The sequence below is a fragment of the Anoplolepis gracilipes genome, unplaced genomic scaffold (assembly GCF_047496725.1).
Source record: "Anoplolepis gracilipes unplaced genomic scaffold, ASM4749672v1 Contig19, whole genome shotgun sequence".
Lineage (NCBI taxonomy): Eukaryota > Metazoa > Arthropoda > Insecta > Hymenoptera > Formicidae > Anoplolepis > Anoplolepis gracilipes.
Window position 1 is genome coordinate 4,827 of NW_027328667.1, and position 144,179 is coordinate 149,005.

The 144,179-nt window shown below is 32.6% G+C and overlaps 4 protein-coding genes across 5 annotated transcripts; all 4 read left to right on the top strand.

Annotated features, from left to right (window-relative positions):
* Nucleotides 1–4,130: 4,130 nt before the first annotated feature.
* LOC140675531 (short-chain dehydrogenase/reductase family 16C member 6-like) lies at nucleotides 4,131–42,062 on the top strand. 2 transcript variants are annotated; one of them, XM_072910126.1, is made up of 8 exons: nucleotides 4,133–4,311; nucleotides 7,850–8,289; nucleotides 20,954–21,078; nucleotides 23,613–23,723; nucleotides 34,555–34,716; nucleotides 37,239–37,321; nucleotides 39,955–40,071; nucleotides 40,423–42,062. In XM_072910126.1, exons 2-8 carry the CDS (start codon nucleotides 8,061–8,063, stop codon nucleotides 40,628–40,630), a joined length of 1,035 nt encoding a protein of 344 aa, XP_072766227.1. In that variant the 5' UTR covers nucleotides 4,133–4,311; nucleotides 7,850–8,060; the 3' UTR covers nucleotides 40,631–42,062. The 2 variants fall into 2 exon arrangements, with proteins under 2 accessions (XP_072766228.1, XP_072766227.1); XM_072910127.1 differs by lacking the exon at nucleotides 23,613–23,723 and having other exon boundaries at nucleotides 4,131–4,311.
* Nucleotides 42,063–48,968: 6,906 nt separating this feature from the next.
* Nucleotides 48,969–49,475, top strand: LOC140675567 (uncharacterized). The gene has a single exon (XM_072910155.1). The coding sequence runs from the start codon at nucleotides 48,969–48,971 to the stop codon at nucleotides 49,473–49,475; it is 507 nt and encodes a 168-aa protein (XP_072766256.1).
* An 8,522-nt stretch (nucleotides 49,476–57,997) lies between these two features.
* Nucleotides 57,998–58,510, top strand: LOC140675502 (uncharacterized). The gene has a single exon (XM_072910070.1). It carries the CDS (start codon nucleotides 57,998–58,000, stop codon nucleotides 58,508–58,510), a length of 513 nt encoding a protein of 170 aa, XP_072766171.1.
* A 5,538-nt stretch (nucleotides 58,511–64,048) lies between these two features.
* On the top strand, nucleotides 64,049–64,720 carry LOC140675568 (uncharacterized). The gene has a single exon (XM_072910156.1). It carries the CDS (start codon nucleotides 64,049–64,051, stop codon nucleotides 64,718–64,720), a length of 672 nt encoding a protein of 223 aa, XP_072766257.1.
* Nucleotides 64,721–144,179: the final 79,459 nt, after the last annotated feature.

Sequence of the window (144,179 nt, forward strand, 5' to 3'; positions counted from 1 at the left end):
TAACAATATCAAACCGATTCAATATTATTGTTTACATAACTCACCTTCCTCTAACAAGTTTCTAAATACACAGGAATTTAATTATTATTCGAATAATCACCTTTTAGACAACATCCCTCCTAATGATATCACCAAAGTTCATAAAAAACCTAACGATTATTCTGTTGTGCATTCAAATTTAAAAGTAACCAGAGATAAATAGTTCGTTAATTTGTCAACCGTATCCATACCTCGCGATATACAATATTTTTTACAATTAGGTGATAATTTCAGCCTTCCGTTTATCAATAAGACAAATCTAACAATGGAGTTCATTAAAAATATTGAAAATAGTATTCGCAAACTCCCCGTTGAAGAACAAATGCACATAAGAGACCAGTCTAGAAATATTATAAAAACGATTCCGTCATACTCCTATCCAAAACATGCTAATAACGACTGGCTGATTCACTTATGCTCCACCACAAAACAATTTCTCACAGACAATAAAGATATTATTTTAACTCGAGCGGACAAAGGAAATGTTACTGTGGCTTTTGATAGAAAAGATTATATTGATAATGTGGAAAACCTATTCAGCGATACTAACACATATTTAGTTGTCAAAAAAGATCCGACAAAAAAATTAATTTCTAATTTAAAAACGTTAATATCTAGATGGAAAGACTATGATTACATTTCCACCGCTACTTACAGATCATTTTTATTTACAGACGGTACGCTACCAAGAGCTTATGACTTACCTAAGATCCACAAAATTAACACACTATATAGACTAATTGTTTTTTCCATTAATAGCCCACTTTACTCTCTTGCTTCCTTCTTACATAAGATTATGCTCAATAACTTTCCGATTGCCCCCAGCCATATTGATAATAGTTTTGACATTGTCAACAAACTGTCTAATACACGCATAAGTGATGACATGAAATTAATATCTTTAGATGTAATCTTATTATTTACTAACATCCCTTTGGACCTAGCGATTATTAGTATTTCAAACAGATGGGATTTTTTTACGAGAGAATTGATTTACCCAAATCTGAATTTTTAGACGGCATTAAATTAATTCTAAATTCTACATATTTCACATTCAACAATGTCATATACCGCCAAACATTTGGCATTTCCATGGGTTCTCCTCTCTCCCCAATCATAGCTGATATTGTCATGCAAGATTTAGAGGAGAGAGCTCTGACCACGTTACGATTTACTCCCCCACTGTATTTTAGATTTGTTGACAATATTCTAATGGCAGTTCCTTCCAACTCTATTGACTCGACTCTCAATTTTTAACTCTCTTTATGATCGATTACAGTTGACATTGAAGATCGAGGTTGATCGTAAAATTAATTTCTTAGACATAACGCTTATAGTTGAAAATAATTTTATAATTTTCGACTGGTTCCACAAACCTATATTTTATGGGAGATACCTCAATTATTACTCCCAACATCCACACTGCCAAAAAAGAGGTACGACGGACTCGTGGATAGAGTCTTTCTCCTCTCACATCCGAGATTCCACTCGAAAAATTTGGATCTAATTATAAAAATTCTTCTCAACAATTGTTACCCTCTTAGTTTAATTTTTAACGTCATTAACCAATGTTTAAAAACTCGGATTTATCATCCTAATTTTACTAGCAATAGAACACGTGATCATATTCCTTTTCTTACGGTTCCCTACTTACCACACATAACCGAACAATTCAAAAATATCATCAGAAACATGAATGTTAACCTTTCCTACTTCAGTCTAAACAAATTGAGAAAATTCATCAAAGTACATAAAGACCATATCCCTAATGATTCAAAAACGAATGTAGTGTATAAAATTAATTGTTCCAATTGTGAGGCATCCTACGTAGGACAAACCTTTAGAATGCTGAAAACCAGAATCTCGGAGCATAAACTACATTTAAAGAGGAAAACTACTACCAACTCAGTAATCACGAATCATAGAATACAACATAACCATGAATTCGAATGGGATAATGTTAAGATACTTGATGAGGAGCCCTTTTATAGTAGAAGGCTTATCTCTGAGATGCTTTTTATTAAAAGACAAAAGAACGGTTTAAATCTACAAACGGATACCAAAAATTTACCTAACTTATATTATGATATTATAAACACACTACCAAAAATTTCAAAATAGAAACACTGTATATAAGCGAGTCGCCCATCAGAAGTTTGACAATAACCGATCGACCTTTAAATCTGTACGTTTGTTCAATCAAAAACTTACTGAACATCTTATAGTTATACTCAACATTGTAAGTACCTAAGATTTTAAGAACAATTTATTGTACAGTATGGTGACTTTAATCATTTTAATTTAGACTGTATATAAAAAAGTTATAAAATATTTCCAGGATTAAACTGGAATTATGATCAGGTCGCCATGCTACATGAAGAAATACTTCCTGGCCTAATAACCACCAAGTGTTTTTCGAGCGATTAACAAACAAGTATTAATTATGTATATTAATTTTTTTTCTATTCTGTTTTTTAACGAGATCGTTCACTTTGTACATGATTAAATTTTATTACCAATTATCATTTTTGCGTTGAGGAAGACTCAAATTCGAGCTCGAAACATTCGCTAGGCTATTACTGTTAATAGTTTATTTATATTTTTATTTTTAAATTTAAGTTTAATTCTATGTATTAAATTAATGAGATTTTTACACATTATACTAATTATATTCTCATACATATAATTTTTTCATTTTTTATTTTTACTTTTATTTTTATTTGGATTTATGTATATTACTTGACTTATCAATCGCTATACACTGCATTGTTTGCTCTCTATTGCCTTTATCAACCGTTTAGTTTATCTATTATGTTATTACATTCATTAAAAGGAACAAATAAAAAAATATATGTAGATATGTAGATATATATATATATATATATATCTACATATATCTACATATATATCTACACAGATATTTATACATATATCTACATATATCTATATATATATATATATATATATATATATATATATAAGGTATTTAAATTTTGTTATTTATCTATTATATTATTATATTCATCAAAAGAAATGAATAAAAAAAATCATGTAATATCGTTAAAATATGTATCTTTTCGTGACGTCAATTGTCTGTGATATTAGACCATCATTTTCACGTCTTGAAGACGCCAATTAGTGTCGTTAACAGAGATCAGTGGGAGGACAAAATCTAACGTTTAAATGACGTGTGACTATTTGCATAGGGATTCGCGACACGCATAACATACACACGCACATATTTCAAAATCGTCTCTCTCTCTTTTTCTCTTCACAAAGTTTAATTTGCTAATAGAGAAAAAGATATGATTTTCTTCTTTTTTAAATGTTATAACTCGTAAATTATTAATTCCTCGATATTTTCTTTGAGGAAAATCTGTCTTTTAAAAGAATATTTATTGTTTTTGGAGAAGAAAACATTAGAAAAACTATTAGAAACTATTGGAAACTAAACTTTATGGAGTTAAAAAATTAACACTACTACATTATTTTTAATTAATTTTAGATTAGAAGTAAACTTTAATTAACATTTTAACTTAAGATACAAAGATTTTAGGTATAAAGATATATAATGGTAAAAATTGAAAAGTTCTAAAAACATAAGCCTTGTAAATAGATGTATATTTTATATATATAAAAAAAATATTTGATATTTATTTTGTTTGAGCATCTATTCTGAATATTTTTATACACAGGATAACTTAAAAAAACGATTTCTGATAAAAAAATTTTGTAGTTTTATTATATAATTATCTAATCTTTATTTTATAATTACTACGAATAATTGCGCAAACATTAATTCTCTTTTTTATTATAATTTCAAAATTCTATGTATTGTTATTGATTTGCATTGTAAAGCATTTATTTTTTATTCTTTAATATCAATAACATTTATTGTGACGTCAGTATAAACATAAGAAAAGGCTTTTTTATTGTTTTGTACATCAATCATTGAATAGCAATATAATAGCAACGTACGCGTGCTCAGACTAAATCCTGGAGGTACCTTCACATAATACACATACATATACATATAGATACGTTCTCGCTGGTTCGGCGATCAGTCTGAAGTGAAGGCGCAACCGAAGCAACACGTTCCATTTAGTATACCAACGACCGTAGTGCCGGGAGGACTTGCTACTTTTTTACGTCTTGTATCGTGTAAATACGAATATGTTCATACGCGCGTGCGTGAATTAATAGATATTTTTCTGATAACGTTTGCATTTCTATTTATGCAAATGTGACCTCGTATTTGTTTATTATTAAAAGGTAAGAAGATGTGCCATTAGAATTAATATTTTAAATAAAATCATTGTATTTTTTACGTAATCTTATTTTTTACATTTAATTATTATAATTCTTATTTTTAGTACGAAAATTAATTTTTTTCTGAATAAAGTTAGATATAATTTAAAATTACAGACACACGCACACACACACACACAGGCTTATATATATATATATATATATATATATATATATATATATATATATATATACAGGATGTCCGTCTATAAATGTCCGAACAAATATCTCACAACTGGTACAAGCTATAAGAAAGCTTAATAAGAGAAATTTGCACGCTTTGAATCTGCTATAAAGTACACAAAAATTTTTTACTTTTGACTTTTTCAAATTATGAAGACCAACTTTATTTTTTAAGAAATTAAGTAGAAGGCCAAAAAGTCAATAGTTTACGAGACTTTATACTTTGATATTATTTTACATAAATTGTGAAAAATATCTCGTAAAATATATATTTTTCGATTATCTTACCTCAACATTTTTATGCTCAGAGTAATGAGAAATCAATTAGTGTGAAAAAAACATATACTTTTCTTAAAGAAAAAATATAAATTTGCAATTACGTACTGTTTCTTTAAGACAATTATTGTTTTTTTTTTTTTTTACACCATTTGATTCTTCTTATTATTCTGTACATAAAAGTATCGACAAGATAATCAAAAAATCTTACTAGATATTTCATAATTTACGTAAAATTATGTTAAATTAAAGATGAAATCTCTTATAAACTATTGAACTTTTGGTTAGGTTAGCTTATCATAGCTCTTTAATTTTTTACACAGAATATTGTAAGGAATCGATTTATATAAAAAAATTACTTCTATTAAAAAAATAAAAATAAACTTTATTCGAAAAGGTCAATAAAAAGAAATTATTTTACATGAATTTATTTTAACAGATTCAAAGTGATAATTTCTCTTATTATATATTCTTGTAACTTCAACTATTATAGATCAACCAATTGAGATATTTGCTCGGATATTTATGGGCATCCTGTATATATATACAGGATGCCCATAAATATCCGATATATATATATATATATATATATATATACATATATATATATATATATAATATTAATTATAAAATTAAGATTATAGAAAAAAATCAGTTTATGAATTTGATAATCTATAATTAGTAAACCATAATATAAAAAAAACTGTAGCATTGAAAATAAGTAATTTATATAATAAAAATCAATCAATTTTACAACAAGATTCACTTAAAGTATTATCATTTACGATTTCAGCAGTAGAAAAATTTGTGGTTTACACATGTGTAGAACGTGAACGTACTCCGTATACGTGATGCAATTCAAAATATTTTATCTTTAAGAAATCAACTTATTGCAATCCTTTCCACTTTCTGCATTTAAAATTTACAAAAGAAAAACTCTTAATAATTTTGATTTATTGCATTTTGGAATATCTCAGAAGAAATATGTACTATATATTTTATTTAGTTAATTTGATTACAATTATCTCTTAATGAATATGTTATATCATTAATTATATAGAATTAGAGAGAGAGAGAGAGAGAGAGAGAGAGAGAGAGAGAGAGAGAGATTAATTTAAACTAAAATCTATCAAAATCTATTTAAAAAAAGTTAATTCTAAGTTAACTAAAAAATCTCGTATAAAAAAGATATAATCTAAATTACCTATAATAAATAATAAGCAATTGAAAAAATACTCAACAAAAAATGTTAAACGAAAAATAAATAAAATTTTTTGTACAACAAACAATAAAAAAAGAAAAAGTAAAATTTCTATAGATGACGCGATAATTCACACACATACACAAATACACGTATACGCACACGCACCACACACCACACACTACACATCACACACCTCATTCCACACACCACACCCCACACACCACACACTACACACCACATACCATACATCACACACTAAACACCACACACGCACATGCATGTGCACATGCACACGCTTACGCATATATATTTTTATTTTTATCATTCATTTATTTGATCATTCGTTAATTTTTTACCTATTCCGTTTGTCATGACACATTTTTGCTCTCTATTGCCGATTTTAATTTATTATTCTTAGTTTATTTTTATCATTATAGTTAATTTATTAATTATTATTTTGTTTTTACCACAGTCAATTTCAACAACATGAATGACAATGTTTATATAAAAATGCTTTGAATCTTTGTGTTATGTCTGTGTCGTCTGAAAATTGTTTTAAGTCCTGTTGAGTATTTATGTGTTGTACATATATTTATATTTTGACATATATTAGTAGCATTTCGAGAAATAATGATATAAAAAAGGTATCATAGATAGATATAAAAAATAGATAGATGTAAAAAAGTGTGTTTGTGTGTATTACATTTTTTGTCATATTTTGCGCAGACTAATACATTAATGTAATATATTGTTTTATTCTTTATAGTACTCTATATATATTTATTTAATTTATATACAGATGTAGATATAAATAATAATAATGTAATAATATATTTTGATATTTTTTTATTTATATATAATAAAATTACATATACATATAAACTAATAAAAACAGTACAGTTAATTAAAAATTAAAAATTTAAAGTTAAAACAATTACTTCATTAAAATATAATACATTAAAATAAAAAAAAATATTCTTTTTTAATATAAAAAACATACACTCGCATGCATATGCACACTTATATACATACGCTCATTCGCATATATACATACATAATAAAAAATATGAATTTGCAATGAGTAGCTGTATATATTTTTTTAAAATAATTATACATTTTCTTTACATTAAGTACTTGATATATATTCTTTTTATTATTCTATGCATAAAGTAGAGTGAGAGAAAGAGAGAGAGAGAGAGAGAGAGAGAGGCAAGATAATAAAAAAATTATATTTTACGAGATATTTCAGTTTATGTGTAAAGTTTTGTCGAATTAAAATATCTCAAAATAAAATATCGCAAATAATAATCTGAAAATAAATTATTCAATTTTTGCTATCATACCCTTATAACTTTTTACTCAAAATACTGCGAGAAATCGATTTATATTTAAAAAATGAAGATAGTTCCATTTAAGAAGATTAGGTTGACCTTTACGTAACTTTGATACATACAAAAGATTGAACTCTATCTTTTTCCTTCTTTCCAGTCGAACAACTTTTGTCTGAAACATTTTTATGTAAAATTAATATTTATGAAAATATCTTAAAAGGCATTTGCTAATGACTTACTGTGTATAAAGATCAAGAAAATAATAAATAATAAAAAAACTCTTGTTTCTATTTTCTGATCATTTTAGAAAAATGTTAAGTATTATATAAATACAAATAACTATATAATTTGTTTTTGTACATCAAGAAAAAAATAAATATATGTTTTATACAATTATAAATAAGTATATTTTATATTCTTTAAATAAAGTATATTTTATACTATTATACTATTAAAAAATGTTATATACTATTTTATTATAAAGACATTTTATGTTTCTATGTTTCAGATACGTGTTTCAGATAATGCTTTTAAGTCGGCATGTTCGGCCTTCATTACGTGACTTAAGTTGATCTTTATATAATGTTAAAACGTTCCAGCTTAAAAAATGTCATCTGAGTGATCAATTGTTCACAAAAAAATATAGGGAGTTTAATTAATAACTATCAAGTCGGATTTACACGATACTATACCTGCGCATAGGATACGTGTACATCATTATGACATATTTACGTTCAATCGGGGAAGTGATTGGCTTCCTAATATTGTCTATTATTGCAATATTGAAGGGTGTTATCAGGTCATTTATTCCCAAAAGGTACAAAATGAAAAGTATAGATGGCGAAATCGCTCTCGTGACAGGAGGTGGTGGTGGATTGGGCAGACTTCTCTCCCTTAGGCTGGCCAACTTGGGTGCTATTGTCATCGTTTGGGATATAAATAAAAACGGTGAGATTAAAAAGTAAAATAAATCGAAAAAAATTTTAAATATCTAATTTGTAACAGAATTATGGTCAAATTTTATACATTTGATGTCACATGAAAAATATATAGAATGAAAGATATATTTAAGAAACTACTAGATATTGTAAGACAAACAAGTCGCAATGAATTATTATACGTAATGAATTATTACTCCTAATAACTATAATAAAATCTAATAATTATACACAAATCATCATATAAATATTATATAATACAAAGAAATTTGATTCTCTTAATTATAAAATGCTTCTAATTATAAATATATAATAATAATTACACAAACACACATACATACTTATGTATTTATATTGGACTTACAAATAATACAAATACTCAAATTCGATTTCGAATTAATACAAACTTTGAAGAATATAGACTATGCGATCTATCATTTATCAACCAGTATAACTTAACTGAATTCGTTTGTTTTCAACATATATGTAATACTACTATGTTGCTAACATCCATAAGAGGAAAAGAGACAAAAGACACGCCAAAGAGACACATATACCCAGATAGCCAAGCGTGATTGATCATTAAAAACAAACTAATGCAATGCATGAGTTGTTATAAGTTTGTTGTACGTTTGCTGACATCGAATTAAAACGCGCTACTGAATTCAGCAACATGAGAACATATTACAAACAATTAATTTATGAAATTTTGAAGATGTTTTAAAAACGTCTAAAAAACATTTAATTTAAGACGCCATCTGAAAGATGTCTATAATACATTTTTTTGCTTTATCGAAAAGGCAACTTAAAAAAAATATCTTTACATCATCTTTTGATAGTTGTTTTCCCGACAAAGCAAAAAGTTGACTAAAAGATGTCTTTCCGGACAAAAAAAAGTTCATTTTCTTACCGCTATGCAACGCTGCATGAGGTATCTATCTCGTATTTAAAATTGAGTTACCAAAAATATATAAAAGCGCGACTAATAAGATTATTGTAACAATCATTTCGATCAATTTCATTTTGGATAGTTTCTATTCAAATAAATAAAATTATAACATTTCGGGTAAGTTATCCAAATAAGTAAAGATTATTCGTCTTAAAGACGTCATAAATACGTTTTTCTGATCATTTTTTAAGATGTCTTAGCAATTTTAGAATGTCTTTTAGACGTCTTTAAAACGACATAATGTTGTCTGGATAGAAACGAAAAGTTAAAATTTCTTATCCTTGAATGCTTAATTAATAAAAATTTTTAACTTTTTTGTTTCTGTCTTACTAAAACAAAAACTACATGATTGATCCCCTGACAAATTATCATCACATTATCAATGCGGTTAATCACGATGACAAATCGATGAATATAGGTTGTCATCAAGTTGTTGTCAAGTCTCTTGTTTGCTGACAGCAATCGATGTTACCATATTGCTATCAGTTTGTTGTTCTGATAATTAGAAATCACGTGAGCTCAACCCGACAAGCATAATGCTGTCGCACCTTGTCCCTAGTTTTTCAAAATTAGTTGCTGCAACAGTTATCGGCAACATGATTGCAAAATCGGAACATTTGGCTATCTGGGTAGCAGACGATTTAACTGTTCTACGCATGCGCCACGTTTGTATATCGTGGCTTATTGGACGCATTCCTAATTTCGGTTTCAACACATGTATGTACATATTGCACAGTTATTCTGCTCTAGAGCGAGAGACGAATATCGTCCGCACCGTAATGCTGTTAACAATATAGTAGCATTACATATATGGTTTTCAAGATGAATCAGTTAGGTTAAATCATTTTTTTATGTATGTACTTATAGTAATATATTATAGCATATAGTTTTTTGGACTTAACATTTGAGCTACTCATATACAGGGTGATTCATTTTAATCGCTCTAGGTAAATATTTCTAAAAACATAAACACCATAAAAGATATGGAACAATTTTTCCGTATTGTCCATGGTTTTAGAGATATGTATTTGTTTGGCAATTAAAAGAATCATCCTATATACATATATATGTATACGTGTGTGTGTGTGTGTGTGTGTGTGTGTGTGTGTGTGTGTGTGTGTGTGTGTGTGTGTGTGTGTGTGTGTGTGTGTGTGTGTGTGTGTGTGTGTGTGTGTGTGTGGTGGTGCGTGCGTGCGTGCGTGCGTGCGTGCGTGCGTGCGTGCGTGCGTGCGTGCGTGCGTGCGTGCGTGCGTGCGTGCGTGCGTGCGTGCGTGCTGCTGCTGCTGCGTGCGTGCGTGCGTGCGTGCGTGCGTGCGTGCGTGCGTGCGTGCGTGCTCTCTCTCTCTCTCTCTCTCTCTCTCTCTCTCTCTCTCTCTCTCTCTCTCTCTCTCTCTCTCTCTCTCTCTCTCTCTCTCTCTCTCTCTCTCTCTCTCTCTCTCTCTCTCTCTCTCTCTCTCTCTCTCTCTCTCTCTCTCTCTCTCTCTCTCTCTGCGTGCGTGCGTGCTGCTGCTGCTGCTGCTGCTGCTGCTGCTGCTGCTGCTGCTGCTGCTGCTGCTGCTGCTGCTGCTGCTGCTGCTGCTCTCTCTCTCTCTCTCTCTCTCTCTCTCTCTCTCTCTCTCTCTCTCTCTCTCTCTCTCTCTCTCTCTCTCTCTCTCTCTCTCTCTCTCTCTCTCTCTCTCTCTCTCTCTCTCTCTCTCTCTCTGTATTTGTTTGGCAATTAAAAGAATCATCCTATATACATATATATGTATACGTGTGATGCGTGTGTGTATGTGTGTGTGTGTGTGTGTGTGTGTGTGTGTGTGTGTGTGTGTGTGTGTGTGTGTGTGTGTGTGTGTGCGTGTGTGCGTGTGGGTGTGTGTGTAGAGATCCGATTTAGAAGAATATTAGACATTAATTTTTCCTTACACACATACAATAGAAGTAAACGCTTAAGAAAATCATTATATTGACAAATTAAAATACATGTATGTGGGTCCAATAAAGTTAAAACTATAAAATCTTAAGAAACAAAGCACAATGCATATTTGTATAACTATCATAAAACATTTATAAGAATCTTCTTTTGTCGCAATAATTTTGCGGTTATTCGGATCAAATCATTACTATTTTATCCTTTTCAATGAAAGAAATATTAAAAGAGATAAAAATTTGTTGAGAGCCTCACGTAATGCTGTAACAAGTCAAATAAAATGTAAAATGTAAATAGGCTGTAAATAATTTGAAATTGTTACTTCATCACTGATAATATCTCTTGAAAAAAATCATTTCACGTATGCGCGCACGTATAATGAAATCATATAAATGAAGGCCACGAAATTGAAAGTGTTCAGGAAGCATTGATGATTAGTAAAAATTGCAGTGAAGATGTGATCGAAGGTCTCGTCAAATGTAAGGTGAATTGAGCTTCCAAATTTCATGGTCACTATAAAACATGAGCAGACTATTAATGTTTAAATATCTTTCAGATTATAATTTATAAAATTATTAACTTACAGATACATGATTTTTAAAATATGCACAAAAGAAATATAAAAAACAGCGGAGTAGATAAATATATAGATAAATATACATTAAAGAACGTAATTCTTTCTAATAATCTTGACATATACAATCAAGGTTATCTTAAGTAACTCAGAAAAGATTTTAGTTGTCACTCATTGTTTATTTAAAAGTTATAAAGTTAGGACAGTAATTTATTAATTATTGTAAACAAATTTATAAACAAAATTATTGTAAAAAAATTATATATGACTAAATTATTTATATGTATTTTAGCAATGTTCTGATTAAATATCTTTTTTTTTTTAATTGAACATAATTTATATTTAATTTAAATAAAGTTTATTCCATATCACTCATCATCAGTGCTTTCGAATCACGTGTAAATTCTGAGAATGTTTGACTATCCAAAAAGTATATTGTGTATATTCTAGTATATTCGAGATGCATACTGCGATATACTAACAGTAAGTATGTCACTATATTCATACCTCTATATCAAGAATGTTACTATGTCTGAATTTTCCTGCTTTTCAGTACATACTGAGAATATTTTCTAGAATGTAATAAGTATATTTTTAGAATGTCTTGAGTATGTTTGTATATATCTCAACAAACGTGAGATAAATATAATTCTTATATTGTATCATAATGTAATGTAACACGAGGAGCGTAACATAATAGAGGTATGCAATATGCACACACGCGTTATTTGTAATTTCCTTTCATAAGTATAACATGTAATGTAACACAAATATTATGTCATTATTATACGTATCTTATATAGCATTTTAATGAGTTCCAGGTAAATAATAAATAATAAAATAAATTTTATTTAATTTATAAAACTCAAAATTTAATATATCTTTATATTTTATATGGAAATTAAATTCTAATTTTTATCTCAAATAGAAGTAAATAATAGACAATTTTTTATTTATCCGCACAATTTTAAACAAACTGCTTAATATTCTAAATTCTTTGTTGTAGGATTATATTAGAAATTAAACTAATAGAAAAAACTACTTTGAATCTTATGTTACTAGACATTCGTAAGGCTTCATAATCATGGCAGAAACTTGAAATATCAGATTGCTTGTTTGAAATAGCAGAACGCTCTATAGCAAAGTAAGATTTATATTATATACTCAAAGTATAGCCTGAAAATACGAGATATAATATAAGTAGAGGAATATGTATGTAGTAAAAAATAAATATCCTGACATTTATGTGTTTATAACTTTTATGAATGTGTATGTGTAAATGTGTATATAAGTGTGTATAGATGTGCGTATATAGATATTACGTCGCATTTAAATTCTATTTAATATTGAGTTTTTTATTATCAGTTTATGTTATAATTTTACTTTGCAGAAAATTTTATTTATTAATAATTTTTGAGTAAACAATGAGCAATGACTAAAATTTTTTATTCAGAAAGTTATTCATAGAGAGGATGATGATTTTGACACAATGTGAAATCAATATTGGCAAAGTTGGGCTTTTTAAGTCCCTTTTTATACATATTTATCGCAGAGCGTTAAATCAATTTTTATCTATATAATAGTATCTTTATTTATCCTTATTTTATTTTTTACCTAATATTTCTTAAATATCAAAAAATATAAATGAGATAATCAGAGCCAAACAAGACGCAAATTATTTATTTTGATATCTTCTTTAATTAATTTGAACGTTCGGTTTTTTTTAGATCATCTTCAACAAATTAGGATATTGTAAAATAAGTATTCATGTGTCCTTCAGTTATTTTTAATGTCTTTAGCTTTTATCATTAATAAATCGCCTATTAGTATCAGCTGATTTAGAGATAAGGAAATAATTCTGAAATGATTAAACATTAAAAAGTTAGGTAAATATGCATAGATAAAAAAGAGACTAATCAAGTGCGATCCCAAATGAGACGGAGAAGAAAGTTCAAAACGCATTCGTGATATTATTGAGGTACAAAGATCTAATGACAAGATATTATATATAAACAAACAAGACATCAATAATTGCTTGCACATAAGTAATGGAAAAAGGAAGATGTATAGCATACATGGGTGCTTTTAAATTTATGCTAGATTCTTTATAATTGTTCTCTATGCAACTCCATTTTTTTAAGAATATTTTCTATTGTCAGCTTCAACGAAATATCTATGAAAAGTAAAACCATCCATCCAAAGAAATCAATTAATAATTGTCAATCAAGCATAAAATCAATATTTTATTGGTACAATCAAATATTATAAAAAAAGAAGAAGGCAGAATATTACTAATCGCCAGTGGTATTTTTTAAAAAATGAAAAAAAACTTTAACCGTCGACCTGACTGGCAGAAAATATTTATTTGAATATTTAAGAAATGTTACATTACGTTTCGACCCTTGGTTTGGGTCCTCTTCAGATGTACAGTTTCTACAAAAAAATCGAAGTTGTCAAATATACAAAAAACAATGTCCGTGGATAATGCACAATTATAAACCGCAACAATGCGAACAAAACACAAAAACCGAAATTATTACCTGAGATAAGTCAATTAAAACATAACATTACAACATAATCATTATTACTAAATGCGAAAACTTAAAGCAAACAATTAATGCTACGTCGAACGTCGACATCTCTTATGAGATGTTCTCCAGAGGCAGAGAGGGATCATACTGACTTTATTATTGTGTCATAGATAAAATTAAGGTTTTCTGTATCTTTTTGAAGGTTAATTGTGTTGTCTGTCATTTTAATGTAAAACATTTCAGCTACAATTTATCAATAACTATGTGAATAAAAGATCGAGAATTCTCAATGCTCGCAAGCTACCAGAAACATCTGTCCGTAACTCGAATAAAATTGATGTCAGATCCGTTGTCCCTATTCCATATATTAAACATCTTAGCAAAAATTTAAGGCGCGAACTAAAAAAGTGCGGTCTCAATACTGTTTACAAATCAATCAAAAAATTAGATTGTCTAATAAAGCGTGGTAAAGACAAACTTAGTAACACCGAAAAAACAGAGGTCGTCTACAAGATTGATTGTATTAATTGTAACGCGTCTTACATTGGTCAAATTAAAAGACACTTAGGAGTGCGTATAAAAGAACATAATAACGACATAAAAAAACATGCCAGTAACCATAACGTCGTTAATAAGTATAGAAGCGAATTCAAATATGATTTCGATTGGAAAAATCCAAAAATCTTGCATACGGAGAGACATTTGAGAAAGAGAGAGATAGCTGAAATGTTTTACATTAAAATGACAGACAACACAATTAACCTTCAAAAAGATACAGAAAACCTTAATTTTATCTATGACACAATAATAAAGTCAGTATGATCCCTCTCTGCCTCTGGAGAACATCTCATAAGAGATGTCGACGTTCGACGTAGCATTAATTGTTTGCTTTAAGTTTTCGCGTTTAGTAATAATGATTATGTTGTAATGTTATGTTTTAATTGACTTATCTCAGGTAATAATTTCGGTTTTTGTGTTTTGTTCGCATTGTTGTGGTTTATAATTGTGCATTATCCACGGACATTGTTTTTTGTATATTTGACAACTTCGATTTTTTTGTAGAAACTGTACATCTGAAGAGGACCCAAACCAAGGGTCGAAACGTAATGTAACATTTCTTAAATATTCAAATAAATATTTTCTGCCAGTTAGGTTAAAGTTTTTTTTCATATTTTAAAAAAACGTTTATTCTCATAGTAGCGCTAAGTTTTTCTTGCATTGCAATTTTACTACTTTTAACTACTTTAATTGTATTGTATTTATTGATACTTAACCCTCAAACTGAACACGTGGGTCTTTCGTGTCCGTACCATTTTTAATCCATTGTTTTAAAAAAATATTAATAAAATCTCGAGGTTGCAAACTTATCCAAAAAAAAGTTTGTGTCAAAAGGGACTTATAACTGAAAGGATAATTTAAACAGTTTATTCAGTGCAAAGTGCTGGTGAATCTAAATCTGAAGCGGACACATATGACCCACGTATTCGCTTTATGTATATGAAATAAGAAAGGGTGAATAAGTAAATTTTTTTTTAAATATTGTTTTTTTGCTGTTAATCGTTTTTTATAAAAATAAGTTATAAATTTACAATGATAATCTCCCTAAAAAAGAAACAAATTGTTTTAATTTCTATTGTGTTCATTTATTTTCATGTTAACAGTATCTTTTGTTAATGGTAACAAGCAACAAATAGGGGTTTTACGTATTAATTAATTTTTATACTGTAGATTGTAATGTAAATTACATTTTGTTTTCACTTTTCTTTCAAATAAATTACCTGAAGATTAAAAAAGATTTTTCCTCAGAAAAAACACATTTTTTTATACCTGACAATTACCCATTTCCGATCATTCAAATAATTATATTTTTTTAAAGCCATGGACATATAGTATTTCTTTTTGTTAACTTTGAACTTTGAACTAAAAGTTCCTGGAAGCCTTTTTGTTCAAAATTATTTTTTCAAATTTTTATTAATTTTTATATAAAATATCTGTTTCCAAATCTTGATCTAACAAATAACAAAAATATAGTATTTAAAAATATTTTTCTTTAACTCTACTACATAAACTTTTAGTTTCAACTTAAAAGAAAATGTGTAAATTTTTTAAGTAATTTTGGAGTACAAAAATTAATTCGGACTTCAGTTACTCACGCGTTCAGGATTACGGTGCCAAAAAAATATATTCAGTTTGAGGTTTAATTGTATTTTATTTATTGATATGAGAAATTCTTTATGAAGATATATATATATATATATATATATATATATATATATATATATATATACACACATATTGTTAGTTATCAGTTTTATAATTATAAAACACATACACATAAATACTAACGAAGAAACCTCCCGAAAATTGTAATTTTAATTTATTATTAAAATTGTAATTTTAATTTTAATTTAGAAACTTTACACATATGTAGAAGAGACAAATAGACGAATTTAGAAAATTTCAATTACTATCTAAAACACAATTCTAAAGGTTGAAACCACCAATCATATGTAGACTGATCTTTTTATTTTTATTCTATATATTTTGAAAATTATTTAAAAATTGTTCAAGATATCAAATAATATTTTATACAAAAGTTATATATACATATTGTATAATACAAACACCTCTATATAACACCGTCTTATGGCTTCCTTCGAGACAAACAATTTTTGTCTGAAACATTTTTTTTTAAACCCTGAGATTTCCAGATATTTGATTGTTCTACATAAAAAATAGGACACCTCTGTGAGTGTGCGTGCGTGCGTGCGTGTATATGTACACACACACACAAACTAATGACAATATCTTTTTTTTATTCTTTTTCGAAACCATATAACTTTTGTCTGAAACATTTTTTTCTAAAATGCTCTGTTTTCGAGATAAAAGGGATGTACGAGTGATTTCCTGTATATAAATATATATATTGTGTATATATGTGTGTATATATATATATAAAATAAACGCGTAACAGAATATTTATAAAAAAACAATTTAATATATATTACTGTATAGTATATATAGTATTATATAGTGTAGTCTAATATATATAGTGTTACATAATATATCATCAAATTAATCTAATTCATCGATAATTAATAAAAATATTCATATAGACAAAATTAAGAAAAGAAATATCTTTGCTGATGCATAAAAGTATGCCAATATATGTATATGTATAAACATCACATGTCATTTAATCTATAGAATTACAGAACAAATAGTTTAAGGCAAAATAAGATAAAATAAAATAAGCGTGTTATGATGTTTTATCCTACAAAATTTGATATAAAAAATTTATATTTTAAAAACAAAATCTAGAATTATTTATTAGTAATCTCTGAATATTGGAATTGTCAATAACAGCCATTATTACTGTAACATGTTGATGTAAACTCGAGAAAAATATATTACAATCCTCTTTGTTCTTTAAAAATTAAATTAAGAAGTTTATCAAATTCGCGCGTACATTAAACGAATAAAATAAAATCGTTCTCTCTATTATTAATTATCTTTGAATTATTAAGATATTCTGTTTTTTACCTGCTTACAAAAGAAATATAACGAGAAAACTAATCGGCAAGGAAATGTGACAACAATGAACTTTAATACTTTGGAGTTATTGATTCCAAAGTAACAGTATGTAAATTACATATCATTTTTAAGAGTGGATATTTTGAAATTCTAAAACTTTTAGGTAATAATTAATATCACAATGTGCACACTCTGTTAAGAGAATTTTTGAGATAGGAAAATTATGTATGCATATTATATCTTTTAATATTATTATTAATATTCACAAGCTTCATTATACTAATTATTTCCAAGAAAATATAATAAATATTAATAGTATTATAATATTAATATTCATTATATTTTCTTGGAAACAATTAGTATAGTGAAGCTTGCGAATATTATTATTAATATTAAAAGATATAATATGCATACATAATTTTCCTATCTCAAAAATTCTCTTAACAGAGTGTGCACATTGTGATATTAATTATTACCTAAAAGTTTTAGAATTTCAAAATATCCACTCTTAAAAATGATATGTAATTTACATACTGTTACTTTGGAATCAATAACTCCAAAGTATTGAAGTTCATTGTTGTCACATTTCTTTGCCGATTAGTTTTCTCGTTATATTTCTTTTGTAAGCAGGTAAAAAACAGAATATCTTAACAATTAATATTATGTAATTACTAATTATGTTAACAGTTTATCAAATCTGCACACGAATGCACTATTCGTAGAAAAAGAAAAATGAGGAAATTATTAAAAGATTTAAAAGATATTGTAGAATTATATATAGTAAATAATCTTTTTTTTTTATCAAGACAAGGTGTAAATAAATATTCACTTCTCTTATATTTAGTAATGTTTGACAAGATCAAATTGTGTCAAGCAAAAGTTATTATTTTAATTAAAAACTTTTATTATTATCCTTCTAATCAATTACTGTTAATGTCAATAGTTACATTATTATATTCTTAATTACTATCAATGTTTACTGACAGCAATGATACCTAAAATTAACTAATGAGATATTCATATTTCTACCACAATATATAGATGTAATGTGATGATGTTTATTTAATGTAAAAAAAAATTATGTAGATATCACTATAATTACTAACAATGCATTTCCAATTTCGAGTTACTATGTTTTCTACTTATATATGTGACTATTAAATTTAAAAATATAATAAAACTAATAAAATTATAATTTAATCTATCGATTTAATCTCTCTGTTGAGATTTCTGTATAATTATTTATATCTCTTTTTTGGATAATGTTACAACAGAAGACCGCTTTACACAGAATCTATTTTTTTATTTCATAAATATTTTAGAAGTAACACGTCAATTTTTTCGGCGCTAATTATAAACGGCTGTGCTTAATGTAATAATTATAATTATATATTTGAAATATTCACTTTGAAGTACTCGCTTTACTATAATAAGATGCAGTTGTATATACTATCATACATATTTAACTTGCGTATTTAATTTTAAACATTTCAATATTTGTCAATTAAGTTGCATCTTAAACAAAATTAATTTTTTGGTCCTCAGATATTTCTTTTAATGAAAAACGATGTAAAGTGTACTGTAAACCCTGCCTCGATAGCAAAAGTGGCACAATATTCAAGGTCTACAGGTATACCTGATCTGCTGAATCAGGTTTGCAAACTGGTTAAGCGTTACAAAAGTCAGATACGAAACGAGTATTATGTCCTATAAACGTACTGTGTAATATATGGTATTATTTTAAATTTATCGTGAATTTTAGACATAATAAGACTATATACAACACATACACACGTATGTGTGTGCGTGCGTGCGTGCGTGCGTGCGTGCGTGCGTGCGTGCGTGTGTGTGTGTGTGTGTGTGTGTGTGTGTGTGTGTGTGTGTGTGTGTGTGTGTGTGTGCGTGTGTGTGTGCGTGCGTGCGTGCGTGCGTGCGTGCGTGCGTGCGTGCGTGCGTGCGTGCGTGCGTGCGTGCGTGCGTGTGTGTGTGTGTGTGTGTGTGTGTGCGTGCGTGCGTGCGTGCGTGCGTGCGTGCGTGCGTGCGTGCGTGCGTGCGTGCGTGCGTGCGTGCGTGCGTGCGTGCGTGCGTGCGTGCGTGCGTGCGTGCGTGCGTGCGTGCGTGCGTGCGTGCGTGCGTGTGTGTGTGTGTGTGTGTGTGTGTGTGTGTGTGTGTGTGTGTGTGTGTGTGTGTAGACTTAAATTAACTTTGTTATTTTCGTAATTTTCAAAACAGATGCATTGCAAATTTAATTTATTAACAATATTAAATAACTATTTTTATACCTTTTCGTCTTTGTATTTTAAATATAAACAAAAAATTTCTTAATAAATGCTTATATATTTTAAGTATTATTAAGAGAAATCGATTGTAGAGGAGTGAAAGTATCATGAGAAATGATTGCATTAGCATTTTTTATCTAACAGATGTGTGTGAAGAGAGCAGTTGCTATTTAGACGAGCAGACAACGAAAAAGAAGTTATACGGCTAAAATGTTCTATCTAAAAATTTTTCCATAGCATATGTTATATAATTTATATATTATATATATTTAAATTTTATACATATTATCTTATAAAGGTAATATATTTGTGTACTTTTTTTTATAAAAGATTTTAATGTAATAATTACTTAGATATAAAAAATATTAATATAATGTATGTTATTATAAAGAAATGTATGAATCTTTCTAATTAAATAATTATTATATTATTTTACAAGATAACTGCGAAAATTATTAATCCTTACAAAGTTTATAAGTAATTATTATTATAAATTTTATTCACGATTTTATGTGGAATATTTATATTTATGTAGAATATTATTTTTAACGTTAGATATAATTGTTACATTTATGCAATATATAATTAAAAACGTTTTGAAGAGATCGTAATGATGTATCACTATTCTTTATAAAATAAAATATTGTCCCGCGCGCGTGTAATAATAGAATAAATCTAAATTAGCAAGAAAGTAGCGATGATTTCATGAGATATTGAAAAACTGCCTTTCTCTTTTTCTTCTGCATCAGTAATTTGCAATTTAAAATGTTTTACTTATATTTCACAATATAATTTTTTTTTATGAACACAATAAATACTACGTAGTTATCATTATTGAAATATGTGCCAAACAAAGTGCAAAAATGCAGTACTAAAAATTTCTATTTGATTCTAGGCATTGAAGAAACTATTAAATTGGTCCGAGCAGTCGGAGGTACGTGCTACGGTTATGTTTGCGATTTATGCGATCGGAAGGATGTATATAAAAAAGCCAAAATCATCAAGGAAGAAATCGGCAAGGTAATAATTTAACAAAAAAGAAAAAGAAAGAGAATACCAATCGTGATCTTTTTGATGCTAAATCATAGAAATATTAAGATAGACTCAATATACTCTACATTGTCCATACGTACATACATACGTACATACATACGTACATACATACGTACATACATACGTACATACATACGTACATACATACGTACATACATACATATATATATAATATATAAGACAAAATTTTTTAAAAGGAAAAATTTTCTCAGAATTTGCTCAAGAATATGTCATTTTAAGGACATCAGGTTGTTTTGAATCACCCTGCATATATGTATGTGTGCGTATGCGTATGTACGTGCACGTGTGTGTGCATATGTGTATGTAAACATAATATTGACATCAATATTTTATTAATGTAGTTGTATTCTACTAGTAATCGTTTTACACATATACGTGTGCGTATATACAGGGTGTCCGGCAATAATAGCTAATAGCTCGACCTTTCATAGGCAGATAGAGTAACTCAAACCGAATAGAAAAATCCTCCACCATTTTGCGATTTGCGCAATAATTACTAAACTATTAATTAAAAATGCTCAGCGAACGATATTATATATATATATGTTAAGTTTGACTTGCTCTGTCAGTCCTAGAGAGGTGGGGCGATTATTATCGGACACTTTATATATATATATATATATATAAAGTGTCCGATAATAATCGCCCCACCTCTCTAGGACTGACAGAGCAAGTCAAACTTAACATATATATATATAATATATATATATATATATAAAGTGTCCGATAATAATCGCCCCACCTCTCTAGGACTGACAGAGCAAGTCAAACTTAACATAAAAGTCCTCTACTATTTTGCGATTTTTGCAATAATTATTAAAATATATAATATTAATTAAAAACGTTCAGCGTACGCCGAGCGCTATATGTGGCGCGCGCTCATATGCAGAGCATTTTTAATTAATAGTTTAATAATTATTGCGCAAATCGCAAAATGGTGGAGGACTTTCCTATGCGGTTTGAGTTACTCTATCTGCTCATGAAAGGTCAGATGATTATTACCGGACAACCTGTATATATATAAATTAAAATGTTAATATAAGAAAAAATTTAAGAAAAAATATGTAGCTACGCGTTGCGAATTCATATTTTTTCTTAAAGACAACTATGTATTTTCTTCATATACATTAATTAATTTTTCTTATTATTCTATGCATACAAATATTGAAGCAAGCTAACCAGACAATGAATATTTTACAAAATATTTATTTCATAATTTGTGTAAAGTTACATCAAATTAAAGTATAAAAGTTTTGTAAACTATTCAATTTTTCACTATCATATAATTTATAACTTTTTACATTGAATATGAGAACTCAATTTACATATAAAATTAATATTAAAGTATAAATATTAATTAATTATAAAAAAAGGTTAAGGTAGAGGCCCATTAAAAAAATTAGGTTAACTTTCATATCGCCTAGCACATACGCTTAAGGTCAAATTTAATATCCTTATCTTTTCTTTTTTTCGAGCCAAACAACTTTTATGTGAAATGTTTTTCCATATTTTTCATATTTTCGAGATATTTGTCTGGAAAAATTCAATTAAAATATCTTATATATATATATATATAAAGTTTGAAATTAATATAATTTTGTTGAGTTCAGATACGTAAATGTACTCTAAAACTATATAATAACAATATATAATAATGTATATTTAAACTTTATTAATTGAATCGCATTCAAAAATTGATTAAAACTTTTCTATTTACAATATTGATAAAAATTGTTTATTCACCAAAATTATATCGATGTTAAACCATATAGTAAAAGAAAGATATATGTGAGAGTCATATGTGATGTTTTCTTTTCTCTTGCTTAAAACTCGTCTAGGAATAATATCTAATTTAAAAAGCATTTTCTTTTTATGTAAAATATATTTTTTAATTCTTATGTTGAAAAATAGAAAGGATTTGTACAGATGTACATTAACCTTGACAATATAAATAGATCGTATGTAAATATTCAATGGAATGCAAAAAAGATGTGTTGTTAAAAGACAAATAATTCGCGATTCGACGAGGCATTATTCAACGAGTACTTTTCTGCGGATGACATTGTGAAAGTCTATATTACTGCATAACGATTGTGATGTTAGATCGAAATGTGAGTTTGACTTGTTTTAAGATCTGCGAGAAAAGAAATCTTTTCGTGATTTTATCCGTTCTTTCTGTTTAATAATGAATCTTGAATAATTAAAAAATGAGTTTTTATCTAATTATTGCAAAGAATAAACATACATATATATAAGTAAACACATATACACACATAATATATGTGTATATACAAGATAATATTATAATACATTACAATTACATTATATGTATATAGTTCTTACCGTAAGACTATATTATATACATATAGTTCCTTATTTTTCGTTTTTAACTTTTGTAATATATAACTTTTGTTGTGTTACAAAATAATACCTATTTTATTTTAGACAAGAATAAATCTTTTTTGTGCTTTTACTTTTAGGTAACAATACTTATTAATAATGCGGGTATTGTTACGGGAACGAAATTGCTGGACACTCCGGACAAACTTATCATTAGAACAATGGATGTTAACATCATGAGCCACTTTTGGGTAAATAAAAATCATTCAAAGTTAATCCGCTAGTGAAAGTTTAAATGTATATTATATTATTTATATATAAACACTGAAAAGATTAGATAATATTGACGATTAGAAAATATGACTTTGTTTTTTGAAACTTTTTGAAATATATAGAAATATTAGTTGTTATGTATGTATATATTAATTGTTTGAAAGATATTAATAATTTAAAAATTATTTTATGACAAAACAAGATACTCGAAACCAAAATATTGTTTAGACAAGAAATTTTGCATATTCTTAACTCTCTTGCTCATAAGTTTTACAATAAGAGATTTTGCAACCGATTTCGAAATAATGTGACATAACCGCGATAACATAAGCAATGTTTTGAATTATTCGATTTGTTGCAAGTTTGAAATTTTGATTTAAATTGAAAAACCTTGAATAATTCAAAAATATAATATCCAGTTATCAGAATACAGTTAGGAGAATATATATGTACATGTATAAATAAACATGCACACATACATACATACATATATATATATATATGTGTGTGTGTGTGTGTGTGTGTGTGTGTGTGTGTGTGTGTGTGTGTGTGTGTGTGTGTGTGTGTGTGTGTGTGTGTGTGCGTGCGTGCGTGCGTGCGTGCGTTGTGTGTGTGTGTGTGTGTGTGTGTGTGTGTGTGTGTGTGTGTGTGTGTGTGTGTGTGTGTGTGTGTGTGTGTGTGTGTGTGTGTGTGTGTGTGTGTGTGTGTGTGTGTGTGTGTGTGTGTGTGTGTGTGTGTGTGTGTGTGTGTGTGTGTGTGTGTGTGTGTGTGTGTGTGTGTGTGTGTGTGCACATATATTGCGAAGAATTGGCGGTGAGAGATTCGGACATTTCATTTCGTTTCTCCTATTTGTTGCCGCCGGTCAGGTGCAAGAACCGGTCAGATAGGTACAAGCGATGTTGTAGTCTCGTTGCGACATACACCGACCAACATTATGCTTGCCAAACACAAATAATTCCTTAATTTAAATTCCTTAGCGGACGATACGTTTGTAAACTTTTATTTGCTTTCAATTTTTGACAAAATGTAATTTTATTGATTTTATTTCTTTGTATTTTGTTTAGTATGTTTTATTATTAATTATTTGCGCGAGTCAGAATAAAATAATTTTTTTCATAATAATATATTTTCATTACACAAGATAATATAATATTGCTTTGGATAGTTCATTTATATTTTTGTAATATTACTTTAATCGATTTATAAATCTCTGTACATAAAATATAGAAAAAATGTATTAATATTTTATTAATATATTTTATTAAAATTAACATTTTACACATTTTGTTTAAAATTTAATAAAATTTATTTTATTTAAAATGTTTGCTACATAAAAATAAATTAAACATGATAAAATAAAAAATACATATAATATAAAATAAAAAAAAAGAATTAAGAGAATGGAAGTAATAGCAGGCGCACGTGTAGTTTTAATCATATTATAAATCATATTACAAAAAAGTGATTACACAAGAATAAAGCTATTTCAATATGTATACAGTTTGTCCCATACAATGTGTCCCATTTTAACTTGGACAGTAAAATATCTCGAAAACTGAGCCCAGCAGACAAAAATGTATCAGACAAGAGTTGTATGGTTTCGAGGGGGCCATAAGATGGTACCATTAGTTTGACCTTAAATAATCGTTTGAAGGTCATATAAAGGTCGCCTTGAATTTTTTAAATGGGACACCCTATATATTTTTGCATATTCTTATAGCTTACCTCGAGAGCTTTCCAAAACACTATGATAAAGTATTTTATCACTAATAACTTTTCGAGTTATAAGACTTAAAAGTTTCAGCATTTTGACATAAAATACAAAATATCTTTTAAAATATTTGTTTTTCGATAATCTTACCCTAATACTTTTATGCATAGAATAATGAGACAAATCAATTGGTGTAAGGAAACTACATCGTTATCTTTAAAAAAAAGTATGTAGTTGCATGTTACAAATTGCATACTTTTTTACATTTAACATATGCTATTGATATATGTGTACATATGCTATAGATATATGTGTACATATCTGAAATGGAACGTAGGATTGATAAGAGTATTTCAATGCACATACAACTACTGGAATCTCTCTCTATTTTATAGTAAACATATTTAAGTGGACAGATAATTCAATGATTAGTCAAAAATTCTATACTATAAAAATTATTGTATTGTGTTAAACCTTTAAAATAAAACAATTAAAGAAACATGAAGAAACTGATTTTGACCATATTTACAAATCTATTGAAACTAACAATAAGAAAATTATTTTATTTACATTTACAGAATCTAAAAGTGTTTAAGGAAGTTTGTTTACATTTTTCAAAAGTTCGTCTTATTTAAAACAGTTTATTATTGTAAAAATTGTTACACACTTTATCAATATATCAATAGCACTATCAAAATTATATCATTTTGATTACTTTAATATAAAATAATATTTAAAAATTTTTAGTGTTTAGTGTAAAAATTTGATCTTGTATTAATACATTTTTATATAAAGTTTGTATTGTATATGTGGCGATCATGGCACAGTAAATTGCGTGTCGGCTCACTGTGCCAAAGATTCCGGGTTCAAATCCGATTAGAAATGTCGAATTCGTTCGAGTTTTATTTAATCGCCACCTCTCGGAAATTCATTACTTTTTGAGTAACAGTAACGGTAACGAGTTACTTTTTAGAAAAAAGAATGGTAACCGTAACGAGTTACTTTTATAAAGTAACTTTCCTAACTCTGGTAAGAACTAACCTCGAAATCGCGCAAAATCCCTTCCATGCTAAACACACGTGAGTAGCGTGACTGGGAATAACAGTACACGAAAACAAATTTTATATTAAAAATTACTATGATGTGTAGCAACTGTGGACCATAAGATCTATTCTATTGTTGCCGCACATTTTCTGTAACAAAATTTGTTTCATCTTGGCTTCTAAACTCATTTCTAAAAGTTTACAAATATTCTTTCATGTAATTCTGACCCCGAAGAACCTATTTTATTTTATGTGTATAAATTGCAACTTTTATATTAAGCAAATATATTGTTTTGTTAGGTTAGAACTCGGCTAGTAGTCTAACATCCTCTTAAGCATAATAAGGCAAACGTAAAAGTGGGTTAACAATATCGTGAAGCAAACTTCGTGCGACAGCAATGGTAGACTTTTACATCTCGATGTCATGATCATTTCGATTAGATCTTGCCATTCACTTTCCAATGCTCTTCTGCACTTCAGTGACGATTCCATTCGCTCGTGTGTCATATGTATTATTCGTGCTAGTTCAGTGAGTTTATATACCATTGTTATCATCTATTTAACCGAAAAGTAATCTAAAAACTGAATCTTTTGGCTAAAATTTTTCATTTCTTATGAAAACAAATGTTACAAATTAGAAACATTGTTAAAAAACACAAACATTTATAAACTTTTTAATAAAAAACATTATAAGTATACAGAATCTTAAAAAATATGCATTATACAAAAACATTTATTTTTATAAGATCTACACGCACACGCACACGCACACTCACACACACACACACACACACACACACACACACACACACACACACACACACACACACACACACACACACACACACACACACACACACACACACACATACACACAAATTTATTATTTAGTTTAACTAAAAAAAATGTAAAATACATTTTTAATATTTAAAATTTTTAAAATATGTGCATTTGGAGAAAGGAGATTTTAATTATCTTTACATAATTGCAGAAAAAATAATTTTAATTGTGAATAATCTTTTTCATTTTTTTTATTTAAATTTATTTTATTAATTTTCGTTTCGTGATTATTTTTTCATCTTTTTTATCGTTTAAAAACTTATTTTTATTATCAGGTTGCAATAATAACGATAACAATTGTAGATGATAAAGATTGTGTGTGCATGCATATCGAAATATACCTAATTCACATGCTTTGTCTCCAAATATTCGCACAGCATAATTATTAGTTATTCATTTAAAATGATAATGCTTTCTCAACCAATAACAAAAAATATTGTTTTGTTGGTTGAGACTAATAGTTTATAGTTTGATTTGCGTTGTATATATGTTATTGTTTGATTCCTAATTGTATTCGCGTTTGACAAAACACGATTAGAAAATTAGAAAATAAGTAACAGATTCATTAAATAATGTATTTATTAATTAATAATATTAATCTAATAATTACTAATTTTCTTTTTTTTTCTTTTATATACAGGGTGATTCAAAACAATCTGATGTCCTTAAAATAACATATTCTTGAGCGAATTTTAAGACGATTTTTCCTTTTATAAAATTTTGTCTGAAGCTTAGTTTCTGAGTTATAATTGAAAATAGTTAGCCATTTACGAGCCGGATACAACGGGCATACAGGAACGGTGCAACGCGTCATCAGACTAATGTCCTCCCTACGGTCAACAATATTGTATAATATCGTATAGAATGCGATAATAATTCAATAAACTTCAAACGATAATATTGTACAATAATAATTATTATTGTGTAATATTATTAGCCGTCTAGAGGAGTTATTTGTTTTATGACGTATTGCGCCGTCCCTACTTGCCCGTTGTACTTGGCTCGTAAATAGCTAATTATTTTCAATTATAACTCAGAAACTATGCTTCAGATAAAATTTTGTAAAAGGAAAAATCTCAGAATTTGCTCAAGAATATGTCATTTTAAAGAAAATGATATAAGATTTTTCTCTTCAGTTTAACACGCTCTATCCACCCACGAGAGTTGATTCGCTAATTCGGGGACACCCTGTATATATATATATTGTCCCAGAATTTGCTCAAGAATATGTCATTTTAAAGACATCAGGTTGTTTTGAATCACTTGTATATATATATACACAGGTGATTTAATACAATCTGATGTCTTTAAAATGACATATTCTTGAGCAAATTCTCAGACAATATATATATATATACAGGGTGTCCCCGAATTAGCGAATCGACTCTCATGGATGGATAAAGTGTGTTAAACTGAAGAAAAAAGTCATATCATTTTGCTAAATTCGCAATAATTAATGAGATATAAATTAATAAAGATCGACCAATTCGTGCCAGGATAAGCGCGCGGGGCGAAGAAGCCTCCCACTTGTTATTTAATACTAGACACGCGGCGAGACAGTAGGCGGAGCGTTCTAAAAAGGATGTACAAAGGACGTACTGAAAGAGACACATACAACTGGGAGGTTTCTTCGCGCTTTTTTCTTCAGTTTAACACGCTTTATCTATTTACGAAAGTTGATCCGCTAATTCGGGGACACCCTGTATATATATATATATATATATATATATATATATATATATATATATATGTACATATATATACATATATATATATATATGTATATGTGAAATATTTTGTGTATATATATATATATATATATATATACAAAATATTTCACAAGGTAAGGTCAATCAAGTAGGAGGTGAAAGAGAACATTGAATAGAACAAATAATGTTAATGAACATTTTTGTTTTGATTATTCAAGGTAATCTTGATCTGATCTTGGCGACGGCGACGCCACTCAGACTAATACTACTACATAATGCGTTACTTAAAACTCCATAACTTTTGTATAAAACATTTCTTTCAAAATTGCGTATTTTTTGAAATATTAAGAAGTTTCCACATTTTCGTACACCCTACAAAGCGCTGTATCTATTAAACCATAGTCAAAGTAAAAAAGTTCATTAACATTATTTGTTCTGCTCATTGTCAGTGTCCCCTTTTATCTCCTACTTGGTTGATTGGCCTTATCTTTTGAAACATCCTGTATATATAGGGTATCCTGGTAAAGATAGGCAATTTCTTGTGGGCATGTAGAGCAGATAAAAACAACCCCATATGTTCCTATAAAATTTTTTTTTATAATGCATTTCTGCCGAGATATTTGTCTCTAAAGTTTAAATTTGAGAATTATTTTTCTTAAATAACTTTATATTACTTTGTAGATCTTAATAATGTATAAGAATTTTTTTTATTATTAAATGAAAATCTTTAACATAATGTGATAGATTTTTTATATCTCAAAGAGCCAAAATCAGATCACTCTTTTAACTTACAAAACTTTAAAGCCGGTAGGCTTTTTTATATTTAAATTATGTTTTTAGATTCTTTACATCTTTCTCTAAGAAAAAAGTATCTTGTTTCATTTCATTAAAACTAACTGTTTTCAAGAAAAACACATTTGATCGATAGAAAGTAAAGGGTATGGCCGGATAAGGTAAGCAAATCTGCCCCTGCACGTACAACAGATCCAAATTAGTGTCATAAGTTGACACCAATGTAATATAAAATTATGTTTACCTTAAAATAGTATTTTTGTGGGAGTTATGAAGGGGGGAAAAAATTAAAAAAGTAATTTTTCTTGAAAACGACTAAACCAATTTTCATGAAAAAAATATATGTTGTGGAGATCAATGAAGCAATTGTTCAAAAAAATTAAAACATTTTTCTGACGAAAAAAAAATTGGTGAAAAAAATTTTTGAATTCTTTTTAAATTTTTTTTAAGGGGATATTTTTGAGTGACACCTACTATATTTTTACAAAAACATTTTTGAATTATCTATTTTTACATATATTTTTGCCAAATAAATCAGTGTGGTGCAACATAGTTAAAAAAAATAAAATTCATGAACGCAATACCGCCCTGTACCGTGCTGCACAGCGCTGCGCAGACGGCTCCAGCGATGACGAGTGAATTGAGCTCTCTCTCCAGCGATTTGATCACTCTGCGGCTGAATTCTGTTGGTTTTGGATTTCTGTTGTTTTTGTTTTACTTTGGACCTGATACGTGCGGGGGCAGATTTGCCTACCTTATCCGGCCATACTCTTTATTCGTAATAATTGAATAATGATTTTTAAAATAATGCAAAATTGTGTATTAAAGAGAGAACAATTACTTAAAAAAAATTATTTATTACTGTAAACAAATAAGAAATGTTTCTGGGATATTATGGCGGGTACATCAATTCGTGGTGTACGGGAATGCGTTAGAATCGGTGGAAGTCATTTCAAATATTTTATAAAAAGTGATGGCAAATTTGGCCCATTTTTTGGACCTCGATTTCAAACTTTTTTTCAAGCCAAATAGTACTATTAGATGAAATATTAATTCCAGTAAAATTTCAAGATGAGCATAGGCACGGTTCCGGAGATACAAGGAGATGAAAGTGATGTTTTTCAGTCAGGATGTATTGCATAAAAAAGAATGCGTGCCTGAAGTTCACGTAATATTGAGGGTATTTTCTGTCGAATGGATCATCTATGATTCATTGTTCAGAGAATGAACAATCTACTATTCACCGCTATTTCATTTATGGGAGTGGTGCTTTATAAAGCACCTTGAAAATACGTTCCCTATTAATCACTGACCAAGTCTTTGAAGCAATTCAATTACCGAGGAAATACTCAAATTGAAAGATAGAGTCTCGCTACATGACGCACTCACAAGTTCTCTCACAGTTGAAATACTTTACTATTGTTCATGTTCGAAAACAAGGTCATATTTGAATTCGGCGTAAAAAAATCCATAAAAAAACGATATGTTTCACTTTGTTATATATATTTTATTCCTTGGTACAGACACTTTCGAGTTTCGTGTACTTTCATGGATTATGAGAAACCATCACTTTCACCCCTTCATATCTCCAGCACCGTGCCTATGCTCATCTTAAAATATTTCTCCTGGATTAATATCCCATCATATAGTACTATTTGGCATACAAAAAAGTTTGAAATTCGAGGTCCAAAAAATGGGCCAAAAAAGGTCTTTTTGCCATCACTCTTTGGCTAAATTTGTTTTCTTTTAAATAAATTTTAATGCTCAACGTTAAACAATTTTAATAAATGTAATATATATATTACATTTTTTGATAACGAATAACGAAGTTAATAGTTAATAAATTACTTTTATCGTTACTTTTACAAATTTACTCGGTATAATTTTTCATACAAAAAAACATTGATAAAAATGTTGGAATACATCATCACATAAACGCTGAAAAATTTTTTCGATATCTTGTTTCTTTCTACTTTGTAAGAAGAGTAACATGTATAAAAAGTTCTTATACATGCTACTTTTATTAAAAACGTAAGCAGTAAAATATAAATAATAAACAAATCAACATTTTTTTATTTGCTTAAGACCATTGCGCATGACAAAATTTTTAAAAAAGTTTGTTTACAATTTTTTAAAAGTTTCTCTCATTCAAAATAATTTATTAGTAGCGATAATAATTAATAGCGACATTACTACATCAAAATGATATCATTTTTGTTATTTTAATGTAAAATAATATTAAAAAATCTTTTGTATTGATTATACAGTGAAAATTTTTCCATATTCTGAGTTCATATTATCACTAAATGTGCTGCTAAATGTATACAAACTCATGTATAAAAACATTTAGAGGCATGATAAATGTGAGTTCAGAATATGAACCTTAGTGCTTAACTTGATCTTATATTTTAAGAAATTATATGTATATAAAAGAAGTAACGGAAGATATAACAATTATTACTTCTTTTAATAATGGTAATGGTAACGAGTTACTTTTGACATTGATAATAAGTTATTTATTAGAAAAAAAGAAGGATAACAATAACAAGTTTTAAGAAAGAATAAATTATGGGAAAGCTAATATGTTAAGGGTATTTTGGGTCACTGAATCCGAATCTGACCTTAGAATTTCAAAATGCTGTAATCTAAGATGAAGGATTCAATATGGCCGGCGTTTAAATGGTCAAAAATGCAAATGTCATTCACAGGGTTGGGAAGTAACGCGTTAATTGTGTAGAGGAATTGCGAAGGCTATAAAGCTTTAGGAAAACCGCGAATGTTTCGGCGACCGTGGCTTTCTTTTGATGCGTAATAGGGAGAAGTTTCTCGTTACATGCGGAGTCTCACACCCGGGTGGTCGATCTTCTAATCGATTACCAAAAGGCGACTATTTAGATTCTAGGCGACCGACTTTGTTACATTTTTCGATAATAAGTAACGAAATTAATAGTTACTTTTATCATTACTTTTCAGACAGCACATGTCTTTAAAAGATGCTTAAAAGACACCTCAAGACGTTTTATTGTCTTTTAAATATCTTTAAGATATCTTTTGGCCTTTCTGTACTGTTTGCGATTTTTTTCGAATATGTTGAATATACTTGAATAAACTATACTTTTTTTGACTATAATTTTCAAATAAAGAAACATAGAAATTTTTTGTTTTATGCATATGCGCGCATTTTATAGTACATGTAACATATACTGTAGATACATGTGCACATATGCACGAAATGAAACTTAGAGATTGATAATAAGAAATAAGAGTATCAAAATGCAGTAAATTGTACTATGCAGTTAATTGTACTACCGTGGTGGTAAAAGGAAAAAACGATACTATTGAAAATCATGATTTTTTACCAATTATTATTACTCACGTACATTAGCAATTTTTCTTGCACATAGCTCGTGAATTTTCATTATCATTCATAATTCGGGCATACTGCTTTTATTTTGTTGTGGAAGTTTATTATCACTATCACTCAGATATATTCACTCGTTCATCACTTAGGCATACTGACTTTGTATTGTTGCGCTTTATTTTGTTGTGAAGGTCTACTGTCACTCAACATATTTATTCATTCAGTTACTAACTTTTCTTACTTTTATTTTTTGTTACTTTTTTTGTTATCTTTTTACTTCTTTATTTCTCAAAAATGATGTAACAGAAGAAGTGTATGCGTTTCACAATGAGAATATTTCAAAATGTACATATCCGAACACGATGTTAGAAATCGCGCGACTTATTCATAACTGAACGCTTGGACTGTGAATCTAATGTATATATTTTTTGTTGTACATAGTATCAGTAGGATGTAAATATTTTGCAAATATCTTTCGTTCCAGTCTGTTACTAACATATCTTTGCGTGGCACTAATGAGCTCCAAGAAGAACGAAACTGGAAATTCTCGAGTCATACTTCTTGATTTACTAATGCATTATTAGTCAAGCTTCTATAGTCAAATTCCAAATTTGAAAAGAGCATCATCAAAAACCTTTATAATATGTATCTATTCGGAAGTCCTTTCCTTTGAGGATATCAGTACCCGCGAAAGGCGTAAAACTAGAATTTTGATCTTCTATTCCCGAGTGTTTTTATTTTAATTGCATAGAGATTCCACACATTTTCGTTTTTTTAATGTAACGTAATAACGTAACTTCTTTAATCTTTAAATTACACTGTTATGAAACGCAAGAGAATTAAATTTTTAGTATCTTTATTTAAATAATCACGCTACTTCTTTTCTGTTTTTTTGTTTTCATTTTACTTTTACGTTTGATTTACATTTAGCTTGTTGACGCTCATAAAAAAGTTTATAACAAATAAATTTGTTCTTCACAAAAAATTAAGGATATAATAGTAGGCCAACTACAATTTCTACATAACATTAACTTACGTAGAAATAAGAGATATAATAAATAAAAATATTTTAAATGATACAATTTTGACTATTTTTTTCTATATATTCTATATTATAATCCTTTTGTAGCTATTTAAACTATTTTCATAAATAAAGTGCGTACTACGAAAAAGTAATTTTATATATTTCAAAATTATGTATCAAAAGTGATAAATATCAATAGATAGAATAAATGTCACAATAGATGGAAATGGACAAATGTCAATATAGAAATATAAATGGAATAAAGTTAGTAAAATGCTTTAAAAAAATTGCTATAATTACAATAATATTTTTTCATAATATATTTTCAGACTGTAAAAGCCTTTCTTCCAATGATGTTAGAAAGTAATAAAGGACATATCGTGAGCGTAGCCAGTTTGGCTGGACAATGTGGAGTTCCTAAATTGGTAGATTATTGTACATCTAAATTTGCGGCTATGGGATTTGACGAGGCTCTTCGAATGGAACTCGAGGTAACTAAAATCTATTGACAACTTATTAAAAATCAAACACTTACAATCCTATTCTGTAACTTTTATCAGTATATTATAACACATGAGTATATTACACATACAGGACTCGTAACTATGTAAAAAAATGCGTTATAGTTATAACCCATGCGTCCCAAGCGTGATTAATCATATTAAGTAAACTAATGCATTACATATGTTGTTATACATTTGCTGTACGTTTTCTAACATTAAAATAGATAGCGATATTAAATGCAGCAACATGTGGTTAAACGTAATTAGATGATGAAATTTCAAGAGCAAATAATGAGCAAACTGAAACGTTATGTTATCAGCAACATGACATCAACTAATGGTTTGTTATTTTGTCTACAACATCATGACGGCAACAATACAGATATAGTGATTCTAATTCGTTGTCATATTGTATATATGTCTTTCCTCTATAAGCTATTAAGTATTTTAATGATAACTTATCAACAAAGTATTAAAAATATGAAATTGTTATACTTTTACGACAAAGAGACAACATTTAGTTTTTATGATTTCATATAAAGTTCGTTCACTTACCGCTATGTGACACACTATACACTATCTGTATCTGTATTCAAATTTTCATGAGAATATATAAAGTTTACAAAACACAGCTAATAATAAAAAAATATATTTTTCTATTAGTATAATTTCTGATACACTCCCAACACAAAAGATTCAAGATCTTGAAAGATCTTGAACTAATTATTCGAAAGTTGAGAGATGAGTATCTGAATGAGTATCCGAAAATCATTTTTTGACATTTACTTGAGATGTAAAATAGAAATCTAATTCTATATAAATAAAATCCTTAATTTATAAAATCCTGATTTGAGTTGTTTAAATTTTATTGATTTATTATTTATTTAATAATATCTTTAAAAAAACATTTATCAAAAAAATGTTATGGCATTACGTTAAAATCTATTAGTATTTTTCGTAACGTCTATAATTGTCATATATTATTAATCGTGAATGACAAATTGATAACAACACGAATTGTCAAGTTGCTATCAAATCTCCTTCTTGCAGATAAATCGGTGTTAATGTGTTTCTATCAGTTTGTTGTTCTTAAAATTAGAAATTATACCCGGTAAAAAATTTGTTATGTATAATCATATATGATATATGACCATATAAAATTATATAGAAATATATAAAATTTTATATAAGTTATGTATAATTATATATAATAATATATGACTTGTATAATTATATATAATTTTATATTAATGTTAGCTAAATGTCAGTCAACGATAATACAAAATTATGCATACTATACATAACTATACATAACTTATACAGAATTTTATATATTTCTATATACTTTTATATTGTTATATATAATTATATATGAGAAATTTTTTACCAGGTATGTGAGCTCAACATAATGTTGTTGCACCTTGTTCCTAGTTTTTCAAAATTAGTTGCTTTAACAATTGTGGGTAACATGACTTCAACATCCATAGACCATATACTATTAAACCGCACATTTCATTATTTAGGTTGTTGTCGAGTTATGGGAAAGAGACAGACATAATCGACTACGGGTGTGATAAAGAAACTATTAAGTCCCTTAAAGAACTAAGTGAGTTTTGTTCCAAAAGGGGAACCCTTCCTTAAAATGATCTTTGCAAAAGGAGAAATTAAGATCAAAGGAGAATATTAAGATCATTTATCAAGGTCCCACATATGAGTTTCAATGGTGTAAAAGATACAAATAAAAATACCGCTGAAAATGATAAAAATCAACAAAACAAAACTCAGTTTCAATGACTTTCATATACATATATATATATATATATATATATATATATATATATTATCAAGGTTATGTTTTCATAACATTTAACTCGTCTCAAAACATGTTTCTCGTCGCTCATTAATTATTAATTGTAAGAAAAATTACTACAAATATTATATGCACTCATTTCAACAAATTAACAAGAATCAACACCTACTACTTCGCACGAAAAGTCGCAAACCTATGTGAATTCGTATAATCATAAACCTCGTTTCGCATCCGAAGCACTCAACGATAGATTAAATCTCGCTTTTTGCAAACAGTTATCATATTTGAAATAAAGTGCTGCAAGCTTTACAGTATTTACAGTCTTTAGGTTAAACTCTGCTAGAATTAAAATCCCAAAGATAGGACCTTTATAAATAATTTCTATATATCATAGCAAAATCACTTGCAAAAATTCATTTCAATCGAAGGGATTCCCCCTTTGGAACTACAGCTGTCTACTAAGTTTCCTTGTCACACGCGTGGTCGAGTATGTCTGTCTCTTTCCCGTAACTCGACAACAGTCTAAATAATGGAATGTGCAGTCCAGTAATATACATATGATCTATGGCAATATGGAGATATTTGGAATTATAGTTAGAACGCATGTGTTATAGTTATAACGCATGTGTAAAAATCACAAAATAGCCTGGTGATTTAGATATTATCAAACTAATTGATCAACTATTTTATATTTTCTTAGTATGAAGGATATGATATCAATACAACGGTCGTATGTCCTTACTTCATCCGTAGTACCGGTATGTTCGATGATGTTCAATCAAGGTAAATAATATTTTATGATTTTTACGATTTAATACAATGACTCACAAAATTAATCTATGTTTTGAAAATTTTAAAAATTTATTTAAAAATTATATTTTTTATAAAAGTACTAATTTTTACAGCTATTAAAATGTTACGAAGGTTGTGAAATACCCTGTATTGTGTGTGTGTGTGTGTGTGTACAGGATGTTTCACATAAAGTGTTGCAAAATGTTTTCTTCAAAACTTGATATTATACAAGAATATATTTTAGATAAAATTTATAGATTTTAAAAATAAAAAGTTCATAATGTTGAATTTTAACTTTTTAAAACTATTTTTCAAAGTGTAAAGATCAACAAGTTTTTTAAACAAAACTACTCTCTCTCTTTCATTTTTTTAATAAAATCAATTTCTTAAAATTTTTTGTTATTTTACTTTTTTAATTATGCAAATATATATATATATATATATATATATATACAGGGTGGACCATTTTAATCCATCCAGTCGAATATCTCGAAAACTAAGCCCGGGAGAGAAAAATGTTTCAGACAAAAGTTGTATGGTTTCGACGGGGCCATAAGATGGTACCATTGGTTTGACCTTGAAAAGTCATTTGAAGGTCACGTGAAGATCACTTCAAGTTTTTTAAATAGAACACCCTATATATTTTTACATATTCTTGTAGCTCATCTCGAGAGCTTTCCATAACACTTATGACAAAGTATTTTTCATTAAGTATTTTTTGAGTTATAAGGCTTCAAAGTTGCAGTATTTTGACATAAAATACAAGATATCTCGTAAAATATTCATTTTTTGATTATCTTACTCTAATATTTTTATGCACAGAATAATGAGACGAATCAATTGGTGTACAGAAAACACATAATTATGTTAAAGTAAAAATGTGTAACTGTTAGTTGCAAATTCAGATTTTTACTTTAACATAATTATGTGTTTTAATTATGCCAATTGATTCGGCTCGTTATTCTGTGCATAAAAGTATTAAAGTAAGATAATCAAAAAATGAATGTATAATAAGATATCTTGTATTTTATGTCAAAATACTGCAACTTTGAAGCCTTATAACTCAAAAAATACTTAATGATAAATACTTTGTCATAAGTGTTTTGGAAAGCTCTCGAGATAAGCTACAAGAATATGTAAAAATATATAGGGTGTTCCATTTAAAAAACTTGAAGTGACCTTCACGTGACCTTCAAATGACTTTTCAAGGTCAAACCAATGGTACTATCTTATGGCCCCCTCGAAACCATACAACTTTTATTTAAAACGTTTTTTATTTAAATTTACGGATTTTTAGATATTCCAGTGGATTGATTGAATCTAAAAATCTGTAAGTTTAAATGAAAAATGTTTCAAATAAAAGTTGTATGGTTTCAAGAGGAACATAAGATAGTACCATTTGTTTAACTTTGGAAAGTTATTTGAAGGTCACGTGAAGGTCACTTTCAATTTCTTAAATAGAACCCACTACTTTTTATTACATATTCTTGTAGCTTACCTCGAGAGTAAAAACACAGGAGAGACGGGGTTCTAATCTCTCCTATGTCTTCATCATCCTGATGCAAGCAAAGAATTGCCTTCTTTCTTTCGCACTCTTGTACTACACACACGCACGTACGCGTACGCCTGTTTTGAGCTATAGACGCAATGAAGAATACGTTCACTATATACATATTCTGTTTAAAATTCTCTTACAAATTTTAAAGTTGAATATCTCCGCTAAAAATAATTGAATCTAAAAAATCAAAGTGATTTGAAAGAGTACATTTTCAACTTTTATTCTTAAATTGGGGCAACCGAAAGAATGATTTTTAGATTATGTGCAGCCATCTTAATTTGTATTGTCGACGTACTGAAATTTTGGAGCTGAATTCAAAGTGTAAAACGGCATGTAAAAAGAAGTCATATCTAAAATTTAGTCTTACTACTTGAAAGCTGATACTTTAAGTTTCAAAATGCTTTTTTTTCATTTCTGTACGATGATCTTTTCGCCTCATATGGCCTATTTAAGTTTGGAAAGAGTTTTTTGTTTAAAGTGGAATAACTTGGCAAGAAAAAATCGTACAACTAAAACTAAGAAACAAAATGAAAGTTAAAGGAACAGCCTTTCACGCGAAATTGGTTTGATAAACTAGAAAAAATCACTTCACTCGGTGTAATACATTATAAACTTGAGATTTTTATTTCCTTATTTGTCTTATTCAGCTTCAAAGTCACATAATTTAAAAATTAATGAATGTATCATGGGCCCAAGAGCATCTCAAAGTAGACATTTCAAACTTTAATTTTTTTGGTTCGTTTCAGTAGGATAATTTGTCGCAAAGTTACAGCACTTCACAGTTTGATAATTTTTTCGTCAAAAAATTTTTGTCCCGTTAATTTTTTTGAGAAGTGTGTATACATATATATATATATTCGCATAAAAGTAATATATGTATATGTATATTATGTTTATATATATCTGCGTATTATACAATAATATATTCGGTAAAAAATTATGAGAATAGAATATCAAAAAATAACATATGCACGTACGCACGCACGCACGCACGCACGCACAGTGTAGCGCAATGTATTTGTCGCAATTAGTTTAAAGAGATTGTTATATTTAAAATGTATTGTAGATATATTCCAACTCTGAGTCCGAATGCTGTAGCTGACAAAATCATAACAGCAATGAGATGCAACGAAAAATATGCCATTATTCCAGGCTATTTGCAAATTCTACTAGCTTTAAAATGGTGAGTAATTTATTAAGTATTATTACATACATATTACACCAAATTATATATTTGAAACGCATGTATATAATTAGGTTAAGCAATAGTATAAGAACTTGGGCGAAGTTGTATTGTTGTATATTTGTATATTTGTATAGTTGTATATTTTTTAAACCTAAGGGCCGATTTCACCAACGTCGGTTAACTTTAACCTCGGGTTAAATTATATGTTCATCTTTTTCTCTTGAACTTATCTAAAATAGATAAAGATATAATTTAACCCGAGGTTAAAGTTAACCGACGTCGGTGAAATCGGCCCTTAGGGGAATAATAAACTACTACTACTACTACTACTATCTATTTAAAACACAGGATATTTCCATGGTCGTGTTCCGCCATGCTTCTTCGTGGATTGGTCAAAGACGCTTCACCGAGCCATGTGGATCGTGAGCCATGTGCAACTGCAACTACAATTATAACAGAAGAAACATGTATTGTTTCACCATCGAAGGATCTAAACAGCGCAACCATTCATCAACAATTGACCAGACGTATCTCTAGTTCCGAAAGAAAACCTTAAACTTTTTCGTTTCTTTGGTTTTTATATTGGTTTAAGATATTTTTTGTCAAATGCATTTTTATTTTGCAAGGTATTAATGTTGATCTTCAGGTTTATAAGTTATATTTTAGCGGTCAGAAAATAGGTAAATTGCGAGATAGATTAATTTAATGCAAAATTAGAAAGCTTCCACATATATAATACGATGATTTTGTATTGATTATATCAATTGATTACTTCAAAATTATGTTGAAACATCTTGTTTAATATTAGATAATAGGTTCGTTATAATCCTGCTGAAAATTTGAAAAACATGTAAATATATATACATATATTCACCTCCTAGCAATCCTATCACATCTATGAAATTTTACAGTAATTTTGTAATACTTTAAATGTGATTTAGTAAAAAATTATTGATAATTAAACTTAAAATTATTTGTGCGATTCTTGTTATCGCATTTTACTTTCTCACTCTAAAATATAATAAGAAAAATAGATGAATAATATACTGTTACAAAAATGTGATACTGAACTGTAAGTAACGTCAGTATTAGATATATAAAAAAAATATAGTCAAATGTTCATTTTCTTAACATCTCTCAGTATTTTAATATTTTTTCCTGTGCTACTCTGTTACTATTTCACTTTGTGATTTTGTGACTATGATATCATAAGTGACAAAATGAGTAAAAAATGAATTGTTCTTAATTTTATTACATATAATGCAATCAGCGCACAACACATGTTCCTTCTACACATATACCATTAAATCTGATCATTTTACATCACGGTTTTATATACAGGTCTTGAAACAAAAGGCTTCTGCCCACAAGACGCGGAAACGCTTGCTGCGTGGCAAAAAGCGACCAATTACTGTACTGAAATGTTGAATTCGATCCAAGCGGTTCCGCGTTCTGTGAGCAAAAGGTCGAAGCTAAATTTTAATAGTGAAAAAAGGGTCACATTTGTCCATTAAATTAGAGACTATTGCTGCCTCTATACGATGCTAATGACAAAAAATAACCCCACTAATTTAATTATGCGTTTTAAAGATGACATTTTTAAAGATACATTTTTCTTTCGTTTCTTATATTATTTTTTTTTATTTCTTATATCATTTGTACATTCTCTCTATCGTCTTTGCCAGATGTATCAGTACCTTTGACTATACAAGTATGGACTGCTAACACTCCAGTTTTTCCCATTAGAGCAAACGAGAGGTTTTGTATCCAACATTTATTGATTTTCAACGCCACCATCAAATATCAAAAGCTCAAGATTCAAATCATGAGGTCTATTCATTGTAGAAATAGTAATGATATTTTAAATTCTAAAAAAATTATTAGATATGTATGATATTTATTATATTTTTAATTTTTTATATTTTATCACAGTTCTACACACTTTTATTTTGATTCGCCGTTTTCTCGTTGGTATTATATAGCCCTGTAAGCGCTTAATGTTAACAACAGACCTGAAGTTTGCGTTAGCAGTCCATACTTGTATAGTAAAAGATTGGTACTTAATTTTTTTATTAAAATTTAAGGTTACGGTAGTCCTAATCTTCATCGACATGCTTAATTATTAATTATTTTGTTTTTTATTCGAAAGTTTATAACTTTACTTTCTTTGATAAATTTTATGCGTTCATTTTTTTAAAATACTTTTTTTGTCAGAAAAAGTTTTTATCGGAAAAAGCAGAAAAAGTTACGATGGCCAAGCCGTACGCTATACCAAAATGTAAAACGAGTTGCAGAACATTAAAAGAGAAAAAAGCTTATAATTCAAATGTTATAAAGAAAAAAACTTTTAAAATTATTTTATATAAGATATTTTGTTTTATAGAAATGATTGCAAAAAAATATAGTCTCTCTGTTCTTTCGGTCTGCATATTTTTAAGTTATATATATATATATATAATTATTATTAATATTTATTAGTATTAAGTATATGAATAAATATTATTATTTTTAATAATTATTGTTAGCTAATATTATTAATATACATATACAGAATGGCATCCATTTGATCACGTTAATATTGACCATGTTGATATTAATCATGTTGTAATTTACCACACTCCGAATTGGCTATTGTCCTGATTGCTCACGGTTCCGATTGATATACAACAAAATTTTGTAATATAAACATGCGAATAATTGAAAGCTTAGCAGAGTACAATTATAGGCTTTGTCACGCATCCGAAGTAGGGGTCGATATGTGTTGAACGTCGCTTTGTGTGGGAAGTCGCAAACCCATGTGGAACCGTATAATTGCACATTCGAAATAGCCCTATAGTCAATCGGGACCGTGGTCAATCGTGACTGTGATCAATCGGGACAATGGTCAATCAAAACGGTGATCAATCGGGACCGTAGTCAATATCAACGTGACCAATTGCAACGTGGTCAGTGTTATGTAGTCAATCAGGACCATGGTCAATATCAATGTAGCCAAACGGGACACTCCCATAAATACATATTATTAATATTAAATATTTAGGGTCTGAACACAATAGACAAGTAATTAAATTAAATATTAAGAAAGATTTACTCTCTCTTTCTTTCTTTCTTTTTCTTTCCTTCTTAATATTTAATATCTTGTTTATGCTCAGATATTTAGTATTATTTGTTATGTATTGCGCATACACGCATCTCTGACAAATAACACGGCTCTTGTGGCCACAAGGCGAACTAATTTAAAATTATCTAAATTTTTGAATACCCCCACTATGTTTGTGTCAAGACCTACATGCAGACCGTGACTCATTCTCTAGAATTCATTGCACTTGACAAGAAATAAATATACATACACACATATATATATATATATATATATATATATATATATATATATATGTGAAGAGAAAGATAGAGAGAGAGAGAAAGAGAGAGAGAGAGAGGGAAGGGAGGGAGATAGAAAGGAATCTAATTGTAAGTGTAAAAGTGCAAATAAAACACACCTAATGCAATTTGAATAAAAATTAAGTAGATGAGTTAAGAGTAAGGAAGTTATTTGGTTTTTGATATATTAAGAATATGACTTAACTATATATTAGAACGAGAATATCTAATTTGATACTACATATAGAATTGCAGAAGTGTATTAGTACCATAAAGTTAACTACAAATGTTTGACAATTCTACACAATTTGTAATGATCACTGCTTTTATTATTACTGTCCTATGTATATAAAAGATATTATGCATTATAAGAATGAATGGTATTATTGTATATCAAATTTACGAACGATATTATTATAATAAACGTAGCGCGCGGTTTTATGTTTCAGTTCTCCAAAGTATAATTTTAAGTGATAAATTACATAATATCGTATGCTACGTTATCAAGGCATTAAAAAAGAGTATAACATAAAAAATATATGTAAAGTTTATACTACGTTAATAATATATAAATATATATTATTAATTATACATTAATATTAATAATATATAAATATGTTAATAATATGTAAATCTTAGTAAATATTGAGAATGCAGTCAAAGCTCTTTATTCGCCGAGTAAAAAGGACCTATTTCGAGCTAAGTATTCAGTCATCAATCATATATAATTTTGTAAATAATGACATAAGGATATCTTCTGAGTATAGTAATAGATATATTTATAATATAGACATATAATATCGATATTTTATAACAGATTTGTTATGTCATGGGCAGCTCTGATGATAAGCTATAAAACTGAATAAAGTGACATTATTAGTAGGTCAGAACTACTTTCAAGAGATTGAGGATCAGAAATTATTTTTTCTTAAATACTGCTATTATTATCTATAAAATTATATATGATGACTGGGCGTGGATGGCTCAAAATCCTTATGAAAATGGGCAAAGGTTTTTGTAATCACTCTTTATTCATGATTAGCAAATTCTGTATTCACGGTCAAAATTTCAATTCTATTCTATTATTTTTGTAAATTTCTCATAAAAACTGACCTTTAATGAAAACAGGTCTGATTTTTAAAAGAAAGATAGAAAAAGGCCGAATAAAAGCTTATTAAGTTTAGAAACCTGCAAAATGCTGCAAAATAAGAACAAATTATCAAATTTTTAAACCAATTTTTAATCAATCGTCTAATAATATTTAATAATTAAATAATTTATTGCAATTTTAGTAACGTATGTATGTCATAATTAGAAAATATTATGTAATCATATTGAGTATTACTTATATGTGTTTATTAATTTGAAATAAAATCACCTTTTTAATAATATATTTCTTAATTTTCAATTTCCTTGGAGCGCATCTCCTAATATTCTTATTTATTACTACCTATTATTTTATGTATTACCATTCCAAATTTGCTTTTTCCATATTGGCGGCATTTAGCAGAACTTATTTCTCACGAACAAGTTCCGTTAAAATGCTGCCTAATAACTTTGATTTAATAGGAAGAAATTTAGATAAATATATATATACCTATATAAAATATGGATTTGTTAGGAAATGAATAAGTTTAAAAATCCATATATTTTTGTACGAAGTGTTGACTCCATTGCGCAATACAAAAATTTAAAAATTTTTTTCTAATTTTGTAAAAGTTATCTTTAAAAATCGCTATTTAGTAAAATATTTTTTGTAACTTTTCTGTATATTTTTTAGTTGTTAAGAGGAATATTCAAGCTTTGTTTTTAGCTTCGGTTTTTTTTGATATGATGATTTCAGGCTAAGTTATCACTATTGAAAGATGTTAAAAAATTGTGCTCATTTTTTATGGCTCGTTTTTTTGCAAGTAAATATATATATATATATGTATATATTGCGACAATTTTTCTAACCGAAGATTAGAATAGGTAGTTAACCCCGCACGCGCGCGTCCATTCTTTTCTCCGCTACTCGATCGCGTGCGCGAGACGGAGATGCGACAGAATGGGAGCAATTCCGCCGCTCAGAGAGAGCTGTGGGATAAGATGGAAGGAAACGGGTTGTGCGATTGTCGTCAAAAAGAAAGCGAAATGATAGAGAAAACGCACAGATAAGGAACGGGGAGGTTTCATGCGTGCCACAGCGGATGTGAGAACATCGCGCGATCTCGAGAATTGGACGCCAGATGTGGTGACGCGTCATTTCGCGAAACGCACCAAAAGTCGCCAAACGCTAAAGTTCTCCGACATGGGTCGACTAGCGGTAGAGGGGCAGGGCGGATGTTGAGTTCGTGATAAACGAGAGGTATACGATACAGAGATGCGACATATAAATAAACGAATACAAAATAAATCAGCCAAGATTACAATAAAAAAATAAAATAACAATCTTTATTATAAAGAACAATGAGCTGTAAGAAAGCGTAATGATTAAGCAATTGAGATTAACAGATCAAAGGTGAAGACTCAGAATTGAAACAGAGAAAGCTAACAGAAATGATTACACTAGATAGTCAAACCTGATGGTAGAATTATCGTAATAGAAGTAATGAATAGACACTGGATCGCCAGATAAAGGTGCCACGCCGACATTGCACAGCGGCTGATTCTGCTAAGCGGATTAACGGTTACGCGACTTATTGTCGTGGCGAGCGTTTGATATAATAAATACAATACCAACACCGGATGTTGATTCGTCCGCTATCTCGTTACCAGATATTCCGATATGGGACGAGATCCAAGTTGAATAGAGATGCCCAGTAAAGAAGCAGATCTCAGTCTGTTTTTAAAAGTTAGAATTAAATAATTAACGTCATGAAAAATTCTTTTCGAGACTATCTTACTGATTACGCTGAAAGAGAATATGAAGTCTCTAATATTGTTTTCAATAATATCCTCGACCGCAAGGACGATAGCCGAACACTCCGCTAAGTATATTAAAAATTTTGCATTCAACCTGTACATCTTCCTAATTCTGAGAGAGAGGGAATGGAAGGATACTCCAACGAAAGGGAAGTGCTCACTCTTAGAGGTGACAATATAAAAAGATATCTTAGAATCCAAACAAATATAAAAAGAATGGAAAACCTGCTCGAGATCGGAGGAGTTTGTCATTTTTTCAACGTTTCAGGGGAGAGGGGTGACTTGAGTCCCTGGTAGGAAAAAGGAGGTTTCATAAGGAATCCTACGGGAAGGAAAGGAGTTCAAAATTCCTTACCAGTGCGGCGGAGCCGGGAGGAGACGATGAAAACATCATAAATGAGTGTCCATTGCCTCATCCAGGCCTATCTCAACCACTCCACCAGGGCGTAGGACCTTCTGTATCAGCATGTGGCCGAGTGGTCAATTGATTTGGCTGTGACCGCTGAGCCGTACTCGATCCCTAAACACAGAAAGTTCTAAGGGGACGAGTGCGGCTTGGTGGCCATAATGAGTAGTGGACGGCGCGGATTCCTCCCTTTCACGCCCGTTGTAAAGAGGAAGGGGTTTGTAACCGTCAACGGGAGAGATAACAGTGGTGGGGATCTACTCCTCAACGAGGCCTCGCTGAATTTGAAGAACTGCTGGACGGGGTGAAGGGCATGGTCAGGCGCTTTTTGTCCCGCCCTATGCTGATCGCCGGAGACCCCAATACCAAGTCAAGGACTTGGGACTCCTCGGTGAGCAGCAGAAGCGAGGCCCTCGAAGAGTAGGCCGAGGAGCTTGGTCTCATACTCTTAAATAGAGGCCAGGCCCTCATATGCGTGCGCAGAAACGGGGAATCCGTAATCGACGTTATGTTGGGATGCTCCCACCTGGCTCGCATGGCCTCCGGCTGTAATGTGCTGGAGGGGGAGGAGGAGTTATCGAACCACCGATACATACGGTTCGACGTCTCCGACCCCTCCTTGGGTTTCATGCAGGAGAGGTCCACTCGGGGGAGAGGTAAATCTCCACTACGATGGACAGTCAAGAAGCTGGATCGCGACCTTCTGATGGCCGCCGTCATCGCGAAAGTTGGTCCGGAGAATTGGTCCGTCCCGCCGGAAATGTAGATGAGGAGATGATTCGGCTTCGGGGAGTGTTCACGGAGATCTGTGACGCTGCTATGCCTCAAAGCAGGGCCGCCCTCCCGACGTAGAGGTCATCTCCATCCTATTCCCGTTAGATGAGGGGGAGGTGGCCTGTCTGAAGACGTACCCCATCCAATGTCAAGGGTCATGGACGAAGGAACTAGGAGTAACGGAGGAGCTTTGCGGAGTGATGAAAAGGCTTCGGGCTAAGTCAACGGCTCCGAGGCCGGATGGTATCCCCGTAAAGGCCCTGGCCTTGACCTTGGAGGTCCTGGAGAGGATGTGAGGCACTTCTTTAATAGCTGCCTCGAGCGCGGAAAATTTCTGGCAATATGGAAGGTAGCGAATATGGTGCTCCTCCAAAAGGAGGAGAAGCCCGCAGGGTCTCCCTCGGCGTACCGCGTCATTTGCCTACTGGACGAGACGGGCAAGCTCTTTGAGCGAATCATAGCTGCCCGCCTTAGAAAACACCTATCTTGGCGGACTGCCAATTCGGAGAGGACCGATTGACGATAGACGCTGTCAAGCGTGTCAAGGCCTCTTGGACGCGGCAATCTCCCGGGGAGAGAGGGTGTTGTCGATGTCTAGAGGCACCGCCAACGCGTTCAACTCTCTTCCCTGGGAATGTATACGGGAGACGTTTAAACATCATGGGATTCCCGTATATTTGATGTCCGTGGTCCGGGTCTATCTGAGAGACAGGTGGGTAGAGTACCCGGGGCGGTACGCAAAAATGGGAAAGAGGGAGACCCGTAGGGAGGTTTCGCAGGGATCGGTCCTAGGACCTCTCCTGTCGAACTTCGATTATAACTGGATGTTGCGAGGCACCCTCCTCCCGGGCGTGGCTATGGTTTGTTACGCGGATGATACCATGGTCATGACCTGGGAGAATAACTGGGGAAGCGCTATCGCACTAGCTGAGGTGGCGGTGGCACATGTGGTCGGCAGGATCAGGGCTCTGGGCTTGAAGCTCTTAACAAGACCGAGGTCGTATGGCTTGCTCGGCCTTGCGTCAGGGGGTCGCCGGAGGACAGAGACTTCTTGGAGATTGAGGGCGTCAAGGTCGGAATCGGGACGTAAATGCGATATCTGAATCTCGTTCTCGACAGCCGTTAAGATTTCGGGCCGCACTTCAACCGGTTGGCCCCCCCAAGTTCATACGGCAGCAGCCAGTCTTGGCAGGCTGATGTCGAACTTAGAGGGGTCCAGGGATGGAACGCATCGCTTCTATATGGGGGTAGTGCAGTCTGCTGCAATGTACGGTGCCCCCGTGTGGCACGAACGGATAGGCGTCAGCCACCGCATACGAAAAGTACTCAGAGACGTACAGCGGCGGATGGCCCTTCGTATCATCAAGAGGTACTGAACTATCTCCTACGAGGCGGCGTGCATAGTGGCGGGGAGCCTTCCCCCGGGGAGATGGCGGTGGGCGTGTACACCGAGATGTACAACATCAAATTGGCTCGTCGCCAACAAGCCCAAGAGGAGGGAAGGCGAGAATTCCCGGCACTGGTAAAAAAGATCGAAGCGTGGCAGCGAGTCCTACTCCGGCAACGCAAAACAATTGAATGGCAAGAGACCCTTGCTGATGCAAGGAAGGGCCTACGCGCTGTTGGAGCTATCCATCCATTGTTGGAAGAATGGGTGAGTAGAAGGCATGGCGCCCTCAGTTATAAACTGGTGCTCACAAGCCACGGCTGTTTCGGGGAGTACCTGCACCGTATAGGAAAAGAGCCGACCACGATGTGTCACCATTGTGGCGCCCCGTTGGACAAGGCAGAGCACATACTGGCCGAGTGCCCTGCGTGGTTAGAGAGCTGCCGTATCCTGCGGAGCGCTATGTTTTCCTGTCCAGCATGGTCGAGGCAATTTTGGACAGGAAAGACGAATGGACGGCGGTGGCTTTCTTCTGTGAAGACATTATAGTAGTGATATAGGAGGGTTTCTAACCCAGGAGCTCGAGGAGGGTGTGGGGGCAGGGGGAACCGCGGGCGCGGGAGGATAACGTCACGCAGGTCCGCGGCGCGGTTGGTATGCGAGAGGTTTGCGGAGAGGAAAGAGAGGTCCGCGATGCGGTTGGTAAGCGAGAGGTTTGCGGAGAAGGGGGAAGAGGTCCGCGACGCAGCCGGTAGACGAGGGGTTTGCCGAGAAGGGGGAAGAGAGGTTCGCGGCGTAACCGATGGGTCCGCGAGTAGGGAAGGGATAGAGAGAGATGGCGCGATAGGCGTTCGCAACGCGATAGAGAGAGACGGAGCGATAGACGCGTAGTATAGGATAGGATAGGATAAGGAGACCGCTATGTGCATTGTACAATACATAGCGTATGACAAGGAGAGCACGCGTGGTGGGAAAAGGAGAAGATTACAATAGAATGATAGTGTGAGAGAGAAAGAAGGAGGATGCGGAGAAAGGATAGCGGAAGCGCGATAAGACAGAAGCTAAGGCGTACGCGAGAAAATATGTTTTTGTGTTAAGTTTTTATATATTAAATTTTTTTTATATACATATTAAATATTAAATATTAAATATTAACTTATTATATTAAATATTAAGTTATTATATCTAATTATATATATATATATATATATAATATGTGAAGGAAGAAGGATGGGATTGATGAAGAAGGTGCAAATAGCAATATACGTATTTATCATAAATATAATTTTTTATTCAAAAAGTGTATACATATAAAGTGTGTGTATGTGTGTGTGTGTGTGTGTGTTTTAAAATTAAAAATATAATATAATATAAAATTTAAAAATAGAAAATTTAATATTAAATATAAAAGATAATATAAAATATAATATATAAAATATGAAAATATGAAAATTAAAAATATAAAATTTAAAAATATAAAAGATATAATAAGATATAAAAAGATATAAAAAGATATAAAATGATATTAAATATAAAACTTAATAAAAAGAAAACTAAAAATTAGTCGGAGAGAGGCGGAGGGGAAACTCACGACGGCTGCTTCTGTAACAGAAAAGAAAATAAACATCTTTATTAGTACCTTAAAAAAAAATATCTAAAATTTGACCATATTATATAGAGATATTTACAATACGAGGGGCTCCTCTCCAAATAGCCTGCGGAGGGAGAAGATATCCGCATACATATGCGGATACTCCGCGTCTAACTCTCGGGTACCGGAACCATCGCCCCACAAATCCTCCCATTCGGCGCTCTTTTTTTTGTAGGCCCGCACCCAGCGCACCTTCTCCATGTGCGCGATGTTGATATATCCAGGGATTGAATCTGTATTTATGCGGAAAATCTATAAAAAATTAATAATTATAAATATAAATATATTATAAATATATTATAAATAAGAACGTATAAAATAATAATAAAAATTACATCTCCGAATAATACGTTCAATACCGCCTGGAATAGGGCGCGGGCCAAATTTCTCACTCGTCAGATTGACCGGCGGTACCATCGCCGGTCAATCCCCTCGGAAAGCCGCAGGTGGTATCCCGACGCAAAAAGCCCATCTATAAATGCTATAATTTGCGACATTTTTTAACTTTACAATATAACTGGATCACTGTCTGACATTTTATGACAGCTCCAGCGGAGGCTAGGTAACGTCTCGGTAAAAAAATAGGGTAGGGGATGAGCATGACATAAGAGTTAATACGAATGCTTACTCTTCACAGCTGATAAAAAAATTAAACGCTGACGTGGACTGTCGCTTCACACAGCATTCATATAGATAATTCTAATTGAATAGCTATAAAAAGTATGAAAATATCTAATAAAAAATATAAAATATGAAAATATACAATATAAAATAGAAAATATAAAAAGATAAAAAAATAAAATAAGGGGAAGGAGGGACAGCGCGCCGCAGCATCTTCTGAAAAAAAACATCATTATTAACATCTTTAAAATTTTATAAAAATGATAAAAATTATAAATACACACACAATTCATGCAGAATTTCTTCGTTTACCACATGCGTGTATTAATTGCGTGAGAGACAAGTCGCTTTCTTTTCTCTTCTAAAAAGTCTATCCTTTTTTCTCTCTTATCATCTATAGCAGCTTTTCTTTTCGGAGATGCTTCATTTCCGCAACAACAGGATCCTCAAATTGTAAAAGTTCTACTTCAGTATCCTCATTGATCACATCACATAAAAAGTCTATATCATCACGAATCTCGAAAAACAATTTTAGCGATCTCGTATGAGTCTTTGGCAAACCAATTACACGATTTCGCAAAAACTGCACCACAGAAGTCACAGAGCCACCGAGGGCGTCGGAACGTTCTCTCCACCGCATCTTATCGCGACACTTACACAATAATAGTTTTATTTTTCATACAAAACGGACAAAAATTACACGGTATTAGATGATACAGCGGTCTCAGACATCCGCCGCATTTTCATGTAAATCACGGATTTGTTGATAAACTTCACTTTGATGTGTGCATATCACATCACTCCTAATCTGTGATCTCTCCGGTAATCGCATGAAACACGATATACAATGTGTAACAGAAATCCCAGGTTTATAATAAAAAGATATAGTGCACAGTTGTTTCATTTCATTATATGTATGTACTTGTACATCATCTAACGTATGATTAATAGGTTCTACAACATCACTGAAATCATTAGAATTACCGTCAAAAACACTATCGTGTAAGGATTCTACATCCGAATCAGAATGCTCGGACGAAAAGTCCATCGAATCGGACAATTCGGCAAATTCGAACGAATCGGACGACTCGAACGAATCGGATGAAATGTTCATCAAAAGTGAATTAGGCGACTCGGACAAATCGGACGACTCGAATGAATCGGACGAAATGTCCATCAAGTCATCTATAAGCACAAAGTTTTTTTATCAGATATAACAAAAAAAATGTCACAAGGATGATCGCAAACTCGCGTTTTCTTCCAAACTCGCGTTTTCTTTATCAGATGCGACAAGATTGTCACAAGGATGGTCGCAAACTCTTCTACGGTACACGCTCCTCCCAAATATATATTTTCATCTCACATCTCTCATCTCCCTCTAACTCGAGTATCATGTCTCATCTGCATCAGCATTTTTTAACATCTTTAGCAGAATGAATGTACATCCAACTATATATATCATACGTTTTATAAAGAATAGGCGAAAAAAAATAATAAAAATCAGTAATAAAAACGGTAATTTATTTATTGCAAACATCATAGAGTAAATCATTTACAGCACATGTTAACAATTCACAATCTACGAGTGATTTGCCGTCAAACGCATCACTCTCACTATCACTTTTACCGCATCGTAAACGTCAGTGATATTGTTGCGTTGCAAAACGCTAACAAATTGTTTAAACTTTTCATTAACAATATATGTATTCTGACATAGCCAGATGCATATGATCGATACAGTCTTCAAAATCGAATAAATGCACCAATGTTTGCGGATGCATATACAAAGAATTATTAGATAATGTTAATTTAACAATCTTGGATTCAGTTAATGTAATCATTTGGATAGATAGATCGCAGATCCATAATAGCGCACTTTCAGTCGATTGTATATGTCGTTCAATATCAGCACGTTTCTGCATCAATGAGTGCCAGGTAACGATAGGCAATATTATTTGATTGCCTCGGTTATCACCAACAAGTAATTCCACATATGACATAGCTCCGACGCTTATTCCAATCTCCAAGTATTTGTATGATGTCGGGGTTAGAGCATACCTTCTTCCCAAGATACGACCCGCGCGATGAAACACGGATGAAATGCTGCAAAATTTTAGAAAAAATGTTATTAAAAATATAATATTAATATAAATATTAAAAATATTATTTAAAACTAATATAAATAATAAAAATATTATTTAAAAAATAAAACTTACTCTTTCTTTGGCAGAGTGTCCGTAATCGGGACGTAATAATTCATATTGCTTCCTTTAGCGGAGACCAAATTATTTTAAGTATTAGAACACAATTTAGCACTACACACTGCAATGTGGAGAGGGTGATTGTTGATACAGCATTTTTTGATGAAATCACACCTGAATATTCTAAATGTACGTGACAAATTATCAAAAAGTAACTCGCAGCTGCATGTAATTTGAAACTACAAATTATCCATGCGCTGACAAATCTTACTAAAATGTTTAAAGTGTGCGTGACAAATCGCAAAATTGTCAAGGTTAAATGACAACTATATGTAATTTGAAACCGCAAATCTTTCGAGCGTCGATATACGGCTGCTAATATTCGAAATATGACAAATCTTTGAGATGACGTCGTCCATAGGTGACAATCCAACGAGACATGACAAATCGCGGAATGCAGCTGCATGTAATTTGAAACTGCAAAACTTTCGAGCGCCGATGTGCAGCTGCTAATATTTAAAATACAGCAAAAAAATTTTTTGACATGACGTCATCGTTAGATGACAAATCGCGAAGTGCGTAATAGAAACGTTTATGAATCGCGATATAAAATCGCAAAGAGGTGCATCTCCATTATTTTCGAGTCGTGCATCTTGTTCGGTCTGAAAAACATGGCGGAGCAAATTGTGTGGGAGCAATCCACCCGGATAAATTCAGTGGAGGAGTACATTGCGTGGGAGGCGCAATGTGATGAATGTATCGAGTTGAAAGAATAAAGTCGAATTAAACGACCACGATTATCGATCGGAAATCGACAATCGCTGATTGCTCGAATCGCGCGACTCGAAGGACTGAAAAATGTGTTGCGCAGGCGTTTCGTACACGCGGGTGCAGGATGCAGTTCGCGAGAAAATGGATTAATTTGGCGAGAGATCTATACGGCGTTCGAAGGTCGTATCTTGACTGGTACGGTTATAAATTATAATCACATCAAACCTCGTCAATTTTTGGAAGACGCGAGCGACATTGTGCTCAAGCACGTGCGAGAGGTTATGCAAAAACACAACAGTGTGAAAGTGAATACAGTACGGCGAGTTTGTGGCGGGCAATAAGCGCGCCAATAAATCAATCAATACGAGAAACTTTGAACTCTTTTGTACATCCGATTTACGCGAGTGGTATGAGCGGCGAGTCGTCGAGCCCATCCTTGCATTGCTCGAAGAATTTCAGGAACGCGATAGCGGATGGGCATTATCACGTATACTAAATTTGACTGTAAATATAAATAAATATAATCCTATGCGCACCGGATGTTGCGTGCAATTACCGCGAAAGATAATAATGATACGAGCAGTGGTTAACGTGCAATCTCAAGACAATGCATGTTTTGCATGGACGGTAGTGGCTGCTCTGTATCCAGTTGAAAGACATACAGACCGACAATCATCGTACCCGCATTATACAACAGTACTGAATTTCCAAGATATTGAGTTTCCAGTTACTCTTGATCAAATTAAAAAGTTTGAAATTTATAATGACATTTCAATCAATGTGTATACCATCGAGAATGAAAACATTATCCCGTTACGCCTTACGGAGCAAAAGAGGGACAAGTACGTCAACTTGTTCTACGTGCAAAATGCGCGAGATATCGGACAGTTCGCGTGGATCAAGAATTTATCCAGACTTGTTAGTATGCAACTCAGCAAATACAAGATTAAAAAATATATCTGCGATCGGTATGTATATTTAATAAAACTGTCTAGAAATATTTAAAACAAGAATATAAAAATTTTAACTTTTATTTTACAGATGCATGCACTATTTTCACTCGAACGAGAAACTACAGTCGCATACAATAGACTGTGGAAAGATGAACGACTGCGCTATCCGGTTACCAAGCGATAAGGACAGGTGGCTCGCATTCACCAAATACAACAGGAAGGAGCGACTACCTTTCGTCATGTACGCCGACCTGGAGTGCGTTTTGGTGAAAAAAGAAGAAGAAAGTTTTTATCAACATCACCAAGTATTTAGTATCGCTTATTATGTACATTGCTCGTGCGATAATTCGTTATCCGCGTATCATTCTCGTCGCAAAGCCAATTGCGTTGCATGGTTCGCCAACGAACTTAAAAATTTGTAGCAACGTGTAGAAAATATTTTAACAACCAATGTCCCCATGGTAAATTTAACGCAAGATGAATGGAAAGAATTTCGAAGCGCGACTCAGTGTCATATATGTGAGAAACCATTTGTGGAAGATGTTGATACGCGCGTACGCAATCATTGTCATTTGACCGGACGGTACAGAGGTCCCGCGCATTCAAATTACAATCTAAATTAGAAAGAATCTTTTTGCATTTTAATAGTATTTCACAATTTATCCGGTCTGATTCTCACTTTATGATCGAGGAAATAGCCACAGCGTTCGAAGGAGGAATCGATTTACTTCCGATAACAAAAGAAAAATATATTTCATTTACAAAACATGTTAAGGGTACGAAAGACAAACCGGGAAATCACATTAAATTACGTTTCATAGATTCATATAAATTTCTTATAACAAATCTCGACAAATTGGCGTCTTTTCTGAGCAAGGATAAACCCAAAATTTTACAAATGGAATTTAAAAATTTATCCGCCGAGGATTTCAATTTACTAACAAGAAAAGGTGTCTTCCCGTACCAGTACATTGACTGCGTAGATAAATTGCAAGATGCGTGTTTACCATCGCGAGAATCATTTTACAGCTCTTTAACTGGTAACACAGTATCCGAGAGCGATTACGCGCACGCTGAAATTGTGTGGAAGCGATTCTCCATTCGAACGCTAGGCGAATATAGTGATTTATACCTCAAAACTGATGTCTTGTTACTAGCCCACATTTTTGAAAATTTCCGCGAGTTGCATCAAGAGTTATGGGCTCGACCCCGCATATTACTATACTCTTCACGACTACACATGGAACGCCATGTTAAAGCATACGAAAATTATATTTGAATTACTCACAGACATTGACATGGTTATGTTTATCGAACGAGGTATACGCGGTGGTCTGAGTTAATGTCCCAACAGATACGCGCGTGCTAATAACAAGAACATGCAGTCGTATGATACATCGAAACCGTCAACGTACTTGATGTATTTCGATGTTAATAATTTATACGGATGGGCAATGTGTCAACCATTGCCCTATGCCGATTTTCAGTAGGTCGATAATGTTTCCAATTTTGATGTATCATCGATTGCGCTCGATTCGTCTACAGGCTACGTCCTCGAAGTCGACCTCGAGTATCCATAGCATCTTCACGATTTGCACACTGACCTACCATTTTGTCCGACACGCGACAAATCACCCGGCAAGCGCGAGGACAAGTTTCTCGCAACCTTATACGATAAGAAGCGTTACGTGATACACTACCGCAACCTGCAGCAATGTTCCCGTCACGGTCTTCGTGTTGCAAAAATTCATCGTATATTACAATTCACTCAATCTCCGTGGCTCCGTACTTATATAGAACTCAACACAAAATTTAGAACACTGGCGAAAAATGAATTTGAAAAAAATTTGTAAAAACTAATGAATAATGCCGTGTTTGGCAAAACAGTGAGAAATGTGCGCAATCGCGTAGATATTAAACTTTTAACAAAATGAGACGGAAGGTACGGCGCAGAGACATTAATTGCAAAAATTTTCATAGCAGGAGCGTTTTTTCGGAAAATCTAATCGTTGTGGAATTACGTAAACTCGAGGTGAAATTCTACAAACCAATTGTTATAGCCCAAGGCTATAACTAACTAACATTAAATAACATATAAAATAACAATTAACTAAGAATTAAGAAAGCATAATAAAAGTATAATTGCGGAATAATAACGAAATAAGCCTTGCGAAATGAACGATACCCGCATACCGCGACCGGAGCGTTGACCGCGCGTACCGCTGACATAGCGAGCCACGCGCGAAACCAGAGACGAAGCCGGAACGCGGCAAGGATTTCGAAAGAGTGCAAGCAAGGAAGTCCGACCTTTGGACCCGCTGCGCTTGCACTCAGCGCAAATTGAGCATTCCAACAGAATTTTAGGACGATCGCTCAACGGTATAAAAAACCCACCCGCACTCAGACGCGCGGGCAGTTACAAAGTGAACGAGTAATAATCATAATTGCAACGAACAGCCGTTTGAACCCACCAAGTGTAATCGAACAGTGATAAGACCGAAGTACTACCTAAGTGCCGAGATCGCTAATGCACGCGGACACGCGCCTATCGACAGCGCCTGACGCCGCCACGCTCTTCGAATTATCTCCTGGCCGAACGAGCTCGGCCTACCTTACCACCGCTAATCGAAGGAAAAAGAACCTCTGTACAAACAACTACTGTGTATAGGTAAAAATATACTATATTTTCTAACTACTATAAAGATTCTACGTTATTGAAAAGAACGAAGTCTCACTGCGCCCTGAATCCTGCTATCCCCCGCGGATCCCGAATCCAGTGCCGTACCCGCGGCACAACACAATTTACGTGGATATGTGTATTCTCGATATATCCAAGACATGTTTGTATGAATTTCACCACGATTATATGGTACCATGTATCGGGAAAGATGCAAAGTCATGTACACTGACACGGATAGTCTTATATATCACATTGAGTGCGACGATGTGTACGAAAATATGAAACGCGACATCAGCAGATTTGATACAAGCGACTATGCGATAGACAATGCATACGATATATCGCTCGTGAATAAAAAGGTACCGGGTCTAATGAAAGATGAAAACAACGGTACCATAATGACCGAATTTGTCGGGCTTAAAGCAAAAATGTATGCGTTGCGCGTGGATGGTAAGAAGGATACGAAAAAGGTAAAAAGCGTCAAGAATAACGTTGTCGTGAGAACAATAACGTTTGACGATTACACACGGTGTTTGAACGAAGAAATTGAAATGACGCTTAGTCAATCACGTATAAGATCAAAATTGCACGAGGTATACACCATTCGCGAAACAAAAATTGCTCTAAGTCCGTACGATGACAAGCGGTATATCGTACCTATAACTACTGATACGTTGCCGTGGGGACATTATAAAATACCATTGTAAATAATTGTATTTATTTATTGTAAATATAAATTTTATACATATATATATATATATATATTTATTCATTCATGTAAATTTATGTATATTTTTATTATGTTATATGTTTATAATAAATTATTTTTATGTATCCAAGAGTTGTGTGATTTATCAAGTCCCAGTCATTTCACAAAAACTTCATCTCCTTTTTTGTGTATCACCTTTTCCACGACATATACGTCAGGGTTAGCACGTTATGTAGCTCGTGTTCGTAGTATCTTCCGGCTACTGGATTTCCGCGCGAATCTTCGAGTAGATATGTCGCGGGATTAGTATTCTGTATTTTGACAATTTTAAACACTTCGGCCGACCAATTTGGTGTGTAATCTTTATCAAAAATGATTTGAATTTACTCACACGTATCGAATCACCTATTTTGAATCTCGCTGGAGCAGCAATTTTTACATTGTTGTATACTGTATTTAAAAGTCTATCAGCGATTGTAGGAATGACATCGATAGGTCTCATATTGATAGTACGATGTTTTCGCGCGTTATATTCTGCAATGAGTCGGGATAAAGCGTCGATCCACTTGTAATTACCATTTAGCGTAAACAATTTCCACATATTGTTCTTTAAAGTGCAGTTGAATCGTTCCACGATCGAGGCTTTCATGATGGAATACGTTGAATAATGATTAGTGTTATGTTTCTTCATGAGTTTTTGCACATTTGCATTGTAAAATTTCTTTCCTGTGTGTTTGAAAATTTTTCAGACATCTTTCACCATCTCGAATTAGTTTCGCGATCGTTTCAGACATCTCGTTTCCGCTCTTACTTTGGAGCGGTATGGCCCACGCATACTTGCTCAGCACATAACTCGATAATAGTGAGTATGTAATTGAAACCTTTGTTGACTCGTGCATAAGAACGCATCTCAACCACAGATCATCGTATCCGCGTACTATGACACGTCTACTCGGAAAATTTCTTCTCGCCGGAGCGTGCAATTCTTCCACGAGCTGTCGCTTTTTAGAGTTGTTTTTCTTTTCTTGCATGTTTGATCGTGGTATATTTCATAATAATGTAAAAGTTCATGTATAATTCTTTATGTATCTTTTCCTGAGTCGGATGTAGTTTGTACACGTGTCTGAAGCATTTTCTGCATTTCATGCATCATTATCTGAAGCGTTTGCACGTGCGTTTCGAGCGCAATAATTGTTTCCTCAGTTTTTTTCAGCCTATTCCTCAAAAGTTCAACACTCGTTTCAACGTACCGTTTGTTAGCAGCATCGTTATCATCTTCCGGTTGTGCTACACGTCGTATCTTGCGCAACCTTACGTCAAAGCTAGCGCTAGTCAGACACAGAGCGTTATCTCGCACGTTCTTAGTAATCCGTTCCATTCATAGTATGCATTATTCGACATACCGAGCAATACTCCAAATTTATTAATTGACATTTCAATACGAAATGTTTTGACAGAATGACTAGTATCGTCAACATGTTGTTTAATTTATAATAAGACCCGCCTCGCGAAGCTCTTCGATAATTGACATGATTTCATTGCTATGGGCATTGTTACCTGCTCGACGCAAAGCTTCCAGTAGCCGCAAACGATCTATCAATTCGTTGGGATCGTTCCAATGCACGTATTCCATTTTATTCTCACTCAGTGTCATAGTGCGTGGTAGGTTTATACTTTTTCCAATTTTTCTTCTGATAGGAAATAATGAAACGATTATATATTTATATTTGTATCCTTTGTAACCCAATACTGGATTACGCACATTGCTATCACGTCTATGCGCGTTTGTCGCCAGTAATATACTTTTATATTTATGTATATCGTTCTCTATATATACAGCATCGTCGGGAATTCTCTTGAAAATTAATTCGTAGAGACCCGGCGTTCCTGCATATTGTACTCCATCGATGATTATATTATCATTCTTATCTACTTCGAAATGTTTATCGCCGAGCATCATTCCTTCGTTGGAAAATTTAACACCATATACATAATCCATCTCGTTATTTACATCTTAACCCAAAATTGCTCCGATATATCTTTGTCCGAGCGGACCAAGATGTTCTCGCAACATATTCTGACCCTCGGATGTTTGTAATTGACGTTGAACCGACGTCACAACCGCTTCGGGTGTGGTCTCAAAAATTTTTTCAACGAAAGGAGACGAGATTATTTAAGGTTGTTGTATAGCTTTTATCGGAGTCGATTGTTTCATTCGCTTTGATTGATTTGGTGTAGAAGTTATCAATGAATCGTTTGATCGTTTTCGTCCTCCATTTAATTTTTTTTTATAAGTCAGTGAAATGTTTGATTGTTTCTGCTTTATGCTCTCTTGTTCTTCTCTGGGTATACCAAACGGCTCCACTTTCGATGCATCAGATTCCGCATCAATGGTATTCTCAACAATTTGTTTTAAAGGTTCAGTGATTGGCTTAAAATGTCTCTCCAAAGCGACGTCTTCCTCAATTTTACCAGTTTTTAAAGTGTGATATTTTTTGCGAATTGATTCGCTCGTTTTTGCAATCTTTCTCACAATCTTTTCACGTTCATCATTGTTGTTTATCATGATGGATATTTTGTAGACGTTGTTAGACTGATGTGTCGACAGCGACTAACCTCTCTACAGTATCGCAAATTCATTAAATCCTTTTCTATATCGTCCATTGGTCCGCGAGCTGTCTTTATCAATAACAACGAATCCATACTTGTGCTGCCAGCATTTCTGGCATAATGCGTGAAAATCGTCGTATGACATGTCAGTATTTACATGATCATTGTGCACATATTTCAGGTTTGTACTATCCTGTTCAAATAAAATCAACAGATTCGCATTGTCGCGTATAAGATGCTTGGGTATCTTGGCATACGTTTAACAAAGATAGAAACAGTCGACGGTCGAGTGTCGACCCATTGCAAAGTACTCTCTTATCGTATCTTGTTTATCGCACGCCACGTCATCAAAGATAAAAATGGAATTCGGAAGCGCCTCGCTTGGAACAACGACTTCACTATTATTAGAGAATGTGAAATAACCAATTTCGTCTATCGGTGTCAATACATTTTCCAAATATTGATATTTAGGTTGTTGAAGCGATTTTGAGTACGTACAGGTTCTCAAAGAGAACACCGTACGGACTTTCAATTAGACTTATTAATACATTAGTTTTACCACAATTCGAAGGACCGCAAATAATACTGCGTATAGTAATTGGTAACATGTTTCCATGCTTGCGTATTTCTTTTTCAAGCATTAGTCTATTGTCAAAGTTTATAACTTTGATTATCGTCACTTGCCGCATAAACCGTATTTTGAGAATGAGTCATGGGAGGACCTATTTATAGATATGCACCGAATCGAAACCGCTCAGTATTGAAAATGTTTTTTCATCTGTCGGACGACAGTCATATTCTCGAGCTTACTTCTGAACAGTTGCAATATATACCAAAGATTATTTTATTGAGACAGTTTAGCCGCTACGTAGAACGACTGTGGGACAAACTTCCCGAACATATAAAGGCTGATTCTGAAGTACAACTACGGTATCGTAGATGTTTGCGACATTATAATTTACCGTGGCAGCAAACACATATCGACGGTCCAGCACCATTTATTAAAGACTGCTACGAATATCAGCGAGAATTATAAGAGGTAGCGGTCTATTGAATCGTGCGATAAACGCGCTTCTTATCGAATTGCATATTCCTGGATATCAGTTTTGTGGACCAGGAACTCGCTTAAAAGAACGATTGGCTAGAAGCGATCGAGGTATCAATCCATGGACGCTGCGTATCGCGAGCACGATATAGCTTACTCGCAAAGCAACGACCTCAGCAAACGACACGTTGCGGATCGTATACTAGCTGTGAAGGCGCGGGAACGTATTACCGCGAGGGATTCAACTCTTGGTGAAAGAGCGGCTGCTACGGCTGTTTGGACGGCCATGAAGGTAAAAACGAAATTTGGTATGGGAACGAAGATGAAAAAAATTACCGAAAAAGAAAAAGATGTTGAAAAAACGAATACTTACAGTAGCGAAGCGTGGTGGTATTTTACCGATTTTATCATTGTTGGGAGTAGTCGGTTCTTTGGCTGGTGGAGCGGGAATCGCAAAGGCTGTAAATGATAGCAAAGCCGCGCAACGCCAATTCGAAGAAATGCAACGTCACAATCGTGCTATGGAAGGTCGTGGACTTTATCTCGCTACAAGCGTGGACGGAGGTTATCAACGACTGCTAAGAAAAAAAACGTTAAAAGTGCCTGCGGGTGTAACAACTAACGTACAATTAGAACAACTTGCAAAACGTATGCGCATACCTTTCTTTAGAGGCGTTTTCATGCGCAATAATTTACCGATAAGCGGCGTGCGACGAAACAAGAGCTGCATTGTTAATTTGGACGACGTTGAGGGCCCTGGTACTCATTGGGTAGCATACTCCTAGAGGGGAGATAATGTTGTATATTTTGACAGTTTTGGAAATCTTCGACCGCCCGAGGAATTAGTGCAATATTTTGGACAGAATGTAACAAAAATTGAATACAATCATGCGTCTTATCAAAATTATAATCAGAGTATTTGCGAACAATTGTGTCTACAATTTCTTCAAACAATTAAATTTAAAGCCTAACACTCTACTGTCGTGACTCAGTATTCGACATGTCACTGACACTTACGTTGACTGGTGAGAGTAGCGTTCTTGCCGTAAGCTATTTTCCAACCATAGATTAGAACGATGATCATTACGAACTTGGTTTAACGAATTTTAAAACTTATCGTACGATACCGAACATGAATTCCTCGAATAATAAATTTTACTTTGACAACGACGACAAGGAAATTACGATTCCCGAAGGATCGTACGAATTGCATGGTACAATACAATTCCCACAACATTGTTAATAACAATGATGAGAAATATCCAATAGTGATTCGCGCTAATCATATACGTTGAAAAGTGAAATTAAATGCACATACAGAATAAATTTTAATAAGCCCAACAACATAGGATCGTTGTTGGGATTCTCGAATCGTGTATTGCAGCCGCGGAAATAGTACGAATCGGATGTACCAATAAATATTATTAACGTAAACATTATTCGTATAGAATGCAGTGTGACCGCTGGTGCATATAGCAATAGCAAATGCGTACACACGATACATGAATTTTCTCCGAACGTACCACCGGGATATAAGATATCGGAAACGCCCGCGCAAATCATTTATCTACCGATCGTCGTGTGAAGCATTACTGATTTAACGATACGTGTTGTGGATCAGGAGGGTCGATTGCTCGATTTTCGAGGAGAAGAAATTACCGTACGATTGCATGTACGACGACGTCAAATATAGTATGCTCGTCTTGAACGAAACGGAGCACGCGAGAGACAATATCTTTACGAGGGACAATACTTTTGCGAGAAGGCGAGCGGTGTCTGGTGACAATAATCAGGTGTCTGGTTACGCTAAAAAGAAGCTCAGCGCGTTGAATCGTGAATTTTTAAAGTCTTTGGGATTTGTCGTACGAAATAATTGAAAGAATGATTGACATTTTGAACATTAGAAGCGAACCGATCTTTGACGACCGTATAGTAAAGATTGAAACTCATACGTACAATCCATACGCAAATACAACATTTGGATATAGCAATGAGATACGGATACCTATACAGCATCAGGATTTGTACACGTTGCCGTGCGAAAGCTTCCTGTACGTCGAGGGAAAATTGACGATAAGGAAAAAGGAATTAATGATATTGGGAAATAATTGCGTTGCATTCATGTTTGATGAACTTCGATATGAACTCAACGGTGTGGAAATTGATTGCAACAGAAACGTTGGAACTTGCACGATTAAAAACTACATTTTCCTTACACACGAGAGAAGTAAAATCTTGCACAATGCTGCGTGGAATATAGTTGCAAATAATGGTGGCGAAGGTTACTTCAATTTTTGCATACCGTTCAACATGTTGCTTGGATTTTGCGAGGATTATAAGCGCGTTGTGATTAACGCTCGTCATGAATTGATTCTAATACGTTCACGCAACGATAACAATTGTCTATTTGGAGCTCAAGCGGCTGAAGCTGAGATTGAATTACACAAAATGCAATGGCGTATGCCTCACGTAATATTGAACGAAATTAGTAAACTGTCCTTGCTACGAACATTGGAGAGCGGTAGATACTTGAACATGAGTTTCCGCTCGTGAGATCTATACGAATTTCCTTTGCTACACAGTACGACCAAGCATTCGTGGACTGTGAAAACTGCCTCTCAGCTGGAGAAACCGCGATACATAATCTTTGCACTACAGACTGATAGAAAAAATGTCGCGTCGAAAGATATTACCAAATTCGACGACTGCAAATTGACAAATGTTAAAATCTATCTTAACTCTGAATTTTATCCGTATGATGATTTAAATTTAGATTTTGATAAAAAGAGATACGCTATTCTATTCGATATGTACGCGCGTTTTCGTAAATCTTATTACGAATGCAATAATGATAATGTATTATTTACCATGGCAAAATTTCTAGAGTGCGGTTTTCGCACGGTCATTGACTGCTCGCGACAAAATGAGTCTGTCAAAAATGCTACCGTGGACGTAAGAATAGAATTTGAATGTAAGCAAGACGTACCCGCAAATACTACCGCATATTGTCTCATCTTGCATGATCGCATTGTCGAATATAACCCGTTGACAAATGTTGTCCGCAAAATTACATGAATCAGGAATAATCCCCTCCAATGTTATAACATTATAACATTATAAAACGATACTATGATCAACATCAGTCGTCCGTCGTAGTTCTCGCCAATATCATTTCATTATGGTTGTGCCAACGTTTGTGGATCTGCAAAGAAAATTTATCGTGAAAAAAATTGCGATTCTGACAAAGGGTTCTGTACTCTCTCATTATATTTTTACGAGTAGTTTTAGTCTTACACCATTCCGTTTGCTCACGAGATCTGAGAGATCTCAAGTTGCATGGTTGATTGGAAAACATCACATTCTGCAATGGGAAGATGGAAACATTCCGTACTACAGAGCCAAACGTTTAATCACTGACGCCGTGACGTTGAAAGATGCATCTTCTCGAGTATATGTCAAAGGACATGAAAAACGAGAATGGTTGGGAAATTTACTGGAAGACGATGCGAGAATCGGTCTTATTATCGAGACATTGGATAACGACTATGATGACGTTCCTGCTTTAGATAAATTAGATGCTACTCTGCGTTACGATAGACATGTACGAAATTGTTTACAAAATGTTTTACAAAATGTATTTAAATGATTTAATTGGTGGTCGAATCATCATCATAAAGGTTCAACCAATCCATATTTATAATAAACTATTATTATAATACATGTGTGTTATTATTATCTTTTTTATCCTCTCTTTGTAGCATGTATTATATTACAGTACGTGATGCATTTTTCTATTAGTCTGCATTTTAGCAGACAATAGACGTGGAATATTTAACATCTTTAAACGCAAAAATGTCAAAATTCATGTCGTTCATGGTTGGCATGATGTTGATCGACGTTCGTTTGATGTACGATAGTGGTTCAAACATGGTTCGATAGATGTTCATTGCGGTTCGATAGATGTTTGTTTGATGTATGATTGTGGTTCAAACATTGTTTGATAGATGTTCATCGCGGTTCGATAGATGTTTGTTTGATGTATGATAATAGTTGGATCGATCTGTAGCAAGTATTATATCTCTTAGCCACATGCTTAGTCATGTATACATCTGTGTGATGAATATTACATTTCAGTACGTGGTGCAGCTGCATCTGGTATTATATTTCAAGTCATGATATTAAGATATTTATTTGATGTATGATAGAGTTCAAACATGTTTAGATCAATGTTGATCAATGTTTAGATCGATGTTGATCAATGTTTCAATAGATGTCTGGTGCTTATTTGATTGTGACACTATTTAATTATAATTATCTGTATGAATACTGTGTGGAGCGACAGTTCGCGTCAGCTTTTAATTCTTTATCAGCTATAAAGAGTAAGCATTTGTTGCTAACTCTTATGTCATATACATCCCCTACCCTTTTTTTTTACCGAGACGTTACCTAGCTCTCGCTGGAGCTGTCATAAAGTGTCTGTCTGTGATTCAGTGAAGTGACGTGATTCGATAAAAGTTAAAAATGTCCAGCATAATGTCTTTTCTCGACGCTGTTTTCGGAACGGGCTATCGCCGCGTGGAACTTTGCTGAGTAAGGAATTTGGCCCGCGTCCTGTTCCGAGCGTTGCTGGACGTACTATTCGAGGATGTAAGTAATTTTTATTATTATTTTATACGCTTTTTTATTTATAATATTTTTATAATATATTTATATTTATATTTATACACTTTTATATTTTACAGTATTACCAATATCGGTACTACCACATCCCATTTGGTGATGTAAGTAATTTTTATTATTATTTTATACGCTTTTTTATTTATTTATAATATATTTATATGCTTTTTTCTTTTACAGGAATATATATGCTATCACAACCTCATTCCGGGGTATATAAACATCGCGCACATGAAAGAGGTGCGGACCTTCCACCACGAATATGCGGAATATGAGGATTTGTGGGGCGATGGCCCCTGTGCTCGTCTCTTAGATGAGTTTTTCCCATACTTGTACGTGGACGTATTTTACCTCCGCAGATTATTCGGAGAGAAGCCCTTCGTATTGTAAGTATCTCTATATAATATGGTCAAATTTGAGATATTTTTTTTTAAGGTACTAATAAAGATGTTCATTTTCTTTTCTGTTACAGAAGCAGCCGTCGCGAGTTTCCCCTCCGCCTCTCTCCGACTAATTTTTAGTTTTCTTTTTATTAAGTTTTATATTTAATATCATTTTATATCTTTTTATATCTTTTCTATATCTTTTATATTTTTAAATTTTATATTTTTAATTTTCATATTTTCATATTTTATATATTATATTTTATATTTTATATTATCTTTTATATTTAATATTTTATATTTTATATTATATTTTCTATTTTTAAATTTTATATTATATTTTTAATTTTAAAACACACTTTTTGAATAAAAAATTATATTTATGATAAATACGTATATTGCTTATTTGCACCTTCTTCATCAGTCCCATCCTTCTTCCTTCATATATTATATATATATATATATATATATATATATATATATATATATAATTAGATATAATAACCTAATATTTAATATTATAAGTTAATATTTAATATTTAATATTTAATATTTGATAATTAATATTTGATATTTAATATTTAATATTTGATACTTAATATTTGATATTTAATATTTAATATTTAATATATATATAAAAAAAATTTAATATATAAAAACTTAACATAAAAACATATATTTTCTCGCGTATGCTTTAACCTCTGTCTTATCGCGCTTCCGCTATCCTTTCTCTGCACCCTCCTTCTTTCTCTCTCACACTATCATTCTATTGTAATCTTCTCCTTTCCCACTACGCGCTCTCTCCTTGTCCTACGCTATGTACAATACACATAGCGCTCCTTTTATCCTATCTTATCCTATACCACGCGTCTATCGCTCCGTCTCTCTCTATCGCGTTGCGAACGCCTATCGCGCCGTCTCTCTCTATCCCTCTCCCTACTCGCGAACCCATCGGTTACGCTGCGGATCTCTCTTCCCTCTTCGCAGACCCCTCGTCTACCAGCCGCGCCGCGGACCTCTTCTCCCTTCTCCGCTGTCCCCTCGTCTACCGACTCCGTTGCGGACCTCTTCTCCCTTCTCCGCAAACCCCTCGTCTACCGACTGCGTCACGGACCTCTTCTCCCTTCTTCGTAAACCCCTCGCCTACCAACCGCATCGCGGACCTGCAGCTGTGTCGCGGACCTCTCTCTCCTCACCGCAAACCCCTCGCCTACCAACCTCGCCGTGAACCTACGGCTGTGTCGCGGACCTCTCCCTCTGTCCGCATACCTGCTTGCCAACCAACCGCGCCGCGGACCTGCGTGACGTCACCCCCGCGCCCGCGGTTCCTCCCCTGCCCCCGCACCCTCCTTGAGCTCCTGGGTTAAAAACCCTCCTATATCACTACTTATTATATCTCAGAAGGAGGCCGCCGAAAGACAGAGGAAGAAGGACGTAAATGCCCCTCCCTCCGGAGAACGAGGGGAGGCAGAACGAGAAGGGCACACGCCCGACTCGACCTTTCCTTTAGCCATCCTATTGTCGTCCCTTCTCCAGGGCCGCATTGCACGCGACCTACGTGCATGAACAGCGATGCGAGGTGGTCTCGCATCGTTGCTAGTTGCATACCAATCGGAAAGAAGTCCTTCCTTCCCCCTTCACCCGTGCTCGCTTGAGAGCCAGGAATGGCGGACGGAGAATTCTGACGGGGGCAAGCTCTGGTAGAATGCTTAAAACGACCGCAGAGCTTGCCCGGCTAACCGCTCCGGAGGATCATCGTAGGGTTTTAGTGAGTGAAAGTGTCACATAACCTGCCCCCTTTCCCGAGGAGGCGGGTATCTATGATGAATTTCCCTACGTAAAAAGAAAAAAAAGGCCGCCCCTCACAAGAAGAGTGTGTATGGTGGACGAGTTAGCCAACCCCCGCGAGGAGTGTAATCGGGCGCGCCGCCGGTACACACGAATGAGAAGACGGCGGGACGGAGTTCAGATGGCGGCACCACTATACGAGACTTATAGAACAGCTAAACAGTCTCCGCAGTGGGCCATCAGCAGAACCAAGGCCAGGGCCTGGGAAGAGCTCGTGCAATCGTACGATTGTGGGGGCGCTTGTATAAAATAGTACGTAAAGTCACTAAATTATAAAGTACCACAAACTATTTTCCCCATTCTCCGTTGGAGGAAAAATAGCGGCGGTTCTCTAACCTAATCTGATTCTAACTATGTCAGTGAACCTTGTTAGCGGTGTGTGTGAATTTTACACACACCGCTAACAAGGTTCACTGACGTACAGTCGGACCTCTTATCCTACGACCCTCCTATGCTACGAAACCTCTTATCCTACGACAAAAAATCCTCTCATGCTACGATTACGAAAGGGGAATTATACCCCCACTCTCAAATTTTTGTCGTAGGATCAGAGGTTTAAGGGGAAGATTCCGGACCGAAAATGTCGTAGGATAAGAGGTCTGACTGTAGTTAGAATCAGATTAGGTTAGAGAACCGCCGCCATTTTTCCTCCAACGGAGAATGGGGAAAATAGTTTGCGGTACTTTATATCTAGTGACTTTACGTACTTAATAATACGTAAAAAGCTTAAATCGGGTGGCCCCCGGTTTCGGAAGCCCTAGACCACAATATATACAATAGCCCAACTCTAGTAATTTCGGCGTGGGTAAAAATGAGCTACACATGCGCGAGCGAGGTATGTAACCATTCACAAGGAATTGATCTTCTGTCTTACAAGGAGAGGGCGCGAACTTCGGGTCACCGATTTTGATGGGGATTTTTTCAGTATAGTACTCTATTAGAAAAGTACTTGAGTAACGGGATAGGGCGCAACCCTCAGCCGTTTTCGAGAAAATTTATTTAAAAAAAAATATGATATTCCTTGTCTACCCGTGACTTTATACTACTAAACGTGAAGGCGACGTAGCTCGGGTAGTTCGGTCCTCACGCTGCGAACTAGGCTTCGATTCCCGTCTCTCCAATTTTTTTCTCGTTTTTTTAATTATTTTTTTATGTATAATTTTACCGTTTTATCTACCACAAATATTTATATATCTAAAAACAAATTAATTTGTTTTTAGATAAATAAACATTTGTGGTAAGATGTTGTAAAAAAGATTGTTGATATATACTACAGTTTTCGTATTATACATATGTCATCTTACAATAAAAAAGAAAATTTTTTTATTGGGTATTTTATCGGTTTGAAAATAGTTTTAATGAGATTTTTGTGATTAAAATGATACCAAACACAACATAAATCGGATATTTAATTAGAAAGATATTCGTAATTACGATTATTGATTAATTAAAAATCATCCGATTCATGTCGTGTTTGGTATCATTTTAATCAGAAAAATCTCATTAATCTATTATAATTATTTTCAAACCAATAAAATGTGAAATAAAAGTTTTAGTTTTTATTCAATAAGATGTTTATATTATCTATTATAATTTATATATTAATTAATCTATTATAATTATTTTAGTTTTTATTCAATAAGATGTTTATATTATCTATTATAATTTATATATTAATTAATCTATTATAATTATTTTTAAACCGATAAAATGTGAAATAAAAATTTTAGTTTTTATTCAATAAGATGTTTATATTATAGATAAGATAAGATCTCTACGAGACTGGTGAGCCGTCGAAAGCGAAAGAGAGAACGAATAAGGAATAAGCGAGATGAACAACATCAAAGGGTTCCGAAGTCTTGTTCGCGAGCATTCCTTTATCCATTGTTTTTCGTATCATATATCATCTTACTATAGAAAATGAAACTTTTTTATTTCGCATTTTGTCGATTTGAAAATAATTTTAATGGATTAATGAGATTTTTCTGATTAAAATAATACCATACACGACATGAATCGGATGATTTTTAATTAATCAATAATTGTAATTACGAATATTTTTTAAATTAAATATCCGATTTATGTTGTGTTTGGTATCATTTTAATCACAAAAATCTCATTAAAATTATTTTCAAACCGATAAAATACCCAATAAAAAAATTTTCTTTTTTATTGTAAAATGACGTATGTATAATACGAAAACTGTAGTATATATCGACAATCTTTTTTACAACATCTTATCACAAATGTTTATTTATCTAAAACAAATTAATTTGTTTTTAGATATATAAATATTTGTGGTAGATAAAACGATAAAATTATACATAAAAATAATTAAAAAAACGAGAAAAAAAATTGGAGAGACGGGAATGGACCCCTAGTTCGCAGCGTGATACGTACGGACCGAACTACCCGAGCTACGCCGCCTTCATCACATTTAGTAGTATAAAGTCACGGATAGACAAGGAATATCGTATTTTTTTTTAAATAAATTTTCTCGAAAACGGCTGAGGGTTGCGCCCTATCCCTTTACTCAAGTACTTTTCTAATAGAGTACTATATCGAGAAAAATACCCATCAAAATTGGTGACCCGAAGTTCGTACCATCTTCTTGTTAGTTTCTCTTTCCATTTGTTTCTTTCTCAATCCTATAGAATGTCAACGTAAGGCGTATATACATGAGTAAATTAGAGTAGCGACTACGAGTGTGAAATAATAAAGTGATAAAAGAAGAAAGTAATAGAAGAAGTTATAAACTTTGCAATATATATATATATGTATGTATATATATATATATATATATATATATATATATGTATATATATATGTATATATATATATGTATGTACATATGTATATATATACATATATATATATATATATATATGTATATATATGTGAATCATATACTTTGACGACTATTTTTCGTAAGCATTGGCTATTTCAACGACTTCTGGCTATTTTGACGGCCGTCGTCAAAATTTTACCGTTCTATCGTATACTTTGACGACTGTCGTCAAAATATTCGTAATGGTCAAAAGGCTATTTTCACGACACTGTATAAAATGACGACATTCAGTATAACGTTGACTTTAACGACATTTAACAAATACTCTAAGTTTACCTTGTATACTAACAAGAACACATTTTTCTTTGATTTAATTTTATAAAAAGCTTATAATAGTCGTATCATGAAATTGAACGGTGCGCATTGTATTGTGTTTGTTTGAACATTTTCCCAATAAAATTCATAATAAGTGATAATTCGATTTTTATAAAGTAACTTGTATATGTATAATTATGGCTAAGATCGGGGAGACGTTTTTAATAACTTTTTTATTTTTTTAATAATTCCTTCAATTATAAATTAAAAATGAAAATAATGTTTTATTTATATATTCAATGTTTTCCTCCTTCAAATTTCAAATATACAGAAATGTAAAAAAAATAATATACAATTTGACACTATTTTTGAATTGTTGCTTGACGCTTGAAGTTGAAATAATCCAACTTTGCTTTTTGACGCTAGCGTCAATGTGACGTCATATGTTGACGCTCAATGTTGCTTTTTAACATCTCATGAATTTGCATCTTAATAATTTGCGAAAACGCTTTGGCTGGATTCAGAAAGACGATAGTAGCGCTAAAGTTAGCGTTGTATGCATATAATGGCTCTATTACTGCGTTCATTTTGGACGCTCACACGCTGAAAGCATTATCATTTTATCTTTCTTTAACGTATAATGAGCAACAAAGATAGAACGCACCCTATGGTCGATATTCATAGTCCGATCTTATATTTAAGATTTTCTCAAGTTTATCTTTAGATACTGTACGAATGTTTTCATTGGCCACAAAGTATCTAAAGATAAATTTGAGAAGATCTTAAATGTAAGATCGGACTATGAATACCGACCTATCTGTTCTCACTTTCTAAAGTTGTATAAGGACAGAGTACACTAATAGTGGCCTTGTTTACACCGGCATACTTTGATACGCGTACTAAATACTACTGACCAATCATAGCCATTCCATTCTTTAGAAAACTGGCCATGATTGGCTAGTATAGTACTTAGTACGCGTATCAAGTGCTCGGTGTAAACTAAGCTAGTGCTAAATAGCATCTTCCCGAATCTAACCGCGATAGCTAATCAGGTTGGAATCGATCCAATTTTTCGTGCGGAAATGTCACCGCGTCCTCAGTTCTATGTGCAGAAGCTGTAAACAATTAATAATTGTACCGTATTTATTTGAACGTAAAATATATGTTACGGCGTTACGAAATTTTTCGTGTGATAGATTATAGTGCAATTATTAATTGTTGTGAACAAAATCTATATAAAAATAAAGATATTTATATCAAGGCATCTTTTTGTCTATTGCTATCAATGATAAATATCCTAATCTCACGTACATAATGCATTATGTTTTTAGTGTCAAACATATGTGTGCGTTTTCGTGATCGAATTCTTTTTACAAAAAGAAAGTGTAAATGTATTTTGCTAACGCACACGAAGAAGCTTGGATATTTTAGCAAAGTAAAATCAATTCTTAGAGGTATATAATAACATACATATTGTAATTAGAAGCGAATGTTTTTTTTTATTTTTTTAATACAAAAGTATATTTTTTAATACAAAAGTATCATGCAACATAAGTCTAATAATTTAAAGTTTAAATCTTTTTTATTTTCAGTGATGGGATCCTTACACTTGTGCTAGAAATAATACATATTTATGTGTACATAACACACATCAAATACTGGAAAAACTATCAAGCAGTTATAGTTCATAGTCAGTATTCAGAACATGCTTACAAAGATGTTAGCATATAGAAGAATTTATTTTTTATAATACAGATTCTTTTATTTATTGATAACAATATGTTAATATCTTTATAAGCATGTTCTGAATATTGACCTATATTTTTGAATATTATATTTTCTTAATTTTTACACAATATAAAGAAAGACTAAATTCCAATGAGGTAAATTGTTACCTATACTTAAAAATAATTATTGAATTATTTTAGTAAAATAGTTGCATAAATAAAATCTTAATATCATTCTATATACTAATATTGTATCATATTTATTTTAATTGAAAGGAAAAAAGACCAACCAGAAATCTAGCTTGCATTCAATGTTAAGAGATAATCTATTTACAAAACATGAGAATTTTTTATGCGAGAGTTCAATGTTATAGTCGCCGCTAATAGAATCTTGTGATTTGTAATGGATTAATCAACATTAATAAAGTGAGTGATTTTGCAGTAATAATTGTGTTGACATGTCAAAAGATTTTGCATTATTGAAAAGCATGTTAAAAGATTAAGATTAAACTTTCGTATTGTTATTAATGAATATATTAGTGAAATATAATATTTTATATATTTTATGTTTAATATTTTATTAATATACATATATAATATTTTATGTATAACTTTTATGATATATAAATGCAACATATTATGTATTATATAAATTACATTTAAAAAAATGAAATAATGTATTGTTTTTCACTGATTTATCAACTGTGTTTATGTATACACTCCAGCAATTGTACAAGTTGACAAATTGATAAAATATTATATTATTTCGTTTGTTTAATTGTAATTTATAGAATACACAATATATTGTATTTATGTATATTATAAGTTAAAGTAATATTCAGATATATTTATTAACAACAATACAAAAGTTTAATCTCAATCTTTTGACATGTTAACAATATAAAATTATTATTGCAAAATTACTGCCACTTCACAAATAGCATTGATTATTCCATTACAGAACACAAGATTCTATTAGCGAAGACTATACATTGAACTCTCGCATAAAAGATTCTCATGTTTTGTAACTGGATTCTCTTAACATTAAATATTATACATTTCACCAATTTAAAATTAAAACATAATGGAACGTATTCAAAACACGCTTACAAAGATGTTAGCGCGTTGATATCCAATAGAAGAATCTGTATTATATAAAACAGATATTTCTGTTGGATAACAACGCGCTAACATCTTTGTAAGCGCGTTCTGAATACGGGCCAATATTAATAGGCAGTATTACATTGAAAGTTATTTGTATAGTAATCTAATCAGAGAAATTGTTATCAACATTCAAATTCCTTTAGATTGAGTGAAATAAGGAAAGATATTTAAAAACATTATCGTGTATTAAACACTCTTGTACACTTGGCGTCAGGTATAGCTTAACACACGAATTTATGCACATATCAACACATTTATATATTTTGCATATACATGTATGAAAAATGCATGTGTATTCTGTTATGTACAAATTCATATGTTAAGGCCTGATGCCGAGTGTACACATTTGGATAATAATTGTCCCATCTGATATGTTTTGCATAGGCAAAAAATGCATTATATCCAGTAAAAGTAGAATAAAGATAAGTCACTGAAAATAAAAGAGCTTCAATAATGACATGAAATTATTAGGCTTATATTGTATATTATTTAGATATATGTATACCTTTATTATAAACTATGAAAATATAACAAATAATATTTGCTTCTAATTAAAATGTATGTCTTATTTTGCTAAAGTTCTTTCATGTTTGGAAAGTATACGTATTCAATTATTTCATCGAAAGAACAAAATCTTGAAAACCTTTTATCCTACGACACGGCTTAAAGCCGAGGACACACAGAAAAACTTAAGTCATTAAATTAAGACTTTAAGGCTGGTATTCAGAGTCCGATCTTATATTTAAGCTCGTCTTAAATTTATCTTTAGATACTGTACTGACCATTTCATTGACCAAAAAGTATCTAAGGATAATCTTAAGATGATCTTAAGCGTAGTCTACAATGGAGACCTTAAGACGTAAGACTTAAGAAATTAATAAATCACAATTGAGTTTAGAAAAGAATCATGAATATAATTGGTTAATTTCTTAAGTCTAACGTTTTAAGGTCTCATTGTAGACTACGCTTTAAATATAAGTTCGGATTCTAAATACCGCCCTAAGACTTAGACCTAATCTACAATGTGCTTCTTGTTTCTTTAGAAATTAACCAATTGCAGTTGATTTTAAGAAGAATAATCGAACAAGATTGGATTAATTTCTAAGACACAGGAAACAAAAAGCACATTGTAGATTAGGCCTAAAGATTTACTGTCTTTCTGTTTTCTGTATTTCTGTCAAATTAAACCCGATTGTTTCACCTTTTTAATAGATTTTTAAACCAAATCTACAATAGGTATTTCTTAAGCTTCAAACCTTAGGCCGGATTTACAATAAATGTAGCAAACTTTAAACCTTAAGAAATTGACCAATCATATTCATTAGTCTTCTCTAAAGTCAATTGTGACTGGTTAATTTCCTAAGGCTTAAGATTTACTACATCTATTGTAGACCCGTTCTAAGTCCGTTCACACGACACTAAATCGGTTTTTTCCGTCTTCGGCAGTAGCGCATATATTTTAATGTGCGTGTTCACACAATAATGTCGTCGACTGGTTAAATCACTGATTCGATGATTTTTGACATTCGGTTTTGTAAATAAAAACCGTATAGATAATTCGGTAAAAAAAACGAATAGGATAGTGATGCTTATGTTTTAATAATGGTTTTCAGATGATTCGGCTGTTTTATCGAATTACGGCGAGCGTATTCAATTATGGTAAAAAATGGTAAAAAAATCGAACCGTGTGAATGAGCTGTAATGCTTTAGACCGGGTCTACAATAGGTGCTTCTATAAAAATTTTATCTAACTTTTACGTCGGATCTTACAATAGATGTAGTAAGCCTTAAGCTGTAAGAAATTAACCAATCACAATTGACTTTAGAGAAGAATAATGAATATGATTGGTTCATTTCTTACGACTTAAGGCTTAGTACAGCTATTGTAGACCCGGCCTTACCGCACGGCAAGCGTAAGGGCTATCGCACACAAAATGCATAAGCTACATGTGCATAACATAAGATCGTATGGACCAATGAGCATCGAGTATTAAGTCGCCATATTGATTTACATAATATTATTATTGGTCCATACGATCTTATGTTATGCATATGTAGCTTATGCATTTTGTGTGCGATAGCCCTTAAGACTATCGTACATAAAATGCATAACTTTTGCATAATGCATAACATACATACATAAGGACATTGGCCGGTATTCATAGTCCGATCTTATATATAAGATCTTAAGACATATTTTATTACTCCTGCACACAGGATGTGGCAGTGCAACGACCCGGTGGCCAATGATCGTCTTTTTAATAATATTACTCAATACTTCACTTATTGTTGGGAGAAAAAAGGAAGAAAATAAGGAAAAATAGAAAGAGAGAGAGAGAATTTAAAAAACTAATATTTTTGATCCTAAAAATAGGTTTGATTCTGATAAGAAATTATAAAGATATACGTGAGATATACGTGTAATTAGGAAATATGTCGTGTATGCAGTAGGCAATGTAGAAAAAAACAGTCATATAGGGTGTCTCAGTTTGAATTATAAAAAAATTTATAGAGAATTTCTTTATTCTGCAACCAATATATTTGAAAAATTTTTCGTATTACAAATGTAATATCAGCTAAAAACTTTTTCCTATACGATGCGAAAAACTTACTGCAAGGCAAAAAGCGAAACCGCAACTAATCAACATTAGGAAAGAAACACGTTGAATATAAGAATATTTTTCAGAATTGCATTCCCTGCATTATTATATCCTATTACTTCTTTTTTCCGTCTCTCTCTCTTTTTCTTTAACACAAAAATTTGAAGGCACATTTAATTAGGTGTTCTATAAAAAATTTTTTTAATTGTCAAATAATTTAATGCTTGTAAATTTACATTAGAATTTTTTGAAAACGGTTCCGACTCAGTTCAAAATTTATAAATAAGTTTTTTTTAGATAAAAAAAAATGTATTAGAAGAATTTTCGGTTCAAAATTTAAACAACTTTTTAAATTATGCTTCATATGTTTATACATATTAATATATTACGTCTGGCGTATCCTCCATTTAACACTTATTATCGTCTATTGACAAGGATTTACCATCTTGTTCGTAACACTAAGAGGTATCTGCTAAAACCAATATTTTCAAGTTCCTGAAACAAAACATAAAGCACAAGCTAAATTCTGTATATTTAAAACCATTATATTATTAAATCAGAATTATTACATTTAAATCCATATATTGAAATTGGACACTCAAAATTATTTATAACGCATGTTAAAATTTAATGGATTATTTTTAATTTAATATTAATTAACAATTAATTGTTATCAGTTTTAATTACCTTTTCAAAGATTAATTAATTATTACTAATTCATAAAGAAAATGATTTCAAAATATGTAACTGCGCTGATTTTAATATATATCATATCAGTAACATTAATATAATATAACATAACATAACATTAATCTACATTATACTTAATGTTAATAAATAAATACATGTGATAAATTTAATTAGAAGTCTAAGATTAAATATTAATTCAATCTTTACATATTACATAAAGAAATTGAATATTTATCATATACAATAACTTATTTTAATATGCGTGTGAACACAAATATATTTACATAATACATATATAATTATATTATATTAATAAATATAATATATAATTATATTTATATATAATTAAATCATAAAGCACATATATATATTCATTTAAAATTTTATAATTAAGTATAAGTTTGTATATTTGTACTCATCTGATTATTAGCAGTCCTATCTACCCTAGTAAACATGCATTGAACCTCACAAATCTGACATCTGTGTAGTAACAACTTGTGTTATAAAATCCAGATTGATAAGCATTAAACAGACACATCCATAAGAACATTAGAGAAAATATCTATAACATCAGAGAAAATATCGATAATGTACATACATAATATTTAGTCAATTATAGCAATTCAATATCACATTTATATATGCATTTTAAATCTGATGTGCACACACATACAAAAGCCTAAATCAGACTTTATAATTAATTTTAAACAATAATTATCAATAGCTCAACATTTCTCTCAGTTGAATTTAACAATATTTATATACACAACTGTGCAATTAATGGTAATATTGAGTATCACACATTATACCATGTCAGCCCTAGATTTTAATCTCGTTATACATATTCTTACATTGTATAACACAAGTACATCTGTATCATAATGATATACATATTTTTTTCTTAGAGTATCACGAATCTAGTTAAATAACAAGACATCTACTTATCCAATAAAAAAATATTTACATGTATTGACAGTCACACAAGTGAACTTAAAATCTGACTTTGCCATTCACATTTTCACATGGTACGTCACATTATATGAAAATATCACAATAATTTACATATTTCCAGATATATTATCACTTCAATTAAGCGATAGAATGCATGATTGTCTAGTAAAATCATTATTTACATGAGCTAACAGTTGCACCTGAGAGAGAAGTATCCATATATGTACATACACTATCTGTATATAAATTTTTTTCATAAAAAGGATGTCAATATTCAGATTTAAAAATAAATCATATTAAACAGTAAAATGCACAATTCAGTCAAAAACTTAACAATTATGTACATACATTATTGAGCATTCACTCACATAACCTTCCCTACTTATTCGAGATGCACATATACGACAAAGATTCATATATATGACAAAGTTTGAAATGCAACATTGCACCAAACGCTCAGCCCTTTAACAATCCGACATTTTTTCACAGCACATAAAAATTAAAAAATCGACTACACGTTCACACAAACGAGCGACAATTTAGCATTCCTCCAACTTACTGGACTACGGCCACGTGCGCGCGCGCGCGAACTATCATCACGTTTCGGCTTTGTGAACTTGGCACCCGACTTGCAGCAATCTTTTTTTTTTAATTATTTTTCGAAAGATTTTTGTATGTAGTTGAATGTAGTAACATTGATTTTGTTTGTAGTAACGCAGAAAAAAAAATATAACAAATTAAAAAAATGTTATCTCCCGACTTTGAAATTAATCAATTTTAACGATTGTTTCTTAAAGAGAATCGTTTGTAGTGGATTGTAGTAAAATTATTTCCATTTGTAGTTAAACCGTTGGCAAATATAATTATTTAAATAATTTCATAAAAAATAAATTTTTCTAATTTTCAAGATCTCACAAATCCGCTTGCGGCGCTCGATTCAGAATCGTTTGTAGTTGTTTGTAGTGCCTTTACTTTTATTTGTAGTTAAACCGTTGGCGAGATATAATTATTTAAACAATTGCTTAAAAAATGAATTTTCTTAATTTTGAAGATATCGCAAATCCGCTTGCGGGGCTCGATTCAGAATCGTTTGTAGTGGATTGTAGTAAAATTATTTCCGTTTGTAGTTGCTCCGTTCGCGAGATATAATTATTTAAACATTTAGAAAAAAATAATTTTTTTTAATTTTAAAGATATCGTAAATCCGCTTGCGGGGGTCGATTCAGAATCGTTTGTAGTGGATTGTAGTAAAATTATTTCCGTTTGTAGTTGCTCCGTTCGCGAGATATAATTATTTAAACATTTAGAAAAAAATAATTTTTTTTTAATTTTAAAGATATCGCAAATCCGCTTGCGGGGGTCGATTCAGAATCGTTTGTAGTGGATTGTAGTAAAATTATTTCCGTTTGTAGTTGCTCCGTTCGCGAGATATAATTATTTAAATAATTTCATAAAAAATAAATTTTTCTAATTTTCAAGATATTGCAAATCTGCTTGCGGGTCTCGATTCGAAGTTTTAACCTGCAGCACACTCTCTCTACATTTTTATAATCCCTCTTTTTGCAGTAAAATATAATACCACTTTAAACAATTATTAATATTTCCGAAATAATCTTCAAACACTGTAATTGACGAATAAAAAAAAGAACTTGCGATATCTTTAAAATTAAAAAAAATTATTTTTTTCTAAATGTTTAAATAATTATTTCTCGGCAACGGTGCAACTACAAACGAAAGCAAAGCACTACAAGCAACTACAATCGATTCTAAATTAGATCCCGCAAACGGATTTGAGATATCTTCAAAATTAAGAAAATACATTTTTTAAGCAATTGTTTAAATAATTATATCTCGCCAACGGTTTAAGTACAAATAAAAGTAAAGGCACTACAAACAACTACAATCGATTCTAAATTAGATCCCACAAACGGATTTGCAATATCTTGAAAATTAGAAAAATTTATTTTTTGTGAAATTATTTAAATAATTATATCTCGCGAACGGAGCAACTACAAACGGAAATAATTTTACTACAATCCACTACAAACGATTCTGAATCGAGCCCCGCAAGCGGATTTGCGATATCTTCAAAATTAAGAAAATTCATTTTTTAAGCAATTGTTTAAATAATTATATCTCGCCAACGGTTTAATACAAATAAAAGTAAAGGCACTACAAACAACTACAAACGATTCTGAATCGAGCCCCGCAAGCGGATTTGCGATATCTTTAAAATTAAAAAAAATTATTTTTTTCTAAATGTTTAAATAATTATATCTCGCGAACGGAGCAACTACAAACGGAAATAATTTTACTACAAACAACTACAAACGATTCTGAATCGAGCCCCGCAAGCGGATTTGCGATATCTTTAAAATTAAAAAAAATTATTTTTTTCTAAATGTTTAAATAATTATATCTCGCGAACGGAGCAACTACAAACGGAAATAATTTTACTACAATCCACTACAAACGATTCTGAATCGAGCCCTGCAAGCGGATTTGCGATATCTTCAAAATTAAGAAAATTCATTTTTTAAGCAATTGTTTAAATAATTATATCTCGCCAACGGTTTAACTACAAATAAAAGTAATGGCACTACAAACAACTACAAGCGATTCTGAATCGAGCCCCGCAAGCGGATTTGTGATATCTTGAAAATTAGAAAAATTTATTTTTTATGAAATTATTTAAATAATTATATCTCGCCAACGGTTTAACTACAAACGGAAATAATTTTACTACAATCCACTACAAACGATTCTGTTTAAGAAACAATCGTTGAAATTGATTAATTTCAAAGTTGGGGGATAACATTTTTTTAATTTGTTATATTTTTTTTCTGCGTTACTACAAACAAAATCAATGTTACTACATTCAACTACATACAAAAATCTTTCGAAAAATAATTAAAAAAAAAAAGTTTGCTGCAAGTCGGGCGCCAAGTTCACAAAGCCTCACGTTTCTCATCACGTTTTGCGATCGACTCCTAATATTATTTATTGAGATAAACATGTTTATGTTAATTATTAATAATAATTCATTATTAATTAACAACGTTACATACGCGCATACGTACGATCGCATACACATTCACATACATATATATACCTAAATACATATTTACATTTACATGTTCATACATAAAAATATATATGCATATATGTATGCGATGAATATTTAAATGAATATTCGTCAAAAACGAGAAATCAATAAATAAAACATTATTTTCATCTTTTAAATTTACACTTGGAAGAATTATTAAAAGAAGCTTAGATTGTTATTAAAAAAGATTCTAATGTGAAACACATATTTAAATCTCGCGACAAACAGAGCCATAAATGCAGGATAACAATTATATACAAATTACATAAATTAATAAAATAAGTTAATAATTAATTTTACATAATTAAGGATATATGGAAAGGAGTACACAATTAATTAAGCAATTTCAATTAAGTTGCTTAACTTTTGAATTGCCTTAAAAAACTTTTAGTATATTTAGCATACTTCTTTACTATCTAATTTAGAAAATTTGAACTAATTCCGAGCATGCGGTCATTTTCGAAAAAACAACGTCTACATAGGTACTTATTGATAGATAATTATAAAATACATATGTAGAGAAGTGTTGTTAAAATAACTATTTTATAGAAAATGATAATGTCGTCGTATTATACAAATAATATATTTTATTGTACATAACTTTGTACTGTCGTCAAAATAGTCTATCTATAATTAATTGCTTATACATATTTATTAGCATATTAAATCTAAAAAATAATGGTAATATATACTTCAAACAGTCAATGTACTCTAATATATGCAATAATATATATGAAATTTATAATATTACTCGATGTCGTCAAAATAGCCGATCTATAATTCATTGCTTATACATAATTGTTGGCATGTCATATCTTAAAAATAATAGAGATATATATGTCAGACAATCAATGTACTCTAATGTATGCAATAATATATAGGCATTATTAGATGTCGTCAAAATAGCCGATTGACATATATATATATACAGAGTGGACCATTTTAATCCATCCAGTCGAATATCTCGAAAACCAAGCCCGAGAGAGAAAAATGTTTCAGACAAAAGTTGTATGGTTTCGAGGGGGCCATAAGATGGTACCATTAGTTTGACCTTGAAAAGTCATTTGAAGGTCACGTGAAGGTCACTTCAAGTTTTTTAAATGGGACACCCTATATATTTTTACATATTCTTGTAGCTCATCTCAAGAGTTTTCCAAAACATTTATGACAAAGTATTTTTCATTAAGTATTTTCTGAGTTATAAGGCTTCAAAGTTGCAGTATTTTGGCATAAAATACAAGATATCTCGTAAAATATTCATTTTTTGATTATCTTACTCAAATACTTTTATACGCAGAATAATGAGACGAATCAATTGGTGTAAAGAAAATACATAATTATGTTAAAGTAAAAATATGTAACTGTTAGTTGCAAATTCAGATTTTTACTGCAACTTTGAAGCCTTATAACTCAAAAAATACTTAATGAAAAATATTTTGTCATTAATATTTCTTCTTAAGATGGTATTATTTTCTGAGATGACAAGCTGATTAGCATTTTTAAAAAAAGAATCATGAATTTTTGTTACATTAAAATTATAGCCACCACACACTATACATATAAGACTTTAAAAATATTTCTGGATTTTTAAAAGTAATATAGAAACATATTTTTTTAGATGCTTTATCCTATATTTAATGTAGAATCGTACGTATATATTTTATTAAATTTTGAAGATAATTTCTCTTTCTTTTTTATTTTTTTTTACTCATACTAAAGTAGATAAAGTTAACATATAGACAAATAATTAAATTAAAATTAATAAACAAATTAAAAATATAATGTATGTGTTTTAATGTTAGATGCCTCACTTAGTATAAAGTATACGCAGTAAGATAGAAACAGAAAGATAATTATAAACAAGAGAGTAAGTAAGACAGAAGGCACTGTCGTGATTGGTTACATAGCTCGCTCACGCATGTGCAGTTCATTTTTATCCATGCTAAAATCAAAGGTACTGACAGAAAGTTGCGCTACTGTATATACTGTGCCTAGACCCTCAGGTCTTGGAGAGGGTAGTCTCCGCGGCATGCTTCTCGCCATCGGCGGACTTAGCGCGGCCGATCAGCTCGCGATCTGTGATCGGAGAGGTCCAGTGGATAAGCAACGTCATAATATATAGGGTTTTTGAAAAGTCCGGAAAAGGTCAAATATCTCGAAAATAAAGCATTTTAGAGAAAAATGTTTCAAATAAAAGTTGTTTGGTTCGAAAAGCGCAATAAAATGGTGCCATTGGTTTGTCCTTGGATAGTCGTTTGAAGTAACAGTTTTGTTATTTAATATGGGACAATATAAGAACCAATATAAAAATATTTGACTTTCATCTTGTTTGTTAGTAGCTGTAGCAGTATGTATTATATTGTAGTAGTATATTCTTATATGTATAAGTAATAAAAGTAAGTGACGGACTTTTTTGTACATTATATTAATTCCTTTCATATATATACATAATTAAATTAATATAATTAAATTAAATATATAATTAAATACATTTTCATATAAAATTATTTTGTTACGTGATATGTTTTCTCTCCAAAGTAATTACCCAGCAAACACAGACACATAACTGTAACATTACTGCAATATAACAAAAAGTAACAAATAATATAACGTGTTTGTTACATGTAACATTCACGTTAGTTATAATTTCCCACTCATACAAAATTGCAGTTATATAATATAAATGTAACATATTACTAAAATGTTACAGTAGTGTTACAGTAGTGGTACAGTAGTAACAGAAAGGTTATATAACAATTATATATGAATTACTAAAATGTCATATACAGTCGGACCTCTTATCTTACCCTCTTATCTTACGACAAAAAATCCTCTCATGCTACGACCGCGAAAGGGAAATTATACCCCCATTCTTAAATTTTTGTCGTAGGATGAGAGGTTTAAGGGGAAGATTCCGGACCGAAAATGTCATAGGATAAGAGATTCGACTGTAACTGGAATATTCAAAATTGTGATGCTAAAATACATATATAGCTTCAGCTTTTTATAGTTTGCACTAGATGAGAGTATATATTAATATACTAACTAAACTACTAACATACAAGATGAAAGTCAAATATTTTTTCACATTTTATTTTCTCATCTTCTTTTCACCAAGTCATAAATAATAAACCGCATTTCAGTTTACATAAAATTTTAAAATTTTATGAATATATATATTTTCAATTTATCCGAACAGTTGCAAATAATCTATTTCATTTCTGAATCTCTTGTAGGGATTATATCAGAAATTAAACTGACAAAAGAAACATACTTTAAATTTCATATTGTTAGTACCCAGCAAACACAGAATATACCTATTATACAACATGGGAGTAACATGTAATAACATATGTTACACTCTAAAGCTGCGTCTACACTATATAACAAAACACTGTTATATAACAAATTTGTTTTTATCTTTGTTGTACAACTTGTTATATAATTTGTTATTGGATTATACTATTGTTGTAAAAATAATTTTATGTAACAAGTTGTAAAACATTTTTCAGTTTAGTGTTGACGTCTCAGTATTTGATAATGGCGTCAAATGTAGAGGATACAATTCTCGCAGCAGCAAGTTGTGTAATTTTGGCTAGACAACATATTAGGACTAAACGACGAATCTGGATGCGGCCATCATGAAAAGCTCGAGAAAAATATAGTGTTACAACTCTTCTAACAGATCTTGAAAGAGATGACAGAGATCTATTGACGGGAGAAATTCGATGTGATGGTAGTTTCAAAAACTTTTCTAGGATGACAAGTTCTGATTTTGAATATCTCATAAACAAAATCGGCCACAAGATAGGTAGAAAGGACACAACATTTCGAGATGCAATACCAGTAAAAGAAAGACTAGCAGTTACATTAAGGTTTTTAGCTAGTGGAGATTCATACCAAAGTTTAAGTTTTTTGTCCAAAATATCTAAGCAGAGTATTTCAAACATTGTGCCAGAAGTATGCGAAGCTATCATTGACTTTTTGAAGGATCGTAATATTTCAAAAAGATATATATTCATAAATATTTATATAAATAAGTAAGCAAGAAAGAAACAATAGGAGCGAGGAGATGTAAATCAAAATTATAAGTTTTTTATATAGGTGATGTGTCGCAGGTATATTGATATTAAGTACATTAGTAACATTCTATAAAATGATGGAAATTATAATAAAAATCTGAACGTTTTGATTCATGTTTTGAATCCTCTTCAGCATAACATATAAAATAAATAAATGAATTATAAATAGATAAAAACAAAATTAATGAGAAAACATCGCACAATAAAGGCGTAAGCAATGTGTGAACTAAAAATCGTGATCGTATTCGCATGATTAAATGGATCAATGCCTTAGAATCGCTGTACATATTTGTCGCATGTTAGTTGTATAAATTACATATATATAAAACGATCCAACTTGTTCGGCTCTTTTATTGTACGGCTTGCATAATAATCCCGCGAGGCAATTCTCCGAGGTTTCCAGACCGAGGGAGGTATGCAGTTAGATTGAGGGGTTAAGTCTGTATTAATAAAATGAGTATAATAAATACCTGTTTGTAATAAAGTTATTTACCGCTAGTTTGTGTATAATAGTGGTGACTCAGAAAAAGCTTACAGGATATGCATTCCGTTTGTGTGTTGTTGAATCTATGATATATCTATCGCGCAACTGATGTTTAACGTGTGGTTATGCCGATGATACAGATGGTAATGAGCTCAAGGGCGAAAAATACATTTAAGATGGAAAGAGTTAGATAGGTGACATTAGATCTTAGGCAGTTTGTTTATTATATCATCGTAAATAGCTGGCAAACATTCTATATCTGTTTGTAGATTTATGCTATTTATTTGCCGTTTGATGTATAACATTTCAGATATCAGTTTTTTTGTGTAATAGGGCTCATTGTCTAGTATTTGTGCATTGTCCCAGTCAAAGTCATGATTGTATGTTAGGCGGTGGTCAGTGATCACTGATTTGTTGTTATTGGGCTTCATTATGTTGGTCTTTTGTTCTTTTATCCTAGTATTCAGCTTTCTGCCCGTTTGACCAACATAAGAAGCGTCGCAATTTAGACAATTAATTTTGTATACCACGTTTGTTTTCATGGGAATAGCGATAGGATCTTTGTGTGTCTTAATAAATTTGTTGTTTTTGTTTATACTGTAGTAGGCTAATCTGATGTCGACATCTTTTAGAGCATTTATTATATAGTTACTGTATGCAAATATGGAATTGTGAAATATGAGTTATTATTGGGTGTTTGTGATTTTCTGTCGGATGGTCTATTGTTAATTAAAAACTTTATACAGTTGTTAATCGTTTTGAATATAAATTATGCAAGCCATACAATAAAAGAGCCGAACAAGTTGGATCGTTTTATATATATATGTAATTTATACAACTAACATGCGACAAATATGTACAGCGGTTCTAAGGCATTGATCCATTTAATCATGCGAATACGATCACGATTTTTAGTTCACACATTGCTTACGCCTTTATTATGTGATGTTTTCTCATTAATTTCGTTTTTATCTATTTATAATTCATTTATTTATTTTATATATTATGCTGAAGAAGATTCAAAACATGAATCGAAACATTCAGATTTTTATTATAATTTCCGTCATTTTATAGAATGTTACTAATGTACTTAATGTCAATATACCTGCGACACATCACCTATATAAAAAACTTATAATTTTGATTCACTCCTTCTCCTCGCTCCTATTGCCTCTTTCTTACTTACTTATTTATATTTATTAATTCGGAGCTCTTTCTATAATCTTATTATTTTAACGCCGGCGAAAAAATGCGTACCTCTCACTCTTCATACTTTGACAGAGTCAACTTTTTATATGGACCCATAGCGGTAGATTATTTAAAGTCGTGGATAAAACTCCGTAAGCGGATTATTCTGAACAAGCTAAAAATCAATTTTTTACACAAATGCATGAATTATAACATACTTCCGCCGCATTGCCATAATTTAATAAAAAACAACAACATAACTTTTCTTAACCGCAAATCCCATAACATCTTTACACATTTTAGAAAAAATTTCCTCATGAAGGTGATACGCTTAAAAATCTAAGATTTATACGATTCTGTTAGGCTGGCACACAGGAAAATGTTTGAGATTACACACTTAATCCAATTACACACACCGATATCAGTCTATAACCTATTTTTTACATCTCAAAGTCGACCTCTATACTCTTATTTTATTAGAGAACGATCCAGACTTAACAAAAAATTCGACCATCTAATAAACAGACAACAAAAAGAACAAAAATTAACTACCCAACCTATTCGATATTTTTATCTACATAATATGTCAACACACCAACAAAAATCAACCCATGACCAATCCGTCAATGCTTTTTACTCTTTAAAAAAACTTTCATTTTTTTGACGATAAAATCGACACAAAAATTGAAATCGTACCAAAATTTGACAATCTACATCAGAACAACATATTTGGCCTCAAAGACAATTGGTTTATAAATTTATCCTCTACACACTTTCCTAAAGAGATACAACGCTTTCTACAATTAGGCGATAATTTCAGCGTACCTTCCACCTCTAGATCTAAGATAGCTACCGATTTTATCAAAAATTTCGAAAACAGTCTAAAAAAAGTTCCTGCCGAAAAAAGGACATTGTTGAGAAGTCGAACACAAACCATCATTAAATCACTTTCCACATCATCCTTTCCACAAAATGAAACCACTAAAAAACTAATCAACTTACAATCAACTACTAACAATTTCTTAAAAGGAAACTCGAATCTTATCCTTACCAGAGCGGATAAAGGTAATGTTATTGTCGCTTTGGATAAAGACAAATACACCCAAATAATGGAAAATTTATTGTCAGATAAAGAGACTTATATTTTATTAAATAAAAACCCTAATAATAAACTAATCTCAAGCCTCATTGACATACTCAAACGGTGGAAAAAACAAGAATACATCTCGACCATTGAATATCGTAAAATGTCCTTTAGTGAAGGTAATTTACCGCGAGCATATAGGTTACCAAAAATCCATAAGATTAACATCCCTTACAGGTTGATTGTATCATCTATCAATAGCCCATTATACAACTTAGCCAGTTGGTTACAAAAAATCATGTATGACAGCTTCCCGAAACCGAATAGTCACATCGCAAATAGTTTCGATCTAGTCAACAAATTATCTAATTTACATATTGATAATGATTATGAGTTGTTTTCGCTAGATGTAATCTCACTGTTCACTAACATCCCGATCAATTTAGCAGTAGAAAGCATATCAAAGAGATGGCAATATATCACAAATAATTGCAACATCCCGGAACCAGAATTTTTAACAGCAATAAACCTAGTTTTAAACTCTACATACTTTGTATTCAATAACAAATTTTATCAACAAACTTTTGGTACACCAATGGGCTCCCCACTCTTTCCGATCATCGCCGACATAGTCCTACAAGACATAGAGGAGAAAGCATTGACGTTATTGAATTTTACCCCTCCCATTTACTTCAGATACGTAGACGACATATTAATATCGGTACCTCCAAAATTTATTGACGAGACATTGACAATTTTTAATTCTTTCCATAACAGAGTACAGTTCACTGTGGAAAAAAATGACCACAACAAGATTAACTTTTTAGACCTCACACTCATTTTAACTAATAACTATCTAATATTTGACTGGTACCATAAGAACACGTTCTCGGGTAGATATCTCAATTTCCATTCCCAACATCCTAACAACCAAAAAAGAGGCACTGTAATAGGCTTAATTGATAAAGTATTCTTATTATCACATCCCATGTTCCATGAAAAAAATATCCAATTTATAATAAAGATTTTACTGGACAACTCCTATTCAACCGATTTTATATTCAAAACAATTAACAACCGTAAAAAGTTTTTAATTAACAATAGACCATCCGACAGAAAATCACAAACACCCAATAATAACTCATATTTCACAATTCCATATTTGCATACAGTAACTATATAATAAATGCTCTAAAAGATGTCGACATCAGATTAGCCTACTACAGTATAAACAAAAACAACAAATTTATTAAGACACACAAAGATCCTATCGCTATTCCCATGAAAACAAACGTGGTATACAAAATTAATTGTCTAAATTGCAACGCTTCTTATGTTGGTCAAACGAGCAGAAAGCTGAATACTAGGATAAAAGAATATAAGACCAACATAATGAAGCCCAATAACAACAAATCAGTGATCACTGACCACCGCCTAACATACAATCATGACTTTGACTGGGACAATGCACAAATACTAGACAATGAGCCCTATTACACAAAAAAACTGATATCTGAATGTTATACATCAAACGGCAAATAAATAGCATAAATCTACAAACAGATATAGAATGTTTGCCAGCTATTTACGATAATATAATAAACAAACTGCCTAAGATCTAATGTCACCTATCTAACTCTTTCCATCTTAAATGTATTTTTCGCCCTTGAGCTCATTACCATCTGTACCATCGGCATAACCACACGTTAAACATCAGTTGCGCGATATATATACCATAGATTCAACAACACACAAACGGAATGCATATCCTGTAAGCTTTTTCTGAGTCACCACCATTATACACAAACTAGCGGTAAATAACTTTATTACAAACAGGTATTTATTATACTCATTTTATTAATACAGACTTAACCCCTCAATCTAACTGCATACCTCCCTCGGTCTGGAAACCTCGGAGAATTGCCTCGCGGGATTATTATGCAAGCCGTACAATAAAAGAGCCGAACAAGTTGGATCGTTTTATATATATGTAATTTATACAACTAACATGCGACAAATATGTACAGCGGTTCTAAGGTATTGATCCATTTAATCATGCGAATACGATCACGATTTTTAGTTCACACATTGCTTACGCCTTTATTATGCGATGTTTTCTCATTAATTTCGTTTTTATCTATTTATAATTCATTTATTTATTTTATATGTTATGCTGAAGAGGATTCAAAACATGAATCGAAACGTTCAGATTTTTATTATAATTTCCGTCATTTTATAGAATGTTACTAATGTACTTAATATCAATATACTTGCGACACATCACCTATATAAAAAACTTATAATTTTGATTTACATCTCCTCGCTCCTATTGCCTCTTTCTTACTTACTTATCTATATTTATTAATTCAGAGCTCTTTCAATAATCTTATAAATATTTATATTTATTTATAGTTTAAAATAAAAATAATGACTCCTTTTACAGGATATTTTATTAACATTATTCACCAATATTGTCGTAGGAAGAATAAATATGTAGGCCTCAATTGTTGTACAAAAACTATATACTTTTGTGATAAATATTTCTTCGTTCCTATAAACATAACCTCATTAATTAAATAAAACTAATTACTTAATAATACAAAAGAATTATTTTGTTACACCAACTTTCATAACAAAAAAAAAAATTAATTTACATACTGATCAAAATATACCTAAAGAATGTAACTTTAAAATGAGTTTCTACAAAACTCTATAAATGCTCTGTTGTAAGTTTTCAGGGGAATACTTTTTTTCTAGGTTTTTAAGCTCATTTCTAAAAGTTCACAAATATTCTTTCATGCAATTCTGAGAGGAGAAAACCTATTTTATTTTATGTATATAAATTACAACTTTTATATTAAGTAAATATATTGTTTTGTTAGGTTAGAACTCAGTCCGTAGTTTGGTATCTCCTTAATTGTAAAAGCTGCATACCATTGTAAACTCTCTCTCTCTCTTTCTCTTTCTCTTTCTCAATGCCAAAAATTAAATTAACATGTTGCAAATCCGCGTACAAATACATGTCTTTGAATAATTAATTTTTTTATAATTACCGAAGCTGCAATCATATATACGCGGACTTGCAACAAATATTACGTTACGATTTTTCTAGGTTAACTTAGAACTTGTAGACTAAATAATGATGAATAATTATATATTTAAGAAATATATACATATATTTTGTTAAATAAATATAAAAATATTTTCCATATCACATTTGATGAATGCATTCATCAAATCATGATTACTTATGAAATAGAAAAAGGATTACCTTTGATTGAACTACTCGAAAAAGTCTTCTTTGTGCCGAGTCACTAGTCATTATCGGAAAAAGTCGAAATTCAGAAATATGCAAGCAATACAGTATCGGTCATGATCGATGATATCGATCATTATATATTATTGTTACGTCCTGTAGACTTCACTATTCTTTCTTTTCGAAATGCATAAACATTTAGAGATAGTAATTCTGAGAACGCGCTAAATATCAAACCGTGAGAGCTGTCACTTTAGTCACACTCCACGAATCTTACGTTACGTGAACAATAAAATTTTAACAAACTTCCGAAAGGCGAGACCACTCTAAATAAGATAACTAAGGAAATCTTAGAAACTGAATCAAGTATAAACACCAGAACGGCTCTCTAAACTCCAAAAAAAATTTTAAATAAAACAGAGTCACCATAACTCGAAGCAGATAATTAGAGCTGTAATCATAAATTTGAAACGGCGATGAAAAACTTAAGAAACATTTAATAAGAGAGCTCGCTTGACGGACCATCTAAAGTGACAGCTGTTTATAATAAATTTCTAAATAGCGATAAGCTACTCTATACAATATTGTTACGCTCCACATTTTTTCCTCCCACGGAAACGAAGCAATAATCGTCTGATCAGTCATAAAAAAAGAAGGGTCGCGCAATAAAAGGGACCGTTATTAAATACGATGCCGGAAAGGATCGATAGCGAGATTCTCTAAATGAATAAACAACAAACACAGCTGCATAATCTTAAGAGATAAACAAATGAAAAACCTCCAAATCTCCCAAGAGGCCGTACAGAGCTCACCAATCAGCAACAATTAAAAATAAGGAGGAGAAGGACCTCACCAAACAACAGCTTTTCACATGTCGAAATCTCAAAAGTACTCCCGCCCAAAATTGTTAACACGCTCTCAAGATTTAATATAAAAAGGGAAGACTCGCACACTACAGACACATTAATTTCGAACCAGTCAGTAGTGCAGCACTAGATTCATTCTACACCATTAACTCTTGCTCAGTTATACGTTGATTCGGTTCAGTCGTTCATTAATTCAAAAAAAAAAATTCATCAAGACTCTGTGTAAGCTCTAAAACAATTAGAGTCAGTAAGAAACGTCGACCAAGAAGCGCAGCCGAACACGATTTGACCTGCAGTTCGCTCGACCGAGTCAGAGATGCCTGGCCCACGCCAGCAACCGTATCTACAGCGTACGCGCGCAACTGTAGACTGTAGGATAGGGAAACATACACAAGTATCGTATTGCGTACGTGTGAGCTCGGTGCTCGGCTAACTTCAGCTAGCTAATAAAAAAGAATAGATATAAGAGCTAAGAGCCGCGGCCGCAGTGATTGATTTATAAACAAATGCATAAGGAATTCAACCAATCGAATTCCTTATGTATGTGCCCGACCCTTAAGGCTGTCGCATACAAAATGCATAAGCTACATGTGCATAGCATAAAATTGTATGGACCAATGAGCATCGAGTATTAAGTCGCCATATTAATTTACATATTAAGCCTATAGCACACAAATTCCATAGCCGTAATAAAGACATACCATAAGGATTTAGCCAATAAGAAGCATAACATAACATGTCAACCAATAGTAATCGATCTGTAAGCTGAAATTTTAACTGTAAGCATAAGAGTGAAATTCAACCAAGCATCAGATATTTTTAGATAGATGAAGATAAATAAATCAGAAAGTTTAAAGATATAGTTTTTCTATATACATGAAAAACACATGTGATTTAACCTAATTGCTTGATTTTATATGGCTTATATGATTTATATTTAGATAAGTAACAAAAGCAAAGAAATAGTTTTTATATAAAGTGTATAATATTAATGTTGTTATAGAATTAAATCAGTATTACAGTATATTATACAGTATTAATTATATATTATAAAATATACATAACAATAATTATATATATAATATTATATATAACATTAATTATATGTTTTAAGATAAATTATTAATCAAAATTTTCTGTATAAATAATTGGAAAATATTTTTTAACGCCAATTATATATAAAATGAATATAAAAATAAAAGTAATTTACGTACTCTACTAAAAATATATTAGAAAAATATTGATAATTAAAACAATAAGGAAAAAATTATATTAATATTTTGTTTATTTTGTAGCAACGAATGATATATGGGAAGATTCTGATTTTCTTTTGCAATTTATACAATGGAGTATGTTGGTCATTAGATGAAAGAAAAGACAACGCCGAAGGTGGTGGGTGAGACCGATAAATCAAAATCGGTTTTATCAAAGAGACTTTGAAAGATTATTTCAAGAGTTAAAAGATGATACTGTTATGTTTTTTTGATATACAAGAATGACAGTGGATATTTTTTACACATTACTGGAAATGATAGCTCCAAAATTACAGAAACGTAATTGAAGAGCTCTTTCTTCTGAATTACGTTTGTCTTTGACTTTTCGATACTTGGCGACTGGAGATCAAATATTATTTGTAGCATTAGCATACCGTATTGGAGAATCTACAACATATAATATCATCAAAGAAACAACTAGAGCTATCGTGGAAGTTTTGTTTCATCAATTTGTATCATCTCCTGTAGAAGCAGATTACAAGAGATTTAGTGCAGGATTTCTTAATGAATGGAACTTTCCAAATTGTGTAGGTGCAATTGATGGCAAACATTGCATAATTCAAGCGCCTCCACGATCTGGTAGTTTATTTTTTAATTATAAAAAAATTTAGTGTGGTATTGATGGCTGCATATGATTATAATTATAAATTTAGCCTAATAGACGTCGGAGCATACGGAAGTCAAAATGATGCTGGTGTATTTGCTGAATCTCAGTTTGGAAAATTATTGAAAGAAGAAAGGTTGAATTTGCCAAAAGAAGCAGTAAAACTACCAGGGCATGATAAATCAACTAATTTTTTTTTTGTTGAAGATGATGCATTTCCTTTGTTAAAAAATTTAATGAAACCTTATGCAGGTATAAACTTAAATAAAAGGAAAAAAATTTTTAATTATAGATTATCTCGTGCACGACAAACGATCGAAAATGCTTTTGGAATTCTGGTATCGCGTTGGAGAGTTCTGCGTCGACCCATATGTATGCATTCTAAGACTGCTGACAAAATAATTTTGAGTACAGTATGCCTCCATAATTTCTTGAAAAGTATAGATGACCAACAAACTCCAATGAATAGATTTTACTGTCCTCCGAACTATGTTGATGGTGAAAATAACATTGGAGAAATAATAAATGATGCTTGGTGAGAGATTAATGATATGCCTCTTCAAAATATAGTGCCAACTAATGCTCGTCGAGCAACAATGGAAGCATATGCACAACGAGAAACATTAGCAAATTATTTTTTGACTCCAGCCGGAGAAATTCCTTGGCAACATGATTATGTACAAAGAGGACAAAATCGGGACGAAATTTAAATACAAGTGCAATGCACGCAAATAAAAAAATGACTCATTTTATAAACATGTAATATGTATGTGTATATATTTGTTAAATATCTCATACAATGTTTGATGAAATACATATTAATTTGCATGTTAAGTACAATATTAATAATTCTATACTTAGGCAAATTAATGACTAGAATTATTTGCACGTACATTCCATATAATACATACTAGATAGATTTAAATAAACTATTATTATCAAAAGCAAATCAAATGTTCCATATAAACTTATATTTAATGATAAATAAAACAAAAAAATAAAATTATTTTTATACATTTCTTTCAACATAACTGCTCTCTCAATAAAAAAATAATATTTTATAAAATAAAAATATTTATAATTTCTTATCACATTGTAATGATTTTATGGAACATCTCATATATGAAATCAATCATTAAGTACATTTTGAAAGAAATACGCTTAACGCTGCGCGAGTAGTCTTATTGTCAATAAAAATATCACTAATTATAAAAAAAATGTAATTAACAATGCATAATAAATGTTTAGTAATGTATATATAATTTTTCGTCCGTTTTGACTTTTAGCGTTTTTGAATTTAGCAGATTTGATCGATCCAGGATCGATCAATGATTTATTTTCTTCAAAGAAATAGCTGTTATTGGTCATTAATCAATTTTGTATCGATCAAACTTGCTCCAATTTAAAACACTATACTGAAAATGGTTACATCAAGAAATGAAACGTATATCGTACGCATTATTGAGAAATATAAGATTTAGAACCAAAATTATATATAGTTTGATTCGCTCATTTTCTATATTATTTAAAAATATATATAATAAAGTTAACGCTATATTCTCTTATATGTGAGAAAATAATCAACAAAATATTTATTAAATTTTTGACACGTATGTAAAATGTAAGAATAAGTAAAAAAAATGTTTTTTTTGTTACGTCCAGACTCGAAAACCAAGAATGAGATAATGAAAGGACAGAACTTACCCTTGTCGAAACGCGTAAAACCTTAACGCTTTCGACTCGAACTACCTGTGCAAGGCCGGACCTGGTCAAAGACCTCGAGGGTCTCTTTTACTAGGTCAGTAGGCCGTTCGTTCGGTAGTCCCTTTTCGGTAAAGAAAGTTAATCCCTGTTATGCGGGACGGGACCTTGTGCGATCTGGGAGTCAGGGAATGTTTTTGAAAGGTTTAATAAATTTGATTAAAGTTTAAAATTTTTAATTTTTATTCATTTATTAAATGAAAATGAAAATGTATATAAGTATATAGTTTTAAAAAAATATTACCATTTTAATTAGTCTAATCAATTTTATTAATAGATAGAGTGTATGTGTGTGTGTGTATTCGCGGGTGTTACATCAGTTCGGAGGGACGTCAGTCAGGTAAATTGGAAGCGGAAAAAGAAAAAAAAAGGATTTGTTACCTGACTGGTATTTATACAATAATATTTAAAATTCTACAGGAAAGGCCAGGAAAAGAATTATGCTTCTTCAAAGGTGATCGTGGAAGGAGGAAATTTCTTCCAGAGAGCCTCTATCGGAACGGCGAGGGGATATCTAAGACCGGGGAGGAACCATGGGATAACGGATCCCGGCGGGTTGGTTGCAAGGATGGAGTGCAATGTTTTCAAATCAACAGAACCAGGCCCGATTGTATACGAGCCTTTTGGGAGGGAATGTCAGATCCTTGGGAGATTATTTATTAAATATTGGATAGGATCTTGAGGCGGAGGACGAGGAGGTTGTTGGTGTTTAGAATTTTCGGCGTGACTCGCGTTTTCTTTCTCGAGGTCTACGACGACCTCGGCAATGTCACGAAGGGCCTCCCAAATTTCATCTGATTCCTCTTGAGAATCAGGTGAATTGCGGGGGGAAGATGGGGGTGAATCTCCTAGGACGATGGTAGAAGCTGGTGAGAGTGGACGCGGAGGGGGTTCGGAAGTAGAGGGAGTTTTGTTAGAAGGCTCCGGTAAATCGAGAGACGATGGGGAGGGTTGCTCGTGCGAGGATGATACTACTAGATGTGAAAGGGAAGGGGGATCGATGGGGGTGCGAGGAGAAGGGTCAGGTGACAGGGGTGGTTTCGGCTCTCTTGAATGAGGAGGGGGAGGATGGGACTCTGCATGTGTGTGTGATAACTGTTCGCGGAAAATTTGACCCTTTAATTCTATCTTAAGATTAGAAATATCGTTCTTAAAATTATAATTTGCTGTCGCCTGAGCCAAAACTCTTCGGGCACGTCGGTTCTTACGGCTGCGGAGACGTTTCGCTTTAGCCTTTAGGCGTTTCGGATGAACAGGCTCCACTATGAACCCACGCAAATGTTTCAGAAAACTTATCGTTTATTTTTGGCGAGACAGTTCTAATTAGTAAAATTTATAATATTCTTAATATAATTTAAGTCAGGAAATTATATTATTTAAAATGCGTAATATAGGGAGGAGAGAGGAAGGAGAAGGAGAAAGAAAAGGAGAGAAAAGAAAGAAAGAAAAGAAATAAAAAAAAGGAAGCACAAAAGGAAAGAGGTAATGAATAAATTGTAATAAATAATTAAAGGACCAGAGGAAAAATGGAATTCCGGAGAAATTTGCTTCCATAGGGAAAATTGAAGGAATTTGCAGGTTCTGCCTAATTATATTTTGTACCAGTACACGAGATACCGGTTCCGCAAAATACACAGGTACCCGCAGAGAAATAGAAAGAGTTTACAAGTTCGACCTAGTTATATTTTGTACCAGTACACGAGATACCGGTTCCGCAAAATACACCGGTACTTGCAGAGAAAATAAAAAGGCTACGTGAAAATGAAGAGGATGGGAAATAAACATAAACAACGAAAAGGAGAGTTAATTATAATGACAAAGGAAAAATGAAGAGTATCTGATCAAACAGTAATAATAAAATAAAGAACAACAAAAATAAAGAACTGTCTCACTATAATTACAATAACCAAATTTTAAATGGGGGAGGTGAAATTAACAGAATAGGCTATTCGGTCGGTACTCACTACTTATTGCGTACGCTGTTGGTTTTAAAAGGACTTCGGCAGTGGATTTAGCGGCGTCGGGTTGAATTTCACAGGTGCCTCTGGTTAGCGATCGAATTTTCGTGTTGAATGGCACAATCACTTACAATGTTCAACACTCTTTATTGTTTTAAACTTTTAATTCGCTTACAATGTTTGACGCTTTTTATTGTTTAAATTTTTAAATCCGCACTCAACCACTACACAGAGAGTCTGCGTTAAATATTAGGCGTACCACACGTCGCGGAGTCGAAAGTATTAATGTTCGAAAGTGTTAACACCCGAAGAGTTAAATGCCGAGATGGAAAGTCAATTCTCGAAGCCGAGGTAGAAGAAAATAGTTCGTACCGTACGAGTAATAGTGATGGAGATGATGATGAATATACTGATACTGATTCTGATATCGAAAAAACTCATGTCGCGGCGCATTGCTTCTGCATTATACTAGGATTCGTACCTCCTCTCCATTGGACAATTGGACGAATTAGAATTTTAATTAACGCCCCCTTAGAGGGTGTTTCCTTCGACTTCGAGTCTCAAAAATTTCTTCTCTATTGGTTTAAGAGATTTTTCCATTTGGCCAATGAGCAGTTTGGTACCGTCAGAGTCGCTTATCGCTATTTAGAAATTTATAATAAACAGCTGTCACTTTAGGTGGTCCGTAAGGCGAGCTCTCTTATCGTATGCTTCTTAGGTTTTCGTCGCCGTTTCAAATTTATGATTGCAGTTCTAAACAACTGCCTCGAGTTACGGCGACTCTGTTTTATTTAAAATTCTTTTGGAGTTTAGAGAGCCGTTCAAATGTTTATTCTTTATTCGATTTCTAAGATTTCTTTAGTTGTCTTATTTAGAGTCCCCCTCGTGGACACACCTTGACGTGGTGAGGGGGCTCTAGTAACCGAAAGGTGAAGCCAACGTGCCCAGACAGCATTGCCACGAGTCGGTGTCAGCTTGCTGAACAAATGGTTCCTATGTGGCAAGCGCACTTCGTGCGTTGTTTGGACGGTCGAGGGCCGTCCCCCCCCTTTTTTTTTCCCCTCCTAATTTTACATGCGGGTGCTTCCGCGGGATGAGGGTGCGGAGCGGTGGGTGCTCCTGCCGTGAAATGTCCCTCAGTGGGGAAAAGTGGGAGCCGGTCGGGACCCTCGCCCGAAGGACTGGATGGGTGACTCAGTCACCCGCCGGGCCAGAGGCGGGGACCACCCCGATCCCAGTGACTCCCACGTGAGTGTGTGTGTGTGTGTGTGCGTGAATCTTAATTCTTTCTTTATTTTCAGGTAAAATCGGGTTTTGGATGTTGCCGTCTGTGGCTTCGTCGGCTTGGGCGGTCGTTAGATCGTCGTTGTCATCGCGGTCGCTTGCATCGAGGTCGGGCCCGCGTAACGTCTGAAGGATAAGGTGTTAGGAACCGTGCTTAGGGTCTGCATGATCGCGTAGACGCAAAACGTCGCGGTCGCGAACGGTCCGTCCCGGGATACCTGCTGTCCTCCCGGTGTATTTAGGCTTGGCGGCGTAAAGGTGGCTCTACGTCGCTCGACCACCCCTTCCACCGTACTCGTGGGAATCGATATGAAGTTTGCAAATAAAATCTTTGACGTGGTGAGGAGGAGTGCCCGCCTGGCCGACCGCTTCCGGTCTGGCGTGGCCGCGAGTAGGGAAGCGCGGGGTGTCTCCGTCGTTGAGTCGCGGGTCTGTTCGACCGCGTGCTCTGTGGCGGCCTCCGCCTCCTCGAGAGTGCCTCACCGAGCTGTGCGCGCGCGGGCCCGTGACACATTACGCGATGGCGCACAGCCCTGGGATTGCGGCCTTCCTGCCGCTAGAACCGCGTTAGCAAATCGCGAAACAATCGTGACTAGAACCGCGTGCGTCGTTTTGGAACGTTGTTTGATCACTTTGATTAGGTCAGCGTCATATAATTTAGCGCGAGAATCGGGATTAGGCGTCAAACAAATAGCGCGCGAAATAAAGAAGCCCGCGATTAGATCCGCGCTTAGATCCGCGAACATTGCGACAACGGTGCGAAAGACGGTTAGATTCGCGGACCCAACCCCATCCCACACAGCGAGTGGCCCGGCGCCACAGGGATTAGGTAGGATAAGCTCTAGCTTAGGTAGTGCGTCCATGGGTGTTAGGATGCTGCAGCTGAACATGCGACGTTCGGCTGTAGTAACGGGTGAAGTACGTCAGCTCGTAGTCGAAAAGCGACTTGACGTCTTACTATTGCAGGAACCACACGTCGGGAAGCAGGGTTCGGGTTACACAGTTGTAGGATTAGGCATAGGGATGAAGGTTGCCGCAGTGCGCTCACAACGTCCGTGGGCAGCAGTGGCGATCTGTAATCCTAATTTTGATACGGTTTTCGTCTCGCAGCTTAGCACTACGCACTGTGTCTGTGTGGAAGTGCAGGCCCCCAGCTTCTCCTTCTACGTTCTCTCGTGCTACTTCCAGTACAGCGACGAGATTGAGAAGCACCTCAGCCACCTCGAAACGGTGCTTCGTTCACTGAGGGGGGAGAGACTTATTATAGGTGTAGACGCCAATGCTCGATCGTCACTCTGGGGTCCCCAAGAGACAGACGATAGAGGTGCCAGATTCGAGGACCTCATCAGGGCATTTGGCATGTCAGTGGTCAACGATGCTGGACAGCCGCCCACCTTTTGGACGACAAGGGGTTCGTCATTCATCGACGTAACCCTGACGTCGCCTTCCATGAACAAGTTCATCTGTGACTGGAAGGTAAGGTGTGACTGGACCACCAGTGACCACAGGGCCGTGGACATAAGATTGAGATTGCCGAAAGAGTCAGGTGCCGATCGGGGCGCTGGGAACACGAGGTTCGACACAAGTCGGGCCAACAGAGAACGGTTCTCTGTCACCCTGACAGATCTTTCAAGATCGCAACTGGAGGCTATCGATCTGTGCTCCACAATAGAAGTAGAGAAAATGGCAGAAACGCTCACAGTGGTGCTCATAGAGACCTGTGCTGCGTCAATGCCCAGGAAGCGCAAATTTAGGAAGTCCAACCCATGGTGGACAAAAAAATTAACTATAGTTAAGAAAAAGGTATATAGGCTGCGCCGTGCCCTTCAGGGAGGGCGAGAGGACCCTACTTACCTCCGGGTACTGCTGGAGTATCGTTCTTTACAAAGGCAGTACTGTAGGGGGGTGAGGCGGACGAAACTCGCGAGCTGGCGGAAGTTCGTCACATCGCACGGCAACCGGGAGCCCTGGGGCTTCGTTTACAAGCAACAGGCGAGCAAACTCCAGGTTAAGAGGGTGCTAAGCACACTCCGGTGTGGCGAATATTCCACAAAGTCACTAGGGGAGACCGCTAGTTATCTCCTGAATGTGCACATCCCAGATGACCGGGAGATAGAAGACACGCTTGAACAGCGTGAAATTAGAAACGCATGCAGGGTCGCTCCCGATACAACCGACGCCTCTTTCTTCACGGAGGCGGAAATGGCTCGCGCGATGAAAACTTTTAAAAACAATAAAGCTCCGGGTTTAGATCTAGTCGAGGTCGCCGTACTCAAGGCGGCCTGTAAAATAATCCCCGGTCAGTTAGTTAGGCTTTTTAACGGGTGTCTCCAGTGGGGCGTCTTTCCTTCTGTCTGGAAGGAGGGTTCACTCCGAATCCTCCTGAAAGGCGAAGACAAGGACGAGAGAGACCCGAAATCCTACAGACCCATTTGTCTCCTCTCCGTAGTAGGAAAACTTTTCGAGAAGCTTATAAAAGCTCGTCTGCTAGACACGTCACTGGCACCGGGGAAGGTCTCCGGTCGACAATTCGGGTTCATGCTCGGAAGGTCGACGGAGGAAGCTGTCGTGGAGTTGCGACGGATGGTCTCTGCCTCCGAAAGGAGGTACGCCATTGCGCTTCTCTTTGACATTTCCGGGGCTTTTGACAATGTCTGGTGGCCCCTTGTGTTAGATAGTCTTAAGAAACGGGATTGTCCGCGTAATATCTTCGAAGTACTCCGGAGTTACTTCAGCGATCGAAGTGTAAAAATTTCTCTTAGCTCCGCGGAAGTGTCCAAGCGGGCCGAGAGGGAATGCCCTCAGGGTTCCGTTCTGGGCCCGGCCTGCTGGAACCTCATGTTTGATGGCCTATTGAGAGTACTGGAAGACGTGATTCCAGATAGATTCGCCGCGTACGCGGACGACCTCGTGGTCGTCATAAACGGAAACTCGCGAAGGGAACTCGAGACAGAAGGCCAACGTGTAGTTAACATAATAACAGAATGGTGTAGGTTCGCGAAACTTCAGATTTCCGAGCGTAAAACTGAAGCCATCATTCTGAAATCCGACGCGATCGCAAGAAACCCGATGGGTAGACGGGGAGGAGCACGACTGGATAGGAAGCGAAAAACAAGTAAGAAAACCGTCGACTTTGAGAACAGACCGCCAATTATTAAAATCGGTGAAACGAAAATAGGATTTAAGCGAACGGTTAGGTATCTTGGCGTCTATTTGGATAGAAATTTAAAGGTTAGATCGCACTGCGAATATTTAAACAGCAAAGTCGGGCCGCTGTTCGAGAAATTAGGTAAAGTAGCGAGAGCCCAGTGGGGCCTGCGTTTTAGGACACTCTCCACAATCTACCGGGGCGTGTTCGCACCGACAGTGGCTTATGCCGCTGCGGGGTGGGCCGACCTGTGTACGGAGAGAGATATTAGAATTCTGAAAGCCTTGCAGCGTCGAGTCTTAATTTCAATGACTGGCGCATACCGCACGGCCTCGTGGGAATCACTTTGCGTCGTCGGAGGAGCGACTCCTGTAGATATAGTTCTTCGCGAAGGCGCCGCGCGTTATAATGTTAGGTCGGGAAAAGACGCCAAGATCGGTAATATTGAGATCCCCGCCGAAACCGAAAGAAAAACCGCGATCGTAGGAATTAAAAACGAGGCGATAAATATGTGGCAGACCCGATGGAATTCTTCAAGTAAGGGTCGTACCACGTTTGCCTTCTTTAGGGACGTGCGAGATAGACTAGCTGCGCGTTCGTTAGAAATAAATCATTGGAGCACACAAGTTCTCACTGGACACGGAGATTTTAGGGAAAGACTCGCGTCGTTAGGTCTCGTGGAAAGTGAAGTGTGCATTTGCGGAGGTGGAGTTGACTCAGTTCAGCACTTCTTGCTGGAATGTCCCCTCTTTGACGCGCAGAGAGAGATTCTGCGAAGCGTCGTACCGGAAGGTGAATGGCAATGGCCGGATGTGGCACGCTTCTTCGTGTCAAGCCCAGAAGCCCTTTCCGTGTTCACCGATTTTTGCCAAGAATCCCTCTGGCTAAAGGGATACGAATCGTAGATTATATATTAGGTAGGCGCGTTGTTCAACCGAAGAGGTCGGAGCCTTCGGGTATGGGGGTGTGACCCCGTAATCTTCTCGGGACAACCACGCTCTCGAGCAGCGTTCGCGTCGCGTTAGATGAAATTAGGTAGGACTCTATTTACCTTAATACGCCCACCTATCCCACCATTCCCTTCGCCCGACAGGGTCAGAAGCGTTCATCCAGGTCGGGATGCAAATGGACAGGCCTCCCCGTGGTCCCCGTGGACACGACGGATAAGATAGCGGGGTGAAGGAGTCGAATAGTGGCGAATGCCAGCCGGCGGAGTTTATGTCACCCTAAGGAAGGAAGGATGGGCTTATTCGTCGTGGCCAAACTGTCCATCCTGCACAAACGAACCAGCTACTGGATTTTTCCATCGCCCGTCTCGGGGCGGTTCCGATAGACAGTGGATGTAAAAATGTGGCGTAAGGGCGAGGTAGCACGGGCCTTTCCTATTCGTGGGAACGGCTCACACATTAACTGTCTTATTTAGAGTTGGTCTCGCCTTACGGAGGTTTGTTAAAATTTTTATTATCCACGTAACGTAATATTCGTGGAGTGCGACTAAAGTGACAGCTCTCACGGTTTGATATTTCCCGTAGAGAGTTCTTAGAATCATTATCTTTAATTGTTTATACATTCCTCTCGAAAAGAAAGAATCGTGAAGTCTACCGGACGTAACATTTTCAATGACATTGTTTACACAAAAATGCTATAAAAAAATTAAGTGCATATAAAAAAAATATATTATTTTGTATAAAATTTGAAAAATTTAACAAAAATTTGACAAACCATATCAATTTTCCGTAGTCCATAATATATCAATTATTCGTTTTTTCTTTTTTTTACGTAATTCTTGTGGCATGTTTTGTAATTCTGCTGCTATGAAATCTGCAAATTTATCATCAACATCTTTGATGTTTTCAATTTTTGATTTTGCAACCAGATGAGAAGGATTATTTATTTTATCAGATAGTTGAGTTGTCAACGTTAACAGAGTTTCTTCTATTTTCTCTGACTCTAACTTTCGCTGTTTCTTTATAGACATAAAACATTTGTCACGGTTTGTATTAGTTTTAGCTAGTGATTTAGATCCATGTGAAGATTCTATCAAAAACATGGATGGATTTATTTCTATTGTTGCAGGTACTTCAAAAGCAGTGGATGTTGGTGTAGGTGTAAATGTACATGTTTGCTGAGGTGTTGATATAGGCTTCATAATATATGGATTTGTTGCACTAAATAATGAGTGTTGTTGATTTCCATTTAAAGAAACTTCAGAATTAGGAGATGGAATCATTGCTGAAGCTCCTGAACTATTCTGTGAACTCTCTAAGCTTAGAATGTTTTGTGAGCAACTCGGTATGTTTTCTTTATCGTTTATTATTTGTTGTGATAGATTGCTGTACGTGCTGCAATGAAAATTTAATTTCAAATCATGTTGTGATTGAGAATGCACAAAGAGCAATGATAAATGGATTTTTAATTAAATTGATTGAATTATTTTCATTTTAAAACAGATGCGAGTCAATAACAAAATTGCATTACGAAATTGCCTTAACTTACTTTCTTTTTGCTATATGTTTTTCAAAAAACTTCATACTCTCATATAGTGGCCATACTACTCGATTTGATTTTCCACTCTCACTTTTTGCCTCATTTTGCCTTTGTTTTCTTTTCTTTGAATATCTTTCTCTTAAACGAGTCCATCTAAGTTGACATTGGTTCATTTAAAAATTATAAAAATGTTAATTGAATCTTTAATTTATTAATCATTGCAATAAAAATATTGTGAATGTTAAAATTGATCTATCAAGTTGAAACTACTCTTATTATAAACAAGTTTTGGTTTCTCATAAAAAATTACAAATAAGATTAGAAATACTGTTACTTTGATCAATATAAATAAAAAGAACTTTATTTTAGTAATAAAAAATTCAGTAAAAATTAAATTAAATATTTATACGGGGAAAAATATTTGCTTGATAATTGCATTAGTTCTGCAATTTCAAGCCACGAATTTTCTTTCATTAATTGATCTCGATAATCTTTTAAAGTTTGTCGTAAAGATGAGGATAACTTTTGATTAAATCAATTAATAAGGTATCTTTTTTATAATTAATTGTTGCATCAAGTCCTTCACAATTTTTATCCTCTATAAATTCAGAGGACTTCAAAAAATTATCAGAACAATAAGTATTATGATCTCCCATTTTTTAATCAATAATCAGATGAGATATATATATATATATATAACTTTTTCTTTTTCTTTTCTTCATCATTGATCAGATAGAACATAGATGTGCCATAATCATTTGAGTCACCATCCTACACATCTACAGATTTCGTGTACGTAAAAATTTCTATTGATTGAAATTCTTCTTAAGTTTAAGTTTTTAGTAATTTTCTGTTTCTTTAGCATATTAAATCTAAAACAACTATTTGATTGGTTCTTGAGCTTATGTTATGTATTATAGCTATGTTTTATGGATATCCGTGTGCCTTTATTATTGGTCCATACGATCTTATGCTATGCACATGTAGCTTATGCATTTTGTGTGCGATAGCCTACTGTTTCCTGTCTTCTTCCCACTAAACTGGTAACGAGCGACGATCGACGCTGCTCGATTCTCGATTCTCGATTCTTGAGACGCGTGAAAACGTTAAATGCTTTTTTTCACTTTTTGTATTAAATATATTATATTATATATTTATTATTATATTTATTATTTTATATATATTATACATATTATTATTATGATTTTAAGATGTATATATAAATTATTAAAAGTTTTATCTGGAATAATGTATCTTAAATTGTTGATTTATTGAAAGAATAAAGGATATATCCATGTAATATCCAAACAACAAAATAAAAAAATCGATAAATATATAAATGATGCTAATATTTCTAATATTATATACACAAAAATAAGAATAGATAGAAAAAAAGAGAGAAATAGCGTTGCGCAATTTAATATAATAATTATCTATATTGTATGATAAAATTTTAACATATATAAATATATCGATTGTCCGACAAAAGTATCGATCCAGCGTAGTTGACGAATATAGTGCAATGATCTTTTGCTATTTTATTATTATTTATTCTTGAAAATTTTTTATTATTTATTATATACATGTATAACATTAAAAAATGAGAAAAAATTTGTTTTATTTTTATGACTAATATTATTTGTTTCAAGTAATTTTTTTCCATCATTCTGCGTCTTATTTTGTTATATATATATATGTGTATATATATATATATATATATATATATATATATATATATAAATCGAGCAGCGTCGATCGTCGCTTGTTACCAGCTTAGTGGGAAGAAGACAGGAAACAGTATAGGCTATCGCACATAAAATGCATAAACTACATGTGCATAGCATAAGATCGTATGGACCAATAATAATATATAAATTAATATGGCGACTTAATACTCAATGCTCATTGGTCCATACAATTTTATGCTATGCACATGTAGCTTATGCATTTTGTTTGCGACAGCCTTAAGAGTCGGGCACATACATAAGGAATTCGATTGGTTGAATTCCTTATGCATGTGTTTATAAACCAATCACTCTTAGCTCTCATATCTATTCTTTTTTATTAGCTAGCTGAAGTTAGCCGAGCACCGAGCTCACACGTACGCAATACGATACTTGTGTATGTTTCCTTATCCTACAGTCTACAGCTGCGTGCGCATGCGTACGCCGTAGATACGGTTGCTGGCGTGGGCAACCTGGCATCTCTGGACCGAGTCACTCGTCGATAAGACTTTTGACATCGGAATAGTTCTTGTTACACCCTTCCTCTGACTTATCCTTTCCACGGGCCTGGACGTAACATTATTGACAATATCGCAATGCAAAAGGTTAGAGTCTTGCGCAATTCAAAGTACATATATAATATCAATGTAACATAAACATAACAAATGTTATATAAGGGTGCCGTCACATGCGGCGTAACTTGCGAAAGCGTAACTTGCGCCGACCAATCATTTCGTCTCATTTGAATATTAACTTCGGCCTAATTATTTTTATGCTTTTTACGCTATTTTTGTTACGCTGAATTAAGAAGCGCAACTAAAGTGTGTGAAGGTATAGGTCGTACAGAGCATGCTAGAGCGTGCAGAAATTATTTTGTCACATTTGAAAAATTTGTAAAGTGATAAAAGATGAATAAGGATCAAATCAGGGTAAGTTAAAAAAAGTAGCTTTATATCAAATTTATTATATAATAGCAATAATAATATTCTGTTGTATCCGATGTATTGCTCACGGAATGTCGCGCGCGATGCAATATTTTAAGGTTATAATTGATCCGATTCTTACACTCATACGAAAATGAACTTCACATTTATTAATCGATATACAGGGTGTCTCATTTTAATTCCTCCAGTGAAATATTTTGAAAAAGATGGAAAATTCAAAAAAATGTTTCAGACAAAAGTTGTATGGTTTCTAGGGCGACATAAGATGGTGCCATTAGTTTGACCTTGAATAGTCACATGAAGGTCACGTAAAGGTCATTTTGAATTTCTTAAATGGAACATCCTATATATTTTTGCATATTCTTGTAGCTTATCTTGAGAGCTTTCCAAAACACTATGATAAAATGTTTTTTCATTAAACACTTTTCAAGTTATAAGGCTTCAAAGTTACAATATTTTGACATAAAATACAAGATATCTCGTAAAATATTCATTTTTCGATCATCTTACCCTAATACTTTTATGCACAGAATAACGAGACAAATCAATTGGTGTAAAGAAAACACATAGTTATCTTTAAGAAACAATCTGAAATTGCAACTAGTAGTTACACATTTTTACTTTAATATAATTAATTTTTTTTTTAATAATATAATTTGTATTTCCACCAAATGATTCATTTGAATTGCTAAACTGGTTGTTCATGCAATTAAATTGGTTATTTGCTCTACCTATTTGTTTTGCATTTGAATTTCCTGCATTTTCACTGAATTGATTATCCTTCTTTGTTGGTCTAACATCTGTAACAGAAAAATATAAAATGTATCTATCAATATTTATATTACATTTAAAAAAATAAATTTACTCACGCAGTGCAATAATTTCAAAACTATGTATCTTATAACTTAGCGTTTTTGTGGTTAGTTTTTGTTTTTATCTTTTTAAAATTGTTATTCTCATTATATGAGTTAACAAGAAAATGTGCTCGCATTAAAAGATAAAAATTGATGACCTTTTTTGTCATTTCCTTTTGATGCTCAGCGCATCCGACAAAAATAATGTTCTTTATTTCGTTAACTTTATCAAAAATTTGAAATAAAGTATTTTCATGAATAGTAAGTTTGCCTGCAACCTGAAGCACGGCTTGCTCCAATCTTTTAGTAAGTTGGAATAATTCTTCGCTTGGATAAATAAACCCATTAAAACAGTTTAAAAGCGTAATGACCTTGTCTCGGTTACAAACATTATTTGTTCTTAAATGATTAATGCATTGCAAGCATTTTGTAAGTCGCTGGACTTTCTGCGCAACATATCCAGCGATGTAAGCCTGAATCTCTTCACTCATCTCAGTTACATCGTAATCATGAGACAACAGATGATCATAATTCGATTTAGACTGTGAATCAAGATACATATGATCTTGATCAACAGAATTATAATTGGTTTCTTTACTCTTGTATTGTAATTCGAGCAGAGTGTCTAGTTTCTCCGTAAGAATTTCATAGTTTTACGATCGAGATTGATTGGTTCACTAAAGGACATCTCGTCGACAAGCAAACAACCTGTAGGAATATTTCATGTACTATAAATTTAATTTTCGTTGAAAAATACGAAATCAAATCTATCAATCTATCAAATTATATCATATTGAAGATTAGCTTTTTAGTAAATATAAAAAAGGAACCTCTTTTATCTTCAATTCTCATCTCAGACGCTTTTTGGTTTTTGGTTTTTGGAAATCGAAATTGGGATTCAACCGTCCAATATATTTGTTGAGTGTATCCTTACAAGGAAGAGGAAGGATGTTGTGGAAGCGTAAGTGATTATACAATTTACTGCTTTTTATACGCATCAGCAAACATTCATACACCCATTCTAAGTTATATCTACGCCTTTTCAAACTTGAAAGCTTAGCTGCGTTAAAACAAGTACGCACAGCCTCTTGTTGAACTATTGGCAATGATGAAATTGCATTGTTCAATGTATTTTTGATAGCAGCGCACTGTTCATTCGCACTCATCATTAATTCTTCCATTCGTGTAGCCTATGATTTTAAAAAAACAGTACCAATTCAAGATATATTTAACATAATATATTTACCAATGCATTGATGTAATTTTATTTTAATAAAAAACCAGTAAAATAGACTTTATATAATTGAACATTATGTTGAAAGTAAAATATTTGAATACCGTTTTTTTCTATATATGAAGCATTCACAATGAGCACAGTAGAAGCAAACGAAACATTTCAATTTATTCTGTCAGCATATATTTGTTATGGTTTTTTTTATTTTTTCTATCAATATATGTTTTTTTGTTTTATTTTTTCCACCAGGGATGGCCTTCCATAGTTCTTGTAATTACATTTCTCATCATCTATTTTTTTACCATAAGTATGAAAGAGGATTGCGCTGTTTGTATGCTGTTTGTCACAATTATGTAAAATGGATATAAAAGTACATACTCAGATAACAATTTTTGCGCGCAAATTTTGCATGTAACCTATGTATGAAATTTGCTTGAAGTTTGTTTGTGACAGATGCGCGCAAATTTTGCATGTAAACTGTACAAGAGATTTGGTAGCATTTCATATATAAATGAGACTACAACACATACAAAGAGTGCTAGCTGTTTGCTGCTATTATGACGATGCACTGGGATAAGGTTTTGCTTGTATAATATATAAATTATTTTTGTTCAATATTTACGTGTAAAATGTTTTCTGGGTATGTCAGATAAAATACAGTTTAAATTACTTTTGCTTTTAAACGTTTTTCTTTTTGCTTTTCAGCTTCAATGCGTACTTTACTTGTGAATATCGACCTTTCATGTCCATTTTGCTGTATTTCTTCCGTATGTTTCTTCTTAACTGAGCACATTTGTCACATCTTGGCATTGAGACGAACTGTTTAGAAACTTTTGTTGTCATAAACCCAGAGCAGTCGTCGGCACGGCTGTGAAAAAATAAAAGGAATAGTATTTATGTATATTGACTATATGACTATATTTGCTCATTTAAAGAAACAAAATTTGTTGATAATTTTTTGGATTTAGTAAGTTATCCGGAGTACAGTAAATAGTTATACATCATGTGGAAAAAACCAAACAAAAAGAACCAAACGGAAAAAACCATACAATTCTAATGTAAAAATAAAAAATAAACTTCTCCATCAAGTATTCCGATATATTTATAACATTAATTTTACCTGTTCTTTTCCATTCCAGTACCATTGCGTACAATTATTTTCTTTTCCACGTTGTCCAAAAGTCGCTCAATATTTGATGTAATCAATTACGCAATTCCACTGTAATCTTATTATCACTTGTGTGAATCTATAATACAAACTATAATCACACACATATAATTTTTAATGCAAAAAAAGAGTGATTACATTAAAAGAAAATTATAACTGTAACAGAAAGATCTTGGTGAATTTTTAAAATCAGTCGTATTTTCAACGTGTAGTCGATTTGCATTAAAATAATGTGTTCGTCCTGCATCCAACACCAAGCTTGTCGCAAAGGTGTTCCTTGAAAATAGTAGACAATATCTTTGAATGAAAATCGAATAACTTTTACATTTTCAGCTAATAATGCATTTTCTGCAACCTGTAACATAACAGTGTGAACATAGTGAAAATATTAAATCGAATATGGAATTGAAAGAAAAAGATCTTTGGTGATAAGTCATGCAAACTTCAAATACATATTTTACACTTTCTTACGTACAATCACAAAAAATAATGACTAACAAAAATTCATATGCAAATAGATATAAATTAAAACTCCTATATAAAAAGCAAAGATTTATAAATTTTATTGTATCATTTGTGAAACATTGCTAAATGAAACAGATACATGTACGAAAGCATGATGAAAATTATGAACAAAATAGGCGAAAATAAATCATGCCGTTTTATATAAATCTACTTACCTCGTTACATTTGGAAACGCCGTCTAAATCTTCAATTGTATCATCAAAGAAGCTATTAGTAGCTCTACATTCTTGCACATCTACCATCGACACATCTATATGTGCTTCTTGTAGTGGCACAAGATTTGCTTCAACATTTTCCTGAAAATATATGAAACTCTATATCTTAGGATAATAAAATAAATTTTAGAAGGCTAATAAGAGATGATTCTATATATGAAAATCTTACCTGGTTTATTATAGTAATTGGGAGCTTCTTTAGTCAATCTGTTCCTATTACGAGATATATAATACAAACTACCATCGGTAGTTCACAGTAGCATCACAGTAACATCTTCTTTGATAATGTGTTCAGGCAAAAAATGTAGTTCGCAGACCATATCCTTAGCTGATAATTTTTTTCCAAGTGCTCTACTCCATTTGTTAAGCAAATCAACTCGCTGCAATGTTATGAGAAATTTTACTCTTTTAATTTAATAAAAAATATAACTACACAGATAGTATGGATATATATCATGGACAGTAAATCTATAATTTAAGATAAACTTTTTAAACAATAAATTTTAAAAATTTAATAATCTAATAACGACAATTAACTTTTTAAACAATTATAAATGTGAAAATAATTAATTGTTAAAATTATTATTTGTTAAAATAATTGTTAAAAATAATTAATTATTGTTAAAAATAATTAATTGATATTTAATTATGACATACCTTTCATACCAATTTTATAAGAGGAAAAATAAATTATAAAAATATATTTTTACCTTAGGAACGCAGAAAAGAGAAACTCGTTGAATTTCTGCATTTCTTCTAATTTCTTTTGCTTTGCAGCCACTTGGACACCCCGAAACGGTGCAGACTTTGCTCATTTTGATATAAAAAGTATAAATTTTGTGCAAATAATAAAATAATAAAATGCACACCGAACTAATATCAGATGTATGTTTTAAGGCCCCCGCACAATCAAAATAATAAGGAACAAAGAACAGATATTAGCGATTAGGAATAAATTTAGGAACAGTTGCGTTTCAACCTTTGAAAATCAATGGTTCAACGCACAATGAAGGAATAAAGAACAAAACCAAAGAACAAATGATGAAATTTAATCGATAAAATATTAAAATATTATTTCGTTCTGAAATTCATGCCAGTACAATACTAGCAGTGAATTTCAGAACGCAGTTTTTGTCAGTTATCATGGATTTTGATCACAAATATTCGGATGATTTCTCAATGATTTGTGAAAATGATATTGATGATAATATTATTGAAATCTAAGATCTTAAAGACGAAATCTTAGACGAAAATTTTAAAGAAGGTGATGAATTATTAATTGAATTAATTCGATCTTATCCACATATATGGGATAAGAAAAATCGTGACCATAAAGACTGTGAAATGGTAGCAAATTCATGGATAGAAATAGCAAAGATTATGAACCAATCTGATAAGTATTATTTATTGTAATTTAGTGTAACTTATTGTAATTCATTGAAATAATAGAAGATAAATACACATAGTTTTGTATTTTAACTTTTTGATTTTTTTTAGTAAGTGAATGCCAAAACCGATGGAAATTAAAACAATATTTTTCGAAAGAAAGGCAAAAACAATATGAAGAAACAAGCAGTGGTTCAAAATAACACGCAAACCCTGGATATTATACAAATGCATGAATTTTATGAGCGATCATATACATAAAAGAAGATAAACTTTTGATGAAATATAATATATATATATATATATATGATGGAATATGATGACAATGTAAATGTTTACTAATTTGTGTGATGTTTCAGAACTTTTTCAAACATAAAATCAAAATTAGTAAAAACTGCATCGGAAAATGTCAAAAATCAAATATCTCGACAATCAGTAAATTACAATGAAAAATAATAATTTATTAATTAAAATTTTCACATGATAGAAAATGTGAAATAGTCACTAAAAAATTTATAATTTGCAAAGTTCATCTGAGTTAATGGGAACACAAAGCAGAATGTCACTAAATGATCAGACTAATAATCTTAAGGTATAAATTTTAGTAAACTGTAAGATCTTCATATAATAAATCTGTAATTGATTTCTTTTGATGTACAGAACTCATCTTCACCATTGGAAATAGAAGAAATAGCTGATAATCAATCAAATGCATCATTGGCGCCAAAGACAACATAGGAGTCACCGACGAAATCTACATCAATACCATCTCCACAAACGCAATCAGAATCAAGATTTCCATCATTAAGTCGTGGAAGACCAAAGCGACAAAAGTCTCCGGATTTGATCGAAGAATCTTTCCGTACTGTTTCTCAGACTTTTTCTGTTATGACAAATCGATTGCTTAACAGAGAAGTTAATGATAGAGATCAATATTAAATATGATCATGGCAGAGTTGAAAAGCTGTGACGAGCCAAAAAAATCAGAACTTCGAAGAAAGTTGATGAATGTTCTAATGGAACATATAAATTCATAAAATAAAATAAAATTGAATAATTACATTATTAAAAAAATATTATTTATATTAAAATATTAAATGTTCAATGTTCAATTCTTAAATGTTTAATTTATCTTTAAATACACGTTTTTTAAATATTGTTAATGAGAAAATAAAGGCATGGAAATTAATTTAATAATTGATGATCCCCATGTTGTCCTCTGTAGACATATTCATACTGCCATAGCACTTCATCTTCGAGACTAACCATCCATTCACATACCTTATCACGTTGCTGAGTTGCTGCATTAATTGCCCGATGAGCAGTAGTAGCTGTTAAAGGTGTCAAATTATGATGACCTTTTTCTCCTGCATCAGTATACAAAGTTGCTACATATTTCCTCCTATAAACATCTTCGTGTGACTTCGTAATTATAATATAATTATGGAGACATACACACGCTGTAATAATATTTTGAACTCTGTCAAGATTCATTGGTTTAGTAAAAATTCTCTAACGAGAAACTAAAATCCCAAAAGAGTTTTCTATAACCCGTCTAGCACGAGAAAGTCTATAATTTAAAAGCCTTCTGTTCAAGGTGAGTCCTCGACCAGGATAAGGTTTCATCATCTGACAGCTCAGTGGAAATGCATCATCCCCCATAAAAAAATAAAGCATTTGAATATTTGAACCAGGAAAAATAGAAAAACTTTCTGGTAAATTTAAAGTATTGTCGAACATTCCTTTTCTTATTTCCGATCTCATGAAAATGCCACCGTCACTTTCACTACCATATGCACCAATATCTACTAATGTAAATTTGTACTCATAGTCGCATGTTGCCAATAAAACAAGACTGCATGTTTTTTTATAATTAAAGCAGAGTGAACCCAAGTTAGGTGATGCTCGAATCAACACGTGCTTGCCATCGATCGCTCCAACACAATTAGGCAGATTCCAAAATTCATAAAAACCTTGGGAAATTTTTTTTCAATCTTCTTCGGTTGGTGATTTTAGATAAATAGGTGATAATATATCTGTTATCACTGTGCAAGTCTCTTCAATTATTTTACGAACAGTTGATTCGCCTACACGATGTTGCAAAGCAATGGAAAAGATTTTATCTCCAGTAGATAGATACCTATAATAAATTGAATTATATATATTATATATAATATAATATAATATAATATATATAATAATAATATGGAGGGAGGGGGTAAAGATGGCGGATGAAGAGGATGGGAGAGTTTTGAGTCCTGAGTATTTTTGAGGTTTTTAGAAGGATAGGGAAAGTGGAAAGTGAAAAGTAAGAGCACATGAGAAAGCAGAAGGACAGTGATGTGAGAGAAAGTGGAGTAGAGGAGAAGGTCAAACAGGGAAGAGAAATATAAAGACGGGAAAACTGGAACGAGAGGATGGAGAAGGATGACGTGGAAGAATTGGGAGGCGAAGGAGCGAGAAAAGAAGTAAACGCTAGAAGACGGAGGAAGTTGGTAGAGGAGTATAGGATGAATTTTTGGGGAGAGGTGAGACAAAAGGAAAAAAGAGAAGAAGGAAAAAATAGTCAAGAGTATGAATGGTGGCAAGAGGTGAAGAGGAGAAGGAGAGGATGACAGAGGCAAGTGGAGAGGAGAGAGGAGAAGAAAGGAGAGGATGGTGACGTGACATGATCGCGGTGATGGCGAGCAGGTGCAAGGCGACGGAGAGAAGGAGTTACAAGGAGACAACGGTAAATGGCAGGAGGAATGTATCAGAGCGCAAGCACGAGAAGGAAAGATCGAGAGATCGATAGGATGGCGGAAGGCAAGGTGTGATTGATTCGAGACGGGAAGGCGGGCAGACCGAGGTATCGATGAGAGGTGCGAGCGGACGGGATAAGGCGCACACGTGGTGACAGATTGAGAGGAGAGTAGAGAGGATAAGGGTGCGAGAGTGGAGTGAAGGAAGAAGAGTGAGAAGAAAAGAGAAAAAAGTGAAAGGAGAGATGGAGAAGATGAGAGGGATAAGGAGTGATGTGAGAGAGATGAAGGAGAGCATGGCGGAGATCCACGGTGAGCGGGAAAGTAGGAAGGAGCAAGGGAAGAAAGGCAGAAGATAGAAAGGAGGGAGATAAAGGAGGCTATGAAGGAAAGAAGCGTGGGCGATGACAGGTGGAGGTTATGAGCGGATAATAGAGGAATTAAAATAAACGAAGACAGATAGGAAGGAGAGGAGGAGTGTATAATGAGGAGAAATGAAGGCGGTGACAAGTGAAGGTTAAGTGCGAGTTGTGAATAGACAGAGAAAGGGGAAGTGAGTGGGTGCGGAGGAAGGAAAGGGGAAGGATGAAGAGGATTATCAAGGAACCGGAAGTAACGAGGAAAAGTAAGAAGGAGAAGAAGAGGACCAAGAGAGAGGAGGGAGGACAGAAGAGAGGGAAGAATGAGGAGATGAAGGGCTGCAGGAGATGAGAGAAAAGGAACAGAAAATCGGGGAGAGACGAAGGACGGAGAGATATAACAAGAAGAGTGAGGGGAGTAAGGAGTGGACGGAATGGAAGGAAGGGGAAGAAGAAATGTTCTAAAGAGCTGGCAGGTGCAGTTGGAGACGCATGTGGCGAAAAGTTAGGAAGAGGAAAAGAGATAAGACAGAGTGAAGAGAGGAGTAAGAGGGAGAACAGGATAAAGGAGATAAGGAAGCGGAAAGAGGAGGAAGAGGACAGGGAGAGATGGACGAGCTGAGGCGGGAAAAAAGGAAGAAGGAGAGGCAGCAAGAGGAAGTGAGGTGTAAACGAGGATGCGTGAGAAAATGTAGAGAGAGTGAGAGAGAGAAAGAGGGAGAGAAAGGGAAAGAACGGGATATGAAAGAAAGACTCGGCTGTAGAGGTAGGAAATGAAGGAAGAGGAGGAGGATAGAGCGTTGAAGGGCGAAAGGAAAGGGAAGGGGCGTAAGGCAGGGAGCGGGGTTAAAATGTGAGGTCGCTCAAGGCTAGAATCGTGTGGAAGATTTTGAACATAGAACTGTGTATATAGTGGAGTGAGGTGCGGAGAGAGAGAGAGAGAGAGAGAGAGAGAGAGAGAGAGAGAGAGAGAGAGAGAGAGAGAGAGAGAGAGAGAGAGAGAGAGAGAGAGAGAGAGAGAGAGAGAGAGAGAGAGAGAGAGAGAGAGAGAGAGAGAGAGAGAGAGAGAGAGAGAGAGAGAGAGAGAGAGAGAGAGAGAGAGAGAGAGAGAGAGAGAGAGAGAGAGAGAGAGAGAGAGAGAGAGAGAGAGAGAGAGAGAATAGAGAAAGAATGGGGTATGAAGGATAGAGAGGAAAGGGTAGGAACGTGGGGTAGGGAGAGGGATTAGATTGTGAGGTCGCTAAATGGTCAGGATCGGAGATATAATGAATGGATGTATTGTTAGTTTGGTACAAATGTATTAAGTTTTTCTGTAAAAATAGATTGTAATCCTGAGGGTATGCAATAAATGTACTATCTATCTATATAATAATAATATATATAATAATAATATGATAAATATATATATTATATATTTATTATATTTATATTATATATATTATATATTTATATTTATACCTTAATGTTATCAGTAAACGCTGTTCTGGAGGGAATGGTTTTCTGTTGCTATTTTTCAACAAGAATGGTGAAACTTTCGTCAATAATTTATTAAAAACTTCTAATGATTCTTGTGTACCGAAAGAACAACTCTTCATTATTTTTTAATTCTTGAATTAATGTTGCAAAATGCCCAAACACATTTCGATAAAGATTTACAGGACGAACCTACCAACGTCGTGATTTCTATCTTTTATTGTTTTTTCTCTTTTTTATTAATAACATGAAACCTATCATTTGTAGAGTCACATCTGCCCATAATAAACTACTCACGCTATCCATATTTCAAAATCAAAATTAAATCACTTTCCTAATCGCTAATATCTGTTCCTTGTTCTTTACATTTTTGATTGTGCGGGGGCCATTATACATGGAGACTAGTTTCCATGATTTTTAGCCGGTTAGTCTCCATATTGGGTTCTTAGCGATAAAAGTGACGCTTGTGGTCAAATTTAGAAGCATTTGACGTCCCACTTTTTGGGCTGTTTTAGTAACTTTTCCTATGCTGTTCGTACTCCTTGTCTCTAGTCTCCATGATACAAGGTGTAACATTGCGCATAATGGCGGCAGCATAATGGGATTAGCCAATCAAAAGTCGGCCCAAAATGCACCCGCGAAATAGAGCACACAAACGAGATATCCATTCAGCATCGCGGAAAAGACTTTTTTTTATTGTATATATATATATATATATATATATATATATATATATATATTAATCATATTTATTATGTAATTATAAATACAAACAATATTTTATAAAATTTGCTGAATTATTTTTTCTGTGGGACAGCCTGGCTGCTAGTACCGAATCATCTAAAGGAATCATCTGCTTCGGCTTTGCCCAGTGAAGTATTCTGGTGTGACCTATGCGACATAAAATTTTATAGACAAGATATTTATAAGCGTTATTTATTAACTGCGACACATAAATTAATATAAGTAAAAAAACATTATTTCAAAAAAATATTTTTTTTTAAATTTTATTAACATTAATTATTGTTTTAATTTTGTGTTGCAGAGTGAAACAATATATTCGAGTTCGAGTTCACGGATTTTTTAGAAAGGGAAACATGTGCGCAGCCATATTACTTTTCAGCATTTTGGACTAATTCCTAATTGGTCGAAGAGCGGCCATTATTTTAGACGACTGCGCACATCCTCGGGAATGTTACACCTTGTATCTCAAAGAGTAAAAAGAAACAGGAAGAAGCATATGGCTCGAGCTAAACGGACGGAAATGCTTATATATACTAGCAGAGAGAAGAATGAGAGGGGTCATGCCACCGTTTTTTAGGGAACGCGTTTTCCCCGCCGTACAGTGGCGCTAACTGGATCCACAATTGAGTTTTCGGAACTACGTGGCTGGATCCACTTTCCAGTGCCACGGTAAAACGACCGATTGGTTCGAGTCCGTGCTAGATACACAAATTGTGGTTCGTGTCCGTGTTAGATCCATAATCGTGGATCTCAAAAGTACGAAACATATAATAGATTTATTAATATGTTTTATTAGATATTATTAGCTGCGTGATCTTTTTTCACTTTAGCATATATTATGAAGTAATATATACGTATATATAGAATTAAAATGCATATTTTATTTCACATAAAATTTGATGTTTTAATAATTTCAATAAAAAAGTATTTTAATAAAATATATATGTGTATATTACTTCAATAAATATTACCAAAATGAAAAATACCAAATTGAAAGATCACGTACAATAACACAAAATTTCATTAAAATTCCAGATTCTCTTAATTGAGAGAGATGTAATCAAAATTTATTAATAATTCTTTTGGTCGTGATAGACTATCAGCTACGTTTGATCTAAAAGCTTCTAATAAATTTTATATTGGATGTAGGTATATTGGACATTTTCGTGTAATAAATTATTTTGTACACTATTAAATTTCAAATTATATGTTGTAATAAATTGTGTATCCTATTTTGTAAAATATATTTGTAAATATATTGTGAAATATATAATTAATTTTATGAGTAGTATAAAATTACTTATATAATATGTATTTTGTAACACATTTTATAATTTACTCTCTACATTAAATGTTTTATATTAAATTTTATATTATACTTTGTAATATATATTTATGACATAATTAATTCTATGTGTAACATACATATAATACATATTTGTGTATATAAATGTATTACAAAATATAAGGTTTCTCCTCAGAAAATGCACTTTGAGAAACATACACCGAAAAAATTGTATTCTCTATTTTAGAAGAATTCCTTCTAAAGCTTTCCTCCAATAAAATATTCTAAAAAATTCAGAATATTTCCCTCTAATGATCTTTTGTTAAGAATAGTATATGAAATAAAGAAAATATTCTTAAATTGTATCATACAAACCCTATTTGCGCTCACACCACTAGAGGGCATAACGGTATTTTTCCTGTAGATAGAAAAACCTCTCGCAAGATATAAGAACCCCAACCTAAGAGAGCTCAGTATCGGGGCTCTTAGCCCTGAAAATGCAAACTGCAACGTTTGCGAAACGTCATTGCGTGCATTACGCTGTTTAATCACGCGGCATCCTTCCGGAAGTCCCCAGTTTAGATTCTAATTCTAATGGCCACGAAAGCCTCAAACCAGAATAGCAGCGATAAGTACTAATGTAAAAGAATTAAATTATTAATTTTAAATAATTGATAATTAAATTAATTGCAATTATAATGTTTAAAATTACTAACGCAAATATATATGCAATATAATAAATAAGCTGAAAAAATAAAATAACAGATTAATACACAAATCGATTCTACACAATTGAATATACCTGAAACAAAAAATAAAATATTTATTTATATTTGTACATACTAAAGAAATGTATTTTTAGATCATAATAAAGAAAATATTATAACTTTTAAATAAAATATATATATATATATATATATATATATATATAATTAACACAAAACAAAATAATTATAAATAAATAAATTTTACTCTTCTTCATAATTTCAATAAATTATTAAAGTGTATTAGTAACAACAATATTAAAAATTACAAAATTAAAAATACAAAATTAAAAAAAAAGTATTTATAATAGATAAACATTAAGAGAGGTATTAATATTTAAAATATTATAGAAAAAAATTAAAAAAAAATTTAATACAAAAAAGTTAATATTTATAAAAGAAAGAAATGATATCTATATGTGTGTGCGTGTGCGTGTGTGTGTGCGTGCATGTGCGTGCGTGTGTGCGCGCGCGTGTGTGCGTGTGTGTGTGTGTGTTTGTGCGCGCGCGCGCATGTGTAGATGCTGTAAAAGAATTTATTTTAAATATATATTATATAGATGTCTATATGGAAGGTTAGTATCACAATAAAAAAAGGATCGATATTTAAAGATAATAATAAAAGCAATTGAAGAAAATATATATATATACAATTAAAATTGAAAATAAAATCTGAAAAAGATTTGATGTAATAAATATTAAATAATAAATAGTAAATTCTAACTTAAAAAGAGATAAAATTAACTTGAAAAGAAAATTATGAGGTAAAAATTCTAAAATTTATTTATCTTCCATTTGATTACTAGTAGAACAATATAAATTTTGATTGTTATGCAACTCCAAATGTCTCGAATCTACTTGAAAATTATAGCACTTTACATTTTTTGCTTGAAAATTAGACCTTATTTTGCAAATCGCGCTTAAAGTTTCGGTACTCATTCGATTCCTTTTTTTATTTTTCACATCAGTGACAATAGAAAAGATTCGCTCGGCCTCAGCATTCGAATGTGAAAGTGACAATATTACGTAAACTAATTTTTCTAAATTTGGAAAAAGAGGTTCGTTATCACAATTTTTAGTTTCGAAAATTTTATTCCACATATCATCTATTTCTAAAGTAGACATAATATTTTTTTCCTCTTCATTAAACATTGTTGGCAATATTCGCCACTCAAAAGATAAAGCCGTATTATTGCAAATATTAAAATGTGTAGCAACATCACTAAGGTCTTTAATTATACTTCTGCCTTCATAATATAAAGCTATTTTTGGATCTAAAAATTTTAAATTTTGGATAATTAAATCATTAAAAGGTAACCGTTTGATCATTTCTTCTAATGCCGTAACATAAAAATCTAGACATTTAACTTTTACTTGTTCTACAAAACTTTCAGTTTAATCTTTTAAAAATAATTCGCAATCGGGACCAAGATATATTTCATCGAAAGGTAAAAAATTTTGTGGTGGAAGAATATCTAATGAAATGTTATTTAAAACACACGGTAATAAAAAATTTTGTCCCATCTGCTTTATCAGCTGCTCACTAGTCTCGGATAATTTGTGAATCAAAGTTTTTCTCGACTGAAAAAGTGCATTAAAGTTATTTAAAAGAATATTTAAAGAATATTTCAAAAATAATAAGTATGATTTAATTTCTTTATCATTTAACGTATCAGAAATAAATTCAGATGCTTTGTTTTTATTTTCTATAACTTCTAAAAAGAAATACTGTTTTAACATTTCCCAATTTTCGAGAAGTCTAGCTACACAATTCTGCAAAATAAGTCATCTGATATTAGATAATTTTAATATTTTACGTAACTCTACATTGAAAAATTCTTGAAACTCACACAGGATAGCTGATCTTTTTGGGCTGCAAGAAAAGTACGTAGTGTTATAGCCCCAGAAAAGGCTACAGATTTAATAAATATATATATATATATACATATATACATATAATCATATAGATGCAGGAATGCATCGCGAGCGAAGCGATAATCGCGCGAGCCGCTGACGCAGCGAGCCACGCGCGCCCGAGACCGAGCGCGAACGCGAAACCGGAAAGCGCTCTCAGAAACGCACCGGAAAGGTGTCGCCGAATTGCTAAAAGTACAAGCGAGGAAATTCGACTCTGAACTTCCTCGCCTGCACTAAAACGCGAATTCAGCAACATAACCATATTTGGTCATGTTGCTAAGGGACCCCCTCCGAAAAACCATGCAGTTCGGAGGGAAGCTCAGCACCCGCCGCGATGAAGCGACGGGCAGTCGCTAATTAGAACCGAACGAGTAATAATCGCCACGAGCAGCTACTGACCAGATTCAACAAAGTCATACTCGCATGACTGAGAGATATACGCGCATCTGAGATAAGCCGACGCGTATCAGACTACCGGTACGACGGTGTATACGAGAGATACCGCTCTCTCACTCTAACCGATAGCAAGCGCGAGTAGTATAACGTTCGCTGGGAGCAGTGACAAAATATCACACCATTGACTTTACTTAAACTATCATATATTTTTGCGAGATATAAAAGAATTACACAAGTTGTGAAAGTAGTTGAATAAAAAGATTACATTTAAAGGAAAAGCGTAATACAATAAAAAAGGAGGAAACCGCCCGACGCATCCCCGACATTCCCAAACGATCCCGACAAATCCCGTGCCCCTTCACGGAGGCACAACAGTAGCAACAGAATGCAATAAATTTTCACACGAATTTGGCAATTTCGAACACGCTTTACTTGCAACAAGTGCTGAAGCATATACATTTTAAAATTATAACATTCGGTACCTCTTTTTTTAATCTAGTAATAAAAGAATCTCGACTTCCAACCATAACCGACGCGTTGTCAGAAGTCATTCCCACGATATTAGATAAGGGTATTTCTTTACTTTTAAGGCAATGTTCAAACGCAGCATAAAGCATTTCTGCAGAACAATATTTAGCATCTAATTCTAATAATTCTAATAATTCCGTAATACATTTTTTAGTTTCGGGCAATACATATTTTACTAATATACAAAGTATTTTGTCATTCGCAATCGTTGTACTTTCGTCTAATAAAACCGAAAATTTTTGAGATTTTAAATTTTCAATAGTTATTTCTGTCACGCGTTTTCCGACAATATTTTTTAAAATTTGAGTACATTTTTTTCGACAATACAAGATCTTGTACTACCTGTGGATCAGAGCAAACTTTTTTTATCAATGGGACCATATGATCTACTAAACGTAATGCAATATTATGTTTCGCGAAAAAGTTGTTAATGTAATTTCAGCTATTTTTACTTTATTAATATGGTCCATATTATTATCATCATCGACAGTGAGCAGCGAAGTCGATGGGTTTTCATTAGAAAATTTATTTATATTTAAAATATGCCGTTGCCGAGCTGCGTGCTTTAATAACTCAGATTTACCACATGCAAGCACTTTCTTGCATGCTGCACAAAAAGCTTTTGAATTGTCATGATGTGAAACTAACCAATCTTTAAACTCTTTTATGTTTAACCATGATGTTTTAAATATCTTATGCTTCTGCTTTCCCCTCTTCATATTCGCGCCACTGGTTGATGGTTGTGGATGATCCATCTTCTTATACGATTTCTTTCTTCTTTACACTAAATTTTCCTCACACTGATCTTCACACAGCTTATTTTTCGCGTGATAGACACAGACTAATGATATCCCGCGTTTTTAACAAAACAAAATACACGCGAAAGCACGCGACGCATTGTTTCACGACAATCGATAATCGACACTCATTGATTCGGAATCTTATTTGCTAAGAATTCATGCTAACGTTAGTACCTTTAAAGAAAAAGGTAAAAAAGGTACTAAGTCAGCGTAAAAAAGTACTTATAAAAATAATGGTATAAAAGAAACTGTGCTAAGTGAAAATAAAAAGTTATAAAAATATGTTAATCAAAAAAGTTGTACATAAGTTTAGTTTAATCAAAGTAGTTGCTTTAATTTCTTACAAAAATAGGGAGATAACAATAAAGTATTTAAAAAATTATATTAAAAACTTGCAATAAAAAAATTAAAAACTTTTAATTCAAAAAACGTAACGCTGTTAAATTTTAATTAATGAATACATTGATTTTACAATAGTGTTACGTCCCGGTACCAAAATTTTTCTCATTTACCTTTAAGAAACACTAAACTTATAATATAAAGCCAAACGACAAGTTACCGACTACATTTTAGCCGATAAGTTATTCACTAAGACAAGTTATCCATTATAACCGTTACCGACTCTAGCCGACAGTACGAAATGTTAATCATAAAATAGCTGCTCTCCCACCACCATAAAACTCTCCCGCTACTCCGAACCCTTAGATAACCCTTCCTACGCGTCCACCCCACTTTTCAACCCTGACCCGCACAAACCGAGGGACCTCGAAACAGTCCCAAAAATCGACACATCAATTCGAGACTCTGAGCGATGCATTTCTCTCTCTAGAAGTGCTCCTCATCCTTGAAATTCTATTTCTATACGCGATTCCATTTCCAAGTCAACACTTTCTCGTTTTCCATATCCACATTCGTTTCCATCTCAGTACGCGATCCTATTCCATACAGTTCCATTTCAACGTCATTCTACCTCACGCGAGCGCCTGTTATATCGTTACTTCATTATACTACGTCCGTACCCTGCGTCAGTTCTCCGCGCCGATAGCTCTCCGATTCATATTCACGCGTCACCACTGTAACCATCCAATGTAAGTTTAGTCAAAATATACATATATTTACGAAATCTCATTGTGCATTAATACCAAAACGTATCTGAACCCAGTCCGCATTTTCTACGTTCGGTGTCATATTAAATTTCAATCCGACCCTCAACAGACCTGGTTTCGACCATTAACCAAATCAGCGACGTAGCGGTGCAAACAATTGCACGCTCGTTACTACCCAGCCGATATTGTGCTAATATTCTACACATACGGCTCCTACCCTAAGACCAAACTTATACCTTCACCTGATAGCATCGTGCTAATATTCTGCACATGCCACCTCCCTACCTCAAAACCAATGGTCGAACCCAGCGAACACGCGAAACTAATTTGATTTTTTTGTAGATGCCAAAAATAAGAAGAGGCGGACACAAATTCCACGCGCGACGCTTATATTACGAATACAAATACGCCCCCGTCAGTGAAGCGGATAGTGAATTCCTTGGGACGGATCGTCTATATTTTGACTTAGAATACGAGACGTACTTTAACCCGGCGCTACGAACAAAGTAGGTCAAACCTCTGAGGACGGACATCCGCATAAAGTCTATGGGATATTTTCCGTGGCCGCGCAAACTGATACCGTTGGACACGCAGCTACTGTTCCCCCCTCTGCCGCCCGCGAATTACGTACCGGGAAATCCGAGGAAGACCCGCTACCTCCAGATACGCGACGAAATATTATACCTAAATTACGGGTGTTCCACCCCCGAGCACTGGGGTTCCGTGGAACAACCGATAATAATAGATTAATATTATGCGGAACGAAATTTAACAATATCTCGTAGCAGCGTTACTTAAAATACGAAGCTTGGAAAACCCAGAGTTTTCTCGCCTACATTTTTACGACCGACCTTTTTTTTTTGCTTCCTGCGTTTCGGCCAGCTCGCCTTCAGCTAAACCCTTCCAAAATAGTATTTTCGCTCCGCGCTGTCGAGGCCGGTTTACAACCGACCCTTTTTTTTCCATTTTCTGCGTTTCGCGTTGACCACTCTCTCTCTTGTCGAGATTTTTCCGAAAATAATACTTGCTTCCAAATTAATACTCGTTTCAAATATTGTATAACGCGCGTTTTATTTTATTCATTAAGTTGTAAACAATTAATATTTAAACTGAATAAATATAAGAAACCTATCTCTCGTTATTCAATTATTTGTACTCCCTCCTTATTCTGACCACGACTAATAACAATGCTTTATACGAGCAATAACAATAATAGTATTTAACCATAACTTATTGACAACACACCTACATGTGTAACGGATAACTGCGCCCCACACAGAAGGGGCACCCCTCCCCTCCCCTCGTCGAAGCGCGTCACCGATTAGAAAACGTCCGTTGCACCTACATCTCGGGATTCGCTCACAAATTAGAACTTACTTCGTATTGCGCATCTTGCCTTGTAAATTCCGACGACATCGATAGAGATTCTTACACGTACTTCAACGTACACCTCGCGATCGACAGCACGCGCTATTCCGGCGTGTATTGCACGGCCTGCTCTCGTAATCTAGCAGAGTTTTTTTCATTCGACTGCGACCGGTGCGTTAACACTTACGCCGACTTCCTCAGAGGTTTAAGAAATAGAAACATCTATTACTATTCGTTAGCGGACCCTATTAAAGTCTTCGTTAGCGGAACCATTCCCGAGAAGTTCACATCACGCGACTTCCCTTAGTCGGTAATCGCCATTTCCCTTTTCGTTTGATACTGCCGCAACATTATATACACGGTAACACCACCGCCATATCCCTATTACTTCGCCTTTGGTAAGGGAAAACCTCCATCGTCCGGATAAGCCTAGTCGCGGGGAATCCCCAGAAGCTTAGCTTCTGAAATACGCGACCGATCAGGCGAAGGATCCGACCACTCTTAGAAGCCGCGACCCCGCTTGACATAACAATAGCATATTATTTAATTTTGTTGCGCTAACAATAAGTCTTTTCAAATAAAAGTTTTTAATTTTTTTATTGCAAGTTTTTAATGTCATTTTTTAATACTTTATTATTTTCTTATTATTTTTGCAAGAAATTATAACAACTATTTTCATTAAACTAAACTTATGTAAAACTTTTTTCATTAAAATAGTTTTCATATTAACGTTAATATATCAGTTTAAAGCCTTTAAATAATATTAATATTTTTTACTATAAAAAATCAATATTTTTTTATTTCGTGAACGTCATTGTTTGTGTTACTAAATATATGTATACATACATATATGTATGTATGAGATAAAGTCAAAAAGGATTGCGCATTTTTAAATTGCAGTAGAATAGAAAAATAAGTGCGCGCAGCTACGCAATTATATATATATATATATATATATATATACGCTAAAAAATATTCTAAATCTAAAAAAATAATTAATTTCAATACTTGCAAAGAAACTAATTATTTAAATTAAACAAGAATATATTTGAATTAATAAAATATATTATATATTTTATGATTCCATTTTGATTCAAATATATTTTTGTTTAATTTAAATAATTAGTTCTTTTACAAGTATTTAAATAAATCATTTTTTCATATTAAAAATATTTTTTCTCAGTATATATATATGTGTATGTATGTATGTATGTATACACACACACACAATTCATTTATCTTGTGATAAAAATTAATATATGCCCCGCCCCCCGAATGCTCTCCATAACAGCTTAAAGTTACGAGTCTGTTGAAGTCAGCCACGTGGTCAATGACATAGTCGCGCATGCGCACGAGAGTCTCGCCGAACGAGATTTGTCCCTCGACCTAACAACACTGTTTAGAGGTACATTTTGACTATCATGTCATACATCATGCGAATTGCTCGTTTATGGCGGCACTGTGATTGGTCGTCGCGCGGTCAATTAAGCGCCATAAGATAAATTTACAACTTTATTATAAATTTCAAAAGCATCTATTCTATTTCGAAACACTCGCGACTCACGTTTACGTACTGCATTTATTTCCCGAACTTCAATCGCATGATCAATATCTTCCAAAATACATCCATGATTATGTACTTTTGTACTTTTGTATATATTTTTGTATTTATTTTGTACTTTTATATGTACTTTTCTAGTTTAGTACTATTGTATTAACTTTTCGCAATTTATATACTTCGCTTTACACACTGATGCACTGCTAAGATAAAGAAAATTTGTAAAGTGCTCAAATATCATAATTATTGTTGTGTAAAATCTCTATTAATTGTAAGAAACTCGATATATATCCATTTTATTAACAAAATTAACATATAACGTTGATAAAATCAATTAAACTTGTCAATCGTACCATAACTGTTACGCATTGTAGAGCGCTTTTATCTTGCTAAAATGTGCCTCCGACCACATTTAGCTGCGCATCTACCGATATGGCATAAATGTGCTATAAATGTGGCTCAGAATAGGATTTTTACCACAAAGTTGCGCTTTTAGGCTAAACATGGCCTCTAAATGCGCTATTAAATGTGCGCTTAGAATACCGTCACATTTAGCGTATTATCTAAGGCACATTTAGAGGCACATTTAGCGATAAATGTGAGCTCAGAATACGGGCCTATCTCTTCTCCAAATTTTTGACGTCTTCAATAAATCCATCTTATTTCCATATATTACAATGTACTCTGCCTTACTAAAGCACGTAGAATCATATTTTCCTACTATTTTATTAAAAGTTTAATATTTTTCGCTGTGGTGGTGGTGGTGGTGGTGGTGGTGGTGGTGGTGGTGGTGATGGTGGTGGTGGTGGTGGTGGTGGTGGTGGTGGTGGTGGTGTGATGGTGATGGCTTTACCACCATTACCACCACCGCCACCACCACAGCGAAAAATATTAAATTTTTAATAAAATAGTAGGAAAATTATTAAAATATTATTTTACGTGCTTCAGTAAAGCAGAATACATTATAATATATGGAAATAAGATGGATTTATTGAAGACGTTCAAAATTTTATACGTTTTGTTATGGATATTTTTGACGTTTTCAATAAATCCATTTTATTTCCATATATTACAATGTACACTCCCTTACTAAAGCACGTACAATCATATCTTATTACTTTTTGTTCTATTTTATTAAAAATTTTATACATTTTGTTGTGGAGATAATCTCCACTTCAAATTTTTGACGTCTTCAATAAATCCATCTTATTTCCATATATTACAATGTATTTTCCCTTACTAAAGCACGTAGCATTATATTTCATTACTTTCCGTATTATTCTATTAAAAATTTTATACATTTTGTTGTGGAGACTATCTCCTCTCCAAATTTTTGACGTTTTCAATAAATCCATTTTATTTCCATATATTACAATGTACCCTCCCTTACTAAAGCACGTCGAATCATACCTTATTACTTTCCGTTCTATTTTATTAAAAATAAAGAATGCAATTTAATATTTTTAAAATGTTCCTTAAGCCGTGTGCGCAAATGTTTTTAGTTTGGCCTATATAAAACGAATCACAATCCTAATAACATATTTTATATACGACATTACTTCTATTATCAATGTGTAAAATATTTTTGCCACGCCTAATCAATGTGTTAAATTTATTAAATTTTAAAATATAACAGTACAGAAAATAATAAAATATAATTTTACGTGCTTTAGTATAAGGCAGAGTACATTATTGCAATATATCGAAGTAAAATTGATTTATCGATGACGCGTCAAAAATTTGGAGAGCAGATAGATAGAATCTCCACAACGAAAAAAATATAATAAAATATAATAAAATAATATACAGACGTCATTATAATAAAATAACATTGTAATAAATATTCAAAGACTATATAGATCCAAATTATTATAAAAAGAAGATGTTTATGCGTGAGACAAATTTTTCAAATTAATTCCTAGTTTATGATAAAGTGTGCGATATTTTAATTAAATAGCTCTGTTTATTACGCAGCAATTTTTTATTCTTCGTCTAGCAATCAAAATATGCTTATGGATTTAATATATAATACATATGCACACGCACACGTACAAATTTGTACATGGAATTCAACTATAAACGGACAGTTTGATTGTCCGTTCGCTTAACAGCATTTCTTTACGATTATAAAGTAAATAAAATTATTAATAATGCTAAAATAACTGATCGATTTTTTTAGGTAAAATGCTCGATCTAATTATGATACTTAATAATCGATAATCAGATTTTCCAATGGAATCTTAATATGTATAATAAATTTTAGCTCATAAATAAAAACATAATTATATACAATAACTGATGAAATTTCTTTCTCATATCTCTTCATACTTTTGCATTTACGTATAAAATTTCATTATAATTAAAAAATAAAGTTGAATCTCGATAGCAATAACAAAGCAGAATATGATTCTGAAGAATTTATACGCCTAACCAGCATTTAGTTCAGAATATTTTTGATTATTAAATATTAATAACTCTAGAACTGATTAGATTTATTTATAATAAATTTAATTAATACGTACATTTAATCGATAGCTCGAATAAATATAGATACATAAAAACATTTTTCCGATTGTAATTAGAAAAAAAAACGTATAAATATTACACAAATTTATTCTTTTATTAGCATGTTTCAAGATATTGACAATATTAAGTATATATGGAATAAAGTTATATCAAATAAATGAATGTGTGTACTTATATATTCTATGTTAATATATATTTTACTTTTAATTAATTTATTATTAATTTTTTATATTTTTCTTCTTTCTATTTCCTTGACATCTTCGTATCTTAAAATACCTTTACATTTTCAGCATTATAAAATTTTTAATATTTCAGAAACATGTTAAAATTATATAGTGCTCATGTCGTCTCTTTATTTTTAATGAACGTAATTTTCAAAAGTTATAACATTATTTTTGCAGAGAGGAAAGCAGGTTTAAATAATATTATATACATTTTAGTAACATACGAGTATACCTTTGCACAATATTGAAGGACATTTGAATTTGCTATTAAATGTACATTTAAACGTAATTAGCGTGTCTTAAATAAGTATAACACAAAATGAATTTCAAGTGTAAAATCTGCCTAATTATAGGTTTATGCGATTAACGAAAACAAACACAGAATAAATTTAGAAATTTAGAAAATAAGATAAAATAATTTACAGATATCATTATAATAAAATGACATTGTAATAAATATTCAAAAATATCCATAACAAAATGTATAAAATTTTTGACGTCTTCAATAAATCCATCTTATTTCCATATATTACAATGTATTCTGCTTTACTAAAGCACGTAAAATAATATTTTAATAATTTTCCTATTATTTTATTAAAAATTTAATATTTTTTGCTGTGGTGGTGGCGGTGGTGGTGGTGGTGGCGGTGGTAGTGGCGGTGGCGGCGGTGGTGGTAAAGCCATCACCATCACACCACCACCACCACCACTACCATCACTACCACCACCATTACCATTACCACAACCACCACCACCACTACCACCACCACCACCATCACCACCACCGCCACCACCACCACAGCGAAAAATATTAAATTTTTAATAAAATAGTAGGAATATTATTAAAATATTATTTTACGTACTTTAGTAAAGCAGACTACATTGTAATATATGAAAATAAGAAGGATTTATTGAGACGTTTAAAATTATATATATTTTGTTATGGATATTTTTGACGTTTTCAATAAATCCATCTTATTTCCATATATTACAATGTACCTTCCCTTACTAAAGCACGTAGCATCATATTTTATTACTTTCCTTTCTATTTTATTAAAAATTTTATACATTTTGTTGTGGAAACTATCTCCATTCGAAATTTTTGACGTAGAATCATATTTTCCTACTATTTTATTAAAAATTTAATATTTTTCGCTGTGGTGGTGGCGGTGGTAGTGGTGGTGGTAGCCACCAGGTGGTAAGTTAATTTGTCTTTAATTGATTTTTTCACATTTACCTTCTGTGTTTAATTTATTATTATTTTGTATTCATTATAGTGACACTTGAAAAGGATCACAACCAAATGGTCGAAATGTCGTATTATTAAATAAAGAATTTATTAGCTAGTTTGGTCGTTTTAATCATGTTATCTACTATTAATTGATTACTAGCGATTTTGATCTAATTATTTAAAATTAAATAATTTAAAATTAAATTTAATATTTTTCGTTGTGAAGACTATCTATATCCTCTCCAAATTTTTGACGCGTCATCGATAAATCAATTTTACTTCGATATATTGCAATAATGTACTCTGCCTTATATTAAAGCACGTAATATTTTATTGTTTCCTGCACTATTGCTTTTAATAAATAGTGAATTAATTTTTCCTATTCCTCTTTTTTCTTCCTTTAACCCTTCATTGTCTACACACTTATTTTGAGGGATGACAGTGGAGGGTTAGGAGGAAGAAAGAGAGGAATAGGAAGAATAAATAAAATAATGCTAATTTGTTTTATTCTAGTTTTGTTCTATATAGTCTTTGAATATTTATTACAATGTCATTTTATTATAATGATATCTGTAAATTATTTTATCTTATTTTCTAAATTTCTAAATTTATTCTGTGTTTATTTTCGTTAATCGCATAAACCTATAATTAGGCAGATTTTACATTTGAAATACATTTTGTGTTATACTTATTTAAGACACGTTGTTGAATTCCGCAATTAGAAACTTTATTAATTACTGTTAATTAATGCCGATTATGCAATTGACATACTCGTGCACGATTAGTAATACGTGTCTTCAAATATTTTCGAAAATTCAATTTTTATTTTAAAATATTTTACATAAATATTGGCAATGTAGGTACTTCACGAGCAGTAATGTATCTTAAAACGCTCGAAATTTCGCTCCTGAATGATTAGAAAAACATATTTCGCAAAGAAGGTATCGCTAAAATCAGTGGGAAGAGCGATACCTTATTTGCACTGTAAATGCATTTATTTGCGTTTACTAATATGCGATCATTAATAACTTTTGGGAAAAGCTGATCAGATAATAATAGTACAGCAATTTTGTCCCGGCGTTATATTGAAAAGTGCATTTTTGTACAGTATTTTGTATGTTTGGTAAGAAACTTATTACATTTTGTGTGTCTGCGTACTTTTAAGTGTTTTAATGTGTTATATATTCTTACGTTGAGTTGTTGAAGATGGACCGTAACATTCAAATAAATGCGTTCTTTTATTAAAAAAATTTGAATTATTTGCGTTCTTTACACTCTGTGCTCTTATTGTCTTTCTTTTCTCCATGACGGAATCGTATAGCAATATTAGAACAGAAAGAAGCCTGAAGCTATAATTATACGGGCAACTTATTCTTAGCATCGATAAGATATTATTAAAGATCGTTAATCTTAGATAAATTTCATGACTCAAGTAGTAGGAGACATAAGATTTTAGAAAAAATTTTAAAAAGAACAAACGTTGTCTTTGTTTGGACTCTCATCAATGTCAAAAATTAAAAATAACGAATAGTTAGAAATGAAACAAAACAATCACACATAAAATAAAATCGAATGTACAAAAATTAATAAAAAATTAATATATTACAAACGTAAAATAAAAAAATGCTTAAAAAATAATAAATGTTTTATTATACCAAATTACAGGTTTGTTGTCAACAATGTACGACAAATATTAGTACAATAAAACAATTATTTTGTTGTTCTTACTACATAAAAGATCTATATATTTTTTAAAATAAAACAATAGTTGGATGAGATTTACTTATTTACAATAGCACGCAGCGAGATTTTTTTCAGTCACGCTACATTCTGTAAGATTCATCGGTCTTTAATATAAAATTATAATTTAATTTTGGTTATAGTTTAATAAAATATTTAATTAAATATAAAGAAAAGGCTTAAAGAACAAAGACAAATGGAATTAGTATTTAAAAAATTTTTAATGTGCAACAACTTTAATTATTATATAAAAGTAGTAAGAGACATCAGATTTTACAAAAATTTTAAAAAAGAGCAAATAACAAACGTCTTTGTTTGAATTTTTATCAGTGTCAAAAACCTTAAGTCGAATGAATAATCCATTTATACATTTTTATAAAAGTAGATATTACATACTTAGCGTCATAATAGTTTTATGAAAAGAAGCGACCGAAAAAAATTGTGAATGTAATGATGTAATAACGTTTTTAAATGGTCAGTACCATGAATGATACTTAAGCTTAAATAACACAAAGACAAAGATATATCCTAAAAAAAAAAATAAGTCAGAAAAAGGGAAAACCGAATTTATCATAGAGAGGACAATTCTCATCGCGAAGTTAATTTTTCACAGCAGAAAAAATCATAGAAAAAGATTTTATTAATGTAGATAATTTTCTTTATATCTATAAATAATATATAATTAGCATTATAAAATAAGAAAAATTTATGTTCCACTCTAGTCATAAATTTTTTACTACAGTTTTCATAGCAGCATATTAAATGTATTTAGACGTTTATATGTTCAACATATTTTTCCTTGAGTTCTCAGATTATTATAAAATTATTATTAGATTATTATTTATATTTTATTGCAGTTTGGTTTCTTTTTAAGAGGAAAATGCATTACGCACTCCTCGTCGATCGGTCTAGCGAGAGAGTGTGAGACTCCCCCCGTCTATAAAAAGTAGTATACCCACTAAAAAGCCTTATATATTTCTCAAAGTGCATTTTCTGAGGAGAAACCTTATATTTTGTAATACATTTATATACACAAATATGTATTATATGTATGTTACACATAGAATTAATTACGTCATAAATATATATTACAAAGTATGATATAAAATTTAATATAAAACATTTAACGTAGAGAGTATATTATAAAATGTGTTACAAAATACATATTATATAAGTAATTTTATACTATACATAAAATTAATTATATATTTTACAATATATTTACAAATATATTTTACAAAATAGGAAACAATTTATTACAATATATAATTTGAAATTTAATAGTGTACAAAATAATCTATTACACGAAAATGTCCAATATATCTACGTCCAATATAAAATTTATTAGAAGCTTTTAGATCAAACGTAGCTGATAGTCTATCACGACCAAAAGAATTATTAATTAATTTCGATTACGTCTCTCTCAATTAAGAGAATCTGGAATTTTAATGAAATTTTGTGTTATTGTACGTGGTCTTTTAATTTGGTATTTTTCATTTTGGTAGTATTTATTGAAGTAATATACACATATATATTTTATTAAAATACTTTTTTATTGAAATTATTAAAACATCAAATTTTATGTGAAATAAAATATGCATTTTAATTCTATATATACGTATATATTACTTCATAATATATGCTAAAGTGGAAAAAGATCACGCAGCTAATAATATCTAATAAAACATATTAATAAATCTATTATATGTTTCGTACTTTTGAGATCCACGATTATGGATCTAGCACAGACCACAATTTGTGGATCTAGCACGGACTCGAACCAATCGGTCGTTTTACCGTGGCACTGGAAAGTGGATCCAGCCACGTAGTTCCGGAAACTCAATTGTGGATCCAGTTAGCGCCACCGTACGGCGGAGAAAAAGCGTTCCCTAAAAAACGGTGGCATGACCCTTCTCATTCTTCTCTCTAATACCAGCATAAAAATGGACACTCAAAATGGCTGCTTATGGACGCCAAAATTGAATGGCTTTTCGGAGATGCTGGAAGAACAAAGTTTTAAATATAAATATGGAATATACTTCACATTTTTAATAAAATCAACTCAATAAGATTAAATTAAAATATATAATTTTAATATGCAACAAATAAAATAATATATATTAATAATATTGAAATTTTAACACATTGTTTACTGTCCTTTAAATAGTATATCTATATAAAACATAATCTTCAAAAACATTAAATTATATTGATAACAATTACTAACCGATGAAATGTTATCCCTTAATTTCGCGCTATTGTTGTTATGCCACAGGCCTGACAATGCACCATAATTTTATTTCACTATTTTTTTTAGAATTAATAATTGTGTATAATAATATGCACATGTATCTGTCTGACAACAGCTGCAGACGATGCTAATAAGCGTCCAAAAAGTGGACACTCAAGATGGTGGCTTCCGTCAGCGATTTCGCTAGCCCCCACCACCGATACATTCCCTCTTGTTTCTTTTTACTCTTTGTTGTATTTTTACACCATGGGTAAATACACCAAGTAAAATATGTGCTCTATGCACGTTTCAATTTTCGCGGGAAAAATTTCTAAAGACGCATTAACATCTGCGTAGTCATAGACCTTATAAATATGGTCTGGCCATGCTAGACAAGACTGCGTCCGAACTTTTCTTTCCATCTCTCTCTAGAGTGTCCGGAAATACGTTTTACGTATGCTTGTGACATACATTATACATTAAACGCATTCGCACAGTGTCATTAGTTGCGTTCAGCAGAGAAAGCAAATCAGTGAGCGCTTAGTGATTCTTTATTGTGATTGGTTCTTGCATTTAGATCTTCGTTGAATCTAAGTGCAGAAACCAATCACAATAAAAAATCACTAAGCGTTCACTGATTTGCTTTCTCTGCTGAACGCAGCCAATGTTTTGTTGAAGCGTGATTGAAATTATCCAGGTTATAAAATTTCAGTGTATATATATATATATATATATACACTATATATATATATATATATATAAAGCATAAAAAAGAAAAATATAAAAATAGTTATATTTTAATTCGAGATATCAACACTCGAAATATTAAATAAAATTAACAATTATAATTTTTATTTAATTTTTTTTTAATATCTTCATTAATATATGAGATTAAAATGCTGATATAAAGTATGTATGATTTATTTATTTTAAAACTCCTTTTATAAGTTTATAAAGTTTTATTTTGCCTGTTTTTTTAATCTGTATTTTATATTTTCAAAAAGATATTTATTCCAATCTTCGCCACAATTAAATATCAATTCTGGTTTTATATTAAGGCGCCATATGTTTAACTGACATGCGCAATATACATTTCCGGACATTGTAGAGAGAGAAGTACTAAAAAGTATGTTTTTCTTTCTAACCTTCCTTGGATACTATTTTACTGCAGAAACTATAGCAATTGCCAGTCCATATTTATAAGGTCTATGTGCGTAGTGCTCTTATTCGCCAGTTTGATAGCTGTTTGTTTGTATATTTATATTTGTATATTACTGGGTATTGATTGAACTTTCACGTGAAAATTTTTGTTCCCATGAAACTTGATGACGGAAAGATGGAAATCCGCCCTTATACTCTCTGTAATATATATTAATACATTTGAAGATAAACTTTAAAAAAAGTTAATCAAAGGACCCCGCACAAAACCAATCAGAAAGGTGGCCCCAGTCAAATTGGCTAAAATTTTAGTATGATGTAGTCCTGACTGTCCTGATCAAAAGTCTCAATGGCCGCAAGTTCAAAAAATGGCTAGTTTCCGAGATATTTGATCTCAAAGTGTTGAAATCGATGATAGCTCATCGTAAAAAATCCTTTTCAAAGCTTTGCAACATGTTTATATATATATATATATATATATATATATATATATATATATATATATACATATATAAATATATATATATATATATATAAGTAGATAGTAAAAGAGAGTTCTAATACCGGGATCTGAGGGGGGTGAGGTAAGCGAGGGAACCGCTTACCTCACCTCCCGGTACTGATATGTTCGTGGGGGGGGGGGGTACCAAATGTCCTCTCAGATTGAGGAGCAAGGGGGGGGTATAAAATGTCCCCTCAGATTGAGAGGGAAGGGGGGTACATATGGTTCTGCAGGTGGAGGGAGTGTTTTCTCCGATTGATTGCGGAGGTCTGATGGTGAGAGAGAGGAATGTCAACTGTTATAGATAAAATATTCACCCCACTCTGTTTATCCATAATGTATATTTGCAATAAATAATTAGATTAACACTTTACCGACCGATAGTCTATTAATCGGCTTTTTGTCCCCGACGCTTACCAACCGATAGCCTATTAATCGGTTTTTTATCCCCGGCGCTTACCCACCGACAGTCTATTAATCGGTTGCTATGGCAAACAGTAATTTGTTATTTAGTATTGAGGTACAACTAGTTAGTTTGTTCTGTAAGCTTCCATATTTTTATATCATTTTGAAAAACTTACCGTTCGCGATGATCGAAAAAAATGGTGAGTTTTATTTAGATGATCTGTCAGATTGTCCTGACAGTTATTCAGCAAGTGATAGTGATGACGAAAGTGATGGCAGTGATATAATAATTCGGAAGCGATGTTCTGTATTGTCACTAAAATATAGTGATTCAGAAGACGATGAAATAAGTAACGTCGAAGACGATGCAAATAACGTTAAAAATAACGATGATACATGGTCGACGAACGATGAAGTAATAATTTTGGAACCTTTCGAAGACAGCCCCGGCATAAAAATTATGCCAAATTCTCCAGAAAGTATAATGGATAGTGTAAATTTATTCATTGGAAATGACTTTTTCGAGTACTTGGTGAGGGAATCCAATAGATATCATTATCAAGTCATGGAAAAATATAAAATTATATCAAAAACAAAAAAATGGACAGATATAACGGTACCGGAAATAAAGAAATTTTTAGGCCTAATAGTTCTAATGGGACAAGTAAAAAAGGACGTTCTCTACGATTATTGGTCCAAGTCTGATCGAAGTATAGAAACTCCATTCTTTTCACAAGTAATGAGCAGGAACAGATTTGTACAAATAATGCAGAGCTGGTATTTTTGTAACAATGAGAGCATTTCTCACAATTCGCATAGGCTTGCTAAAGTCCAGCCTGTCATTGATTATTTAAAACAAAAATTTAATGATGTATATAAACCATGTCAACAATTGTCTTTGGATGAGTCTATAATTCCATGGAGAGGTAGACTTTCGATTAAAACATATAATCCCGCAAAAATTACAAAATATGGAATACTTGTCAGAGTGCTGTGTGAAGCTGTTACAGGATACGTATGCAACTTTCACGTGTATGCTGCTGATGGAAAAAAATTAGAAGACACTGTTTTAACGGTTATTGAACCATATAAGAACATATGGCACCATATTTATCGAGATAATTACTATAACAGTGTCAATATGGCTAAAATTCTTCTCAAAAATAAAGTGCGAGTGTGCGGAACAATTCGAAGAAATAGAGGTCTTCCTCGATCACTCTAAACAATACAACTTTCAAGAGGTCAGCATGGATTTTGTAGAAATCATCAAATTTTGTTAGAAGTATGGAATAATGGCAAAAGAAACGTAAACATGATCTCAACAATACATTCTGCACAATTAACGGAATCCAGAAGCAGAAGTAAAAGATCAGATGGCCTAATACAAAAGCCTAATTCAATAGTAAATTATAACAAATATATGAAAGGCATAAATTGCGCGGACCAATATCTATCCTATTATTCCATTTTTAGAAAAACAAAAAAATGGACTAAACGAGTTGTAATGTTTTTTACCAACTGTGCACTTTTCAATTCATTTAAAGCATACACAGTTCTAAACGGAAAAAATATTACGTATAAAAATTTCCACAAAGCGGCAGTTTCGTGGATAGAAGATTGTGAAACTAATTGTAAGGAACAAGATGAAGACCTATCTATCTAATTCTGAACCCACAAGGAGAACATCCAGATTAGACCATCCCAGAAGACTGTCAAATTTCGGAAAACATAAACTTATAAATATAGTGACCAGTGGTCGAAGTGCAAAATCCCAAAGACAATGTAGAGTTTGTGCAGTTAAAAAAAAAAAAGAAGTAGAACATGTTTTGTCTGTAAATTTTGCAATGTTTCACTACACAAAGGTGATTGTTTTGAACAATATCATATTTTAAAAAAATATTAAACTATTTCTTATTTGAAGTATATCAATATATGGATTATGGTATATTATATAAATATTAAACTGAAAACGATTGTAATAGATAAAATAAATATAGTTTAGCACTAATATCATGAAAATAAAAGATTTTATTAAATTTAATTATCCTATAATAACAGAAAGCGGGCAATTTTATCTGAGCATAAGAAAAGCACATATATTCCCGCGCGACAGTCTAAGCCGAAACAGAACCGGTGCCAGGGAGGATCTGCAGCCGAGCGGCCGGTCGGACGTGCGTATGATGTTGAATCGCTATCGGTCGGTAAAGTGTTAATATTAATAAATTTTTATATCCCCATGGTAACAACGCGATAGGCGTTCGTAACGTGGTATAGAGAGAGACGATGCTATAGACGTTTGCAACGCAGTAGAGAGAGACGGTGCGATAGGCGTTCGCAACGTGGTAGAGAGAGACGGTGCTATAGGCGTTCTATATAGCGTAGGACAAGGAGAGTATGACGTGATGTAAGAAGGAAGGCGCTGTATATGTATAACAAGGAGTGCATAATGATAGGAAAAGGAGAGCATGATGGTAGGAAAAGGAGATATGGGTGCAAGAGAAAGAATAGAGAAGAAGGAGGATAGCGGGAAGGAGAGCGTGTTATGGGTGCGAGAGAAAGAGCGGGAAGGAGAGCGCGTATGGTGAGAAAAGGGCAGCGCTATAGGCATAGGACAAGGAGAGCACAATACGGCATGGCAGTAGGAAGATAGTATGAGAGAGAAAGAAGGAAGGTGTGGGGAAATGATAACGGAAGCGCGATAAGACGGAGGCTAAGGCGTACGCGAGAAAAAGATAATTTTTGTATGTTAAGTTTTTTTATAATATTAAATATTATCTTATTATATATCTATTATATATCTTATTATCTAATTATATCTAATACAGAGGAAGAAGGATGGGATAGATGAAGAAGGCGCAAATAAGTAATATATATATGAGTTTAACATAAATTTTTATTTAAAAAGTGTGTATACATATAAAGAGTGTGTGTGTGTGTGTGTGCGTGTGTGTGTGTTTTAAAATTAAAAATATAAAAAGATATAAATTTAAAAATGTAAAATATAAAAAGATATAAATTTAAAAATATAAAAGATATAAAAATATGAAAATTAAAAATATAAGATAATATAAAATCTAACGAGATATAAAAATATAAAATTTAACTAAAAATCCGTTGGAGCGAGGCGGGGAGGAAACTCGTGACAGCTGCGTCTATAACAGAAAAGAAAATGAACATTTTTATTAGTACTTAAAAAAAAGAAATATTTAAAATTTCCGCATACTTACAAGGGGCTCCTCTCCGAATAGCCTGCGGAAGTCGAATATATCCGCATATAAATGTGGAAACTCCGCGTCGAGATCTTGGACCCCGGAACAATCGCTCCATAAATCCTCCCACTCGGCGCTCTCTCTCTCTCTCGCCTGCACCAAGCGCACCTCCTCCCTGTGCGCGATGTTAATCTACACTTACACAATAATAGTTTTTGTTGTTTTCACACAAGTTTTATGTTATACAAATCGGACACATATTACAAGGTAATTTGATATAACGGATTTCGACACTCGCTACAAAATAGTCCGAGAATTAATGAGTAAATATTAATTGCGTGTGCCCGCACAGCACGAATCTCATCAAAAAGTTCCGTCACTCTCATAAAACATGATGCGCAGAAATAAGTACCATCTGTAGTTGCATAATAAAAATATATGCAACACATTCTTTTTAATCCATCATACGAATTAATTTCTGGTAAGTCTATATCACGATAGATTCTTTCCGAAAAACACTTTCGTCACTATTATAATCACTGTCCTCTAAGGGTGGTACTTCAATGTCCGATCCCTCTTCGTCAGAATCATCCATATTATCATCACTATTATTTTCAATATCATCTAAACCGATATTCCCAATATTGTCATTATTTTCATCATCATCACTGTCTTCTAAGAGTGGCACTTCAATGTCCGATTCCTCTTCGTCAGAAATGATCATTAAATAATCATCACTATTATCTCTGACATTATCAAAACCGTCATTATTTTCATCCATATTCTATTAATATTATATATAAAACACAGATTTACGGAAGACACAAGCACAATGCACAGACTTACTCGCGACACGAGCACAATGCATAGACTTACTCGCGATACGAGCACGTAATAAACTTCTTCTTAGAGCGTAGAGAAAAAACTATAGCGCCACGCTCATTTATCTCAAATATATAACACAAGATCCCATATCTCATCTCTTTCTAAATAGAGTATCTCTTTCTAAATAAACTATGCATATGATCCTATGATCCTTAGAGGTAAACGTCTTTGTTTGACTGAGACTAAGATAGCGCGAGGAGGAGGAAGAGTCGTAAAATAAAATGGTGTGAAGAGAAACATTAATGTTAATAATAATTTTTTATTTTTTATTTGTTACAAGTATCATAAAGTATATCATTTATAGCACACGCCAACAATTTGCAATCTACGAGTGATCCGCTATCGAACGCGTCATTCTCACGAATCGCTTTCACAGCATCATTTACATTAGAAATATTGTTACGTTGCAAAACGTTACAAAATTGTTTAAACTTTTCATTCACGAGATGTGTATTTTGACACAACCATGAAATGCATATGATCGATACAATCTTCAAAATCGAATAAATGTAATAATGTTTGAGGTTGCATATACAAAGACTTATTAGATAATGTTAATTTAACAATCCTCGATCCGTTTAATCCGTTAATCATTTGGATAGATAGATCGCAGATCCATAATGGCTGACTTTCAGTCGATTGTACATGTCGTTCAATGTCTGTACGTTTCTGCATCAATGAGTGCCAGAGTACGATAGGCAATACTACTCGATTGCCTCGGTTGTCACCAAGTATCAATTCCACATACGACATAGCTCCAACGCTTATTCCAATCTCCAAATATTTGTAAGATGTCGGGATTAAGGTATACCTTCTCTCAGGTATGCAAACCGTACGACGAGATAAAACGCTATATAAAATATTAAAATATATTAAAAAATAATTGAAACTTACATTTTCTTTGATTGAATTTCACCGTTCTCAATCGGAATGTAAAAATTCATCTTGTTGGTTTCTTTTGTGGAGCACATTTTTTTGCACAACCTTATGTACAGACAACTGATGCGATACTAAACTGTTCAAAGTTCTGCGAGCAATTTGTAATATCGCAAAACGTAATGAGGAAGGGAGTATTTCTCATGTAATTT

What these genes read in the sequence shown, in the direction of transcription:
- LOC140675567 (XM_072910155.1), top strand. Translation starts at nt 48,969, where the DNA reads ATGGCGGTGGGCGTGTACACCGAGATGTACAACATCAAATTGGCTCGT.
- LOC140675502 (XM_072910070.1), top strand. Translation starts at nt 57,998, where the DNA reads ATGTATCGGGAAAGATGCAAAGTCATGTACACTGACACGGATAGTCTT.
- LOC140675531 (XM_072910126.1), top strand. Translation starts at nt 8,061, where the DNA reads ATGACATATTTACGTTCAATCGGGGAAGTGATTGGCTTCCTAATATTG. An exon ending in TTGGGATATAAATAAAAACG is followed by an intron (nt 8,290 to 20,953) that starts GTGAGATTAAAA and finishes ATTTGATTCTAG; the next exon opens with GCATTGAAGAAACTATTAAA. An exon ending in TTCGATGATGTTCAATCAAG is followed by an intron (nt 37,322 to 39,954) that starts GTAAATAATATT and finishes AATGTATTGTAG; the next exon opens with ATATATTCCAACTCTGAGTC.
- LOC140675568 (XM_072910156.1), top strand. Translation starts at nt 64,049, where the DNA reads ATGATTGACATTTTGAACATTAGAAGCGAACCGATCTTTGACGACCGT.